This window comes from Varroa jacobsoni, unplaced genomic scaffold (genome assembly GCF_002532875.2).
Source record: "Varroa jacobsoni isolate VJ856 unplaced genomic scaffold, vjacob_1.0 scaffold_732, whole genome shotgun sequence".
Classification (NCBI taxonomy): Eukaryota; Metazoa; Arthropoda; class Arachnida; order Mesostigmata; family Varroidae; genus Varroa; species Varroa jacobsoni.
The window spans coordinates 30,690-169,798 of NW_019213634.1; the positions used below are offsets into that span (position 1 = coordinate 30,690).

General features: G+C 39.3%; 4 protein-coding genes and 1 long non-coding RNA gene across 17 annotated transcripts in view; 2 read left to right on the forward strand and 3 right to left on the reverse strand.

The window, feature by feature from the left end:
• LOC111263085 (transmembrane protein 47) overlaps positions 1-10,731 on the reverse strand; it is a gene marked incomplete at its 3' end in the record, with an annotated part of 40,338 nt that extends 29,607 nt beyond the window's left edge. For 2 of the 5 annotated variants that reach the window (XM_022837866.2, XM_022837864.2), the window contains 2 exon segments: positions 4,608-4,732; positions 5,187-5,438. In XM_022837866.2, coding sequence (XP_022693601.1) covers positions 4,608-4,621 — 14 coding nt within the window. In that variant the 5' untranslated portion in view covers positions 4,622-4,732; positions 5,187-5,438. 5 annotated transcript variants of the gene reach the window in all.
• A 48,684-nt stretch (positions 10,732-59,415) lies between these two features.
• On the reverse strand, positions 59,416-68,083 carry LOC111263080 (sex peptide receptor). The gene is made up of 2 exons (XM_022837850.2): positions 66,542-68,083; positions 59,416-60,433 (listed from the first exon to the last, which is right to left on the reverse strand). Exons 1-2 carry the CDS (start codon positions 67,190-67,192, stop codon positions 59,600-59,602), a joined length of 1,485 nt encoding a protein of 494 aa, XP_022693585.1. The 5' UTR covers positions 67,193-68,083; the 3' UTR covers positions 59,416-59,599.
• LOC111263083 (uncharacterized) lies at positions 67,573-68,816 on the forward strand. Its single transcript, XR_002682012.2, has 2 exons — positions 67,573-67,662; positions 68,079-68,816. It is a non-coding gene; the product is annotated as an uncharacterized LOC111263083 (long non-coding RNA).
• A 21,321-nt stretch (positions 68,817-90,137) lies between these two features.
• LOC111263082 (uncharacterized) lies at positions 90,138-109,616 on the forward strand. The gene is made up of 6 exons (XM_022837851.2): positions 90,138-90,689; positions 93,922-94,062; positions 96,102-96,359; positions 103,054-103,249; positions 104,379-104,509; positions 107,881-109,616. The coding sequence occupies exons 1-6, from the start codon at positions 90,607-90,609 to the stop codon at positions 108,038-108,040; spliced, it is 969 nt and encodes a 322-aa protein (XP_022693586.1). The 5' UTR covers positions 90,138-90,606; the 3' UTR covers positions 108,041-109,616.
• A 3,852-nt stretch (positions 109,617-113,468) lies between these two features.
• Atg18a (Autophagy-related 18a) lies at positions 113,469-126,060 on the reverse strand. 9 transcript variants are annotated; one of them, XM_022837859.2, is made up of 9 exons: positions 123,905-125,843; positions 122,741-122,912; positions 122,403-122,483; positions 121,930-122,059; positions 121,562-121,696; positions 121,235-121,404; positions 120,368-120,860; positions 116,290-116,429; positions 113,469-116,097 (listed from the first exon to the last, which is right to left on the reverse strand). In XM_022837859.2, the coding sequence occupies exons 1-8, from the start codon at positions 123,973-123,975 to the stop codon at positions 116,329-116,331; spliced, it is 1,353 nt and encodes a 450-aa protein (XP_022693594.1). In that variant the 5' UTR covers positions 123,976-125,843; the 3' UTR covers positions 113,469-116,097; positions 116,290-116,328. The 9 variants fall into 9 exon arrangements, with proteins under 9 accessions (XP_022693594.1, XP_022693593.1, XP_022693595.1 ...); XM_022837858.2 differs by having other exon boundaries at positions 113,469-116,429; XM_022837860.2 differs by lacking the exons at positions 113,469-116,097; positions 116,290-116,429 and adding an exon at positions 117,806-118,031 and having other exon boundaries at positions 123,905-125,839.
• Between the last annotated feature and the right edge of the window lie 13,049 nt (positions 126,061-139,109).

Sequence of the window (139,109 nt, forward strand, 5' to 3'; positions counted from 1 at the left end):
ATTTATTAGTAGGCTAACGTGTTTACATCTGGCTAGATTTGGTACCGTCCAATTAATGTTAGTACACAGGAGCCCAATAACGACTAACTCCAACAACTGATTATAGAACCTTGACATTGATATAATACGTCAACAGAAAACGAGGTAATAGACCAACATCGGATTTTCTTTCCTCTGTTAGCTTAACATATTATGCTGATGAGATATACGAAACAAGGAGACGGGTATTGGCGGACATAGCTATCATGTTACTTGTTTTATGTATTACCCGAGCGAGAGAGAAGGAAATGGTTAGAGAAAAGACTGAGTCGAAGGGATGGGGTCCGTTGCCCCGCGACGCCGGGGATTTCGTGCCGGCTAAAGAACTTTGACAACTTTCCTGCACAGTGTTGTTATTCTCTGTGCGTTCCTGAACTTCGAATCATCGTTGATACAATGGCTCCGCTATACTGAAAACGGCGGCCGCCAGATTTTCTAGCTAGACATCAAAGCTGTTTTAGCGGCCCGCGGAGAATCGTATCAATGATCACATTGTAATACGTCACGCAGGAACATGCATGCACCAGACATGTAAGTATATTTTAGTGTAAATGACTGCATCCCGACCGCAGTCTGGCCGTAGAAATTAGGTTTATAGTAAGATAGATGTAGTTATACTTTTTTTTCAATTTTATAAAACAACATGTGTTGCCTCTGAGGCAGGCAAAATTGCTGGTAATAGGAAACAAAAGAAAAATGGACTCTTAAATCTGGACGGCTGAAACCAACTAACGACCAGGCCATTGATCGACACGCATAGAATGGGGCTAACTATTCAGGTAAACTAGTGGTCATGGGAAACGGAAAAGCGTTTGTGATAATGCTGGTTTCGAGCGACAACGAAATCTGTGGGTTCGGCGCTCTATGTGACTGACTCTTTGTCAGCTCAACTGGGCTGCTTAATATTGGTTCAATTCTTCGTAAAGTGTGATATTTTCAGCCTTTTCGAGGGGACTTGCGGTGGCCGTTTCAACTGCACCGAGTGTACAGAGATGGTGGTCTATTCCGATTTTACAAAATCCCCCTTTTTTTTTTTTTTTTTTTCGCTTAAGTAAAAGCGCGTGGATGGACACCAAATGGAATCACCTAAAGAAGCAAAGATGGTGGAAGGTTCTGCTAACAAATTCGAATAGTTTCCGTGAGTAATCTTATTTTTCAAAAAATATGCACTAATTTATCTCGGCAGTATGCAATCAGCAAAACGCTATACATCCGTTCCATGAAAGATATTCTTTTTCTCTATATACATCTCCCCATATAACATGTAATTCTTCTGTGACCATTTCATCAAATACCTCTCCTAATATGTTCGCCAGATCTCCAAAAAAAAAAAAAGAGAGAAAAGAAAAATATTTCCATCGAAAGTGTTTACATGTATTATATCAACTAAAGATTAACTCCGTTCCTGCGACTTAACCTCGACTAAAAGGCATTTCGTTCTCGATTTTTTTTATAATAAGTAGTTGTACATACTTAACTAAATAAAAATTTAATTTCATAACGATTTTATATATTTTGCTTGATGCACTGACTCTGTTTGTAGGACATCATTGAGGCTCTAGGATTTTTTTAAAATCGTTTTCTGTTTGAACAGTTAGTTGTCTCAATGAAGACTCAAATATGTGATGTTGGCTAATTGATCCTGCTCCCGGGACGTGACCAAAATGTAAAGATTTTTCTCTTTCTTATTTATGCTTCAATAGTAAATACGTACATATGCTTCGATATGTTATTCGAAAAATCATTTTGGGGGACTCGCCGCGGTTTATCCTACCCCTTACCCCCTATACCTAACCCCTTTACAAAGAACAACAACGATGTAGAATGTCTATTCTACAAATGGCACCATTGACCCGAAAACTGAAAATAGTTGTATTGCGTTTCTAATTGAGAACTTTCGATTGATATCAAAAACAACGTTTCCACAGTCACGAAAGAGCTACTACATCCAGTTTTTATAATGTCCACTTTAGCTAGAGAAAAACACGTTGCGTTTTTATCCAGTTCGTCAAACTTTACTGAATATGAAAAAAGTGCTATCTATTGTCCACCGTAATTCTACTGTTTTCTAAGAAAATATCTCAGGAATCAGTTCGATCAGAAGAAAAATCGAGTGTTTTCATACTAGTTGCTTCAATTTCTCGATTGACATCCATCAGAAAACTGCTTGAAAAGCGCTAAAAATCCCTTGGAACCGATTTTTTTCTCTCTCATTTTATTGGCACATGCAAGAAGCTGATATTTGGGTATAGGAGCATTGAAGCATTTCGACTGATCTCGTCGAGGGCTTCGGAGAACAAGTCCTTTGGACAGATCTCCATTAAACAATGGGCTCGCATAGAACTGGAGAGGAAAAGAACCTGAAGAAAATCCGATTATAATATAGTCTATCTTAGATTTTATAGCTTTTGCAGAATCTCATTTGGGTCCATTCTGTACAGTTTAAAGCAACAAAAACGCGCGGAGAAGAGCAAATTGCAAAAAACAACGAATTTGACCAAGTTAACATTGTCATCTACGGTACAAAAGCATTCTGTCGAAACAAACATTTTTCTTATCTATTTTACGCACAGATTTTCTCAATATGAAACTTTTCCATTTCAAAGGACTAGCACAATCCGACTGCATAAAGGAAATAACTTTATTCCTAAAGACGAACCTTTAGACGACAGAAAGTTTTAGAAGCGGAAATGATTTCTTTATTAGTGTGTTATGATCGGTACTTGAGCCGTTAGGCACTACTTCAGACGTCCAGATTCAAATCTTAGCTATCACGCGTTTTTTGGTTAAGTAGGTAAACGCTGCGCTGTTCCAAGGGGTATTACTAGTATTAACAATAATATAAATAGTGTATAAAGTTGCATGGCTTTAAGAGTGTCAAAGATAAACAAAGACTTCCTAAGGTATGGTATACTAGGGGGACCCGCGAGGTTCGCCTAACGCCTGTCGCGCGTTGATCTACATCATGACGTATACCATTAGCAGTTACTTTGCTCGTCTAATTTGGTACGCGCGTCTACTTCGCTGACGTGTTGTTTTGGCATTAGTGCTTTACGCAGCCTTTGAAGTATCAGCGCGACATGAACTGTCTGTCTCTTTAGCGTTCTCACCTCACTTGCAAGTTGATTATGCTTCGTAATGTGCTTTTCATCAATTGTTTACTTGTTCTGCTTATAAATTAGCCGTCTGTCGCGTTCTGCTCTAGTTTGTTATGCGTCACATGGTGCGCGCATTAATTCAAACGACATGGGTAGAGCACATCTGTTCACATAATGCAATTTTTACACGTTTAGTGAAAAATCGCGCGAACCATATCGGTCGCTGCCGTGATATTTGTTAAAGCCGGTGCAGCATTATCTTTAAACATGTAAAATGAGTTACTGCCGCCGGTTTACGACTTAACAAGAAAGCGTTACGCTCCATAAGAGGATAACTTTATTCTTTAAAAGACAGTATTTAAGGCTTCATACTTAACGTAGTGCTTGCTAATGAAGCTCTAGCGACCGACCCTTAAAAAGTGCTTTTGCGTCTGACAAACAGACAGACACAGATATCTGGTTATGCTTATATGTACGTAAATACATTGCTCCGTAAGAACAAAAAGTAGAATATATAAGTAGCATTTGTGGCAACGAGAATGGAACGAAGGTTAATTGCCAAGAAGGCGAGTTGGATTATAAGTAAACCAAATAATTAACCAAGTGCCCAGGCTAAGGGCCATGGTAAAGAGCTTGACGCCACGTGTGGAGGAGGGCACGTTGTGTCATTTCTAAAACAGTTGAAGTTTGGGCGATGTATTAGAACGTTGGGGACAGTGGCAGGCCTTTAGGGCTTGTGGACTTCTGTCAGGCTCAGCTCTGTGGCAAAGTTGAAGGCTTGTCTATTCAAACAATTTCCAGGAATCGATAAATGGATCAAAAAAAATATGGCATTTGTAAAAACGAGTCATCAACATGAAAGTTGATCTCAAATCTCGTGTACTAACCTCATGCAGATTGGTGCGTAACGTCCAACATTCCTCCAGGAGAGGATAAATATATTCTGTGACGTACTAAAAAACGCTCACATAGCTGACAGGCATGAAAATCGAATCTCTGTCACTTACTTCTTGGTTTCTTACTTACAAGTTGCCTACGTGGCCTAAAGCTAAAATAGACGTTTCGAGTTGTCGTATTGATGCAATGATCACTGTATTCCGTTTTCAATTTGACGTGTCGTTTTAAGGTGATTTCAAAATCACGATAGGCCAAATTTAACAGTCAGAATTGTCGGTCGTGGCCGACATACGTGTAACGTTTGAATGAACAATGCTTGGTTCATCTCTGTACGCATTTTCCTGTACGCAACAGTATTATCTTTGTTATTAACTGAAACAATATTACTCGGCATTTTGTAGTAATTTTTGCCGCAGGTACTATAGTATCAGCAGAGAAGAAAGACCTACTGCTTGATATCCCAACATGTACCCCTTACAACATGTTCTTGTCCTAAACACGATCCAGCACTCGTTGAATTGAAACGAGCGGAAGTATTATTTTTGGATGGGAAAAAGAATATATAAAACGTACCTGTTGGTTTTCATGTCATCCGTTTGTAAAGAGGGGGAAAAGAGTGGCGTCCTCTATTACCACTGGTCGGAAGACCACGCGAACACGTAAGCAACGCCAGTGACTTGTGACAATGCTGTTTTTACCTGTGGCAGATATACCACTATTTTCATTAGTGCTGTCTTAGACTACATAGTGCGTTGATTTCGGAAACATAACTGGTCATACTTTACTGAAACAGCGATTCTGTCAACGCGACTAAAGCTTTCTAAGCGGCTGCTGGAAGGATAGCTACACCGACGCCTTCTTTCCTTTCGGGGTCCACCTATTTCATCCTCCTTTTTCTGTCGTCTTAAATAATTTCCTCGTGACTGTGGTCAGGGTAAACTTGAAGAAACTGACCATACAGAGGGACGTTTCCAGACATTCATCGATAGTTACTTTCAGATTGCTAACATCCGTTACATCCTGTGGACTTCTGTCCGTTCGATTATGGTTGTTTTTCAGTCTAGGTCGGACTATCTTCCATCGCATATAGTCTTCTCTAACAGATATCTAACAAGTAGAAGAAGCACACGATTTTGATATTAAATTGCTCACCAGCTATGTACGGAGATACGACGCTTCGATGAGCTAGGATGTACCGCCGGTTGCGGTTGGTGACGGAAAACTGTACTGTGCAATCTAGGAATAGATAAACAGATAACGGCCATCTGTTTCGAAACGGTATTGTCAAGCGATGATCTTATCCATATTTGAAGATACATTTAGGCATGAGACCGTGTTGATCATAGCATTTTAGCAACATCATAGCAAACCAGTAAAGTACATGGGTTTCTACCAGATTCCGGTGGCTGGCTGCACCAAACATGCTCGTCATTATAAGGTAGGGAGGAGAAGTAATTCAGCCGGTGGTGCTGAGCGGTTTCTTCATTCTTCAACTGCAGCCATATTCTATAGGCTCATTTACTACTACCGTCGTCAACACTGTCACCGCCGTCACAGCAAGCGTCATAGAACACTTTCTTAATATATGCCGCACAACTCCTACGCAAGCAGAAGAACTTGTGTTCTAACAGCCAGCAGAATGAATGACGCTCAAAGCAAGTGTGATTCCCATCACGTCTCGCTTGGTGTAATGGCCTGCAAATAAAAGATCGCCGCTCGTTGTCGGTTGCTGTCTCCGTCGTTCCCAGTCCCGTCAAAATACTCAGAACGGTTATAGCGACGGTGGTAATAACAGGAGTCATCGACTCTCGCCTTGGCTATCTCGTACACCCTCATATAGCTGCTGCTGCTGCTGCCATTCCTCTTTATGAGACCATACGTTTTGTCCTGATGCCGCTGGAAAAAGCTGTTCCTTAAAGTGCCAGGTAACAGTAGACTGCTGAGGATTTAGCTCTCAGATGATAGTATCAGTATGGTGCTAGCTAATCTAGCTTCTACCCACTTAAATCACGACAGCGTTGAGCAGAATTGATCTTAATAGTATTAATTACGTAATTTCGGTTAACCGCATGGTACTATAAGGATTCTTCATGTTGTGAATACCTAGTGTTTTGGGCTGTTTAAAATAAAAACATATTTGAATGTTCTGTTTACAAGCAAGTACATTATTACCGAACGCTACCTAAAACTACAAAATACATGATTAAATTCTATCATAGTTTACAAATACGCGATCTTTGATAATTGAAATACACAGACGGCTATATTAAAAAGTAAATTATACGCATATAATTTTTTTATGTTTTATGTTAGCATATTTACAGTTATCACTGGGAAAAATTTCACTATATTTCTAATACATATTTAATGGTAGACTATGTAGATCTATGTAGGGACGTTAGGATACATAATATATACCTAGACGCACGCCAAAAGACGTTCATAATGACTCAACGTTCACCGTTGCTCCTATTTAATATGCAGAGGCACGATTGCATCCATACCCGGCACCGCTGAACTCGGTTGCTCGCGTAAGCGTCGACCCGAAGCGAAAGCGGAAGAAATATACCAAAAAAAGATCCATCATATAGACAGGCGTCAGTATAAGAAAGAGTTCGGCGTTATTTGTCGTTGTCGTCGTCCACGAATGGTGCCTTAAAGCGCTCTACGATAGGAATCTCGTTCCTTTAATATTTCTATGTATGAGTGGAAGAAGTAAGTGCGCTTAATTTACATCTTAATAACGTCTTTTTTATTATGTAATTGCTTTGCTTTTATATATTCACATTAGAACGATATAGTCAAGTTAACCCACTCAAGCTGAAACTACTATTAATCTCAGATAAGTTTGACGATTTAAATTCACATTATTTTCATGTAAAATTGTACATTAGTAACCTACGGTTCGTACAGAGCACCTTAATTATATTGTAACCAAATTTACTCAGCTTAATATGTGTCCGCTGGTTTCTCTCATTTATGCAACCGATATCTACCTATTGCAAAGACTATTCATTTGACTGTTTGTCTTAGTCGTTTTCATTTACTCTTTAGTTCAAATAGTAATTAAATCAAAGTTTCGATCCAACAACTGATAAAATGAAGATAATTCTTTATATAATCTTCGCATTGAGTTCTTCTGACCGCTCGTGACCTCGTGAAATCATGACCGCCACGAACCTAACGTTTCGTGGTAAGAAAGGGGTAATTTCGTAACGGATATTTTCGTGTTCGTCTTTCCCTCCTTCGACTTATTTGAAAGTTCCAGTGGGTATAAAACGAGGCTCAAAAACACGTGCCAGACTAAGCAGAAAAAACGCTACCATCACCTATAACTTTTCTCTATCTAGAAAAAAAATATAGGCGCTTAGCGACATTGTGGGAGAAAAATCTAGAAAAACAACAGGTTCGACGACACAGGCCACTATTTGAATATGGTTATAGATGTTAATATTATAATTACAACGAAAGTGGCGATAGCAGCACCGCCCTTTAAGGGAAACATAATGGAAAGGTTTTATTTTACGAAAGAAACACCATCAAATTGTCTTGCGGGACTCACGGAAACGCCAGTTTAGCCTCAATAGACTGACGAGGAAGTAAGGGCTTGACACAGAGGTTTCAGCGTCCAACTTTCCAGCGGCCAAGTTCCATAGTGCTATATATTTTTGCTGTTCTATGTTGTTTTTGATGTTACTGAAGCTGGAAATGGCGATGTAGATCTTAAATTGATGATTAGAGTTTTCTATAACACAGAAACGCACCCTAACTTCCTATCTGATGAAAAACACATAACATGTTCAGTATATTGAGTAATGACATCTTCTGCCTATATGTCCATTCAAAAAAATCAGATGCTTTGTCATTGTAGAAAATTTATTTTCTTAACCCTTCGTTAACGAGTGTTGCATGATTGTTCCGAAGAAAACAGAACGCATTTACGTTCCGGGTAAATAAATAACTAAATAAATAAATAGCAGTCGGCCAGATGGCAAAGCCAGTTGCCTGTTTTCAACGGTCTGTATCTATTTTCAATATTATTTAAGCTATATCGGAGTGTCTTGGATAAAAGTGTCATCCCTGACAAATGTATTAAGAAGATGACAGATCTTGTTCATACAGGTTTTAAAGTTGATCTCCTATAACAAGCTTCTATATATATTGCTACTTGTAACTTGGCAGTATATGATTTTACATACAGTTCAAAGTGTTTATTGTTGTATTTTTCAATGAATCATGCATTTGATCCTTCAACATCTAATTATTGCTTGCTTAATATATTTAATTAAAAAATTTTTTTTTGCTTCGAAGTAACTAGCTGGCAGGAAGTTTCAATTGTTTTTGATCGTTTGAATTGTTTTTCAGCTGTTTTGTAACAGCAAATGAGTGGCTTACGCATAGTACGTACATGCTTTTCGCTCGTTTCATGCGTCCGGCTATTGTCGTTAAGCGTTAAATATTTACCCCATGAAGCATTTAAACAATATTGTCTATTGGTGAAACGTAATTAATGTAAGCCAAGCGTAGCGATGCCCGATACCAATGCATATATATATATATGTATGTACAAACGGATCGAAACAATTTACCTACCTTTGTGGGGGCCGATTCATGATCGAACGGCCAGAGCTTAGTTAAGATAGTTTTTGTTTAGCCTGTGCGTGCTTATAATTTCGGCAGCACTCTGTTTCAAACAAACTACAGTCCTAGCACGAACGGCAATGCAAGATCAACGAAACTGCTGTGAGGCGCTGTTGTCTCGAACACACTTACACTTGGGGTAACAAAAAGAAACCACCCCCCAATTGTATACACAGCTTTTATCAGGAATAGGACAACTCTCTGAATATTCGTTGCTTTGAATACGTGTCTGTACTCTGCGACGATCACATGATTGTTTGCCAGCGAGAACAGGTTTGCGCACACAGAGGAAGCTCGTGATGCATGAAGAAACTTTTGTCGTACAACTCTGTCTGTTAGCTTAATTTGTAGCACATAATCCAGATAGCTCAGTTTGGCGGAGATAAGCGGCGGAATTAGACGGCAGACAGTATGCAATGTGCCCACAAATATTTAATGTTCTTATTGATACGATTCGATTTTTAAATGATCACTTTTCGTCCTTAATGCGCTACGAATTAGCTTTTCTTATTTATAATCTCTGACAATTTGCTTTGGGATGTCAGGATTAGGGTATTGTGTTCCCCTGATACAGGAACATCGAATTTTCTTTCCTGGGCAACTTACCATACAGGAACAAAAACAAAGCTGAAGAATTTTGTCACATTTTTATCCACAGTGGCGCCTGTTTCTGGGTTGGAGAAGTCGATGTAGTTGAGTGAAACTAGTGCGGTGTCTGCGTCCTGCATTGTTTATCGCCTGTCAGCCACTGAGGGCTCGATAACTTCTTCATTCGGTCGGGTCTACGAACAATGCATTATAATAGTTACGACATGTCCTACATTATAAGAGGCTATCGATTTGACCGCCTCCATGTCAGTGATCAGAAGCGGTTACTCAATCGTCTATATTATGAAATGCTTTGCGAGCGTCGGTGGACAAATACAACCGGACGACTTGATGCCATAGTCTAATATTTTCGCTATTCCAACGCGCTCCTATCAAGAAGCGCTACTATGGGAAAGGGCTACAACACTAGCTAATGTATGTGTAGCAAAGTGACAGGCGGTGACGTTGTTGCAAGCAAGTTGTTGTGGCTTTAACCCTGAGTCCCGCGCACCAGGACACTAAGTTAAGTGTGGGAAACGAAGGAATAGTAACAGAAATAGCGATGAATGTAAGTCACCCCACAATTAGTCCGCACGGAACGTTTGCACGCACAACGGTTGTGGGAGACCTATAAATTTAAATTGCATGTACTTTGTCGTCAGCGGCACCGAATGTTCTTACTCTATTCGAGCCAGAGGAATTGTCGTCGTCGTTGCAATACAAGTGCAAGGATAATAGAGTCCTTGTCGGCCTGTTTGACGTCTGTCTGAATATCTGTCCCTTCGTATGGGAAGACAACGCCTGCCTATCACAGCACACATGTACAGATCACGACAGCGCGGTGATACTGATGATAATGGCTTGATGGTAGAGATGTAGGCAAGCTGCCGGCAGTTCCTTTGTTTACGTTCGAACAGACGGGCGGATACACACTTGCAGCAACTGGGCGACTCGTCCGAATTGTGACGAAGAACGAAGCAGACTGGAGCCACTATTTCTTCGAGCAGTTCGTGGCCATCCCAAAGTAACGATGGATGCGGAACGCCGGAGACGTAAGCAGTAACGAAGTTCCAACCGAACGTTTGCGTGCCACGGGGTCGGACGTCCAGGCGCGTTGGAGGTCTGGTAAAGGGTCTCACAGAACAGACAACTATGACAGGTTGACTAAAGAGTGAAGGTGGTGAACACTTTACTCCAACTGCCGGTTCGCGGTTAGCCCGGGCGCTGGCGGCGCCTTCAATGGCTGCTGAAAACCAAGCACTGTTTCGTTCCGTTCTTTGCCCTTTCCTGCGCTTTTTGTTGTTCGGTGACGCAGTCACTGCCATATAGCGTCGCGCACGCTCTACTGGACAACGGCAGGCAGGTACTTCGATGCACTACCAGCAGTAGCATCGGCGACTTACCAGAGTACCCTCCTTGCCATTGTTCCCTGAGCCTGCGGTCGTACTGTGCGCTATAATTCGGCCGGTTAGCTAGCTAGCTAGCTAACGCAATAGATAGACAGCGATAGAATTGACGCCGCCGCTGGTATGGTCATTCATTCGACAATAGCCTTTGGCTGCTGACACCAGATGGCGCGGTTTGGAGGAGTGCGACCAACACGGACACAGTCCCGCCGCACGCCGCCGACCCACCAATTAGCGCCTTTGACGGAAGACATATGGCAATACACGTGAACAGATAGACACTTTTGGACCGCTCCACGGACTATCTTTTTTGCTTGTGTCAATGACAAACAAGCAAAGAATAGGCATTCAAGGTAGCTGATAATAGAATACACGTTTATCAATGGTAATGAATGTGTCATCCCATGATCGCGTGCGTCTTCCCCTCCACATGCTAAAGAACAACCATGTGCATATACATATAAATTTTTACACACACCGTAACACAGATAGTCAAACAAATATATATCTGCACAAACTGAAACTTTCCTGGCGTTAAAATACCGTGATTTGATATTGAAGAGTCACATAAGAGACGCTTGCTAAAAGAAACTCTTCAAAAACCTTTCTGCGCATTTTTCTACCGAAAGGTTGCACGATTGATACGAGAACTTTGTTATGTTACATAGTGTAGATATTTTTAAGGCAGTGTAGTATTTTCGTTTTTTTTTGACTTTTTCGGGGAAACAAAAGCCACCCCCCATATATGAAAGAGGAATTAATTGAAACATGATAACTTCAGGACGGTAGCTCAGTTGTATATTTCCCGTACAATTCCAGGAAAATTATCAGTAACGGTATGTTAGTATCGATTTTGTCAAGTGTTACTGGATAAAGATTAACATTGTTTTAACTAAATAGGGTTTAAAATTGGGCCATTCATGTAGATAATAATGACATTTAACTCCATGTACGTGATTTATTATAAGCGTTTCCATATATATCCGTTAAACATCTGACTCTCTTTTTTATTATTACTGCTCCAGTAGATATGGCTGCTGTTTTTCAGGTTTCCCTCAGGGTTGTTTTATCTATAACCGTTTCTAGCGTCACATGATTTGGAGACCATATAAAGAAAGGCATGTATAGGGAATTAAGCGTGCGCAAGGTAAGTTTGTAGAACGTGTATCTTCCGGATGCGGGGTCGATCGTAGAAGAATAAACCTAATGCCTATTATTAATCTTCACAATTGATAATGTAATTATATTAATAAGATACGCTACGGAAATCATGTGTATGTCCAAAAAAATGTTATCATTCAGGTAAAAGAAAGTACCTTAACACTCACCCAACAGTAATGGCAGGCATCGCGAGCTGATCATACGTGCCTCATAATCAAACATGCTGTTCTAATATATGCTCCAATAATATATAATGGTTCTAAGGGACGACTAATCCTTTTATATAATAGGTCTAATTTGCTAGTAACTAGTGCTAGCAAATGAAAGATACATTAAGGTTACATATTACCTAGCGGGGCGGCTTATTCGACAGTGCGCACCGTATACCGCGTCATTCTATAAGTATTTCGAGTTTTACGTCCTGTATTGCCTTTGTTTTATTCAATTGCTGGTATTGATTGTTTTGTTCAAAGACTACAAAGGAGTGTTTATACGTCCGCTTTCGAATCCACACCACCACTTATTCCTAATTTTAATATGTAGATGCGTCACCACAACGCTTTCACGGGGAGACACTGCGTCAGTGAAATGGATTTTTTTTTGTATAAAAATTTATTTGGAAAAGAGTACTGACTTTTACGAATAAAGCGACTTTTGCATGGGAGTGGCGATGGCCGTAACGACAACCACAATAGTAGGGTAGCGACCGTAATCGTTGCAATAAAGAACATACTTTGCAAGTTTGTTCGTTTCTAATAAGCGCAGGTATAGTCGGTACACAAGGCACCTTAAAAACAAAAGTTACTCATGAGGATGCATGCAGCGTAAATTATTACCAAGTGATTCCTTTAGAGTTTATTACAGACGGTATACCTTCAAAAATCTTCATTGACATAACACGACTCAGTCGGAAAGCTTAAATATTAACGGGTGTGATTTGCTACGTAACAAGTAAATAGGTCGCATAACTCTATGATGGTCGTATAGTATATTCCAAATCCTTTTCTTCGAAAAAAAGAAAGCCAAGTTACTGGGAAGGAGTTGAGGTTACATGAAATATATGTATTGCTTTGTTATCAGTATTTTGAAATAAAGAGACACCTTATGCTTGGGGTATTTATAGCTCTACTCTAAGACCCCCTGAAGCTGCGGCTAGATATTCTCTAGCTAGACCAACGAAAAATACTATAGCTAGAGAAATATAGCGCGTTTAAATTGAGCGCTTCCCGTACTGAATACCTCCAGACGTAAGCCTTTCCTTGACTTCAAAACGAACATATCAAAGCCATACATTTTCATGCAGCCTCGATTCATTCCATTAACGGTTTTAACAGTTCATATATTTGGTCCCTTGCGGTCATCGGCGTTTACCTAGATGCGCTGCTGTCTTATAGCCAGTATGTCTGTCAGAGCATCCGTATGTTAGACGGACAGTCTGCGCTGATCGGCCGCTTTAAGAACGTGTATTAACGTATTAGGCTCGCATCGGATCATTTCTTGTGCTACTGACATTCACAATTATGTTGATTACTATGATAGCGCTACTTTCTATCGTACAGAAGTACAGCCGAGGACACTACTTACAAAAATTCGATGAAATGACTGTGCACGTTTGAGTCAGAAGCTTGTCTCGGCCGTCATTAGATCAAATCAACAATGCTGATATAAGTACATGCTTAATCAGATTTGGCTGAACAGTTAAAAATTTCAACAAAAGCTACCAGTCACGCTTTTCTGTTAATATTATTCTAGCTAGTTTTGTCAACGATATTTACTGTAAACTGAACTAGATAAGTGTTCTGAAGCTTCTCACTCTGCGTTTGTTAAAGGGTGTATAGTTCACTAGAGGCAAAGTCTACTGGAAGTCTGCTACTTTGTTTCGAGTTCGGAACCAGCTACCGGTCTGATGGAGCGCCTAACGGCGATACCGGACGAAATTCTTGAATCATGGAAAACATAAGACTTTAATGATAGACAATTATTCAAATCGAAATCAACGAGCTTTATCTAGCATTTATTACACTGCGTACCGTTATTTACGATCCTACCTTTCTTGTAAGGTGGATACGATGCTCCTGGATGTGCTGTCTTCGAGCTCCGATTATCTCGCGTACGATCGCTTCTTCAGCTTATTCTAGCTATTCGCGTAATATACAAAGCCCTGCTTCATCGCACGTCTACATTTCAGTGCCAGCCACAGCCAGAAGGTTTAGCGGCTTAGGCCACAGTTATATTTTGCCATAGATCGAACGTGCTCGTTTTTCCGATGGTTCCAATTTTTAAGGGCATAGTGCCCTCGTCACGCTGGTGTCACTTGGGATAGCTAGCTATGTTTCCACATAGCCCATAGGGGGGGGGGGACCCGACCCGTAAGCTTTAGTTAGTGGTTCTGTCCGAACACCCTTCATAAAGAGTATTTGCCTGTATATAGTTCGAACCGAACCTTCTGTAATAATATGGCACCGTTTCAAAAGAATTGATGTCGTAAACATATGCGCTTCTTCTGCATCGATATCTGCATGTATCTCATACTTGTATTCGGAACACAGTCATCTACGACTGTTATTTTAATCAAAACGTGACCTCGACCAAATAAGATGCCTATGTACGTTTTAGCGATAAGCATTCCCCTTAACTCTAACACGCGAAATTTAAGATACGTAAGCATGATATATATATATATATATATATAGCTGATATGAGTATCACTAACATCATCGCTCGTTCATAATGTCTGAACATGCACTAAACCCAATGTGTTCGGGCGTATTTGCACACACCAGAATGAATCCATTCGAAATAGGGTGAAAATATGCAGGTGGTGTTCCGTTGACAGTATACGATTAAAGTTACTCGCGCCGAATGTGCTGATTAAGGAACTGAGGGATTCTACAGTATCCAAATGCGTTAGTTTTAGACAAACACAAAGTTTGCAGAAAGAACAATTTAATGTAAATTTAAGATTTCAACGGAGGTCATCAACAGTTAATTGCATTAGCAAGCCCACACTTTTTACTAGGCCCACTTTTTTTAGTAGATTTCAATTAAGCCGAGAGATTATTTCTTTTTATTCATACATCACTTATGATACGCATATAAAAGCGTCGGCGGGGGCTGGCTTTTCGAGTCTGATGAAGATCAATTTTGGCAGAATTCGTTTATCATGTTGTCAGACAAGTTTATTATGTTTTAAAAACAGCAGGGTCCTTTGTTTGGATTGACGTCCACGAGCAGTTAGGCTAACTGCCACCGATTTTACTCACGCCCTCTGAATGGGCAGGGACAAAAAATGGAAAGTGCTTTCGGAATTATTCCCGTTCCTGATGGCATATCAATCTTCGGCTTGCCTTATAAATATCGCAAAACAGCGCACCGATCTTCTCAACAACAAAATTCCTGGCTGAAAAAAAAATTTCATCTAGGGATTTTGTTAATTAGAGCATAGAATTGTTACCGAAAATCACTGAATATAGTATATTTTTAATTTGGCTCATTATTTAATTAAGTAAAGAAGCCCTATGAAATTGGGATCAGTGCCTTCTAGCGAAGAGCTAGGGAAAAGTCTCAATAGAAATTCTGTTAGAAATCCGTTTTTCAAACAATATTCAAGCAGCCATATAAGGTCAGTATATTAGATCGGATAAGCGGTCAGACTTACCAGGGGTTTTCAAATGAACAATTAGCAGGAGCGTATGCTTTGCGTCATTTGTGGGCTATCGAAACAACGCTACTCTCGCAGTAGAGTAGAAACTGACAAGTCTTATGAAATCCGTTTTATAATAAATCATTGTAGTTGGGGTCTCTATTATAAAAGAGAATAGTTTCAGAAAAGATCACCTGTGTATCCGACGCATATAATTAACTACTATAGTCGTCGTCATAACTATCACATTTATCGTTAAACTAGCAGTAGATAAGCATCCCTGTTGTCTTAATTCCGGCCTAGCCCCAGTTGACGATTATATTGAAATCGCTAAATGAACAAGTTTAGAAGGAATACTGTTTGTGGACTAACCATTTTTTTTTCAGATTCAGCATTACGTACAATATTATAACGGCGCGTTTCGTAACAAAGAAAAAAAAAAAAGGTATAATTATTTCATTTAAATCAGACGTAGTTTTCTTACGTGCGTTTCTAGAGGTAAATTTTCGAACAATCAGCTTCATCCTAGTTAATGTATACCGCTAAGATAGCGTGTAGAATTATAATGAACGATAATCCGACCCAACATCGAGCGCAACGTTTCCATTGAAGTATCGGCGTCGTTAAAAAATTCCTCTAAATAATACAATCAAACAAAGTTCCCGCCTGAGCGAAAATATTTTCAGACGGGTATGTATATGTATAGCGTCGTAAACGTGTCCCTCAAATTGGGTTATGTTCTAGATTTGTTGTTATTTGAAACTGAGCTTCGTAATGAGAATAGCAGCCGATAGATGCAGTGTATCGTATTGATTTATACGTTGTATAGTGTTTCGGCTAGGAGACCTGTTAAAGGCCATAGACGGTCCTAATAAAATCGCCTGATAGTGAGAATACGATCTATAACTCGGACTATAGATCTTTTTCAAATTAGTTTCCTTGAATAGGAATATTATGTCATCTTACTCCTCCATACGGTAGAAATACTTTTCCCTTTGGTGTCGTTCATCTGCGTAATCCGTTAACATATCGCAGAACAGAATAAAGACCATCAGGACAATGCCGATAAAAGTTGTCCTTAAGCAAACAAAGGCCTATGCCAGCCATGTTATTGAACCTGAACAACGATACGATGAATATGATTTCTTTAACGTAGCATTCGTATAAAGGTAGTGTAAGCTTTATTTCACCTTGCTTAATAATATTTTACATCGTCACTGTGTGTTAGCTAGCGCTAGTGATACCGTTTATGATCCTAGCACATGAACGTATGAAGTCCAGCGACAGACTAGGGTAAATATAGTATGTTTTAGAAGTCTTAGAGGATATCGGCCACAGTTTGTTTGAGCACCCTTTGCAAACTGATTTGTCAGCCATTTCTGTTTCGTACAGACATTATATAACCTTTAACTATTGTTTTGTATATTAGAATAATTCAATATGGCGCTTTGGAACATATTTGCTGATACATAAAAAAATAAATCTTCAGAATTAGGCTTTTATGTGTTCGGTGTATTCAGTAGAAGAAACAGTTTAGTTAACGCAGGTTTTGAATATTCTTTATATCTATCTCTATTAAAGCTTTCGTAGTGCTTATATTAAGTTATTAGTGTATATTATAGTTCTAGTTAAAAGATATCATTTTAGTAAGCTACGGTTGCCAATTTCGAATTCATTATCTTTATTATGGAAAGAAAATAAGGTTCGCAACAAGCCTTCTGGGAAGCAAGTAGCTGAAAGTGCCTTCAATATATTTTTCAAAAAATAGATCACAAAGAAAACCGGAGTAAACTAGACGAAACGCCTTGAAACTATATGTATACTGATTTTGAATGGTCGTCAATATTCAATCGAAACGTAACACAGTGTTTTCGATTGACGCTTCTGATGTATACAGGTAGAGCTGAGTGTAGAGGGTTAATGGTTGGATACTTTGTAAGTTACATGAAACTTTTTCCTATCATATCTGGAGACCATAAAAAAGAAAGGTACACCTGTCACCTGGCAACAGAAAGACTTTTTAGTAGTTGTAGTTGTAATGTACTTTCAGATATTTTCGTCTGCTAACTACTTTTCAGCTTGCTATGGACATCCTTGTGAGGGTAAAATATCTGTCAGATATAATCTAATTGTTTATCCAAGAAGCTAGTACATCGGGCTCTGATGCTATTTACTGATATTTACAAGTTTCATGCCTGCAAATAGGAAACGCGACCTATGTATGCACTAGCTAGTAATACTAGAAAATGTACACCAAAACAAAATGATTCAGGTTGATGGTTAGATATTCGGCCTATTACCAATTTCAAATAATATTGCATTGTTAAATTAAAAAGAGTAAATATAAAGAGATGAAAAAATATCGAAGTTTGTTATTTTTTCGATTGCGTATCAATTAAAAATATCGATCTTATATTAATATTAAAAAAATCAATTAAAAATCAACAAAGCTATTTTTATTTTCCACGTGCTTGAATTACACCATCTATATGATATTCGTTAGAAAATGATATATCTACGATAATTTTTTTAGTATGTCACTTCGTTTTACTTTAACGAAGTTCGCGCTTTTCGATCTTCACTTTGTATATATATACATATATAGTAATGTTCAATTTCGTGCTAATAATGCTCTGTTATATATTACATTATAACTTCCGTTTAGGAGCCATTGAAAATGTGTCTCTTCTAAAAGACAAACAGAAATAAGACAGTATGAGCTTTGTAAAAGAAAAAAAAAGATGTGGGCGCGATAGTTAAATCGCATAAAAGCACACACATACATACATACATACATACAAGTTAGTGTCGCCGTAGGACTGAGGTTATGTTAATTGATTATCTTCATACTTTTTGCAATATCTTTACAATAGCCAGCGGCTCTATTAGAAAAACAGCGAAAAAGCTATCTACGTCCTGACTTGACTCCGACACTCATGGCGCATAGCGCCATCTAATTTTTTTTTATTATACAAACGATGAGTGTTTGTTTTTAAAGTCACAACAAAAATTATTTTTTAGAAGGAACGAGATCTACATCGACAAACAGGGTAAGTGCTAGTTGTCCATCTCACATTTAGAAGTAACAACTCACGCAAATAAGCAACCCTCTGCTATGGGTTTAATGGCCTGAAGCTACTTCTGCTTTCATCTATAAATAAGCAATCCTTTTTTCTTGCGGGAACATAGGATGTGGTATGAGTTTTCGCAGCCTGAGAGACATTGAAAGTGGAAACTAAGCGTATACTGCTCTGTTATCCCTAAAAATAATTACATATACTTTAAAGCGGTATTCGCATCTCATTGCTTTTCAGTATAGGTCGCGTAGAATGTACCTATGATATTGTATTTTTCTGTAACTATTATATTTGCATGCACGTTTTTACCCTCAGAATGTAACGATGACCGCGACCATGGGCAAGGCAATAAACATTATGAGTGATGGTACTATATACGACATTTCTTATACGGCAACTTCTATACATAATTAGCTAATGATTGTGAAAATAGGTATTATTTAATTGCTCCACTAGATCATCGAGATATACATTTAATATATAACCTGGAGATTTGGGATAGTATTTTCATTAGATATGGGTCTTTGCACACCTTGTGTTCCCCAGCGATCACATTTTTTGGACACACACTTTATTTGGAGCAGCAATAAATTTTCGTAGCGCTCGTAGTTCTAGGCTGTCGATATGCTGTTTTTTTTTTTTTTTTTTTTTGTATATTACATATCATACGTTTTATATTAGCTTATATTATTTTTGACTAGATTAAATAGGATAGTCGTCTATAGGAAACCTGAAACATACCAAATTACCTACGAGAAGTCCCTGTCTAGAAATGGCGTGGTTCACAGTCGTGCCGTAAATAATAAAATCGATTTATTATCGGCAAGTAATATTCAAAGTGAAATATGCATGTTATTGACGGCCTTATGAATAATTACTACGTGTGTTGGTACTTTTTATTTGCGGTCTTTATAAATAGATATATATTCATTGATTTTAACGTGTTGGTGGCGCGATCGTCGGACTCAATCGGGCTCCCAGATCCGTGCAACAAAATTGTACGCTTTTATATCAGCTCTGTGTTAAGCACGTCATATCTTGTCCTTGTCCTTTCCAAGCCCCTCATCGAAACCTAATGTACTATTAACACTGCTCCTAGCAGACCGAATCAGTCGCTGCCACGCTGAAAAATGAGGACCCGAGCCACCATCTATGAGAGACCAATGATATGTACTGGGATGATCATAATTCCGTCCGTGTAGCCGTTCTCGCGACAGATAAAACAGATAGGATTATTATGTGTATGAGAAGCTGCGTGTAACCAACGAACGTGTCTTTGACAGACATGCCGACTAGGTATTTGCATTTTTAACGCAAACTGCCTACTTACGTGCTTGTATAAACAGTTATGTCATATGCCTGCACGACTTTTTCTTTGACTTATTTTTAAATGTATAACACAGCACAAGGTCGTACCAATTGAAAGAAAATATTGTGTAACGTTGGACAAAAGACCTAACATAATCACTTCGAGAATGCGTTAAATAACTTAATTCAGCCGTTCGGTCGTTGATGGTGCCATAAAAGTTCAACCCTCTTGCTGACTGTCAGTATTCAATAATTGATCATTTATCTTTTTGAAGCCATCCAAAGTAACACGACTGGAGAAGTATCGATCGTCTAATAGATATAGGTATATACTACCTCAGACATCGTCCAGGGTGAGCTCTATTAAGTGAAAGCAATGGATGCTCTTGATTTCGAAATGCAGGAAACTTTTTCCGAACACATGCTGTCTCTTGATTAGCTTAAATCCTATAACGACTAGTTGCCCTGTTTTCTTGTACTTACTCCGAGTAACATTAGTCACGCGAATTGTTTTACCTCTCCATATAATATACTCTTTTGTGTTTCGAGTCTTATGTCCAGTAGGATCGTTAGGTATTCCGTCAAACGGCTGGCTCTAGCACGAGGCGAAGTCTGTCTATGCCTGGGTTCGAATCTAGGCCAAAGCGTGATTCACAGGTAAATATATTACCCACTAATCTATCACGGGGATAGCTAATCCAACCATTTCAAAAAGAGTTTTAATATTATTTGTCTGCGTGTAAGCTTAATGGAAACGCCATGTTTAGAAGAAAAATTGGTTTATACTTGTCCGCAACAGCTTGCCTTTTTTTGTTCGTCTTGTCCTCCAAGTAGTTTACATTTTATGTCTATATTCAGCCTATGAAAAACAATTCGAAATGTTTAATTATTCGATTCGTTATTTTGTTTCTACTATTGTATAACACGAAACAATAGCAGATAAACAATTATCACGTTACATATACACATTCAACCAACACACACATTAAACAGTGTGAATGAAGAACCTTATATAATCTGTGTGTAGAATATCTAAGCTGCTCAACCCTAATAGCACTAATGAAAAACTCATTCATCAGCATGATCTTACCAGTTTAGAACTATTGAAATAAAAACAGCTTTGATACTGTAGGCACCATTAGGCCTCATCTATTAATTCAAATAGTATGTCTGTGCTTATACCACCCCCAGCCGTGAGTTGTAACAGGACAGTAACAAACCACAAACAAATGACTGATTTCGCTAGAAAAGTGGCTTACAAAATACAGAGCCTACTTAGGTGAACATGTGTGTCCAGGAGGAGATTCTAGGCTCATGTGAGCTTTAGACGATATTTTACAGGTACGTTAATTAAAGATACGCTTAATTTATGCACAATATGCTGACTGTTTAACTTGAATAAGCGATCTAAAAAAAATAGCGCTTTAAAATCACCAAAACTTCGAAAAAACTTCCCCTTATAATTTAAGACACTGAACAATTTTTAGGAGTAAATCAAGGAGAACGTGATTCGCAAGTCGCGTACTTTCTTTATTTAAAAACCTTCTACTATTTACCTAGGTTCGCAGCGATAACTGTTATAGAGTATTACTACGAGCATAGTGTCATCGATCGACAGTTTCGTTGGGCAGCTCACTCAGAAAGCTCTTTTGGGACAGCGGTCTCTTCTTACAAGGGTATACTAGCAGTTCCGAGGACGCTCTGAACCGAATTAACCAGCCGTTGCCTTAACACTACCAAAAGGCGCCTCCTTATTACGGATTTGTCCAATTTGATGAGGCTCGCCGTTTGCAGTAGTCACCAAAAAGTAATTTATGAACATAAATGACAAAGCGTATATACATGTATTTGCCCAACAGCATCTTCCCAAGGGGCTAGGTATTATTTTCCGTCTGATATAAACGGCTAGTACTGAGCGCGTCCATTTTGTGGGCAGCACCTTCAACAAGACATTTACGTGGGTCGTCTGCAAAAGAACTTAACATAAGCTTCTTTATACGTGCAAAAACCCAACAGCAGCAGCAGCGCTACTAGCAGAACGTGTATGTGCGCACAATACTACACATACAACATGTCCACATAACAAAAATAGCAGCTTGAGCAAATCAAACATCCGCGGCTACGTTTCCACCAACTCATAACACACCTTTGAAGTTAATAGTATCACGGATACGGACGCAGCAAGTCCGCTGTGCCAAATCCCGCTACGTTTACCCTTTTACAGGGACATGCCTCACTGATAATGCAAACCAAATACGACGTATTCCAACTACAACCAATATATATCGGTGTATCGGACCTGAAAGATGATCACCATTGGATAATTGCAGCGCGAACCTGCTCCTGCCTATTCAACCTGAGTCACATGTGTCTAGATATTTTCTACAAAAATGTCCCTATTTTCTATTTGTGTTAACTATTGTTAAAGCTCTGTGCTCTGTTTTTGCTTGTTTCTTCAGCTTTGGGTCTATCCGTGTTCAAGCCAAACGAGATAATTGGAGAATTACCCACTGTCAATCAGACGGAAATTCAGCATCATAGATACAAGAGGAAAGTTTAGGTGTGCGCTTAGAAAACCAAATTTGTAAAAGCTTATATGAGCTCCAATTATAAATTAAGCTTCACTGAAGTAGTAGTAAATAGGATAGTAAGCATTGCAAATAATTCTGTCAATAGCAAATCATAGCTGGTAAGCCTGCTCTTTAATATCAATTGACCATAATATGCTGCTTGCAGTTTTCCGAAAACATGCACAGGAAATAGATAGGTCTAATGCATAGATTCGACAAACCAATACGTGGCAAGAGAAAACACACAAGCAGTAGGAATAGTTTATTTTGAGTTTACTTTAAAAAAATTGCTATTGAAGACTATGATTGAAAACATTAAGGCTATCGAAAATGGCCTACTTCATTTTTTTAAAATCGTTACTTTATGAAGTGTGTCGACCGAAAAGGTTCATTTTTTTTTTAGATATCAAATGCGTCTTTGACACCAAACCTAACCAGCTTTTAGGTAACGAAAGTCATAAAACGTTTTACTTACCTATTTCATAAGACGTCATCTGTTCTATCTCTATGTGCCTCATTTGACTTTGTGCCGCAGGCTTTGTAGGTATGCTCTGATTTTTTCTAGTCCAACCTTCCTTCCTGTCTTTCGATATAGCCTTCATGATGACTCGTTTACAGCGAAAAAGCCGTAGGTCGATTCGATAGATGAAACCAGTGTTCATCCCGGAAAACTCGGGAAATCTCGGAGTCAACATAACCTGTCGGTAACTTACGTTTGCCTAGTCACGATACAGCATTCTTACACGACAAACAACTGTGTCTTCCTCATTCGAGCGTGTATATGAAATAAACAAGCTCTTGCACTGACCTATTTACAGTATCTGTATACTGTTTACACAGGACAACTTGAGTTTTCTCCAGTATTTTTTTCTGAGGCTTTAGTTTTCCTTCGAAGTCTTCAAGAGCCGATTCAGACACGAACAGGTTCAGACTTTTCGTCGAAGGCCTGTCTTGCAGGTCATACGAACTATTGGAGCATTTGTATTCAATAAAAAAAAATATAATTCTGATTGAAAAAAAGGTATTATACGTCGTAATACGTCCCCACTAACCACCGGCTGTAGCAAACGAAGCCCTTTCATTCTCCGTATGTATAGCATTTGCTAGGCCAGGAGTACCTGACAGCTTTTGGTCCTGAAAACTGTTAAAATATTCTTACGGAAGCTATAAGGTGTGCGCTCAGCCTTCTTTACATGTGTTCCATTGACTGGCGCTGGCAGCATTTTTTTCCTTTTTGTTTAGAAAACACCATTTCTTCTTTTCTTTAGTAAGGTCTTAGATGATCTGATGCAGCCTCGAATCGTGCTTCTTACTTTTTTGTTCACGCCAACACGTATCCTCTATATTATTTCTGTTTGCCCAAATTAATGAGCTTTCGACTGTTCTCTCGCATTGGCCTTCTCGTTCCTACCTTACTTTAAAGAAGCTAACGTCAGCAGATTTGTTGCTTGTACACAAATTCTTCATTATGGAGGTTTTTTCTTTAGGAGTACGATTTGCGTAAATATATTTTATGGGGATGCCTAGGATCGGACGCCCGACTTAAGCAACGCTGACTAATGGCAGGAGCCTCACCGCTGCTTGAGTTATCACCGAATCAATAAAAGGCGCTGTCCATGGTACCGAATGGAATGGCGATATCGAATGTAAATGCATGAGATAAAGGTAATTTATGTCGATACAGTGAAATCTTGAACAAGGGCAAAAGTCGAGCACTCTGTTGGCATCTTCGTAGTGCTTCGTATGATAAAGTTCAAATCGCTGAAAGACGGTGTCTTACCTCTGCCGTTCCTCTACGCCACTCTGCTGGACCAAAGCGTGTGTAGCTTGGTATTAATAAAGGCTTTCAATGGGAGCTTAGAGCATCTAAGGAAAGAAGCATTGCACAGTGGATGCACACCAGCATATGTGGATACGCTGCTAACACGGTCTTTCGGGTTGTATACGGGTACACATATATAGACACTCTAATGTTATAACTTAAAAAAGATACAACATTGACAAAAAGAATAGATAGATAAGAGTAAGAATAAATACTTTTTGTCGTAAACGAAAAGATTAGAGGTAATAACGACAAATATTACACACAATACACAAGACAAAATATTAAAGGAATGTCAAAATGTGTCTAAGGTTGTAAGATATTTTTCGTGATTATTCCCGGTAGTTTTCTTTGTCCGCAAGAGAAGCAGACGCAAACTAAGGTATACCCTTTTAGAACTATTGTGACAGTTTGGATTGGTGCACCGCTGCGGAAGATCAAGAAAGGAGTCGACCCAAAACATCAGATATATTTTTCAAAAATGTTGCTTCTCTACATCCAGCCTGGGAATTCTCCTCCAAGGCAGTTAGTTACCCATAGAATTAATGAAATGAATAAAAATGTATTATTTTGCTAATTTCAAATTGACATATATATTCCAAAGATAAATAGTAGCTAGTTTTGTAAAACACCTGGATTTTCAAGAGTTGTCGACTATTGGGGAAGCTCTTCATTGGAATTCTCCCATCGTTTCAGATCTTTTTGCTGCTTTTCCCGAGAAAACATTAACATCGTTCACTAAGCTGTGGCTCCCTGCGAGACAACAACAACGAATTCATTTAGAAAAAGGCGCAGTTTTCCTGTTTAGGCTGTCATTATTTCGATCGAAATCTCAGTACTTCGACAAATTCGAAGTTGTGACGGATCATTTGAACATACAAAACGAAGCTGACTTGCGGTTCCAGGCCGTTTCGACTGTGTTGCTGCAATACTAACTTCGCAAACTCTTGTAGGTTCGGTAGTGCGTGTACTTTTTAGAATAGAGGGACGACTGTCTGTTATTTTGTATATGAGCTTATGAGTGATTTGTGTAGTATCCTGCCTTGAGAACATCATGCAAACAGTTCAACGTTGGCAAATAGAAACTTCTTACACTAAAAACCTTTTACCTGCGGACACTGGTGTCATTCTTATGGCTTCTTGAATATACAAACTGGCACTAAGCTTGTGTACTACGGTCTTTACATCTGGAGCGTTAGCGTTACTTATTTGTATCATATTGATCACTGCTAGCTTTTCCTTATATGTATTGTAATATCTACCCATATCTATCGTGTATCCGGTCAATTTGATGCACGAATGTAATCTAGCGTATAAGCTATGATCATGCTTTGGAACCACAGAAATCTAGCCCTTTCGTTCGCGTGCCGCGACAATCATTACAGGCACCACGATCAGAAATAAATGTTCTTCTGAAATAACTAGACGGATTCGAATGTTATTTAAAAAAGAGGCTTTTTCTCTTACCGGTTCTCACTCTCCACAAAAACGGTCAGCACCTCTTTCGAGTTTACCCTTTGGACAAGGCTAAAAATATCCCAGTGATCTCGATACTTGCTCGCACCGTGCGATGCGAATTCTGGATTGTTTGTTACAGGTTTACCTTTACCGTTTTCAGTATCCAATTTTCTAGCCGGAGCGAATAGGTGAAGGTTGACGATACGGTTATCTACGAAATAACAATACCATTTCCATTGAAGTCAACTCTCAAATAAGGGTTTACGGTGTGAAGACACGATACGCCATCAAGACGCCGAAATGAACGTTGATAAACACACAGTTACAACCTTTACGCGCTACTTGGGCTTTACAGTACAATGACCCCTAATAGGATGAACGCCAGATTTTGCAAAGCGTTAAATAGATTCCTTTTTATTGTACATGAAACATTTTACGCATCGCGGCTACAGTGAAGTAATAACTAAAAGTTGATTGCCATATACTAGTAACAGGTTAATCGGGGATACTAGCATTCAAAACTATCGATATCGCAGGCTCTGTGCTTGGGACGAAAGTAACACGTATCTGTAAACATGTTTTGCCTTAATATTTATTTTTTCACCTAGATGGCGCACACGTGTGTATCGTTTGAAAAGTAAAAGACGAGCTTTCATATCTCAATTTACTACTTATCTAAAACAATACATCAAATTAAAATGCGCATTAAAACGCGTAAAGCATGAAGACAATATTTTAAAGTAATTTTTTTTTATCTGTAAGGCCATAAATGAGCGAATGTTGAAGAGCATTTCGTAATGAGCTCACTAAATGGTATATTTTCACGTTTGTAGGAAGGCTAGTAACCACAAAGGTCGTGACGCGAGCTATGTAAAGTTTGCATGAATTTACGAATCAGTATTTTATTCAGTTATTTTTTTTTATATATATATAATATAAAAGATCGAAAAATTGTAATGCTTTGTCGGTATGCTCAATCTAAAGTTGGATTATTAACCCAACGTCGGACTCAAGGGCGGACTGGGCCCGTTAAATCCTACGAACGTATAGCCTAACGAGTACCGAAATAATCAGATCGATCTAACATTAGAAAGGCCGTCTGAATTGAGATTCCTTCCTAAAATATCTAGAACTGTTTTTAGATAAAAAAAAAAAAAAAAAGAAGATACTCTTTAATGTGCTAGAAGTGTCGTTATTAATTGTCATGATTGTTCGATATAACTACTATCCACTGCTTCAATTTGGGACTTAAACCAGTCATTTTCCAAATATTATTTCTCTAGCCTACAAATAATTGTTTAATAGTAACCATGCATTAAGCGGTATTGACAAGTGTAAACTAGCTAAAATGTAGTTGAAACGCTCCGTGTATAAGAAAAAAAAAACCCATAGTAACATCAAACAAAGGTCAAAACTTTTAACGGTGTTTTTAAGTGCAAGGTCTTAAGGAGACTGTCCGTTAGAGCTTATCTGGATTACTCTACTGGCGATTAAGGATCTTCTGCCAACAGTTTTTGTAGCAAAAAAGAAATCTCTTTAAAAATAATTTTTTCACCTTTTTTTTGGTGCCCTTTATCCTTAGGTTCAGTTAAGAGATCTTCCGGTTCCCATCGTGCAAATCTTCCTCTGATTTGCTTGGTGAGTATTGATTTTGGGCAAAATCGGACCATTTTCTCTTGTTGGCGTTACTCCCAGCACAGGGACAGCTGAAAATCTTCGGTTTAAATTCTGAGAAGAGAGAAGAATTCTGAGTACTATGATGAATCTGTTGATTTTTTTCTAAACGGAACTAGCTTTTTCAAATACTGAAAGTAGCGAATGAACGAGCGTCCGTTACGACAAGTAGCCCGCCAAAATTTGTCTCAGTTTGAATATACCATCCTGCAGACACGACGCTCTTGATAGAATGGAAACAAAGTGTTGGCGACGATCTCATTATGATACTGACAGTTAATGCAAAGCCGGTGGAAGCAGTACATTTCTCTCGTTAGAGAAGCGTCGGCATCCTTCAAAACACTGAACACAGATTATACGCGTGCGTAATAAACGACGGTGTGAAATTTTCATTCAAGAATAGTTTAAAAAAAATTTCATTTAAACAAAAAAGAACAACAATGTAATTTAGAACTTCAAACTACGCTATTAGAAATTATGAATATTATTGTACATTTAAACTAAAACAATTTCTCGAACAGTATGATGGAATTTTTTTACACAAATCGGACTTGAGTGATAACGATAATTGTTTAAATAAGCGTCATCATCAAGGATAGGGCAGGTTAGGTATCAAGGGTCATTTTATGCGGCAGGTATAATATAGTGCGAATCTTGCGCAGCTATTCTTTCCACCCCACTTGGAGGTCGGACACCGTGCCCGGAGCAGTTATCCTTAGCACGACTAGCCTCTTATTTATGTATTACGCAAGGGGCGTACTTGCGTTTGTAAACTACTTTTCCACATTTTCGGCGCACATAAAAATAGGCGTTGCTTCTTCCAAGTCCCGTTACATGGAACGCCGCTAAAGCCGTAACATATATTAAAGCATTATGTTATAATAATAGTTGTCAATCGATGAAATTTTATGAAATCTCTATATTGTATCTACTTTATTTCGGTGTTTTATGCCCGGTATCACCGCTGGGCATTCCATCAGATCATCAGCTCCCAGCACGAAATGAGGTCTGTCTGTCTATCTATGCCCAGGTTTAAGCATGTCGGTAAGATCAGCAGGCAAATACGTTCTATCACGTGGACAACACCCGAGGTAGAAAACCTCATCCCAATGCAGCCCTTGCACCCAAATGGCAACACGCCAATGCTTGATATGAGCCAAAATTGCCGTTTACCATAATTATTATTTACTCAAACTTACATGTGAACCTCTGCTATGGGAAATATTCTCTCGTTCACCTTTTGAGCAAGATAGATATCTATCTATCTAAAAACAACAATGTAGTAACTATTGGTTGCTTGTCATTTCAATACCCAAGTGCAGCCAGAACGTAATGTAAATCGATTATAAAGTGTTGGGTACAAGATGGCCACCAAACGATGTAAAAGCTGGTATTATATGTGATCCTTACGATTTTCAATACGGCTTTGTCCATATCTAGACACATAGGATGCAGCAGTACGTCATAAGGCGTTCACATATCATACCTAGGAAATATCTGTATATGTAGAATGAAAGACTGTCGAGATCCTATCGTCATTTGTTTTGGCATTACCTGTATATTGGTACATACGTTACAATAGGAAGGGCATCTGGCATTTGTGTATATGTTATGTTTAGGCTTGACCATTAGTCAGACTTAGGCATACATATTATGGCCTAATACGTGTATCGCAAAACGTAGTTTTTTTTTTTAGCTTTCAGCTTAACGAACAGGTTGGATTTTATTAAGAAACGTTTTTCATCAGCTGGAAATGCCTGGGCGATATTATAGAATGTGTGTTTCGTAACAAGTAATTCTCAAACAAGCTGGAAATAGAGAGGAAGGCTCACATGATGAGCAAAAGCCACTAAATCGTCTGTGAATATAATATTAGACCCATAACGAGGACAAACATATGGCCAACCTATGCTGCTCGTGTAATTGTTTTTGTGATTATAGTTTAATAGCTATACAAGGTAAACAATTGAAACCCGCAAAGCAAGTAGGCTATTCTTGACATAATTTGAAACATTAAAATACTATATATTGAGTTTATGTACCGTATAATGTCGAAATCAGAGCTATACTTAAGAACTTGTACAGTAAATAACACAAGAATAGATCATGGAGAGAATTGAATTCACAAGATGAGCAACAGTAACTATGGCTTTGCTTTTCGGACAACTACCGGATAATAGAATACCGTAGCTTGGTCATATAGTAAGGCGTATATAATTTCCCTACTGTATAATTAAAATAAAATTAAGTAAATATAAAAAAATCCTGCCACTTCGATTGTGCTGCTATAGAAACGGAGGATAATGGAGCCTATTTTGTGAGTCACTTCACTCTTTTACTATTTGCATTTTGCAACATTCAGCCATAAAAACAATTCAGGTACAGTGGGCCAGTGATAATATAATATATGTAAACACCCTGAAGTGGTCCTTGGACATGTTTAAAAAGATATTACGGAGGATATTATATATATATATATATATATATATATATATATATATATATAAAGGATTACGAAGGATAGGTGAGGTATTGCCTACATTTGCAAGAAAATAGCCCCTTCAAAGCGTATCCCCTCAATCTAAGAATTTACTTCAGCGAGCCACTGCTCAAAAACTTATTCTTGGTATTGAAATCGAAATGGGCGACATCAACAAGATAAGCAAACGCATCTCTTCTATCCTCAAATCGGTTTAATTCTACAATTCAAAGTTTTTTTGATGGTTGAAAAAAATAACTAGCAATAAGCAAATAAATACTACGCAATAAAGCAAAATAACGTACCGCCATTACATCTAAAATAGTCAAAGTGTGGTATTTTCAAGAAACAAACAGCTTCCTTATAATATAGGATGTGCTGATTAATTCGAGTACATTAATTTGAATGAGGCGAACGCGCCCATTTTTCAAATATCAAAAACAAGTTCTCTTAAACTGTTAGTGCTTCCTAACGGACAGATAGAACGTATGGCGAAGACATGCGAAAACCTTTCTCCTATTTCTTCAAAAAAATAATTTTTTAAAATACTCTACTAATTTACAGCTCCAATATAGTGTAAGCAATTTAGGGTCCTTGTTCCTCTGTTAAAAAACGATTTACGCCTGACGCCTCCGTCCTTAAAATGGTGTCATAATAAAAGGATTGTTTGTCATTTAAGCCTAGTTGCAAAAATACAGTCGCTTCTTTTATGCTATATTCGAAGATCGACTCTTTCCTATTTCTATTATGATGTATTCAACAATATCCCCTTAATGGACATAGTATAGTTAAGAAAAATCATTGCCATATCACATATGTGAGTCGCCTGATAGGTCGATTTATCGATTATGATGATAGGGCCTTTCAAGACGAGTGAGTCCTTGAGCGATACTAGTGGACCTTTCGATAGTAATAGAACTTGTTTCAGTGAAAATTCAATGGATATATTTATGAAGCACACGCGGAGTCTTGCACATGGACGCAAATGTAAATGATTACAAGATGTGGAACATTACGTTTTCAAGAGTGGCACTTGTTAGCAGTCTTCGTGGGTACAGCTTTGTGGGAAGTCATCATACCTGACCTCAAAATCGGTAGATCTTACAATGGCGAGAGGCTTTTAAGGCTTCGGAAAGCAGTCTCCGCAACCAGCGAGCATTCTAAGCTAAATAGACGGGCATGATTGGAACCTTTGGTAGGAACGTACACATGTTTATAATTTTCTTGTAATTTGGATTTACATTAATTTTTCTGATGTGCATTTTCATGGGTGGATAGTACATTTACGCACACGCACATATAATAAAAAAGACTTAAACCATCTATGCAAACCTAAAGCAAGATATGGATAAATAAACTATATATATATATATATATATATATATATATACTTGTGATGATGTTGATTATCAAGTTAATCCTTAGCAATATTTTGCTTTTTCTTGATTGTAATCGGTTAAATTTTCATCAAAATCTTATTTTTGGCTATATGTTTTTCTACGCCGTAGTTTTATTCAGTGGCAGGTAAAGGAATCGTCTGCCGTATCTACCTATAGCGCACTTTCACTGAGTTCAGTTATCGGCGCTTATACCGGATGCGGTATGAAGCAATAGAATAGAAGACATCGTAGAAAAACGGTAACGCGCTGCCAACCAAAACTAAGGAACTGCCATAGTCGAAGAGAAAACGCGCGCTCTTCGAAAATCGGTCTTATAAATGCTATAGAATATTTAATATCTCAGTTTAATTTCGTATGCTCCTATGAGAACCCCGCATCCGAACGACTACTTAGTGTAATGTATCACTTCGCCCGAACCGATGAACCTCGTCACGTGTCGTCAGCTGGGGGTATTCTAATATACAGCATAAGCAATCCAGGGTCTCTGTTCCACTGTTAACAATTACGTTTACTGTTAAAATACCTACGAATAGTCGTAGCCTCAATATATAAACCTATACTACTGTCGCGCTAACATGGCTTCGGCGTATAGTTATTCCAAATCCGACTTGCGTGAAGTACGACGTTAAGGATAAGTGGGTCAAGGTTTTAATAGTTATTTAATTACTCTTATCAAGTAACGTCTATGCATTCTATGGCAATCTGACAGCTGCAGCTGTTGCATTGAATAGATAGAGTCAGCTGCTTTGAGAATCACTGTCAACTGGTGTGACGCCTGAATGACTACTATAGCATGATATGGCGCGAAAGGCCTTATTCAAATAATATATGTTTATAAGCTAGATATGGCTATGATTTGAATGAAATCCCGACTCTTAATTGGGACATTATCAAATCGAACACTTATGTTGCCTAGCTACAAGTCTAGTACGTGTCCGCTTCGTATTTCCTAGGTTATAGACAAAACGTAGAACTTATAAGAAGGTCATAATTTTTTAAATACAACTGAGCCTATCTGAAGAGAACTCCGGGATTTGCCAAAATGGGTTTGTGAGATCCGTCTGGCAAAACATGAGAAGAAATGCAACGACTCGTCAAAAGCAACATGCAATCCTACTCGAAATGAAACGAAACGACCTGCTTTTATTAATTCATATACAAATTTTATTGTAAACTCTTTCCTTCAGAAGAAGGACTTACAGGATACTGAAAACTTCTTGGACTCTGTTCTGTGACCGCAGAGCAAGCGGAACATACTTTCAGTTATCCTGTCGCTCGTATTGAAATGGGGATTGCTGGATCGCATTGCTGAAGGTCTTAGCAATGGATTTTTCATCAAAGAGAGAGGATTTAGTGTATTCATATGTATAAAGAAGAGTTTAGTGACGTGCAGAAGCACGAGTAGTTTGAATTATGTGGTGCTGTGTTTTTGACTACCGCAGGACACGTGACAGTTGGCAAGAACGTACGCACTACTGGACGATAATAGCTGGCTCATAGCCTATCAGACGGCTACACTTAAACGCACTCTCCCTGCGCATCGTAGTATGCCGCATGTGCAGTCGGTGCATACGCAGTGGCTAAGACTATCAGATGAGGTCAACGGGGCCGCCATTGAAATAAGTACAGAGCTATTTAGGACGGAGGAACCGGAAAGTTAGGACATCAATTGATGATCAGTCTGCATGCTCAGTTAGATTACACTTATCTGAGCGTGAGGAGAAACGATGTTTGTGTAGTTCATGTGGTATGCGGTAAACAACTAGGCTGATATTGCAATGTATACAAATCGTGACTGGCTGACACACGAGTGCAATTAAAAATTGTACGATTGACCTAAGGGGCCACTTTGGAGTTTCATAGCAAAGGCTAAACGTATTGGAATTTCGTTATGTTGGTCTTGCATCATCTGGATTCGGCCCCGCGTAACAAAACGATGGACGATCATTGAAATCACGATTTTGACACTCACCAGGTTTACGGGCTATGTTAGGCAAAAGGGTTACGCATATGCCCCCTGCGATATTTGTTCAGTTGATCTGCTGTGATTAACATAGGCTGGTTGGACAGCCATATTACAGCCGGCGAAGATCAACGGGTACTCTTGATATATAAAACCACATTTAACAGAGGAGCCAATATTCCGAAATAGAGGCGAACATAAATGGTGATTACCGGTTTGAAGTAAAATGCGTAGAGTCCCCAATATGTATGATCTCATTTTGATCTTTAGTAGTGGGCCGGGGGCGGCTCTTTGCACAGTATTTGCTGGTTTTTTAATAATGTACAGAAAAACCTACCATAATTACCATCAGATATACGAGAGAAAGCTTTATTCCTCGCTTTAAAAATTATCTTGGGCGAAGCATGCCTTATTGCAACGCGAATGATTGTGCTCAATCTTCTGGCTGATGTGAGTTTAAGACTCTATTGACTTCATTTAGTTAAAGACACGTTCTACAGAATTTTATAAGATAATCATTTTTGGATATTATTGCCGCTTCGGTCGGCCCACGTAGATTTCTTTAGGCACTGTTTGATATACATTAGTATAACGATTACCTTCTTGTCCGAAACAGCGCAACGGTTTTGGTCCGCAACTTCTCGAATCATACATAGACCTCATCAATCCATCACACGCTTGCAGCGTATCCACTATTTGCCATATTGTTTTTAAGCTAGCGCCATTTACTGCACTCCGTAGCAGTTTGCACTGATATACGTTGAAGTATATGAGGCTCGCTTTCAATGCACGTCACGGTTCGTTTTCAATGGAAGCTGAAATTTTTCAGCGTTTAGGTCTCAGCCGTCAACAAATAAGTCAGCTGACCACTTCTTCACGAGTAAAATAAGTTTAAACGAGATGAACAATAGGATAGGTTGTGTCGAATATTTCAATAAGTTTTGCGGTTCCCATTACTAAAAGACGTCTTCATTTCAGCATCGTAGGCAACTACGAGGCGAGGCGAAAGACAACCTTCCTGAAGTCATTGTATAGGCATTCACATATACAATTTAACCGTGTGTTTGAAGTTCCGTAAAAATCGTTAAAATATAACTATACTAGAAATAAATCACTAAACTGGCTAATATGAATCATGGAAATGATATCCACGTTGAATAATACTAATAGAGCGCTAAATAAAGGCCACACGTCCGCTGGGAGCATAGGACATATTAGACGATTACTTAAAACTAGCGAGATCCAGCCTCGCAGCAGGAGCTTTAGCTCTACGAGACAGTGCAACGACGATCTTAAAGTTCTAATGGGCATCACAAAGTAGCTTCTATGTGTTCAGGATATAAGTCAATTCTTAAATTTACGCTTTCTTGTCAGATCGTAAAGTTTTACTATCTAAAGTGTTTACATCGAAGGATCGGAAATAAAAAGGTATCTTGTGCAAGCGTAATGACATGTCCTGCTTTTCGGTGCAGTATCAGATGCACGTTACATAGATTTTTCCTTTACTCGGCGAGGCGTATTCGAGGAAATCTACCGGACAGAGTTACCGATTTGTCTGTAAACTTAAGTGTATGTTGAGAGGTACCAGTGATCAAGTGCCTGATCATATCGCCAGACAAACTCGTATAAACAGTCTGTGTTTCGCCCCTTGTTGCATATTCACACATTTAGCTAGGCATATGAAAAAAAAAAACACGCGTGAAGGATTGAGATCGTATATGAATTGTTATTACATATGTTATGCCATGAGATTATGAATCTGTTCGAAAGTATATCAGTTATTAACTAGAATAATCTTCGACTTCGGTTCAGAACAGGCCAAATGCGTAATCATCTAGTGTATCTAATTGTTTTTTCACCCTAAACAAATTACATTTAAATAAACTGATATTTGCTCGATCGTGAGAAACATTTACTTATAGTTTTAAGTCAAGAAGACTAATATAATCCTGTCACAACGAAATCGAGCGAAGCTTTAAACAATTAAATAACTTTTGGACCCTGCACCGCCGGCAAACGAAGTAAATACTCCATTTTTTTTTTTTTTCGCTTATACGTAAGACGTGTGAGTGAAAACCTAGTACAAATGGGATACGTTTTTTAGTCTTAGATATCAGCTTTTAGTGATCAAGTTGTTGTTCCTCGAAGGTTGCAGAGATTCATTAAAGACTAGCGGATGCCTCAAGCAAAATAGCACAGTAGTTTAAACGTTTTAAGAACGGACAGTCCAAGATTAGCGAGCTATCATCGACCAGCAGTCGAAATCCGAACGCAATCAACGAGGCCTTCGATGAAAATAGAGCTCGGAGTCCAAGGGCTCTATAAGCCAAAACTAGCACTGGACAATTAACGTGTTACAAAATTACAACCCAGATATTGAAGATGTGACGACGGAGTCCGCTCTAGGTTTATTGAAAATGCGCGTGGCGTATTCCACACGAATTTGTGGAACTTAAATTAACAAAAAAAAAAAAAAACAAAAACGCCTGAAGCGTAGGATCGTTAAAGGCGAGACGTGGCTCTATCTTTATTGCCAGCTCTAGCGAGACAGAAAGAGGGAATGCGTTAGGGTCGCGTTAGAGAGAGAGGCTTCAATTTGCTGGCACTATTGCGTAGGTTAGGACGTAAGCAGGTGGTAGAAATTGCAAAGGAAATAATGGACATTTGTTCCCATTCATTTCTGGCGAGCAATGGAAATGTTCGGCGAAAATGGAACAATCAATACAGTCGGTTATCTCAAGAGAGTTATGGAATATTAGCGCGGCAGTCTGGCTGCTTGATGACAACGCCAAGCCCCATCGCCATGCCTGAATTATGCCACATTAGCCTCAACCCACTTATTCACTCGATCGAACTGCGTGCGATTATGGGACATTTCAGACTCTACGAGGGGCAACTAGCAGGCAAAAAATATAAATATAATAGGCATATCCCACCATCTATATATTTTTTTTAGAAAATTTAGATAGGGAAATTACATATAGAAATGCGAGTCGTAGGTATAGGGCTATTCGGAAGCTGTGAGAGCGCTGAAACAAGCGTGCAAAAAATAAGGGAGAATACCTGTAACACATATTTGAAAACCATTACTCTAGCTCTGTTAATTTGAAAATGAATTAATTTCTTACTAAAATTTAAATTATTTCATTAAAGGAGGTCTTGACAACGTAAATGGTACGCGTACAATATGGTACTTCACACAACTTTTTGACCAGGTTCTAAATATACCACGTTACACTTAAATTCTATATATACAAAAGCCATTCATACAAATATAGAATATATAAAATGCTCGATCGAAAGCACAGGGTGTTACACCGCATATATGTACGGGCTTTTAAATATAGTTAAATTTTTAATGTTGTCTATGTACAAAAAACCGTGCCTTCACGATGTCCCTAACGCTATTGTTTTGCGAAGCTACAGAGCTGAAGTTGTGGGCGCAGAGCAGACTACATTGCCATTAGAATTGCGATACTGTTTGTAGGTCAATGCATATTAGTCTCGAAGTGAGCCTTAACGCCCTAACCTGTGCAACTCTAGGCCTTTTACCCGCGTAAAACTTCGTTATGGTTGAATTTGTGATGGAGCAAAGACTATATGTAGGATAGACATTTTTTTTAACAACGGAAGATAGATCTTGAATACTCAAGCCAAAAAAAAAATACTCAACGTTGCTGAATCACGATATTAACATCCGTAAAAAGGAGTCGTTTGGTATTTTCAATTTTTCTACCTCTTGTTCTTAAGGTTCCGGAGCAGGTAAGTAATCTCTTCACCTGCGAAGAAAAAAGTAGCCAGGCAAACATATGCACTTTCCGAAAATATGTTTCTTAAAACAAACCGAAAAATGTCTACAAAGATAATTGGTGTATTAAATCAATGTGACTATCGGGGCAAGTCTGGCAGGTTTCATAATCCATAGATAAGAAGACGAGGATCTTGCTAAACACGCACCCTACTACTTAGATAAATCGCGGTCTCTCAGTGTGCCTGTATTTGGCCTACTATTTCATTGTTCAGCAAAATTCTACCCAAGTTTAAGATTTTGGCTCATTTAGCTTGACAAGAATTGTTACGAGGCATAATCACGTCGAACGACAAATGTTTGCATATGGCCTGATTGCCCCTTACGAAAATCTTTAACTTCGCTCTTGGGATTATATCATACACACATACCTTGGTCTACCAGCGTCACTTGCTAAAAATCTTCTAAATCTTTATAACCGATTATTAGGCCACGATGTAGAGACAATTAGTTGAAAAACAAACGATTGCTACATCTTCGAGTTAGAATAGCTATCTTTGCCCCTTCATGCATTCGCAATACTGTGTAGGAAACTTTTAGCCAACTGGAGACACGGAGGTCTCTTTGACTGCAATAGCTTTTCATGCTATTCACCCCATCGGTACAAACATACAGGCTAAATGAATATTTTTTGTTACACTTATTCTATAACGCTATCTAAGATTATATCGCACGATCGATGGTGATAGCAATCGATAGTTTGAAATGTTTTTAATTTGTGAAAAATGTAAGTATGACACGTAATTAGACATATCTAACTGCACTTGTAACTACACGGAGTTTTTACAGAGAGAGTCCAGGCGAAAGAGCTGATGACAAGAGAACGTGCGCGAATAGGAGTAACGTAAGTCGATAAATTGGGTAGGAATAATCGGAACAAGATTAGAAAAATTATAGGACAGAAATTACGATCCTGACAGATTAACACAGGACCTACCTTAGCTACCTAGCAAAAACATACTTTCTATAAACTAATCTTATGCCGCAATATCGAATCTTTTACTTACTCGGAACACATTAAATAATCCTATTAGTACTATACCGAACATGAGTCTTTCTGATCAACTTTCTTTCACTACTCTACGGTAGAAGCTTTTATCTTCGTTCTTATAGTAAGCAGTCCTAAAGTAGCGAAGACATTCTTCGAAACAGGTTTCTTTTGGATAACACAGCTTAGGTATGACTTTGCCAGTCCAGAAATAGAATTTGAACAGCCGGGACATCCCTTATTTGAGTGGCGGTATATATTCGTACAATGGAAATTAACAGAAAATATATTATAGTTAGGCCCAGCAAGGCTGTGCACCTGTTAGACATATGTAGTTGCCTGAGTTCACACTACTCTCTAGGGACGAGATAAGAGAGCAGCGTCTTTATTCTACGGTGATCCCAGTCATTACGGGACCTCGACCCGTCATCATTGTTTAACGCTTGGCGGAGCCCACGTGGAGGCACGAAGCTCCGAAGAAGCTGGAAAATTCGAGCCCGCTGTATCCCTTCAAAACAGTACTTTGTTTTGTTTAAGCCTGCTTGACAACTCATTTCTTATAATTACATCTTCAAGGATCAGGAGCAATTCGCTGAAAATACACTTCCTACAACTCCAAGCACATTTCGAGTCCAGGTTTATGCAGGCTCAATTCAGGCAAACTCAGGTAATATACAGTATAACTAACTGTGTCATATCTCGCCATTTTAAGCATACACACCTATTATTCCAGTTATAATTGCAGTTGTTGTATTGTCAAAATGTTTAATCGTAAAACGTAACAGTTCCCTCAAATACGGGCGTTCTCGTTTATGTGATAACTTTAATGGCTTTCAGTAGAAAAAACCAACGGCACATAGGAATTATTTTTAAAACCACCTCATTATGAACACCGCTTTTTCCCTAGGGGCCTCAGGCCGATTCTAACAGAGCACAGCTTCTGTTCGGTTCAATAGCTACATAATAATGGAGAAAATGAATTTCCCGTCAAGTCACTTATCTATTTATTTTCTAGTGAACCATAAGCGTTACCGAAGTAGATCGCCGTCTGTCTTCGTGATAACTTTGTCGTTAGAAGCAAAGCGCTATATATACTTTTTTTTTACGAAAATCATCGTAACTTCGTATAGAAGCTTCATAGGCTTAAATGTAAACTTAATTCCTATTGCGGCTATCTACGACAGAATGCTACATCAATCAGGCAGCCAGCATCGCTAAACTTCTACGAAAGACATAAAAGCAAACACAGATGTGGAATACCCTAGACACGAATAGATCTTCGAATACTAATAGCTGATTTCGTGGTATTATTTGAAACTGCATTTTCGTGATACGCTCGTGTTTACTAATGCTTACAAAAAACAATCACGACTATCGGTACTATTATTCTGAGAACAAAACAGCCAGAATGACCAGACAAGCTTTAAATGACGCAGATCATAAAGGAATTGATGGAATATGCTGTTTCTTTATTTGAAATAAAGTGGAATTTCCAGCTAGCCATTAGAGGTGGAAAGCTTTTTAATTAATTACGATACATAAACTAAGTCTGACTAGGATCCGTGAATTTTGTTCTGGTAATTGTATTTTTCCGAACCAGGACTGGTTGGTGGCTGGACTTATCTACTGTTTAATTGGAGTTAACAGGAACGCCATGATGTCTGTCATTAACGGGCAGCTTCCTGAATATACTTTACCCACACATATATTGATTTTTTGAACTTATTTTGGATTTTGCGGCAGATGCAAAAGCTTGTTTTTCCACTTATATATATATATATATAGGATATATGAAGTACGAGAGGAAGTCTCAGCCATTTTTGCAACGTCTTTTACAAACGCCACACAAATGAATTTTCCAGCCAAAACTCACAATGTGTAATACGTTATCAAATAATCAAAAGTAAAGTAAACGGGCTTTGACTCGGCATTACAGATTAGTAATGTGTGTTTTTGCGATTTTTGTGTGTGTTTGATATGTGCACCATTGTTACTACGCTGAACCTAGTTAGCGTTGACAAGCATAGACTAGACAATGCAGAATGCATGGTGCTTGCTTGTTACACTATGTCTTCTACTTCATACTTTAGTTTTACATACACTTCAAGGGCGCATAGGAGCTTAGACGATGTATGCAAGCATAGTCTTCAATAAGTTTTGGACAAATCTTTAGGCTGTTATACTACTACTTAAATGTCGATTCCTCATACCCAGGCTTATTATATCGAGCCGCTTCGGAGCCTATACGGCGCATGCCCAAATGAAGGAAAACTGTGTGGCTTAACTTATCTTGGCAGTTTACCTTCATTGTTCTAGGAACAAAATAGGCGATTGTTACGAAATCCCTCCGTGATAGCCTAGTGGGTAACATATTTGCCTGCAAATCTTAGAGTCTAGGTGCGAAGCCGGGTGTAGACCTTATAAGGCCGATGGAATACCTAATGGCGACACTGAACATAAAGCTCGAAACGTAGAAACCGCTTCGAATACTCCATTTTATGTGATCATAACTGCTTCAGGCTATACGCTTTTCGTGATGTTCTCAAGGTAAGAGAGAGCCACTCTTGTGACATCATTAAACAGCCCCGTGAAGTAATTGCTTAAACTGTTTTTACAACCTGATTCTTTTTCAGTTACCTGATTCGCTTCTGACGGCATTGTTAGGTCTTGATACGCTTGAAATTTGCCCACTGTCTTACGCCTGCCGTTTGGCTATACAGAAACATTGTACATTATTTCCATCTGGGCGCTAACTGGTTTTTGACAGCTTTATATCTAAACTGTGACATTATGGCACCATTCAGCTGCAGATATACAGAAGTTAAGTAACTTATAGTTCGGCGAAATAGATCAATGCGAAACTGAGATTTAGTTTACCTACCTGACAATTGATGTAAAATACATATGTATGTAAAATAATAATCATTACGGTGACACTTTGTTCATAGAATATTTCTTCGTATCTGTTGACAATAAATCACTGCCAGAAGCTGGCTTGTAAGACGTGTTCGGTCCTAACATATTCACACGGTGATTTTTAGGGAAAACGAACATAATTTTTTTTTTTTTTTTCCCACTTGGCATCGTGATGGCTATACTCTCGCGCTTTATGACGAAGTAAATACATTTCCTTATTTTTCTGTGTAGGATCGAAGACATTCACAGAAATTACGTTTTTTTCTTATAACCAACTTTTAATTGAGCCGAGCGGTATCACAGCGAGAAGGAACAAATCTAGTATTTCGAAAACTATCACAACGACCTACTACGAATGCCGGTGTTGCTGGTTAGGAGAGTGCGTCTGTTTTCTATAGAAACTCACTAAAGCCGAACGCGAGCGGCTCAAAAATTCCTGTGAAGTTCGTGTCCATCTCTATTTGGTCATAGGCTTCAGAAATGGCAAGCTGAAGTATAATAAGTGACTCGTCTACAACTCGCGGCCTTGGATAATAAGACTACACATAAATTCTAATAAGTCTTCGTTACTACACGTTTGTTCTAAAATTATATTATGAATGCGATAGGGTACAGAAAGCTGCGATATAGTCTCAGGCTCTTATTAAAACTTCGCTCTAATCAGGTTAAACACATGGAATTGCTAGCAGCGCGTTCGGTCCACCCATCACTCTCCATTAGGGACCGTTGTAGTAATTAAGGCCAGCTTGAACTGTGCTGTTTATTTATAGTATGGTCACCTTATACGGCCCGAATTTGCTGTTTTTTATATTGTGTCTTGGTAGAGCACTGCCAAGAGTGGCTAGAAATAGGTTTCAAACTTGTCATATAGTGCAGTTTCCCTTGTCCCTAACGTCCGCTAAACTCTACTTCCTGATGTTTACATTAAAGTTCTTTAGGCTCAATTTTTTTTTACTTGTTGCTAAGCTCGTACGCTGCCGGACACAAATAGGTTTTATTAATTTCATTATTTAAATACAAACTTCGCTTAGCTCAAAATGGATGCAGTGAAATCAGTCGAAATCGTTAACTTCGGCCATCGCCATAATCACGGACAGAGCAACGTGAACTCTGTACCCCAACGCGTAATCCCAATGTGATTTATGTGCATATTTAAAATTTCTCGTTAATTAGCTCTTTTAATACTAATGTGTGGTGTTCTGTCATCTCTATAAACGGAAGGCACTTGCCAGGCGTTTCTTTTTTTTGCCTGTCGCCGTTATACGTAAAGGGACAGTGCCAACAGCTATGAAATCGTACTATAGACTTTTTTTTTTTTAAAATTAAAATTCGAGGATTTTTCGATTTATTCGGCGTTGGTTTATTGTGGTTGATTCAGGCGTTAAACCAGGCGAAAACAGGCGATGCGCACTTTGCAAGTGGTTTTGTCATTGGTTGTTTTTACAAAATATATATGCATTGTCAAACAACTCTGCTACTATAGCAACAAATGGCTCAAGTTAGGCCTATTAACGGTACTAACGACATGTATCCCGTTTTGAACAGAGGAACACAGGCCCAAATCTGAGGAGAGACCCAGATTTTTAGCGATACGTTACCCGAGCCACTGTGAGTGTATTCCTATAAAACTAAAAAGAAATTTATCATACGAATATATGGTATCAAAATAGTTGTTGCTGCTCTTATCATTTACTAAATCTGGTATTCGAAGTAAATACTTCAGTAGCGAGTCCTAACATTATGTGGTAGGTTTTCCATATAGCCATGATTCTGAACTCCGCAAACGCCAGTCGTATTTCGCCGTAGCCGCATCTCTTACGAAAGTGTATTTAGCCAACATAGCCGCAGTAGCTTTCCTGATGGCGAGGTAGTCTGTCTGGCTGGCGAAGTGCTCGAGGCAACTCTGACTCGAATTTTACTTTGACGCAGTAGAAAGTTGAAAAACTTCTTCGGAGTTATATCCCTAGCCGGGACACAATGGCGTGTTGTTCCACATCAATACCAGACATCGAATAATCGCATATATTTACAGTTTGGAACTGCCTTAACCAAATCTGAGGGAAGTTGTCGCTGTTTTTTAGCTTATAACAAAGTTCCTTTATTCTTTTGAGAAGTAACTAGAGAATAGCGAGATACGGCTTGTTTTCTTCCAACGGCATAATATGTTAGATGTGATATAAGTACTCGCGTTCGGAACGTGGCGCGACTGAAGTCCGATTTTCAAAATTCAACAGCGTATGTTTATTCGAGACGCATCGCGGTCTATTTAATCGCAAAAAGAAAAATTTGCGTGAGATTATGATAAGCAGCCTTGCATGACTGCAAACTGTAATTGATATTTGTCAGTGTTTTTTTTACAAACAGAAAATTATTTTTCACAATTAATCGCTGTTATGAAGGTTACTTTTATTGAGGTAGTAGAATTTTTAAATTGTAGTTGCTTTTCCATGGGCTTTGTCATAGAATGCGTTTTCATTTAAGTTTCATGGGCTCGTTGCCCAGAGCTTGGTCTAATTGCGGAGAATGCCCACCTATGACAAGCCTTGCGAATCCAAGTGGATTTGTACGCTGTCTGCTTCGTACTCGTTCTTATCTGTGCCAAACGATGAATTGTAGTTCCTACCTCTTTGTAGGTTCTATCAGTAAGTTAAGGGAGCTAATTCTGTAATTTCCGCCCGGCATTAACATGTTCGCAGTGTATTTATGTATGCAACATAACAAGTGCGTAACAGTTTTGGTACAAGCTTTTGTTTTTCCCATCCCCCCCCCCCCAATACGCCCTATAAAAATGCATCTTATATACAATAAAACCTCGTTCTCTGATCTCTTCATAGTAAGAGTTCTGTGACGACATAAGACTGTCACTCGTCCGGAGCCTGCTGCTGCTGCTGATGTTAATTGCCTGCTATCTTTGTGTATGTGTGTGCATGCATAGAATGTCAAGCCGTAACTCTTCCCGACATGCTTCCTCGCTCCGCTCTGTCCGTCGATAAGAAAGAACAGCAAAAAACGTGAGCTTTGAGTGAGACGTACTCCAGTAACGAGTCCTTCTATCAAACAATTCATTTATTCGTACCTACTAAAAGTATTTCTTTGGTTTTTAGAATCATACTTGGCGCATCTTATCTTAACAAGGATTATTTGCTATCTATGCGCTCCCATCATACGTAACTTACTTTTTTCCTTCTGTGCGTCTGATGGCCCCTAGCAACAGAAGCAGCAACAGGCATTTCCGATCGCGGTACTCTTACTCGGGATAAGAATCACTTGGGCCAGGGTTCGCCAAGGGGCTCGGGGCTGCAGGGGTATCTAAATCCCTTACGTGATTCACGTAGCGCTCTTCGTTGCGAAAAAGTAATATTGCTTCGTTAATGGTATATTATTCAACAGCCACCAACGTCCTTGCAAACCAGCGACCGTAGGCGAAGTTAAACGTGGCTGGAAACGTTCCACATTAGCTACTAACCTGATGTATTTACGTGATCTGCTTCACATAGAAAGAGACCTCCTGACTAGTGAGGCGACACCTAGGCTAGCATCATAAGCCTATTGTCGCACACAAAGAAATTCTGTTCAAAGAGATAGTTCTCACAAGAAGATATTTTCTGAGTAAAGAATTCGTTTGTCGTTTGTCTCTAGCAGACAAGCTTAAAAGCCGAACTGAGAGCTACCCCTCTAAGCTGATTAAGGCGCAGACGCGAATCGCAGAGGCGAAATGAACAGGACCTGTTTGCGGAAAGAGTGATTACGAATTGATTTTATCGGATGCCTAAAAGTCTGACGATAAAATACGCCCTAGGGGAAAATAAATGCTACCAATGTGCCTCGCAGTGTCGGAGGGACACACATCGACGTTGCGTTTTTGCAAAGCCGAATGCTCACAGACATGTCACAGACTGATAATATCCAACGGTAACCAAGAGTCAAAAACTGTTTAGGCCGAGGATTGATAACAAAGACCTGATATGTAGGATAAGGTAACCTTCATTGCACGGAACGTAACGTTTTCCTTCGACCGAACCACGTAACTTATTCAGTTGATCGATCGTCTTGTATTTGAGAATGACAAAGGCACTTTCCAAGTTTAATTTAGTTCATTCAGTGAACTCTAACAACGAGAACGATACGCGTTCATGTTAAATCGCTCCGCAGTTTCGTACCAGTCATTGTAATTCCTTTGACTTATGTGTATCATACTAACATATTATATTTAATGTCAGTGTAGGAACGGGTTATCTGAAACCACATTGAAGATTTATATGCGAAATACATAACTGAAAGGCCGTATTCGATTAAAAATGGCCAGTAGTTTTTTATCATTATCTCGTTCGGTTCTTGTTTCACTCGCGCATCGCCATCCTGCCTGAGGGGATACCGTAAGCTTAATCGCATTGGTCACACAGCGAACTTAATTACTGTCAAGTTAGTCAGAATTAAGCACTGTAACCCGCAGTGCATAAACATTTGGACATTTTTGGCACTAAGTAAAAAAAAAAAAAAAAAAAAAAAAATTAAAACCTCCTAATTGGCAACACGAATTCGGGGGCTCATGAATACCTGATATATTTTTATATAATAACAAACTAAGCCACGTTCAATAGCATTAAGACGGTATAAGAATGTGTGATAATTTACATAAGAAACCGTCAATTGTCCTCAAAATCTTACAAGTTCGCAGGTGGGAGATAGGCGAAGTGGCCATCCTGATTCGATGCATTCATTTCATTATGTTCATAAAAACGAAGAGAAAACTTGTGCTATAAGTTGACCAACCGTTTGTAGATTGCCGCGGCCACATTTCTCAATTGAAGATTATTCAACGAATTGTGGAAGTTCGCCGAAAGGAATCTCATTGGTAGGCATAACTCCTTTGACTATGATCAAATTAGCGCGCTCGGTGCATCTCTATCAAAGCGAGTGCTCGAATAGCTGCTCACTGCAGTGACATGGTCGTGCTATTCTGACGCCAGACTTTACGTTGTATTGCAGAAATTTCCCCCTACTGATGATCTGTGGTCCTCTCGTTTGTCTTCGCTTCCGCCGTATCCCGTATCTAGGCCTTCAGCAATTAATCTTATTGATCTCAGTTTATCTATAGAAGAGTGCAACGCTTAGTTTGTTGAAGTAGCAAGGCCTGATGCGGATCGTCATGAAACGAAATTTCTTGTCGCAAATAAAAATTAATGAAATGCTATAAAACGTCTCTATTTGTCGTAATCATTGTTGACGGTTTTGGCTGATGATGGTGAAGGTCAAAGGACATCTTTAGTACGAACTGCCGCAGAGCTCACCACTTTCGAGAAACCGGAAAACTGCAGATTTCAGTATCCTGGTCTCTAACTTGGAAAGTTCTTCAAATTTCCAGGTGAGCCGTTGCTCCGATCCGAGCCGGCTCCCGATCATGGAAGTAAGTCAACACAACAAAATTAAGTAAACATTTTCTGACCTCTATTTCAGTATATTCGAGCACCACATAACCTTTAGTTGTTGTATTGGCAAAAAAAAAAAATTTGAATTGAGGAACCGTTTACAAATGGCTATGCAAATTCTTTCCTTGATTGGCCTATTGGGTCTCTGAATCAGAGGCCGGCATACTGATAATGCCAGCGAGGAAACGTCGTTGCGCCCCCATTCTTCGCAGTAAAATGTGGCCATTACTATAAGAATCCCACAGTGAGGCATGTGACTAAAACAGAGTGTAAGATACCTTTGAGACAAGGCACCATCGTAATCCGGACAGCGGGTTCGTTTTTTACCTCATTATATTAGCCTACATCTCTAGCTAAAGGCCCGACGGATGGACACCTAACGAGCACACCATTGACCTAACTAGTTCTGCCACTGAATGCTCACATTCACACATCAAAAATGGCAAGACTTCAGCTGACCTGAAAAAAATTGAAACAAAATAATATGTGCAGGTAAAAAAGGCTCACTCAATGAAAAAGATCTGCGAGTTGTCTATTCTAGAGCTCTTAAGCAAAACACATGTAGAAGTTCCCCATGCAATGATCATAGATCCATCAAGTTCGTAAAATGAACATCTATAGGTCTATTTATGCGATCAAGCAACATCTTTTGGGGCAAGGGCTTTTGGAAGCTATGCACACAGAGTAAAAAAGCTATTTACTTTCAATCATTTACGGAGAATACTTACGGATTTAGTTGTTGAATGCCGGTATTTTTGTAAGAAGATGTATAAACATTTTTATGCCAAATTTATTGTAATCAAGTTACGACAATGATTTATGCGGTAACAATGTGGTAGGTATATCTATAGCGCACGTTTTCTAGATGAAATGCTATACTACAAACTTCTGCCCATTGCGCTATATTTATTTAAGTCCACTGCCGCAACGACAGGGAGTGCTGAATTGATTTTTCAAAAGGACACTGTAAACACCTCTGTACTTATTACCGTGTAAGTTACGATCGTTGAACGAAGAGACTTGACAAGTTGTAAATAAATTCAAGTCATTTTTCTAACGGTTTATACTGGAGTTTCAGTTGGGTAGAAAAGGGTAAACATTTCAGACAGTTGTTGTGATGATTCAGCATATTATGTTACGGCGCAGCTTTTTATGTGAATGTTGCGCTCGTTCATAGCAGTAATAGCGCCATCAAAGGAAATGCATCATTTCCTGCTGAAATTATATGACCACGACCACGACGGTTGATGGTTGCAGGTTCGGAAGTTTCGGTTCATGTGATTATAAGTACTTATACGGCAATCAAAATGTGTTTATCACTCGTAGCGTGTCACCTGCTTCATTTACTAAGTAACAATTAGATACAATGGCCGTTTACAGCTTCGGATGACGGAGTTGTCACATAACGGGCGCCCGTTGCAAACGTGTAGTAACGCATCACATATATCTGTACGCAGACGAAGTCCTGTATAGCACTTGGCGGATGCAGACGCTGCTTTTGCTGACGGATCAGAAGGACTCGTCCTTGATAGGCCATTCGTGCGAGAACTTAGCTGTTAAAATGTAAATTGAGCATAAACGTAAATAAACGTAAAGAGCATAAACGTAGAGCATCTGTCGCTATCCGCATACGCCCTACCTCATAGCTGTTCTGATCGTCTATACGATACAAAGGGGATCGTCGGGTCTGCTAACGAAAAAAACAAAACGATGTCGTGACTTTTTTCATTTATAGATTAAACGACGGCATAAAAAAGGCTTTTTAACTTTGAAATAAATTCGTTTAGCTCTCTTAACATGTTATCTAGTCTAATCGTAAGAATAGTAACAGTAAGTGAGCTCGAACAAAGTTAGTGGTAGATCTTGCTCCAGCCCACAATGGGAGATTGAGCTCCTTGAACCATTGAAACTATGTCGATCCACCATAGAAACATCTCATTACATTATGGGCTGAATAGCCTTTCTTCGTTATAGGTCTCTGTTAGCGTTTGTCAGATAACGCGTTGTAAAAAAGGTTTTCTGGCATTGCCACGTCACAAGCCGCATTGGCAGCTCAATATTATAATAGAATGTAATATAGGGGCAATGTTTATTTAGGTGCGTATTTTTATTTACAGCGAAATTTGCAATAATATTCATAGTGTGTGTGTGGCTGTTGAGAATTTTCCAGGTTTTTGTTCCAGTTGGTCCAAATGTTCCATAATAATCCATAAAATTTTTATTCTTTAAAATTGGTTTTCAAATATTGCTAAACATTTACACCGAGTAATTTAAGGACTTTCACTTTTGTCTTGAGCGTGTACAGTCCTGCTAGATTTGCTTTTTTTGAGGTTTGACCACTTATTATTACCAACATCAAAATTCTAAATTCAATTAATTGTATTAACAAGATTCACTTAGCCTTTTCTTCTATAAAATATTGCTAGTTTCAGACGTCGCTGTTATATATCTGATGGGAGCAAACCATGCACTCGCTAAAGAGTTTATTTTAACTCTGATGAGGATGCGTCTAAACACCTTCGTAATAGCTATTCTAGAGGCTAATCCTAATATTCCCGCAATAACTGGAAGACAAACCACATCTTCATCGCCGTCTTCATGGCTTCACTTTGACACATCGTGCACGGTCATGTACTTCGCGTTTTTGACAACGCAGCACTTCCTACAGCAAGATGATAAGTGTCGCGAAGATAGTTTGAAGCACCGATATTTAATTTAGCTTCATCATCGAAAGCGCACTGAATATAACATTAGTTCCACTATGTTTTTTTCGGAAACTTTGATTCGCAACGTATCGTATGTTTACTTTACGCGATGCGTTGCTGACCCAGTCGCGTAGATTACAACAATGGGGAATTCATGAAGCCACGGCACCTGATGGCCCCGCACGAAAACCTCAACCTCTTACAGAATCAGCATATAGCAATATTGGCTTTGATCATTATTTACAAGCACTGAATACACTTTTTGGTAGTAGGATATTGTTGATGGATGACATACAACTTCACGGGTTCTGAGCGTACCATATCGTCTTGACGCAGACGTCACCTAACCATATGGATCAATAAGATGACCATTCTTTTTACTGATGCGTTTACCCGTCATTCTTTCAGTTTATTCAGAAGTTACTGAGCATTGCCGCTGTAGTTGCATCGTTGACCTAACTTAGTACAACTTACTTTCCAATATAGCTGATGCATCGTATTTTTCTTACGACGCAAAATAGAAGCATAGTTGTTATTGAATCAGTTTTGATTCATGGTTTGAGCAATTGAAAACAGTCTCAACTGGGAATTTCTACTTTGTAGGAGTTCAGAGATTCAATCAATATTGAAATCTATGAAAAACAATACAGTATTATCAAAGCTGACCATTGTTTACAACACTTCACGCTAATCATTTTCAATCGTATTTTCCAGCTCGGCGCATCCTAGGCCAAAAAATAGACATCAATCTAACCTTTTACGTATTGAAGACCTGCTTTATAGCCCTTAAATAGATTACTGTTTGCGTAGGACTGCAAATGCCTACGTATGTGTTTACATAGCTTGAACGTATACTCAGTTGAGGTCGTTTCTTACGACTGGATTGATGGCAAAGACTGCATAGTTGCACCTTAGGCAAATAGTATTTTTGTGTATAACTGTGTACGGATAATTGTGCTTTTTTTATAATCTCCATTTGAAAGTAACTTTTGCGGGATGCCCAGGTAGTACTCAACGGTTGTACGACTGCTAGCAGGTAACAACAAAAAACAGGAACACCAATACATTCCTGGAGGAGCTTGAGCGGCGTGTGCTTGATCATCGTTTATTTGTGTATAAATATTCCATACTCGGACTATCAGAGGGTAGCTTGGGCCATTTGAAGTGGCCCTTAGCGCTGCCATATTTATTGATACAGACACTTCTAATTTACCATTTCAGCTGACAACAAGCATATAAACAATGAACGTCCAACTTATCTAAGCACTCCTCTGTTTTTACCATTAAAAATAGTAATAAATAAGCCTACGATCAGTTACCACAGACGAACAGCGACGTATGCGAATGTGTGAGAAAATTACTGCGATTCTATAATTGTTGGAATTAAATCTTTCGCGTAACGTACACAGCAAGGTAATTACCAGCCGGCCAAAAGCAGACGAAACGAACGGAAACAAAGAGATACCATCGAGACGAAAATTCAAGATTATATTATAGTCATAATGGCTAGAGCTCAGAAGAAACATTTCGACAAAAATTAAATGCATAAACCAGCGCAGTATAATTGCCTATGTTAACCATAATAAACATCATCATCTTACGCTTCGTATCATCTATGTATGTATGTATGTATGTATGTATGTAAACCAAGATATATGACAACACAGAGATGTAAAGGGCACTTCACTTATCGGTTTGAAGAATTCTCTTCATTTGTCTGCCTATTTCGCCTTTATTGCGCCAAATCATTTTGTATCTTGAGATATACGTTCATGCCGAGAACTCGTCTATAGAACAAACATAGCAACAGCTTTTAGCGGGCAAGGCTTTTACAAAAGAGCTTGTGTAAAAGTTGTATTCTTTTTTCAGGCTCAGATTCTAATATTTGTCTCTTTATTGCCAGACACATCATTAGTAACTTATCTTTTAATATAGTTATTAGAAATAAGCTACGTTATTTAAGTGTATCATTAAGTATTCAACAAAATTTATTAGTATGGAGACTCTTGAGAACGTTTCTATGTGTCCTCGCCATAAAAGAGGACTCACAGTATGTGTATGAAGCACCTGCTTCCAAGTATGTAGAGCTAAAGAAACAGATATTTTGACCCTAACCTCTTACGAATACAAAACTCGAATTGATTTAATTTTTTCCCAGGCCATCGCATTGATTTGTACGTTGTGTACTTACACTAGTGATTGCTCGTATAAATCGACTAAATCCATGTCTACTTCAAAGTAAGCAAAAAATAAACGCTATTTTTCGATCTACTACATACACCCTTAAAGTTCCTCAAGTGACACCTCACGCTATGCAGGTACTCGCTTTTTTTTTATCGCAAGATTGTGATCAACAGCATTGTGATCGGTGCCTCTATCTGGCAATGTTCGTATACTATCCAGAAGTATCACCCAGAAAGCAAAACGAAAAAATGTTTCAACTGCTTATCCGCGAATTCTAGCGACGACTCATTTCTATCTTTTTATCGTCTCTTTATGCAATTTTTCTACGTCTCTGAAACTGCTTATTCAGTTATTCCGAGTTTTGTGCTGAGCTTGTCTGCCAATTTGAGGCCCTTTTTAATCTCGAATGAAATGTTACGAGAGCGAGGCGAAACCGGGAGGGCAAAGAACAGCGACTGCGTCGTCATCTAGCGCTTGCTGTACCTCTCTCGAGATGCGGACCTGTAACAATCCGACGAAGCTGTGCATACAACGCAGGCTTGTCGAGACCGTATGGGTGACGAGATTCGCTCTCGAAATAGGTGTACAGAGAGGTTCAGAAAACGTCGTGCATCCCTGAGCCTGAGCTAACCGAGTGCCACCTTTTGCGAAGATAGAAAGTGGAGAACCTGCTTTATCTGGACTGTCGTCTTGGGTGGGCTAATTGTAGCTAGCACCCACTTCTATGATTAAGAACGCTTCAACTAACAATTTTTGGCAATAACTGGAAGCATTGGGACATACCACGCTGCTTATTTCGTCAAAACAAAATCATCTCTGAGGAAAAGTACTCGAAAATAACGTGCATCAAATTAAAAAATAGAGAACAAATATCAAAAAGTTTGATTCTCTGCTGCAGGACATCAATGCCCGTCCCGCTTGACGGCCTGCGCTTGAGATCATACATTGAACTCCTTCATAATGGGTGTCCAGCACAGCCCACACTAATTGAACACTGTCCAACTAACGCAAAGCATCAGTTCCGATCAGTGGGATAGTTGGGGAAGCCGGTTGGCGAAGCCTGATGCGCATCAGTTGCATGTATAGGTATTATACATATACTACTATAGGACTTGCAAGTACCCGCATACAACGGCTCGTTGATCAGCAAGATCGGTGCGGCCAGACCGGTCCGCTAAAGGTTGATTCGCCTTACGTAGAGCGCAGAACCATTTGGTATAATACGAAGCTGGATTTGCCGCTCCGACAAAGTTCGCCAAAATTATAGATCCTCTTGATCTTAAATAGAGTAATTGTAATCGAGCTCCAGTTCACTCATTAGGGCCTATTTGATATTGATGAAGCTTTCGAAGGATTCTCTCTTCTGAGCAAGTCTGAGCTTATTCAGAGAGCAACACCCGTTCCAGTCGCTCGTCGCAGGCATGATCTCCACCTCGTATCGAACCAAGACAGGCTCACGTCAGTAATGTCGTACTCTCTGTATGACTTGGCAGCGGGGCAACTGCTGGTCCGCCGCTACACGCGCCATTCTCTCCAGCCATTCGGTCGGCCCACAATCGACTAAATCGAAGGTTCCTGCCCCTGCAGATTGCTCGTTTTTGAAGAGTTTGCCCTCCGAAAATCGACGACGAGCCAGATCGTCTATTTTTTGCTTTCAACTTCTGCCACTGAATTCGCAGCAGTCCAGTCTCTAGTGGCTGGCATTTAGTCAGCCGGCCGGAACTGGAAACACTTGTTATAACAATATATTTTCAAGTCGGTTTCAATATATACGATATTTTTTTCTTCCAGAGTCACTTTGAAAAATCGACGATTTTTTAACAAATCTTTTCCTCTACACAACAGAACGACCCAAATGAAAAATACAAGATGAAACATATGTTTCGTTTGCCCTACTTCGACATGAGTGTTAGGATTTAAACCACCAAAGCCCACAAGACGGGAGTTTACAATGCGGACAGAACTGACCAGTTGTCAAGCGTGTTGATCGCTCTGTGTATCATTTATACTCACCCCTGTGACACCGTACGTATAAAGTTGGGTCAGCATCTTTTCAAGCGTTTTCAGAAAGGTTCAATTGTCATTTTTATGTACAGTTACCTAGAGCTTCAGTTTCAATGGGTTGCCTAGGTGTGTGTAATGTGGTACGACTCCACAGCCGTAGACGCGTCGGCGCAACTACCAACTGGGACCATCACACATAGATTTCCACTTGTTAATTCAGTTATTCGAGCTCTTTACTCCGAAGTGACCGGGTCTTACGATCAAGACCCATTTGTGGTGGTTTTTTTCCATATAGCTCGAGCCTTCACATCGGATTTACATTTTGAACTTGGCCGATTTCGATACGATCGAGAGGACATTTGTTCACGAGGATTTATTCGCAACCTAACTCGACGAATCTGTAGCTCGATAAATTAGAGTACTTTATTTGTACACATTAATTCGAATGGTGAAGTTGTTGGTTGTGTCAGGTAGTTTTTAGGTTTTACGAGATATGATCGCCCTAACTGTGATCCCGTAGAGTGTTTGCTTTCAGAGCGGAGGCATGGAGGATTTGAGAGACAACTCAGAGAGAAACGAAGCAACGCCAATCAAAATGAGGTGCTTGACTTATAGCAAACTTGTGCTTATCTAGACATCGTCTTTTCCTGTATACAATAGGACAGTCGTAGTAGTACGAACGTATTGTACCAAAATTGAACTAAATAAAAACAACAATAGTAATAATGTCCTAAAGATCGGTTTGGTGACAGGAGCCTTCCGTGTCGCGTAGATTCAAATCGTATGTCAGAAAAGGACCATTTGTGCGTGTTTCGCATCGGCGCTCGCAAGGCGCAAAAATGTCGAGAAATCTGATGGTTGGAAAAACGTAGACGACGATCACTACAACAAGGAAATGTGTGTTTCGCTAGACGTCACCCGATTCTACTATCCCAATGTGAACTCTGTATATATAACACTAATACTATGCGACAATGTCTTCCAGCATGGTACGTAGTTAATCTGTGGAAAGTTTAAGATGGCAAAGAGCGTAAAACAGGGGTGGTTGTATTCAGTATTTTGATAGAAATGGCTTGGGCCATCAATAGAACCAAAGCGGTTCTATTCTGGATTATACTGGACTATCTGAGTTTGAAATGCGCACGTGCGGTATGTTAGGCCACTCACAATAAAGGCCCCATAACGAAGTCCAGGAAATGTGAGTCCGGAGTCGTTACAACTTCAAATACTCAGTGTCTTCAGAATGTTTTAAAGTACCAGAGATCAGTAAGACAATTCTACCCTTTGTATCAACAATCTTCAGCCTAAAATCAGTAGCAGACAAACGGTGTATTTTATCCGTAATGCTCTTATGGGCATAGAAACAAAAAAAAAAAAAAAAACCGTTTTGATCAAGTTTTGTAGGGACCGAGAATGACGTTAAGCATATTAGTAAAATGTATTTTTTGCTCTGCATAACCGTTGCCTTGCAATGTCCACGTCAACTATACGAAAGATTCTATGACGTGGGCATTCATTTCGTGGTCGACGTCTAGCCCACTGGAACCTGGGCATATGAACATATTAAGCTATACAGGTGAAGAAAAAGAAGACTAATGGCGACTTGCTACTGATTTAGATATTTACTTCAGGAACGCTATGCGTAGATAACTCTCCGGCCGATACGCCGTTAGCTTGTCCTTCCGCAATAACACGACGCCTTTAGGTGCTAATGAAATTACAGCTTTGTTTCGGTTTAAAACGTTCTTATCAGCCCAATTCAAAAGCAGTGAATTAACTCCAGGCTGCCAGTGACGAAATTGCACGGTATATCTTTAAGGGGTTGGCTGAAACGACACCTCTAAATTGTTGTTAAGCGATTTGACCCGTATTCGTCTAATTCAGGTCGTCACGCAAAAGTCAACTTCCGTATCCGGGTCTAAGATTCAAATGGTATAGAAAGCAGACCATCGAAACGGGGTTTCAGTAAACGTTGTTTTGTGTTAAGGACCAAATCTTTTGCTTAATGTAACTACAGTGCTCTTCTACTCGAAAATTATTGATCGTTGGTATCTACAATTTTTTTAACCTCTAAATAGTTTTGAAGTGATCGTTTAGATTTTGGCTTTGTTTGTAGCGCATATCTCCGATGCAACGCTTTTAACGGTCGCCTAGAAGATGAAACGGTAAGTCTTCCGTATGACAAAATATTCATTTAAAAATCTAGTACTTATTGCAGTTATGATATTGCCAGCGGGGTCTCTTCGACTGAGCAGATTGTAGGTACATCAGAATTATTCCATATTATATTCAACGCAAGGTTCTCCTCTTTGGAGAGAGGTCGATAGACCTTCATGTATCAGGAAAATATATACCGGAGAAGGTATGGCGTAAGATACGTTAGTTACTATATTGTTTAGGTGATTTAATAGCAACTCTCAGATGAAATTATAACGTACAAGATTCAAAAATAGTTGGTAAGTCTTTACCTAGAAGCTTGGTCGTAGCTTTCGATATATACTTTCATCAGTGCTATGATTTTATTTCAGACAAGGTAGTGAGACAAGGTAGAATGGTATACTTTATTGGACGAGACGTAACAAATGACCTTCTCCGACCTCGTTTTAAGCTTGGAACCAGCAAAAACGGTGGAAGCTAGTAAAGTGTACATCGTAACTCTTACGCATGTTTATCTGTAATTCAACGCGAATCATAAGCTTTATCCGACGCTAGCCTAGCTCCATTCAGATCTCAAATCTATCTCTCTGAAGTATTCAAAAACAATGTGTTACTTGTTTCAGTTGTCCTTTTTTTTTCTAACGTGATTCCATTAAAAAAATCTCGGCCCGGACATTGTTTAAAATCAATGCGAGCTACTGTCACAGTGTGCCTAATATTTAAAAACAAAAAACAGACCTAGTTTAAGTGTCGACAGCAGCTTCTTTCGTATGATAACTCTGCAGTTTTGGCCCATGCGCGATTGGTGGGAAGCGTTTGTTTTTAACAGAATTGATATATCATTCCTGCTCTCCCAGAGAAACTACATGGTCTTCAAGGACCCATTCCCTGATTACAGCTCAGCAGCGTTGCGGTAAGCACTTTGCAGGTCTGATAATTTTGGTCCAATTGATCGAATTGGTTAATAGATACTAGTCCCCAACATCGAGTCAGTCGAGGGAATGCTAATAACGAAATTGGCCGACAACTTTGATTTTTTAGAATAAGTTTCGACAAGTTATGCTAACAAATAGCTGGCCGAGAAGTCAAAATGTAGCGGATAAATCGGAACTTATTAGTGTAAATGATTTATTCAGAGCGAAGACAACACTTATATAGGATCAAGCTACTATCAGAATGTAGCAACGTTTCAAAATTCAACCGAATATACAAAATTCAGCCTTTCTTAGATGTCGATGGTCCAATTAGGTGCCTAAAAAAAATTAGGTGACAGATTTTGCACATATGCGACAACAAGCAGTTACACAGTTACTTATCCACTGGATATATTCGATCAAGCGGTCTCCGCAACTGAAGTTATTTTCTATCATACACACGAAAAACACTTTATATATGGCAATTTATATATATATGGCAAATATATGGCAAATTCACGGTGTAACCAATAATGGAACTTAAGCTTTTCGACTTAAGACAGTTTACGTACGATCGTTCGCTACAGGTCAGAAGCCAACGGCGGTCAAAGGTTATGGGCATCTGCCCATAACCTATAGCCCAGTTGGTTTGTCGACCTACGAGCTTCTTTTGGCGTCAAGATATCTGTACATCGCCTATCGTATGTGTGGCCTGTATGTAGTGTCGAATGATGCTACGACATTCAAACAAGTGTTAGAACTCACTATTGCAAAAACGCTGATGTTCAATCAGACCTTGGTCAAAGTGGATCTTCAGCGTACCGTATGATTGAGCAGTTTTTGGGAAGGACTGGTGCAGTCGGCTAAAAGCCCGTTCGTGAGGTGCTAGGTGTCGATATTTCATTGTCCTCGTTGTAGAAAAGCAATAATAATCATCTTCTCACAACTGTGGTATCAACGACTGATGACACCCAGGCGCTATACGCGATAAATCTGTTCTATAACTGTCGTATTAAACTAAGCGTGTTCCTAATCCAAGCTAAGATGCTTCGGTGGTTATTTTTTAATAGTATCACCAGTACAAGATCCACGTTTTCTATAACACTGTTTCAAATTAGCAATAAAATCGTGTATAATTGCTCCCATATTTCCATATTGCTTATCAACAAAGTGTTGATAAGCTTCGAGTTAAAATTAACGCGATGATTTTTTTTTGTGTTTTAAAACAATTAGCAACTAGCAAACTAAATGTGTTCTGCCTTAATCTTTTCCTTTTCTCTGGGTTGATGTGGTAATCCCGTCGTCGTTGTAATCAATGAGCGAAAAACCCTAACTCTCTCTCTGATTGAAGCTAAATGAAAAGCGTTAAATGATCCATGCAGAGCCCGAAGCGGATGATAATCAGATGACACTAGATCCGAGGTAAACGGTAGACTCATTAAAATGTTCCATTCGGGTATCGTCCAACTGTTGTCGTATGTGATACACTTTTCATAACGCCTGATCAATTGCTGTGAAAATGGTGCAATTTCGTCACATTTCGAGATAAAAATATGATCCAGTAAATTCTTTTACGGCAGTTCGTGTAGTGTTCAAACTTCAAGTTCCTTCTTGAAGCCAGCTGTCTTCAAGCGGTTTATAATTGGTAGGTGTAGTATCTTTAACTTGTGATATCATGGTTATTCACGTGATGTTACGGTCTTGGTTAACTTTCGTAGTTACTTCCTAAACTTTTTTTCGTAGCTGATTGACATCGAAGTTTCCGGAACGCAAGCGACAGAACAATATTTGGGCCATTTTTCCGATCATCCATCTCAACCATAAACAACATAGATTTTTTTTTATAGGTCCAGGTAGCATTTGTGTTTTTCTCGTAATTAATTTCTACCGAAATTTAATTTGAAGTCTGAGTAAAGGCATCCAACAATTTTACTCGCATTCCTTCTACTGTTGAATTTTGGTTTTCAAATGACACCAACGCCGACCAACACTACACAAGGTATCGTACTATACAAGGTACGAGACCTTAAGGTCATCTACCTAAAAGAACCATCGTTACTTCTTTAATACCTGATTGTTAGATCGGAAAAAAGAAATCTAAAATTTACCATTAAGCTGGCCGGAGTCATGCTAATATGATTCTACCTTGCCATATAAAAATATAAGCACGTAAGTGTATTTCTCTTAATTTCCTTTTCCTACTACATATTGCTAATCTGTAGATAGCTGATTCGTGACAAAGCGTTGGTACAATCATTATGCCATTGTGCTCCGGATCAATTCATGGAAAATATTGAAGCTTAATTTAAATAAGTGGTAGAACGAAGGGCCATGCAACGATCCGCACATAAAAGTAGAAACATTTGACATAGTGCAACGGCTAACACGAATGGCTAAATTTCAGCCAGGACCATTTTGCTTAACTTGGTTTCGTTAATAAGACTGCTCATTATAACGTGCTGCAATTAGTAACGAGAGAGTTGTTTTATGGTGTACCATTCGTGTCTTACAATTGTTCAGCTTTTAGTAGCAGAAATCTTGTTGTCCTACATTCTTACCCTTCTAATGCACATATATCTACGAAGCACCTATTTCAGGTTTTATGTCTGATGATGCTGTTAAGGATCGCTCTAGCTGGCTGGTACCCAGCGCAAAGCTTACCTGGCAAAAGCTGTTTTGGGAAAAAGTTTTCTGGATTGTGTATCTGTGCAGATAGTTCCAATTTGGTGAGCTTCGATGCGCTTGTACGACAACTAACACGACTGATCAAGTCTTTCCACCAGCTCAACATAGATATACGATTTATCTTACAAAATATTAAATATGTCTGAAAAATGTGGAACGAGGCTGTGACGAAAATCGCTGCTAGGTATTATTTTTTACTCCTATATATAAAACGGTGAGTGCTGAACTGCTAATCTATCGACTACGATTGTCTACACGTATATCGTGAGCTTCTGTTCCTACGATTAAATATGTTATCTAGTACTCGTTTTCAAAGAAATCGAGCAATATATATATATATATATATATACATAGAGCTGCACAAAATATTCATCAGTGTTTACAAATAAGAAAAGGCCTGATTAATTTTCCTCTGTTTTATTACGAGCTTCAGCATCATCCCGCTCCTTTCGAGCGTCGTAACTCAATTTGTTGATCCCTTTCGCGACGTGGTCGAGTTCAAATTGAATCTATGCTACGCCGACTTGACAGGTTGTATAGGTATTGTATGACGTTTTAATCTTCCGTTATTGTATCTTTCGCTTCCTACAAGACGGTTTCTAGTGTACGTTGTGTGTTTATGATAGCCGTTAGACTTCCTCCGTTCATGGCGACCATTGAGCTAGCCGTTCGAGCGTTTCGACACACGTCTTCGCCGGGCGATCGTAGCCATCCTGTACCAAACAGTTCCCGAAACGTGCTACGAAACTGCTTGCTCATACCACAATATATGGCAAAATTAAAAGGGTAACTAACCATAAAAAAGAAATTTACGACAACCATGAGAGCGTTGAGCGCATCGTAGGAAATCCGCAAGTGACAATTGTTATTGAGAACGTGCAGAATAACGGCGGTCGTGTTCGGTATTTCGGTGGCGAGGAAAACCGTCACAACGACAATTAACATAAGCGTAATACCAGTATGTGAGTCATTCCGGGGATTCCTACTGCCTTCACTGTTAACGATAGCGTTCGACGAACTGCCCATCGAGTGCATGCTGACGAAGCCCGTCGTCAAGGAAGGATCGTCCTTTCGGCAAAGTTTCTTCTTTGGATTTTTGCTCCTGCTTTCGCTGCAATTAAGAGTCCGTAAAAGTTGAACTCCCATCTTCGCACTGCCGATTCGAGTGCTGTTCGACATTTGGAGCGTTAACTGACTGAGCAAGCCCATAGGATGACTAGTGTCATCCTTAAGGAGTTTGCGCTTCTTCAGTTGGGCCTGTTTGAGGGCGCGGAATAGCAGAATATTGAGAAGAACCAGCATTGCGCACGGAACGAGGTTAACGAAAAGTGCCTTAAATGTAAAGTACGCGTTGTAGTAGATGTGCGTCGTGAAGAAATGCACTACCCATGGTGCATTACGTTTATCACATACAACCACCTGTAAATAAACAAGAACGGTAAATAATATACGAAGGGAAGGAGCTACGTGTTGAGATATGTGCGTTTGTGATGACTGGAGTCAGCCAGAAAGAGATTATAAATTGTAGTGTTTACATTAGGACCGGCCTTTACTGTATACTGTTGGCCTAATCTATTGCTAAAGTAGCAATAAATAGCTGTTCAGTTTTAACAGAGAGCTTTTGTATAGAAATTTTCATAGGAAACTAATATAGGAGAATATATATAACAGCGAACTAATATAAGTTGCACCTCTCCAGTAACCTACATTGCCCCTAGATAGAGTGCTGAGATAATGTAATTTAATGGTTCATCCATGGTGACTGTTTCTACGTTATGGTACGACTTCACTAAAAAGGCAGGTTGTGTCTGCATAACGGGAGTTTTGCAATGCAAATGCTGCACGTAAGCCCCCTGTGATCTATTACTAAATTCGAAAAGTTGGGGCTGTTAAGTTAATGTTTTTGACTAGCTATGTCAAAATATTAAATAAAATTAATGCTAGCACTAATGGCGTTTGTCTTTGAGCAATCTAGCTGAAATAGAGGCTAGTAATGAAACGTTTGCGTAAATTCGTACGAAAATGAACATTATAGCAATTCAGATTCCGTAATTGTCCTACCATTTCACTTATATATAAGGGGCAAGTAATGTAAGACTGCGGAGAACGTGCGCCCACGTAGTTTTAACCGCTTTTCAATCTATTTCGCTTGAACGTCTAAAAACTTATTGGCTGATTATTTAGCTGAGATCCATAATAAAATAATATGCCGTCAGGATTCAGTATTATCTAACAGAAAGTTGTTGCAGAAGTTCGTCTCGGTAGACACAAAACATAAAATGCCTGTACGAAATAAATGCCACATCGGTGGCGCGCGTCAACCTCTCGCGAGTGAGGTAACATGCGAGCTATCAAAGTACTAATATCGTGATACACAGCACCGCTATATCCAATAGGCACTCTCACGCCATTTTGTCGGTTGTTTCATGCTCCCCTCTGCCGGTAACGTACCGGAGATTTAATCAGTACAAAAGGGGTTAGTTCGAAGAAGCGGGTACGGTCAAAGATTATGCAAAGCTATTGAGAGGTTAGCTCGTTAGCATTGCACAGGTATGAATATTTCTTACCTGCTCTTAGCAGGACGCTTCTCTAATTACCTTTGAATTTGTATTCAATTTTGGACAAACTCTGAACTATGCACAGTTTTGTGTGGGCAGATTTAGAAGACGATCATAGCTAACGCCTTAAACTATACCGTAAACGATTCTTCGCGCCGCGTAAATGAGCCTCTTTAGAGGAAAACTGGTCCCCATATATTTCCATGTTATTAATCTGCAAATTGTTCCACCTGGCTTTTCAATTGAAAATAATCAATCACATTGACAGGTTTTGCTCTAGTTGTTGAAATAAATGTTTATCTGTCGAAATAGTCTACATGTACGAAAGGAACCGTTTCTGACATGGCTAAATTCTATGAAACTGGCAGACGATAACTTCAACAGACAAGTTTCATTTATTACATCATCACTAGGAAAAAAAACTCAGACGATCAAAACGTGTATGTAAAACGTTAGAGCTCAGAATTGCAATCGTTTCTGGGCTTGTTGAACAGAAGCCAAAACGGTTAATTACTTACATGTGTGTTGAGTGCAACTAGCCAATAAATATAACTTTAGCAAGCTCCCGTTAGGGCAAATGGCTCCCCACCAAGAGAACACGACGAAATTTACCGGATCTTTGAAACGGCAACCTGACGGCTGAAGCATGTTACGCAAGTGCACGTTTTCTGTACGTATTTTGTTTCCAGTTCGGCCACGCAAGCACGTATACACACGCTGTTCTAACATCAATCAGCGACACAACAACATTTATTACCTTATTAGAATATAGAAAAAATGCACCGAATTTAAGTTGGGAATAATACAGTTCAATAAAATTTGTGGCTCCATTCTACTATACATATCTAAGCGATTTATGGGTCAGCTAAATTGGTCTTGGAGTTTTCTACGTTTTAAAAAAAAGGTAATTTTTCGTTTTGTCAAATGGTAATACCCGTGTCCACTTGAACGTTTTTACTTATAAGGAATAAATTCTGATTCTCCAAATCGAGCATACGTTCTGTGGGAACGAGAATACAAAAAAAGTTTCTCTATTTTGCTGTTCGTACGAACTATTTTCTTATTAAACTATTAATTTTGACGTAGGCTACGAGTAGCATTGGGACCTGGCATTTAGACAATGTTCAAATCAGAATTCAATAGTTTTTACCCTAAACGATATCGGACATTGCCAGAAACCTGTTCCTTCCTAACGGGCACTGATTGAGGCCAGCGGAAGTCAATGAGTGAAGTGTTTGGAGATATCCTGCGTACCGTTGAGACATGAATCCAACTCGAACCATAATTAAGAACTCAGGATTACGTAATATTCAACCACGCGTTCGACGTCTGCAAATAGCCAAGAGAAAGCCGGGTCCGCCAATGATACACACTAATATCGCTTCTTACGAAAAATATAAAAAGCCGATAGACCCAAACTAGGTGGATATTCTTTCTTTCAGCAGTAACCAGCCTAAAACGGTCAATCTGCTATGGAATAAAGCATATGCTTTGTTGACGATGCATCCGGGATGCTGTCTTCTTTTCACCTTGTTGTTGAAATCTGCTGGCAACTTCTGACGCATCTCCCAGACTCGAGTTGAAATCACGCTTGCAGGCAGTACCGTACGAGTTTCCCTTACTGATCAAGTCTTGTCTATTCTGATTCGATCTATAAATAATATCTTGGCTGTCCGTTTTGCAATTGTCTTTAGGGCAGTTCTAAGAACTTGGCGAGATAGTGACAAAGTTGCTTCCGCAGTAGCCAGATAAAAAAAGCGACACTATTTTTTGTAAATGTATTTTAATAATTATTTTATTGAAGACGGTATAAAAGAAGGCACGCGCATCTTTTTTTCTCATTAATTATTGTTTTTACTTTCGTGTTGGTTAGCCCACTCGTAAATCTCAAAAAATAAACAGATGCTAACTTGATCATACTTTTATTACTCTTAGAAAATCAGCCGCCATCGTCCAACCGCGCCAGAGATTACTTTTTCCCGTTAGAGTTTTCGCAGCTCCGCTATGTGATTTCGCTTCAAAGTTTGTAAAAGCAATGTTTAACTAAATGAGTAGAAAGAATGAGTCGTAGCCTTATCTAGATTTTACACTCATGCCTGCTAATCCTTAGACCGATTGTTGTAATTTTCTCAAAATGATACACGTTCGAAAGTACCTTTGACGCTATGCTTCGACAAGGACTTTGATATCATTTTTATTATACCCGTCGAAAAAATTAGCGGATCCAAAAACTATTTGGTGAGTGTTTGAATACTTCTACAGATCAAGCCACTTGTAATATTGCTTAAAAAAGAACACAGCCACGTTATAGAAAAAAATAGAGCTTTATTTACAAACAACTGTCACGTTACTTCAACTTTTGACTTATGTACACAGAATGATAAATTATAGTTTACCAGTATTTATCGAATATATATATATATATTAGCTACGTCGCCCTGGGGTGAGTCTGTGTGTACGATGGACGACGGTTAATTTTTAAACTTAAGTAACATGTATATGTAGCTGCAAAATTTGTGAATAAAAAATTAGAAGTTAATAGAAAATAATTAACAAAAAGGGGAAAGATCTACTCAACTACAAACTTACCCATAAAAATAATTATCCGAAAATGCCCAGCGTATAATGTTTTAAAATATTATCTACGCCGCTTTTTGATAGCCGTGTGAAATCGAGAAATTACATATAGAGACCTAGACCTACCAACCACAGCAGCCTAACCCACGTATTCTAACTAATTTAAAAAACATATTTCCACTAAAGTGTTCCAAATCCTTTCCTGGACCACGAAAGACGGGCATATATGGCTAGGCGGGATCATTGGAAAGAGGTTTTCGCCAGCCCTAACCAATTACCGAAAAAGGCTACTAAAAGTGTTGAGAAAATTTATCCGAAAATTTGATGAGGTTCGTTGCTATAAACATTAGATAAACTATTATTACATAAGCTTGGCAAGTGTGCTTGGCCACGATCTAAGTGGACGGCACAATCTAGGCATATATTTGCTAGCAGTGAATAATTCGAGGTATAATATGTCGAACGATAACATTGTTTAGATTCTCCAATGATAACGACTTCAGACATTTATCACACAGGTGCGTCTCCTTTTTTTTTTTTTATTACTATTGCTGGTCCACACAGTGGACCAGCAATAGTGGCAAAATAGCAGCCCCATACTCTTGAAAGTTGTATTTAAAACACACGTCCGGCTTACCGTTAGCTAATGCCCTGCAAGTTCGTTATTATTCGATACTTGGTTATCCATTTATTGACTTTTTGAATGCTGTACAGATTATATTATTCCATTCTTTTCTACATCGTAGATGAATTTTTGCTTTACGTTACCATAGCAACGGTGGCTTACTCCTAACAAGATGTCTCCGACTATTTCGAATGACTCTAAGCAAAGACAGGTAGTTAAGCGTAAATAAATGCAAATTATTAAGCTTTGCAGACGACGCTCGGTTGAGAAAAAAGGATCCTAATTTAATTTTATGCTATTGAGATTGGTTGGCGGTCATTGTGATTTTGAAAACGTGCGCGCGAACAGGGTGCGTTGCAAGTGAAACGCGTAGCTTTAATCGGCCTCTTTTAAACTCGACCGCAGACGTAGATGAAGAAGCGAGATCGGAGGCTCAAGGGACGAATGAAAGAGACATTGGATAGGAGTAAAAAGGAGTCACGCTCTTTTATCATGTTCCCCTGTCACATACTTCCTCTCCCAACCCTGGCCCTGGCCCGCTACGCCGAAACGAAAGCCTTTCTCGAACAAAGAACCTTTATCGGCTACCGCCGAGCGCACGCATCTCTGTACAGCAGTTAATGGAACCGGTGTATAAGAAATAAATAGCTGCATTGCTTGAGACTGAGTTGTGCAGAATTTCAGCTTGGATCGATGCTTCTTTTACCGTTCGTTCATTTTTTTTCGTATTGTGTCCTCAATTCTTTTTCAGAGGTTATTAGGGGTATCCAAATTATCCAAACAATTCAGATTTCTACTCAAGGCATGTAGAATAAGGTTATACTTTTAGTAATTAACAATTCCAGAGGGAATTGTATATAAGGGCGCAGAGGTATGACTCATGTAACTTTTTTCTGTCAGTTTTTAACTTAATCTTGCTGAACCGGTGTGGTAGAGAAGTAGTCCAGAGCTCACGTGGTAGTCTGAGCGACTCAAAAATTGAGGAAGAGTAACTTGGGCTAAAGCACATTTGGGATCGAGTCAATCGTCAACTTCTTTTATCGGTTAACACCTTTTGTAGGCTTTTATCTAAAGTGAAAATTTGGCCGGCATCTAGTCACTTTCGGAAACTGCAAGCCAGTCAGTAAATGAGACCTATCATACGGATGAATAAGAAGTTGAAATCAGTCGTAACTTTGGAATCTTATGGCAACGGTTAAAACTTCTCTCTACGTTTTAGTGTAGCGGAACGTTAATCTGTACGAGAGTTGCAAGCAGTGCAGAGCTCACTATTCTACTCATACGATGTATTTCACTAAATTGTTCTTTCAGTCCGTCCAATATGTCTCATATAAATTGCACCGATGCGTACATTTTACGGCAACATTTTACGGGTAGTAGGTGGATCGTCCGTTTTCGTCGCTCCCTAATCATTATTCAATCAAGTCCTTTATCGAAAAGCGTAAGCTTACCAACCAAGTGTCAGGACGTCTACTAAATACAGCCCACGACATCACTCATGGGTAGACTTTCAGGCCGATTGAAGCCTGTAGCCCGGTACTTCTATAAGAAACTACTTATGTTAACGACGGCCAGAATTTGAAATAAGCTACTCACACAGCCTGATTCCGAAATGCAGTTTTATATATTTGCCGAGCAACATGGATGGCGCTGCGTTTGAATCAGCAGTAAGTGTGCACTGTGTGCTTTTAAAGAAAGACTAAAGTTTAGCTGACTATGATGTTCCTTTGTACAATTCAAGTGAGATTTCCTTTTACCGTTCCTTACCTGGCGGCCGTCGTCAAGTTCGACAGAGATATCATGGAACTCGCAGTCGAACAAGCGAAGCATCTGATGTCCGAACGCGGCCAACGCGATCGCGCCTATAGTTCTACACACGCGAGGCAATGTGCACCACTTGCGCGCCGCTTGCGGATGACATATGTAGATATATCGCTGTGAGGCCAAGAAGACGGTCAGCCAAATCGACGTCGTATGAAACGCGTTCGGGATCACTTCGGTCATAGAAACAAACGCAAAGCACAGCGGGGCCGGACCCAGGAGCAGGTTATGATTGCCCATCGTGTACAAATAGAAAAACCAAGGAGCAGGAAACGTCAGCGTCAACATATCGCATACAGCCATCGCTAGAAGGACAATGTTTGTTGGCGTGACCATATGCCGTTGTGAGAGTACCACGGCGACAAATGTGTTCGCCACGATCGTCACTATCATCAGTGGTGGCATCGCGTAGCCGTAAATTGGCACAGCGTACTCAAGTGGGTAAATCGATGACATATTCATTAGCGACGGCTGATGGACGTATATCGCTTCTCCCCCTTTTTGTTGTGGTTGATGATCTCCACTAACTGGAACGCTATTGTCGAGCCCGCTCAGCTGTACCTGCGATGTACTGCTAAAATTGATCGACGCTGCCATTTGCCCGTTGGAATTATTCGGATCAGCGTTGAGGTTATTATTGTTTTCGGCTAGAGCTTCATCTTCAATAAATGGCAATAAAAGCAGTTCAACGCTACCGCGGTACGAGAGTGACGAGTTGGTTAAGTTAGCAGACCCAATTTTATAGTAGTGGAACTCGGACTCGCTTTTAGACCTTCTAATTAAAAAGAGATGATAAAGTGAAACCTCTCCTCTTTCCCTTCTTGGGAAAAAGGCAACTAGAGTTACTCCAACCGAGCGAACATTACATTTTACTACGAGCCGGCACTATTTTTCTCTACTAGCGAAAAAAGCGGAATAGCAAAGAACAATAGATGCCTTGTGGTCCTTACGGGATTTGGGTGCATGGTAAGAAAGGTGGTAGAGATTGAAATCAACGGTAAGACGATATTGACTTTTACGTAATCGAAGCATCTGTGACTGTTCGCCTGCGTCAACGTCTTCTCAAGGTGAGCACATTTTAATTCACGAAAACAACACGCAAGCACTATAACTTCTGCTATGGCGGTTTCTACTCATGTATCCACAGTCGACTCAACGGTCAAGAGGAGCGTTGAACTGAATTTACTTTAGCACCTGACGTAAAACTTTTCTAATTATTATTATTGTTGTTGTTGTGTGAAGCACTATAACAGCAACTAATTCCGATAGCACTGTTCTTCATGTTGTGAGCACGTCTTTTTAATTGAATAAACTTAATGTTGTTGAAATCTCCAACGAGTCACAAGTTGTCGATTTATTCAGCTCTTAACCTGGTGAAGTATCGCGCGCCGGAGCGCAGCACACGGGACTGGAAGAGAAATACACAAGGAGGGAAGGCAGCGCGTACTGGCTTACTTTCTCTCACAGAACTCGCTCTTTTCAGACCCTTTCTGGCCGCCAGTTGTAGCCCACTTCCCGACCCCGCTTTCGTACCCTTGCCACAATGGCACTCATGCGCGTACAGCCCCGTGACGTCACGATTCTCCCGACTTGCTGTTGGGCCCGCAGACCACCTAGATCTGCTTTAGGAAAATTTGGGGCCATGAAAAAGAGGCCATATAGACGACGCCTGAACTGGATAGCTAGACTAGTCAAGAGTGCATGATCCTTGCCAAAACCCTGTAACAGATCGTTGTATTCTGTAGGCCTTTGCAGAACTCATTAGAAACGCATCACAACGGTGAATACCCCTAGATTTTTCCTGTGTATCTAGTGCTAAAGTTAGTACCTTCTAAAGCACTTCGCAATTACGTAGCACAGATCTTTACCAGCCAAACGTGAACGATGTCAAGAGAGGCCATCTATCGTAAATCCTAGAGATTATTCGATAATAAAAATATTCGAGATGCACGGGTAGCCATTTAGCAGCGTGTCAAGCGTGCAATAATATAACTGTCAGATATGAAGGGTTTATAGCCCTGTCGGACGTCAATTTATTATGCATGCACTCTTATGTTTTGGTTGTTTGTTTATGTCCTAGCATTGCAAATAATTGCTTCTTCGCCTTATTGGTGCCCATTAACTGAACATTATTTCGTCCCGAAATATGGCAACAAAGTGGCAAACGCTTGTTTCTTGTGGTACGACGATATAATAAAGTCGCTATACCGTTTGACCTTTATTATTGTTGCTTTAACTGGACTCGTTGCGCGGATACGGAGCATCTTTTGGTGAACGCAGGAAGGATCCTTAGTTTCCAACCTAATGATTCAATCTCTAATGGGCTTCAGTATTTGCCCATAAAAAACAAGCTGCGATTACCAAAAGTTTCGAAACGAACTTAAAATGTCCATATTTCTTAATGCATCAAGGTAGAAAATAGGCGAAGTCATCAGCAAAAGCTTTGCATGAATTAAAGCTCTAAGTTTTCATTCATACAGCAACCCGGACACTTCTCCCTCCAAAATAGCGTCTACAATGTTTTAGTATAGTAGAAGCAAACAAATCACGGTCGAAAGTGTCATCTATAATCAGCGAATCAAGCTCTCTTGCAAACGGCTTCTGATACGCTCTAAATGAAGGTTTTGACGATCGACGTAAACGGCAGCTAGCAGATCTGCCATAAGCAAAGGGCGAATTTGGCGGCGAACGAGCTTCGTCCATTCGCGCGATTCTTTTGCCAGCCGTTCGTGTTAGCCAAGAGCGGATTTATGTACCATATGCGCCTTTTAAAAGCGCATCTAGTCGTCTGATCGGTTTTGTGGTCTGATCAGTACCTTGGAATCCGACGAAATGTCAAGCTACTGACGCAGACAAGCTCCAGATAACGCGACACTGTATATTCTTGGTGGCGTTTGATGCCGTTGCACAATAGGCTTGCGATTGGCCCAACGTAAATTTAAGTACATAGTATTCAAAGAGTTAATCAGCATTACGCTATCAAGTTCAGTAGGTCTATCTGATTTCGTTCTCTAAGAGAAGCAACAACTACTGCGAGCATTCTAAATTGTAATATACGTAATACAATTTGTAGCAGGACTTCGTGAGAGTTAAATTTAAAATTGCCGCCATATATCGAATGTACATTAGATCGCTAGCGGCTGCTGCTGCCTCGGATGTACAGGTCTCGAGCGATCGACGACGATTCGTCTGCTCTGAAAACGGCAACGGAAGCGTTTTTATCCCGTCAATTTCACCAGCGGCGTTGCACGCGCCATACGACGGAATATCGAATCTAATAACGCAGGAGGTTTGCATAATCCAATTGCAATCTATGAGATGTCAGGCACCTTATTCCACAACTTGTTTTCATATAGAGCGTAGTGGCCATTTGTCCTTTCGACACCGTAAAACACATTATCTCACCTATCATTTTTATCTTATACTTGCTTAGCATTTTTTTTCATTCTCGACAACCATATTTGGCAGTCTTTTAGTTTCGATACTCCAGGAGTGGTACTACATAGTGCTTACTATATCGGTAGATAATGATAATTTTAGAGACCCCAAGACACGTTCCAGGCCGAGTGCGCTGTGGTTCCATCAAAACTTACGCATTCTCCCAAACCAGCAGTTAGTAGTTGCGCCTTCACGGTCATCTACACGATTGCCGCCCTCGTTACGAAGGCGCAGATTTACATGCGAACCGATTACTGCCACGGCATTTTCCTTAATGATCCCTTATAGACTTTCGGCTGAAGTTAACGCAGGCGTGACCATACTTAACATCACCATTTGAAGTGCGTCCCATGTTCTTCATTAATTGTAACCTTAAATAAGTGGCTTATTTTGATATAATTCGTTTTTCTATTATTAGTATTGTCTATGATAGCCAAGCTCATTGTTTCAGTTGCGTCAGGGAATGACTGTTAGTTAGCGTCTAGCTTTAAAGCGTGAATTCCTAAGCTATCCACCTTTCGAATATTATCTTTAGAAGTAAAACGTTACGAACACTGAATACGGATGTACTTTTTAGCATATGAAGGTACGATGAAGGAAGAACAGATTCCTTACTTGACCGGCATCCGTAACCATAACTAAATATACGGGCTTGTAAGAGGACCTATGTAACTGCCTGCTGTGTAACCTTCATGTAAACTATGGGTCTTAGGCCATCGTGGTGAAGCAAAAACTCTTTGTAAATAGCAAAACCCCAGAGGGAACCAATTTGTCTCCTCTGTTCCTGAGTTTTCTCAGGAACCGTCCTGGATTTCCCAACAATGACAAAATATTCACCATATATATATATATAAAAAGAGTCGTAGCAAAGAGCACTGGTTTGCCACGAGGCAAAAAGACGCCTCCATTGCGAATAAAAGCACATTTTCAAGCAGCGCCCTCGTTTTGAGTGGTTGTGCCTAGCTAAGAAGGCATAATAGAGCCGTACCTCGTTCGAAGGTTATTTAGATATTTTAAAAACAATAGCGAGTCCGTAAATAGCACCTGTCCTGTCGATTTTGAATCCGTTATTGTGTGTGGAAAGCAATTGAAGAAATATCTGTTCAACAGCCTCGATCTACTCGCTATCACCGTTAAAAAGACGCTCAAAAAACAGATAGGAACGTGTCGCGATTCAGATCCCGCTAACTAAAACCGCGATCGAATCTATTGAAATTAGACTAAATAAGTACATTCATCAGAAGTGTTTCTGTAGCCGTGGGCAAAAGCTTTCACCCAACCCAGATATGCCTTGTAAACAACATTGTCCTGCCATTTTGCTACTGTAGAGCGTAACAAAGTATACTTTCTAATAAACATTGATGAATGGCGTGTCCAGGGGGGTCACAAGCATCCGATCGTTTCATTAGTGCACAAGTCATATTCTTCAATATCCATCTTGTAACTGCCATTTGATAGCCTAGCAAGTAGCAAGTAACTTTCTCTTGGAAGATTTGTATCTCTCTTCATTCAGAATTTAATAATTACCATTATTATTATTAGCACTTGAATTTCTAGTAAATTTCAAAGGACAGCTTTCTTCACTGAGTGACAACACAAAAGAAGCAGCTGCTAGACCATATCAGCATTACGAACAGCATACTGTGTCTCTGTATAGTTTTGAGAAAAATGCCTTAATCTATTTTGGCCACCCAAACATATTATATGATTTTGTTCGATTGTCTCTCAAGTAGTCATTATAATCGAAACATGAGCGTCTGCTTGGTTACTGAATAAGTATGACTGCTGCGGTTCACGAGGCTTGCTAGACACACTTGGGTTTACTATGTTACCTTTCGAGGGACACAACATAAGTTACGATTTTTCATATGTTAAAATGGCGCCTCTTTAAGAACTTGTCTCTCTTGGACAGAGCAAACTTATTGATTTTCTGGAAGGCTATTCTATATATTCTCAATAACTTTCAGGGGAGCACAGCTGTGATGTCTTTGCAGATGCTCTATCATACCAGATCTTTGCAAACGGTTCTTGGCTATGGATACTGCGATATTCCGGTGAAGCCTCTTCAATAGTTATGTGGCCACGCTCGCTTGGGGGTTGACCGCGAGTCTAAATATATACATTTTCCGAACGTCGTGTCTGCAACCGTACCGACATTGACCTTGACAAGTAGCATGAAACAAACGTACCTATTCGAGGCTTGACCTGTTTCTAGGTTCAGCGTCAAAAGCGTCAATTACCGTACTATTTGAGGGTACCACTCGTATTTCGACGAGCCTCATTGAGCTTCCATCGCACACAGCCTCTACATGCGTTTCTCCAATGTTGTTGGATGTGTTTTCCCACCTGCTATCTAGGTTCAGTTATATATCTGTGTTCCTCTCTAATCATTTTCGTTGCATATCAATAGGTTTGCGGCTTTTTGCAACGTCTTTCTCTGGCTGCAAGGATATTTTTTCTTATTCTAGTTCATATCTTCTGAACCATTTGATGCTGCATCCATAGGGTAGCCCCAGGTTTCTTCGTCATTTTTGGCGCGTTTTGCCCTTTTATACATGAGGAGGAAATCTGACTTCAACAATTTCATGACACTAGCCGTTCATTAGAAAGGTCTCTGTTGCACAGGTTTTTACTTTGATTCAAGGACACATTTTACACAAAGCTAACTTATGTAGTTTAATTGATATATAACTGTAATTTTTTTTTATAGAAGGCTAATATGGGATGACTGAAAACAGCTGATGTCGTTAACGAAATAGTCACTCATGGCTGTTACTGACCAGAATTCAAAAAGGTTGTATATATTGCCTATATTTTAGTCTTGCAGTCCGTTTCACATGCTTTTCTCTAACTGTATAGATGATTTGTTAACGCAGCTCCGAATATGGAACTCGTTATATTTATCTGTTCATAAAATTAAGTTCTGTTATAGCTTGCCATTATCTAGCGCGATAGTGCTGAGTAGCTTTTTCGGAACTTTACTAATAAACTTTATAATTCTGAAGTTTCTTTGGAAGAAGAAGTTAACATACAATCTCCTGCAAAGGGACAGTGTTAGATGGTAACGCATAGAGTTTGCTCCAAAAGGCCGCGCATTTCAAGCGGCCTAACTTTCAACAAAACGTCACCCTTGGGTGCAAAACACATGAACGCCGCTAGCTAGAGCCCATCTGTGTTTCGAGATTTACGTGCGGCATCGTCGTGGAGCGGGGACTAGAACCCCCAGGAGTGCTTTATGTGCTGCTATGCAGGTCGCGTCTAGAATTGTATTCAGTAGTTCTAACTGATACGAAAGTATTACCATGTGGATAATTATATTGATCCCCTACCATCACCTGTGATGAAAAACTGAAACATATGGGTGTTACTTGTGCGAATGCCTCATTTTTGTGGGAGATATCTAGATATAAGATGCGTAGCGCAGTTTACCCATGTTTTTAAAGTCAGAGGTGAATATATAAATAGCTGACAGGACATACTTAACCTGCGATTTTTCGATCATTTCGCGTAATTTTTTTAGAGAAAAAAAAATATGTGATAATCGCAACAGATCACGAGCTTGAGAAAAGAGTTTTTACATAGTAATGTATTTTTTTTTTTATGGGTACCCTAAACCGCTCTTTATTAATACGCAAGGTGTAGTCTTAGGTGACAAAAATACACATAAGGACTCGTGTTCATTCATGTGGTCAGACACGTCAGGTAATTTAGCCGGTAGGGTCGCCGCTTTCAACTACAGGCCGTGTGTTCTCATAAGTGGAAATTATGTACCACTACAGTTTAATTATCCGTATATATCAGTATAAGGCTGCCATTAACAAAATAAAGTACCTACAGCTGGAAAGATTTTAACCTATTTATGATTGAACGATGGATCTGAGTAGTCCTAGGTTCCAGTCGAAACCGTATCTCAGTAATGCCTAGAACCTTAGTCAGTGTCATATTTGAACAGTCTTAATCGCATCATTCCCTTTCATTGTCATGGCAAGCTCCAGTTCTATACATACATTAAAAAAAACGTACCCGCTTCAACTGTCGGAGATATTTATACGTAACATATGCTTGTATACTTAGCACTTAAGTAATTTACCTTATGAGTGAGACGGGTGAGAGAGCATAGCTGAACGCATTTCTGCTCTGAGTACCAGCCACCTGAAATAATACTATAAACAAGGGATATTCATATCGGTATCCGTCTCGCCATTGCAAAAAGCTATGGGTGGAAGCAGCTTGATTCTTGGTTGCTGTGGGCCGTTTGGCCTGTCATTGTGTGCTGTTATCCATGCCGTCCTTCTTCCGGGAATTTAATATCGAGCCGTGTACCAAAATTGCATTCCTTTTTTGACCGACCATAACACTTGCTAATAAAAGCTGACTCTTACATTTTGTTTTCAGTTTGCATCTGCTTCTTGTCAAGTCCTTTCATTAAGATATAGCGGCATTTCCTCGGGCGATCGTAGCAAACATTTTGGCGGGAAAAACAATAGCAATGTAATATTTTCTTGTTCCCTGCAGGAATGGCATGCGGTAAACTTGTTTTCGCTTTATGCGTCAAAATAAAAATCCAAAATTGCCGCTCAAACCTGCAGTTCAGGAGGGGGCTAATGAGCCTTTTGAACGGCACTATTTAAAAAAAAATGCCTGATCCTATTGTTCCTTTTGACCTTATCATCCGGCATAAAATTTACTGGCTCGGTACGGATCGAAAACATGCTATGTTGAAAAAAATTACTAAACGGCTTTATTTACGGAACGTAACGTTGCGGCACGTGCAAGGCGGACACAGGCATGGCTTTGCATAAAAACCTCTTTCGGCCGGGACTGTTCGAAAAATTTTTCTACCGGATGTTTTTCTTTCTGTTTATCCATTTTAATGATCCATTGGCCTCATCAATACGCTATTTAGTTTCGGGATTTCGCAGAGTTTTACATAATTGCGGTTCTTCCGCGTGACGTAACCCAGGAAGACACGTTCATTCAACCTATTTGGGGTTAACGAATCTGTTAACTGTAAACACGCAATTATGCACCTTTTTCGATCTACAATTAACTCTTTGATGATTAGTAAGCGTAGGCTGGACGTTGCGTGATAAGATCCGACTAAGTAGGAATTAACATTAGAACGAACTGCACATTTTTTACAGATTTCCCTTTAATAATAGCGGGCCTTCGCTTAAATTGAAAAGCATCGCCTGTACTCAAGCTAGGCCTTTTCCATATTGGAGAAACATAAAGTCGCACTGCTTTCCAGCTGTTCTTGCAGTCGACTTCCAGTCTACATGCGAGCTCCGTTGCCCTATTACTAGCTCTAGTTCCAAATTGAAAAGTGCCAACTTGCTGATGGTCACTGCAAAGTAAATACTGAGTAACTAGTGAGCACTGGCAGGAAAAATGCTAGAGGAGGCTACATTGTAAAGCATCCTCTAATACAACTCATTGCAGCCTCGAATTTATGAGATCTATATCATACAGCTGATTAGGGAATGATAAGAGATCTACGTTGCATGACGGGTATTCTTTGTAGTTATGTCCTGGACGTTTCCGTCGTCTCTAACCTAGAATGGCTTGAAGGCGCGGTAGATTATACAGTACGTAACATAAAATTATCGATATTCATTTGTGAGCTATACGAAATACTTCACATAACAATCAGCAAAGAAAGACAGGTTTTGTCAAGGATCGGAACGCCTACAGGTAATATAGTGTTAGGCCGGGAAATACTGGTGGTTTATTTAGAATGTCAATAATATGGGTTTCTTAAAATCGCGTCTGCGTAATACGGCCAGCGTGCACTAACTAGAAATATTGATGTTGGACAATCCTCCTGATCAAAGAAGAATTAAAAGGAAACAATATATTTTTGCTCAATGCTAATGGTCCTGTCGACTCGTGAATATGGAACGTTTGTAAAAAAAACTCTTGTCATCGTATCGTTCACGAAAGCGCGAGATATCACACCGCAGTGTAGGTGTAGGTTCGAATAATGTTCCGGCATAGACACACGGACATTTTTAGGTGCTGGAAGCTAGTCATCTACTGGAATGTCTATGGAACGGTGATACCGGACTCGATACATCACATGAGTGATCAAAAACAGCTTCAGGTAAGTTGATATAAAACCCTACGAAGCCGGTGGGTAAAGCCTTGCACGTAAGTAAACGTGTAGCGGTCTGTCCATCTCCTTGAAGACGAATCAGTATTTGTGGATTACAACTTAAATCGGCTGACACTTTTGTTGTGGGCAGTCGTATGTTAACTAGAAGTTCTTTCGGTGGTCTGTGACGTTCGGCGCACACTGAAGAGTTAATTGCACGAATTAAACAGACGACCTTTTGACCGCTTTACAAATTTAAAGCCCACGTAGACATAGCTGATATCTAATGAATTATATAAACGTTTTAAAGTTTAAAATAAAAGTTTTAGTAGCGAAATACACATAGGCCGAAATTGCATTAGATTGTTCCTGAGCTATTTAGCGAGTATAAATATTCTAGTAAATTTTAAATCATATGAGATACAACCACGATATTCTGAGCGGGTTGCCTTCTACTATTGTGAACGCTTCACTTGACTGCCCGTTAAAGAAAGCCTCATGTCACCCTATTCTGCGGCATGTTGGTGTCATATGCAGGTATTTACTGAAAAAGGCGAGCTGTAACGATTATTTTTGCTGCTCTAGCGAGTTCTAGCTCTGTCATTGATATACATGATACGTAGCAAGTAAGATCAATGAGTGTCTTCGGTAAGGTATGGTCGACACGATAGACATTTCCGAGTGAAACCGGGTCTGCTGTCGTGATGGCGAAATTAGTAGTGTTTTTTTTTACCCTTAGCTTAGATGGGTTCGAACAGATTTTCAATAAACCCAGAACATCTGTCTATATCGGAATAGGCCGGATCCAGAACCGCTTGTTGATATTTTGTACGTTGGACTGATATATCAGTGCTAAGACTTCCTGTGAAATCTATAGAGTTGTTGGGCTCATCGTGAGCGAGCTGTTTTGCTTTATCTATTACTATCGTCGCTGGATGAGGTCGTACGTGCTCTACGAAGTCTTAAACCGCTGAGCGCTCAGCTGACGCGGATGAATCCATGCAGTTGCACCGAACGTCCGGAAAGGCAAGCAAAGCACATCAGAATAAGAGCAATCAACAAAGTAGCATCAGGGAGAAGACCAACACCGGCCATCTCGGAGCTCAAATGCCCTGGTTTAACCAATGGTGGAAGACCGGATGGCCTTGCTTATTTTGCTCTAAAAACACCGGACTCTGTTTGAGAAAACAGGGGCCTGTTTTGCTAGAGACCCAGCTAAGTACGATAAGCGCAGTAACACTAGAAATTGCTTCGATAAAAAATACCTCTGACATTGCAGTAGCGAAAAAGAGAGGTCAGACAAGTCTTGGACATCTAGCTGAGTCTCAATTATAATCTCACTTATATAAAATTAATTTAACACATTATATACTTCTAAAATAAGAAAAAATATAAAAATAAATTAGTTTCTCTAGTGGTACGCGAGTACGTCTGAACATTTCGAATTCTAAGCAATCCCCTAAAAATGTTTAAAAAACAATGCCGTTATATTTATTGTTATTAATATAACTGTTTACTGGTCAGATATTGGTACAACTGTCATGTATTTATATCTGATTAATGACAATTTTGCAAGTTATTAAAAACGCTATTTTCGTTGTAGCTTGAACGTGCCATTCGTTTCGCTTCCCAATACCTTCTTGTAATTTCCTTGAGTGTCTTCAACGTATTATCTTTCGCCCTCTGGATTAAGTCTCTATTTTTTTGTATGGCGTTTTTTCTTCCCTTTAGTTATTTGGTAACGATAGCGAAATGTCCTTAATTCTAACAGCATACGACAACCCGGAGAAAGAACATAAAAATCAATAATCTCACAGTTTTTTTTTCTCGTTTTTGTAAAAGTGCCTTAAGCATACGCTTCGCATAGAAAAATCAGATGTTCCACTACCATAGAACACTACCTGTACGAACGAGCGAATTATATACCGTGAATATTACTAGATTATTACAACGAACATATGTTTATTGTAAATTTCCTTTTCCCCTTGTGGCTCATTTGCCATATGACACTCTTATTTTGCGTCAACTAGCCACTTTTGTTTTTCTAGCAGTTTTAAACTTTCTGTAGGTTAAGTGACCTGTGGTGTATTTTGTTTTTATTTTTTCTTCACTTAATGCGATCATCATAGGGAACGACTCTGCACTCTCAAAAGTACGTTAATTGGTATACCTAGTTTTGCTATTTGCCGTATTTAGGCATAAACTCGTGACTTTTCTAAGGAAGTGATTTCAGACCCTTATAATCTATCGTTCGAGCTAAATATACATGCAATCTTTGTACCTAGTAAGTGCTCGGCCACTTCCTAGCGTCGTCAAAGTATTCATATCACCTTTCCTTTACATTTTCCGTCACCTTTTTAACTTATATATAGTTTTATAGCTACACAAATTATGTAAATAAAAAAAAAAAAGATCTAAACTTTACTATAGTTTTCATGTACCTTCTTTACTTCGTAATAGTAATCGTAAATAGAAACCGTGTCACGGGGCATCATATCTACGATTCGTCAGTTTAGGGTCAGAGGGCTAATCAGCAGATGTTGGGCAGTGGGCAAGACAGCGCTCCTTTTTAAACTGCTTGATAGAATTGATTCAGTATATTGGAATCGCTGGAGGTGTTACGTTTTTGGGTGGCTGAAGGTTGCGAGTATCTTTGTGACTGCTGAAAAAAAAACCCTACGAGGGCAGATTGATCTTAGCGTCCGACTAAGCGGCCTCTTTTCCGGGACGATTCACAATTGTTTATGTACCGATTACCATCAAAGCTTAACCACTTGTCCCAGACATATTGGTGCATACACATTTAGAATACTCATAGGTAAATTATAAATCTCACCCAATTCGAGTAATTGCAATAATAAATAATATGCTCTATTTCGTCAAGATGTCGAAAGTGGCAGTTGAAAACCGCAAACGTAGAACAATCGGAACAAAGATATATATAGAATTAAGACAAGCGCGTTTCAGACCAGGATTAAAATCCAGCACTTTGCTAACTGCTAGCTTCTTGCTGGAAGAATATTACCAGCAGCTGTCTGTCAACTTTTTATACATACTGATACACTTATAACGATGTAGAGTAGTGCGGCAGCTCGACTAGAGGGGACAAAGAAACGATCCGTTCAGATCACTTGTTGTTCTCTCGGTTTTCTTTTTTAATTTTTTACAATTTAATTGTAATAACAGAGGTGCCTAACGAGCTGAGCCTATGTACAATCATGACACGGAGATAACTCTGTTTAATTATATGCGTGGCACTTTCCTGGAAGAATTATTTCAACTAGAAAGATGTTATGGATACTCCAATCGCGATTCATTCGTAGAACTAGTCCTCTGTTCATTTAGTGCCAGCAATTTTCAATAGCAATACGGTTGATTTTAAGGAAACCGAGACGGTGATCGATGGTGGCCCGATGCAGCCTTGCAACATAAAGCATGAGCTCTGACTTGACATACCTTCGAACAGCTACTTTGGGGCCAATTACATTCCTTGGACATATTCGAACAGCCGTATCACTGACTCAATCGCCTAAAAGGCCGAACGTTTACTGCTCCACCCATCTGGATATTAGTCAGCGACTTATGCGCCCCCTACTATTCTTCGCCGTTGACCACGAGGGCAGACCGACACGCCTTTCACGGCGCGATGGCGACAGAAGTTACTTGATGAGTGCCATTACACTCAATAGCAGAACTATAATCAAAACGTTTCACGTACCTTCAGTATTTAAACTATGCCTATGTGTAGACAAAGCGTACGTCTGCTAAACAGACACATCAGGCAAGTGGAGGGTCCGCGTCTATTCAACGGGGCCATTCGGGGGCCATTCGGGGGCCATTCGGGGGGATTCAACGGGGACCAACGGGGGTATTCGACCACTTAACGACTTTGTTAATCACGTTGCGGATCCAAAATACTGTCTTTTTATCCGCTGGTTTCGCACTTCAACTGGATTTGAAACGCTGCCTGCTACTGAAATATAACATACATATACAATATGTAATTGTTCTTTATACAATGTTTATATGAAACGTGGATGATTCGCTAGACAGACTCGCAAGCTTCGTCCCGCGCCTGTCTTGCGCTAATTGCTTATTGATTCATAGACCTAGGTTAACGAAAACTATAGGTCGCGTACAATTCTCTGATCGCAAATACCCTGCTCCAGTTACCGGTACTGTTGTGTAGTCACTTCGACAGCCTATTGGCGGACTTAACGAACTTCGGATTCATCTCGATGAATATATCTAACATTTCTACAACAAGGCTACGAACCTTCTCAATGTACACGGACGACCCTGTATTCGGAACGTACGTAAACAGAGTTGGCCGTCGGCAGATTTCTGGGGAAGGTATGTAAATCGGCTCAATTTTCGGCCGATTTTTAACGGCATTAAAAAAGTCGTCTAAATTATTGATTCGACTCCTGGGCCGTCACCAAACCGGGCTTGTTTCATTCGAGCATTTAACCAGAGTCTAAGCCGGCTACACAACTGATGACTGCAAGCTGGAAAACACAAAATAGTTAATTTCGACATTTTACGTACGGGAAAAGGAAAAATCATTGGAAAATTTTCAAAATGGTTAAGATCACTGTGACGTCATTACTTGGTTGTTTAGCGCCGGCAACAGTCGCCTAAGATGGAGCGTGTGAGCTAGAATGGCGCAGTTATAAACAACATACGGGACGAAATCCGCTCACACCACGCTATGGCGCCTGCGATCGTTAAAAAAAATCACCTCGTATTTCTATTTTGTACAGAAAATCGCACAGAAAAATTATTGTCGACAGTAAAATAATTGAATTTTTATAGGCTAAAATATGTTCAAAGATATCTCCCTATGGTGCTACGCGAGCGGCCTTAAAAGTTGAAGCTATTTAATTAAATTAATTAGAATCTATTTGATTGAGCTACGACTGTATTTTATGCCACTGTCGCGCTTTTTCATATTTATAATAATTCACATCTAACGCTAAAATGGAATACGCCCCCCATCTCCCCCGGAGGCATTGTGGCTTTGCCCGTAATGTAGCCTCTATCGGATCGAGTACGAATCCGCGGGTAGCCGAAACATCTTTGAAGGTGTTCTGCTTATCGTCCAAGTAATTGGATTGGTTGAACTTGAGCTTGAGCTGATGAAGCTGCCAGGTGACCCCTTATGACTTGCAAGTTGAAAAAAGCCCTCATATGTATAGAGCATAGGCCTTGTGTCAACGTAACTTATTCCTTATGTAAAATATTACTGTAGAATTCTTGTTAACGATTTACTGTCAGATAGACTTAATACGAGAAGCAGTTCCATATAAATTAAGCAACTAGTTAGAGCTAATTTTTTTATTAAGACTCTATGTGCATTTCGTAAGATAATATCCATAAACTAGAAACCCTTTTGTAATTTTTTTTTTTACTAAAAGCAACTAGAATATCATCCACAAGCATTGTTGTTCTAATTGTGCTGGCTGTTGCAGGTCCAATGGATATAAGGTCCAGAAGCTCCTTACCTGAGGCCAACAACCCACTTCCAAAATGTGCGATCAGTCACTGCCAAAGAATCATACATTCGACCCTTTTATTTCTGATCTGCGTCGCTTTAATTTGAAAATTAAAAAATATTATACGCTAAAAATGACTGATACAACATTTAATTTCCATTTTCAAGTAGAAGCCTACAACTAGACCTCAAGGTTAAACATATATAAGGCTAACAGGCAGTCAGACAACTGCTATAGGTTAGCTTAAGATTAAGATAGCCGTTCTATTATGTGATACTGGCTTAAATTAGATAAGATGAGTCTATTAAGTTAATAATAAAAACTGCATGACCAGTTTTCTGCATAGTTGTCGTAAGTAGGAAATCTATACTCGTAACTTCAAAACGTATCCTAACTTAGCATTCATTCACCAATTCATTTATTAATTGATGCAATTAACGATGCACGTAACGTGATTACAAGCACGTATAATTAATACACGATGATTTGTATAGAAGGAATGACAACTGTAAATTACCACCCTTTCTGTTTTTCTGTGACGCTTAATTATATTAAACAAGGTTAGAAAACGAGGGCAATTCTTGCAGGGCTTATCGAGCGTCGCCGGTCGATAACTTTTATTGCTTTCACTATGATGATATCACAAAGGGCGAATAGTAATAACGCCAATAGAATCGTCAAAGGATGTACAAATATTGGCCCTATTCTACTAGGCGCTTCTGCCGAACGACGCAATGACCGTATAGGGTCTGGCCGAAAAAGATGCCGGCTTGAAAAGCATCGTGCGTCGGGCAGCGACGATGAGGATGGCAGCACACGGCGGCCACACCGATAGAACCATTGCTACAAACAGCCTCTTGGCCCATCTTAACTTAGGCGTTCAACATATTCTGTTTTTCTGAGGCGCAATAAAAAAGACAAGGAGAATGTTGCAAGAATAATCGAAATCGAGGCGGATGACAGAAGAATGGTTCACGCAAAAGGGAAGATATCTGCCCAAGTAAGCCGTACAATATCCCAACGTTTATCGTCGACAAATATTGTCCACGATTTTTCCCGAACGGATTGCCGATACTGCATCTTGCAAGATCGACGTCAAAGAACGATAAAGAAATCTGTCATAGCTAGCGAGGTCCTTTTCGGTCCGTGCATTTGTAGTTAATGTTGACCAATGCTATTGACCATTCACAGAGTTCTATTAGAAGCCCAGCCCGACTAACTTCATCTACATGCGCCTCTGGGACGGGGTAAGTCATCAGTCGATTGCTTACCACAGTCTTAAGGCGGTTAACTATTTTATAGCGCCAGAGTTACCAGAATGAAAGCAGACGATTACAAACTTCTGCCAGTAGACAAAATACCCTTGCTAGATTTGACTTAGACACGAGTCAGATAGAAGTTGTCCGATTGTACTGGATCTTAGTACCAGTGCAAATTGTGGCTTTATCGTCTGCTCTGAAGTCAACAAATGCGTATCCCCACACTTGCGTTCCTTAAGCCCCATATGGTTCATAGAGTTCGATACTTTGGCCTACAACAGATTTCACTTTCTATTTAATTTGCGAAAACGGACACTCAAGTGTCAGTTCCGCCCGCAACCGTCTGGACCGTTTGATCTGTCGTTTCCGCTTTACGTTGGACACTTTACAGTGTTACGTTTCTATCTCTGTATGTTTAGAGCGTTACCCTGGCGCCCTCGCCAACTACTACTTGTGATAATACTTGTGTTGGTGATGACTCTAATCAGCCTTTAGACGCGTGATGCGCTTATTGTGTTGAACATCGTCGCTTTTGGGTTCGTACCTGCCTCCAAAGCCTTCTGTCTGGACAAGATCCGGTATTACAACGCTTCCTACGGTATCTAAATCCGTTTTTTAAAAACTATTTTCTGACCGGATTGTAGATAGTAATGTACAAAGGGAGAAGTAAGAAACTGCGATGCTCAAGTTCTATTTTAAGCATTTAGCTGCGTTCAATTCTTTGCATTGCGACTGGGCGCGAAAAGCCAAATATGATCCAGTTCGCTCGTAGGACAACCTAATATAAAATTTCGTCTCGTACGACCTGATGGAGATTCGTCCGGATTGACCATTTATTAATTTATGGTTAAAATCATATTGTGCCGACTTCGTAACGCGGTAGTAAATCTGGTGTGTGGTCGAAATAAATTATAAGTAGGTGCTTATATAATTTCGTAGCTGTACGTAGATATAACGGTATATATATATATACATCAGTCAGTAACGATATATATATATATATATATATATCGTTACTGACTGATGTATTGCATTAAAATAAGATAGATAAGTAATAATAATAATAGATAAAAAAAAATAGTTACATTTCTGATAGCATGTTTGAATTCAAGTAATTTCTTCTCTATTTCTTCTGTTGAAGTGGTCCAAAAAATCTTCAAATATGCCCAACAAAAAACAACTAAAAAATATGGAGGTCTTTTTAGATGTCATATAATAAAAATCAGGCTATCCAACAATTTCTTTTTTCTCCTAAATATTTGTACCTTTAACTGCCTTTTTGCAATCAATCTTCTGAAAGGCAGAGGATTTTCTAAATATCAGTCAATCACTAGAGGTACTCACGCGATAATAACGTACAAACATGTCTAAATAATTTGTATTGTGTAACATTCTCAAACATCTCGAACAATATGGATTATGGACATTGTAGTGCAGCTTATTTGAAAGAAATTTTAGAATGATGTACGACTGACTTTTTCCTTTTTTCTAATCTTAGAGCAGTGGTACAATGCTATTCTGTACAATAAAAGTTACTGGCATTTGTCGTCTGTCTACAGTTGCCCCTGTTTTAGTTTTAATCACTAGCACTTCCATCTCCTCGACTCTACAATGTCTAATATCACATAAAATGGAAAGCCCCAGAAATGATTTGCTTATACATACCGTCATGCAGCGTGGGGAACTGAAGGAGTCGCCTGCCCAAACGGTGACGATTCATTTTTTGAGCAAGGAAGCGCTAATCAAAGTTGCGTGGAAATGCGTCACACGTCACAGAACTCAGAATTACTGGTGTTTGTGACGTAAAAGCGAGGTATCGAGTTGGAACGCTTTTTACGAGAAAGGTGAGGGGCAACGAAGCATATTCCGCCTCTCAGAAATTTATTTTTCTTGAGAAACTCATCAATCAATGTACGATTCATAACAACCATTTGTTTTTAATTAGTTTACCCTAATACTATAGAAATACAAGCGTTTCTATGAAAAACCAGGAATATAGAAGCCTCTGGCAAGGGTAAGTCCAATTTATTTGGACATTTAGAAAAAAAAGCAAATAATGGAACCCCGGCAGATTCGAGTCATCTGGCGAAATACACTAACTATAGCATTAGCTCTATTTTGATACTGTTTTTACAAAACCGAATACCAACTGGAACGGGTCAGAATATCGTGGAATTTTCATTAGGCCAGACATACATGTAAAATGTATATTCTGGGTCAGCTTTGAATAAGAATGTGTTAGACTTATCTGGAAGCAGTGTGACTGTTTTATGAGGGTTCACGTGCCTGTTCACGTTCCCTTGCAACGTCATTGCATGATAAGTCTTCTCGCGACACAACTACCGATCTACCGGCCGATCGGATAATTCTCTATACGCAAGGATAACAAAGATGTGAGTTGAGGGCGCAAAAAAAACGGCCAAGTCCAAAAAGACAAGGGCTAGTGAAACCATGTAACCGCTTTAAGGACGCAGTGAGAAAGCCAGCCTTTATCTACCTACTCTAGTTATAGTAGGACATGGCCTATGTTTCACGGACTAGATTGATTAGTAAAATCTGTGTATTATACCCAACATCACTGTTTGGGGGCAAACGATTCGTCCATGTGATTTATGCTACAAAAGAATACAGATAACGCTACCAATATATGCATATCAGAACCAAGCCTATGTAATACATATTAATCTTAGTGTTCCATCTGTTATATAGACATAAGACTGGCCTACTACGTAATAAAAGAGGTATTCGAGCTAAAAAAAAAAAAAGAGCGGGCAGTATACCGAAAGCGCAAACGCTTTATCAAAAGCGTCAGTTTGGCCCAGCTATTTTTCCGTCTCATGTAGCGTACAGAGAGGTCTTGTTCAAGAGGTTAGGCTAATCTCTAGGGGTGGAGTGCGTGCAAAAAGGAGAATATGGGAAATATTGAACGTTCAAAATATTACCGATTTTGATAATAAACAAAGAACTAATGAAATAACATGAACGAATTCCGTTTCTGGTACTTATGGGGTATTGGTAATGTTACATACAGAAAATTTAGCTCGAGATTGAATAACCTGCCGTTGAGAATTTTCTAGTACTAATTATTGTTGGCACGGAATGCTCATTTTAAGCAAGCGTTTCGAAATTGTTACATTAATAGCGGCCTATTGTTTCGTGATAACGATCTTACACCCAAGCTAAGAACGTGAACGCTATTCTAAAATCTGTTAATTCATAAGGAAAATACAAGAGATTGTTGTTCTTTGCGGAAAATGGCTATTATACAAATGATTAATAGGTCAATACAATATTGACCGTTTTAAACTAAAGTTTAAGCAAATGGATTTTTTTTTTTGTTTTCAAATATTACTAAATATTTTCATTGATGACCTTCTGTCTGTCTTCTAATAGCGGCGTAAGTCCGTCATTGTGGAACATCTGTGGTTCCTGGCAACCTTCCATTAAAACTAACCAAACACCATAAGGGGAGCTCTGCAGAAACCAGGAGAGAGAGAGAGAGAGAGAGTCTGATGATGGAAGATTTGGGCTATACGGCGGATGCGCTAAAATCTAGCCCATCAAAGTTCTTCGATTTTTTCCGAATAGCTAAATATGCATGTGACCTAAAGTTGTCACGGTAAATGACGATGCATTGGTTACGGTTGATTTTAATGAAGGGCTTGTTAGTCGTTGGTAGTAGAAATGCCAATCGATGGTTTTGCCAGGCAGCAGCATCTATCTCACAATACAAGATCTCTTTCTCATTCGATCGAACACTTTTTTTAGTATCTATCAATCTGGGCTCAGATTTTAAATCACACTTTTTTTTTATTTTACGTACACATTTGTGGTATATGGTCGACCTTTTATCGCCTGCAATCAACCAGCGTTAGAGATAGTTTGTTATACCTCTGCATAGTTTGGCAGAAAGAACCGCGATCAAATCGATCCCTTGCTTTTACGGCTGGCTACGAAAAATAATCGTTACCACGTACGTTACCACGTAGCCAGCTGCCTTCAAATGGCTTATTTCCTTGACAATATCGTGGTTCTTCGAGTGCGGTCGTTGTGCCCCACTTGGCATTAAGTTTATTAGCCGTTTCCTTAACATTACGAAAAGTATCTTTTACATCAGAATTTCCAAAGGCAAAGCGACAGGCCACAAACAACGTGCATCTTTTTAGGGGCCCTATAAGATATAGTGAACTCTTACGACAATATATTTACTCTTCAAGGCGCTCTGTCTATCTTTAGATCTAAATAAAGGCATTCTGTAATTCTAGCACGTCTACCATTGTGGAATCTCAACTTTCAAATGATCCGACACGCCCCATATTAACCTGAGTATGTAACTTTGAAAGACAACTTAATAGAATTAGTAGTTTTCTTTTCAGAATCGTCTGTGTTAATGTCATATAATTGAGGAGCGATACAAAGTCTCTCTATTTCCTTTAGCTAGAATAGATTAAACAAACAAGACGTTCCCCACTATTGGCTGCACTGTACGTGTGGGGCTGCGGGGGACGAATCTTACTTATTTCAATTAAGTAAAAAGCATTTTATGATAAAAACAACGAACGGTATTATGCAGTCACAAGCGACGATAGCTGTCACGCAAAACATTTCACTGTAAATATTCTCATGCCTACATAATACGTATAAGAAGCATTTCTTTTTGAGCAGATCTTATATCTTGATAACGGGCGATGTGTTGCCTTTATATCGATGTGATCAATAGGGTGGTGTCGCCGAAGTTATCTTGAGATAATCTATCGGTGATCAAGAACGTAGAAGAAATGATATAATGAACAAATGTAGTGTCTAACATCCCTCACAAAGCGCAGCTCGTATGAGCGAATATGCCACGCATCATGCAGGATGCGTCAAGGAAACGATAAAGACAAACTGTGTGTCTTTACCGTTCTCCTGCAGCTAGCGTTTGATTAAAAGCAGCAGAGTCATCACTACAATCATCGGCCTGGTGTTAACCGTCTAGCTAACAGTATGAGGTAGGCTGAAACATACTCAGGGAATAGCTTTATTACCGGTTATTGCTTGCCAACGGAGAAATGCCCTTACCCACTGTCTGCCATGTAAGGGATCTTTCTCTAATAGCGGTTCTTCCAAAAAAAATGTAGTACTTTCCACTGGAACGTGCTTGCATTTTTAGCGATCTAACGCCAACCTCAGCAGAATTTCGAAATAAATATACGAATAGTAATACCAGCAGCAGTCTTAGGTTTACTTCAACAAGCGCTTTTGACATCATTCACTATATACCTCTGGTCAATTATGCTTCATAATATCATGTTCACCTATGAAGATATTTCGAAAAATAGATTATCATCGCAGTACTACTTGCATCAGTGACGTATAGATCTTAACGTATTCTTAACGTACGTTTTGTTACCCTAAATTGGAGGACTAGGTAGTATATAGAATAAATAGTTTACTTTCTTCAGTGACCGTTATTTTAAGCTCTGAGGAGAGATTTAATCACGCATTTGTTTCCTGCGTGTTCAAAACCATTGCCGAGCAGTAATTAGTTAACGGGCTGGCAACAGGTAAGCACGGCAAGCAGGCTCGCCTACGTAAAAAATATTTTTAATATCTTGACGATCTGGTAACAAATGCCCTTTATGAAATTTACCACGTATACACCGAGCAGTGGATAGGTATCTTAGCAAAGCTTTGTTAACTCTATGATCAGAGTTTTACAATTTCCAGATCGTAAAAAAATCTAAATAGGCATTCGCTGCGAGCTAGGATAATCACACCTTGCTTCAATTTTCGCTGTTCGTGAGAGTGTGGTGAACAGTTAGGTCCTTAAATGTCAGAACACAAACAAAACAAGTCGTTTACCTCAATCAATACACAATACTACGCTCGATATTGCATAGAGGCTGAGAACAGTTTATTAATTTATTTCATGATGCTGAAAGAACGTTTAAGGTAATGGCTTTCCGTTTCACAATTTAAACCTGCAGAGACTTCTGCCGGTAAGTTGAAGAGTCGCAGCGTTGTGACAGAGAGTTCATTAGATTCACACCAATGACCATCAACATTTCTGAACTGTGTCTGACGAAGTTCTCGTTCGTAAGATACGTCACTGATTTTCGAGGGAACTGGAAATACTTTTGCGGATCTTGCTGACTGGGCAAAGGAATATTTAAAAAAAAAAAAAAGAGTGTCAGGCAGCATTTAACCCACGTTGATTGGAACGTGGTGAAGCGGGATGACTTCTGTTATTATCTATAATATATTATTTATTCACTTTACTAGAAATAATTCGCTATCTTGATTTGGTTTATTGACGTCTATTGTTGTTTTTTGCAGCATGTCATTTAACTATAGATTTTCAGCGTGAGAATCTTTTTTTCAGGAGAAAACGACGAGTTTGCTTTACTTGAAAAAGTCCGAACGATGGAAAAACTTGAACGTAGGCGTTCCACATCGTTCTATGGATGACTTCTGAAGATTATCAACATCAACACAAACAGTTATTACCATACACATGAGAAAAATAGATTGTTATGATATGATCTAAAGACATGAACTTCCCTACAAGAAGACTACGTATTTATTATTATTAATCACAGTAGTAGTACTATCATGATCTTTATTTTTACTGTTCTGTGGCCTACATGGACGATGGAATTAATTTCTAGGCTTTGACTCGCTCGTTCGCTTTTTACAGCGAGTCCTACATTAAGGTATGATTATGTATTTCTAGTTTATTGTATTTCGTTTATTCGTGCTTACGGGGGGTCTCTTCGTAGCTATTTGCAGGAGTAAATTGCTAGCTAAAGCAGCTAGCCTGGCTACAGAAACCCTTACTGAACGTACGGCATCGAGAAATCAAGTGTGTCTTATCATCAAGTATCGAGTTCGCCTGTTATCATGGAAACGTATAATTCGGTTCCATGATAAATCCAAGCCTTGTGCTCGTGCGACGCAAACGAAACAGTCTCGCAAAGGACCAACAATATTTTTTACTACCAAATTGAGAAGGGTCTTTTATAGAGATGTTGCCTGTTCGGTATTCTTGTGTCGCCTCGAAAGCCACAATGACAAATCGATTTTTTCTACCACTCTGTCAATGAGATCGACACAAGGGCACGACGTCCGGGTAACAACAGGGTCTGAATAACTGCACAGTTAAAATAGCTCAGATTAAAAAAGGTATTTTTCATTGGTGTAACAGTCCCAGTTGCAATTGTGATAATGATGTGCGGTTAGCTTAACGTCCAGCGGTTCCATGGCGTCCAACAGAAATCTCAGTTTATGCAACACAGCGTTTTCCGGTCTTCGCCACCAGGGACGCTGCACGAAGCTCTGCTCACACGCAACGACCTTGGCTTGGCCAGTCATAAAGACGCGGCCAAGTGCGACTGATGCCTGTGAAGATACATAGAGGCACGCAGACGTGCCTCAATCCAGTGATAAGGCATTGCAGCGTGTTGTGCTAAGGGGAACAGTCTCTACGGATACCATTACACTAGACAATGTTCAACTTACCAGAAAGTAGTAAAGAAAAAACGCTGTGAAGTTTATGCGGTGACCAAAAATCGGGAACAGTCTAGAAGGCGTTTGCGGGGAAATATGTCAGCCTTAGATTGAAAACAATCCATTTGGATTTATCTTAGAAGTTGAAAGAACAAGTCGATTTTTGTGCAGAGAAATTCGAAAAGGACGGCGTAACAGAGCTGCGTATAGTACGCTCCTTTAGGCTGCCGAGAACAAATGTCAGCAATGCGGCTAAGTTTCATTCTCGTCGTAATTTTGCTCGCGCACTTACCGGACTTCTCCATTCAACAGTATTACAGGTATACTAGTACCTAAGCAAGTTGACGACTAACCTTGAAAATATTTACGTGTATACCATCGGTAGCAATGTCGTAAGACATATTGGTTACATTATTATCGATAACTTGTGTAAGGTTCTCCGGGTGAGAATTGTGAAGGTTTTCGTCGATATACTATATAACTATGTACGAAGGAGGCAAATATTAGAGAGCAGTCTACGCTCGTTCAACCTGCTAAATAACTAACCAACAAACATAGGTCGTGTCTAGATTTAGCTGTCTAAAGTTGTTTGCAACAGGACTTCAGTTCACGTTTGTGAAGCCCGGACGGTTGTATCGTACCCGGACATTGGGCCGGACTACTAATCGATCCTATTTTTTGCAGCCTTGGTATGGGCAAGATGGTTTCTCGTACGGCCATGAGTTTTGCTTACGATTATTCAAAAGTTAAATTTCAATCATTCAGCCAGTCCTTGTAGAATTCTGACTGTGTGTGTCTTTTTGCTGGATGCACTTAATCTTTAGATTAAATAAAATTTGAACACTTTTTCTGAATAACGGCTACAAAAGCCTAATATATCGTGTTAATTATCAATAAATAAATAACAGATCAGATGTGTATGCTTGGTCTAAACCATCATTTCATTTGAAACAATAACAGCAGGAGACGAAAAGGCAACGATTTCAACAGTGACGATAAACTATTTCCGCTAAAGTTGAAACTACTTAGCTTCAACATATTGTCTCTTGAGAGATTTAGTAGCGCACGCGACATACTCAAATGTGAATGTGTTTCGAGTAGAAACTAATCGTATGTGCTTGAAAACGTTACTAAATTTTGACAATATTGCATCTTTTTAGCTGTTGAAATGGGCCATCTTCCTTAGACGGAGGATACTTGTAGAAAGTCAGAGAACTTATTGATTTGAAGCTTAATATCCTATTATATGATCTTTCCTCCGATGGCAAATGCTATTTGAACAAAGCTCTTTATTAATATATAGCGAACTATCCCTGGTTCACGGTTTGCCATTTGTTTTATTAGGGCAGTTTCAGTGCAGTAAAAAAAGCATTTATCTTGTATTACGAACTATGTTAAGTTATAGCTCAAAAACGACACCTGTGTGTTTGTCTTCCGGCAACTCACCCATGGGTCGGATGATGCGTTACTAGAAACACCTGTGATCCTTTTCCAATAAATTCCGACACTAAGCCCTCGATCTCTCGAAGGCTCTTGAAGATCTCTTGATATTATCAAATCGATCGAACATCATAGACACTAGATAAAGTAGACGTGTATAGATAATATATATAATACAATTAATTTTTAACTATTATATAATAAAATACATTAATCGAAAGCAACAATTCTTGTTTCAATACAAAGCACGTGAGTGTTTCAGATTGCATTTCTTAATTCATTCATTCATTCATTCTATTTCATTATTTATAAAATCCTGTTTTATTTATTATATATTAACTATAGCACATTATATTTATATCAGCATCATCTTTCAAAATACAATGTACGAGTTTATGTTATTATTTAATCACGGTATGTCAGAAGAATCTTGATTGAGTCTATGAGCATTGAAATTTTGACAGCGATACGAGTTCCAATCTATATATGTTTAATTCCAATCCAAACTATATGTTTTTTAAATCTTGAAACGCGTATGTACATTTCATGTTGCACCCACCCCATTATCGTACTTTTAAGTTTTTCTGAGACGATGAGGAACTACCGTAAAGCTTCCGAAAAAGAAGCACCTTCACCAGTAAGTTGTCAAGTCAATTCAAATGAAGTTGCGTACACACATAAGCCTAAGTCGATTTAGAAGCAGATGACGCCTTTAGAGCTACTTCCGAGCGACAACAATAGAAGACAAAGTAACTTTGAACCTGTCTTTTTGTGCAGTTACCTATGGACAGTCCAATATGGATTATAACTTTCTGCTTGTTTTTTCCTGTCGGGATGTAATTAGTTGGAAAATTTTTGTACAAGATCCACTTGAAATGCTATTGGAAGTACAAAAATATAGCAAAAGTAAACAGACGATATTGCAGAAAATTTCAGGCGGACGCACCCATGGAACTTATATAATTAATCGGATGAAAGATAGATATTCCATTCAGAAAGCTTCACCAGCAAAGCTCTAGTATCGTATGCCATCAATGGCCATCGTATACAAGATGTTGACAATGAAAAGGCTATTTTGCAGTTAATTGTGCTAGAATCAAGCAGTGAATTTGTGAATGGTACCTACGAACAAAATGTATAGTTGTTCACTAAAACTTGCTTGGAAAGAAAAAATAACTGATATTATTACATCTACTGAGTAACTCTACGTTATCCGGGAACACTATGTAAATTTACACGGAGTTACACTGGCAAACATACGACATATGAAACAGAAACCTAACTGGATCATTATTGTTTGACAGTAACTAACGCCAGCGTTGCTGTAGCAATCTGTTTGACCATGTATTCGGAAGGACTTCATAAAAACCTCATTTCTACCAAGACAAAGAATTTGCACCCTGTCATCGTACTCTCATAACACACCCTAATGAGGGACTTCCAGACGAATGGGTCGGACGAAGCAATCCCATTAAATCTCCCGCCCGGCCATTGGCCAGATTTGACGCCAATAGGTCTTTGCTCATATAAGCTTATAAATGAATAGTTCGCCATAATCTCGACCAAAACCGAGGTGACGCTGAACATTTGTGGCGGGGGCAATCTTTAAATACAGATTCTCACACAATGTATATATTTATTATACCGAAATAATTGAAGATTAAAGTTATAATCATTCAAAGTTACAATACACTTTATCAAATCTAGTAAATTTATCGAAATGTTGTGAAGGAAGATTCTAATGCACTTGATACGTTTATATTATAATACTGCTTGATGTATTATCTATGAACATTCTGGTTCTGTCTTGAAAAGATACTGCATGTATCTTACAATACATATCCTACACACTGATCATATCTAAAAGAGTAACGATAGTAAGAGACCAAAGTAGTTGCCTTCTTCTATATATTAAAGTCATCACGTTCCAACAAGTATTGACTTGCTGTTACACATTAACACAAAGGTAACGGTACTCACCGCGTTGGTAAATATACGAGCATATGAGCAAGCTGATTGGGGCGTGTCTCCGAAGTCTGGCCCAGTGATTTGAAATAGTTTCCTGTCATCATATCAATTTGGGTTACGAACGTTAAAATGGAATCATTTCAGAGATGAGCGTTATTATCCGCCACCGCGTTGGAACGACCCGAAGTACTATGACAACTACTATCGCTACACACATAACCTACCCATCAGTGGATATTACGGATTTGGCTACGGAAATTACGGCTACGGACGTGACGATTACGGGTAGGTGTCGCTTTCTGATCTGGCGTGTGTGCACGTAACCGATGACGTACATTTCGCATTTGTGACTTAAATCGTGTTTGTGAAAGGAATGAAGAAGTTCCGCTTTTGGAACAGCGAGCTCTGCAGTTTCTCTAGTCTAAAGAACACCATTATCGCTGGCAGGCCTGTTACACGAAAATTCGCAAATCGGGATGAACCCATTAATATAGGTTGACTAATCACTTGTCGCATTGTGCATTGTAAAGGCCATAGATAAAAAATTTCCTCAGCTTCCGTCAACGAAGCAACTTGCTAATGCCCGCCATATGAAATCGCTTCCCTTTCCTTTGAACAATAGTAGTTTTAGTTGAACTTTGCTTTTAAAAACACATTGCAATCGAGTAATAAATTCTATTACTATCTAAAAACTATAGAGCATCTATAGACTATATAGTATAATAATAGATAATAGAAGTTTTTTTTTATTATTAGGACGAATATTTTCTATCTAAAACCTTTCTCGATATATTAGAGGTTTGCCTATATGATAATTATTCGTGTAATGTACGTCAGTATTTTAAGGATTTATTTCAACAGAAATTTTATATTTTAACTATACAAAAGCAACAGGATTCATTGAAGCCATAGAACACTTAGTTAAATACTGATGCAGCATACACCCATTTTACTAATCTATACATTCGTTCGAAGCCCCTAAAATACAACTTACTATACCCAATTAGTAATTGTTCATTCTATAGACAACTAAATAATAAACATAATATATTTTCATTAATATGATCCGGAAATTTAACTGATCGATAGATCTGGCTGCAATGAACAAAGCATCGTATCAACAATACAGGAGCGACGTATCTTAGTTGTTAATCTCAGTTCCAATCTCCATAAAGGACCTATAAAAGTTATGATCTTATAGAGGACTCTTACGGAGTACGAGATCGTGAATCGTACTCTGGAGTTACAAGTAGAAATTTGAACACGAGTGCGTATCATCTTTTATAAAAATCACAGCCTATACAATCGGACTTGTTTGGCCCATTTTACAGCGACGGCAACCAACAACCAGAGACGTACCCAAAAAGGCATATTAAAATTTCAAAACTGCTGCATTCAGCACTGCAACATTGATGGGAATAAAATTAAAATAGCTTTCCTTATTTACACAAATCGACTTGTGTTATTTACTAACAATGCTCTAAGGTTAATATAGAATTTGTTTTAATCGTTCATTTATATAAATAATTTTGCTTGTTCACCTTCGGTGGCAGACATTAATAGCAGGTGGTTTGTTTATTTTTTGTAAATGCTCTGTTGTTAAGCTTACTAAAATACTTGAAGAATTTTCGGCTTTCTACGGCCAACTTTTCAAGTTTTACCTTAAGACAATTGATATGACAGGCCCAATTATATGACATTTCAAAGTGCAACTTTCTTATATGTAAGAATGTAATTTGTAAATAAAAATACTCAGACACGAAGCGCTAGTAAGAATTATTATCACATGCGTGTTTTGCCTAGACACTTGATGCTGAGGTGACTGTACAAACAAGCAAAACGTCTATACGTTTTTTTGGTTTCTATACTTATTTCATGTTTGGGCTGATTTTAACCCGTAAATAAACTCACTTCAGTGTGGTCTAAAGAGCACAAAGAATTAATGCAGGTACTGAACGCGCAAACGAGAATGCAACAATCAAAATTCTAAATAGTCAGTTATCAGCAGTAGATATCTTTTCATCACTTTGAATATGAAACAATTTAGAAAAAATTATCAATTTTTTCTAAATTGTCCCTTTGTAGCATCGTTTCGAAAACACTTAGGAAGTCTGTCGGTAAATAGTATAACTCCTCTCCATCATCATCATCATCATCATCATCATCTGCGTGATGGGCTGTGCTCCTATCGAAGTCTCTAGCGCTATATGAGTCGCGTTTTTCTCGACACCTCGCCACGCATTTGTATTTTAATGATCAGTTAAGTCATTCTAGCAGCCGATGGATGGTTTGCCTAGATGACAATCGCTTTACTCGTATTTCAGTCGAGACCGAGGATACAACAACGGACGTTCGGTAAACGGCGACGCAGGTGGCGCTAGTTATCACCCCGACTATTATTACAACCGAGGAGTAAGCGGAGCAGAATACTACAATAATCTTCCATACGGAGGCTATTATCGAGGTTATTATGATGATGACTACTACATGCGAGGTCGCTCATATGCATCTCCGAGCGGATATTATCACGACCCGCAAGGGTACTACTATGGACAGGCACCGTATGACGATTATTACCGCAGGTAGTTCTTCTATTATAGTTCATCTATTTACATAATTGTTTCACTATTGTACACATATATAGAAAACCAATAGCGTCTATAAGATACTATAGACGATCCAATCCTACGTTCCCTTCCTACCTGTTACTTGAACGCTTAGCTTGCGTGTTTTTTTTTAGTTTGAGAATCGATCATAATAAAACAGCCTGTTCATACTTGGTACTTGAGAGGCGGGAAAAACACTCATGAAGATCAATTGAAAAGATTCCCAAAACAATACCTTTTTTCACAGCACGCAGTATCAGCAGTACCTTAAAACATTAGCTAGTGCTACAGAAATTGCATTCGCAGTCACATTTTTTCTTTTCGGGCCATGAACACACGTTCTGGATATCGGAAGGACTCTTTCCATATAGCAGATATTGTTGACGCTAAAGGCTTACGAGACCATAGCTTTAACTTGAAACCAAAGTGCAACATGTCTTTACTTCTCGAAAAGGTGGGTTGGCAAATGCATGGGGTGTCCTACGCTGGCTGATATTCGTGCCTAAGTTTCGTTAACCGGAAGCTGTTAAACATGGTTTTTTGTAACACAACGGGATGTCTTCTTTTTTTAAAAAAAGTTGTTTTGTAGAAATTTTTGCTGGCCCGTTGCAGTTCGAAGATAATTGCCAGCCAGTGCTGACTTGCAAACTTGTATGTGTTGATCAGCACGGAAAGTCAGTCGTCTGGAACGTTTGGGCTGTACAAGCAATCGTACTTCCACCATTTAGACGCACTGTGCCGATACTGGTCCCTGCGTGCTTACATGATCACGCACGACGCTGAAAGATCATGCCTGTAGGTATTTTGATCGAATGAAAACATTAGATCTTTTTCGAATGAAATCGAGTGAAACAACTTTTAGACTTATTATGATAGCGAGCAGAATCAAAACTATTATTTAGGCATAAGAATTCGCTTTTGTCGCAGGGATCGGTTCGGCAATTTTCCTTATATTTCTTAGAAAGCTATAACCTCCTGAAGAAGTATTCAACTCGGCCGTTATACCGACACGGTAGCATTCGGTCGCCTAAAATTAAGGTAAACTAAAAACCAACTCAGACTCTAAATCATAAGATATCCCGTTAATGTCCGTAGCAAATCAGCCGTGCTGCCAATCGCCCGCTAACCAAATGGAGAAGAACAACTTGAATTAGCAGACAAAGACAAGTACATATTTTTTATTTGTCCTATTTGATTGAGCCTACAACTACTCATGTCGCTTTGATCGTGATTACAATCCAAACGTCCAGAAAGAATTTTTAAAAATGACCTTCAAAACTGCATTTAAATAAAGTGAACAGCAGTTATGTCGAATGACAGAGCACCTTCGTAAGTGATATTTTCGTGTGACAATACGAAATAATTTATCTAAATATCTATCTCAATTTATCTATGGTTTGTGAGCGAGAGACCCGAATATTATCTCAGTATATATATATATATATATATATATATATATATATATATACACACATTGCGGCAACGCTAATGTTCGACCACTGAACTTAGAGATTAGCCCTTCGGCTGGAAGATATTATTATTATATCCACAGGGGCCGAAACCGTAAATTTCACAACAGTTTATTTGTTATAACAATTAGTATTTATTTTATGAATCTTTGAACTGTATATGTGTCATGATTGACGGGCTTGACAATTTGCCTACTTAGTAATGCCCTCTCGTTCACTTTACAAAAACGAGGGTTACGAACTTATAATGCGAGTAGCTTTACCAACGCTCATCTGTGTACCATCGTCGCAAGGAGATCTCCGTTTTAAGAGACGAGTCGCTTAGATGCGAGAACTTTTTTGAGCATGCTAGCTTATTCGGGTTTAATGAAAAAAGTTTGCATTTTTTTTCAGATATTTTGCTGCTATCGTTATTATAATACGGGCAGGGTGTATCCTCTGATTGTCCGACTTTGGTTGAGACAGATAGTGAGTGCATAATATTAGACCCATATATGACTTGGCTTGCAACGCGGATGGTCAGTCGCCGTGGGGATCTATTCAGTATTGGCGTTCAGTCTAAAGAGATAAACCTTTCTTCACCAAAATATATCGACATATGTATTCATACAAACAAAAGTAGTCAGGAAACACATGAGGTCTGACGTTGGATTGTAGCACTTCCATGATGAAGCATGGCTTTCGAATTAAATCGTTCCCGTCGAAACCAGTACGCTACTTAAACAATCTGTCCTTAACCGCTACGTAAAGCAGCTTTCATTTGACGTTACTCGTTGCTTACACAAACCTTAAGTTACATAAACCTCCTTTTTATGTAGTGGAATATCTTAAAATAACATGGGTGACCTTGTCGCATATACGACTAAATATATAACTACTTAATGTACGTTGTCAGAATAACGTATGTACGGTACATTCTGTCTGATGTACCTACAGCCAGTTCGGGCCACATCATTGGGCAGGCAGTCGGGCTCTTCTTTCTACAAAGGTATTCATTGGTAACTACTGTATGCGATTGATACTAGCCTGTTTTGTGCTCCTTAAATTGACATATTGTCACTACCATATTCCGATTTGACATGTTCCAACATGGCGCGTCTGTGCGAGCTAAGCAAATGTGCTCCATTTCAGGAGCAAGAAAAAAACGTTATGGAAGACACTTGTTCATTCAGCGAGTAACACTCACCTCAGTGAGTCTTTGTGATGTCCTGTTACTATAAATATGATTTTCAACTCAGAGTAATGAAGCGTTTAACGACTTCTTAACGAGTTTTAAACGAGTTTCATATAAACACAGAACTAAGTTAGATGGAGAATAAGATAGAGAGAGCGCACAGCTGATTAATCTGTCAAGGTGATTAATGCCCGTCGTATCTTTTCCCGGACGTAGGTGAGGAATAAACGACTTTTGAACCTCCTAGTTTATGTGCATCTATATGCGAGCCAGAGTTAATGAAGTCTTGGAAACTTCAGTCGGCAAAAATGCGGCCGAACAATTCTATCGAACTAGAAACCGCCTGTCGCGTCTACACCTCACCAGTACTCAGATCATCATACGGATAACGTCGGAGTTCCAATACTTTTTACTTAATCGGTGCTTCTTGTTTAATTTCTTCTGGATTAAAGCCTTACACTTCAAACCAACGCTGTCGTTGCTACGAATATAGCGATCTTAGTAGCATTCAGTATGGCACATTTCTTCCGCGTTTGAGCTCATTGAATTCGTAGAAGCATTATTCGAGAAAAATCCATCGTGTGCCTAATAATTTGTAACAAATACTCATTTAACGAAACTTGTTCCCATTCAATACACGGAATTATCACATTTGGGGCTGAAAGGGTCTCAAAATAATAGAAAAAGCTCGTTCCATATAGAGTAAGTGGATATTTACTATAGCAGTTTGGCATGGTCCTCGCTTGGAAGCCTAGAAGGTGGCTTAGGCGAGATAGGGCTGCACACATAAATGAAAAGGGATCAGCATGAAAATATAATTAGACCCTTGTAGTCTCTTTCCCTTGTAACTCTTTTTTTTTTGTAGTCAGCTTTCTTGAAATTGTTTGGAGGTGGATATCTGGTTCTTTGGCAATGCTGTATTTAGTCACATGTCTGTCTTGCTCAACTTTCGCAATAATTTCATCAACACTTCCTATAACTGATTGGCCACTGCGAGGAGCACCTTTCACATTGAAATTTTCAGAACGAAATCGACGGGACCATCTTTGGGCCGTTTCTTTCAGGAACATGTCTTAACCATACACGGCACACATTTTCTAGTGAACCTGGGCAGCTGTGCCTTTATGGCAATAAAATGGTAAAACATACCCGTTTTATTGCATAAAACATACTCATCTTTAAGGCGCTCTATAAATCTGGTTTTTCAAGTCCGTTCGGCCCTGATTCTAGTGTGTGTAACGTAGATTCTAAGTGATACTATCTTAGGAATATTAGTATAAGCCTTAAAAAAAAAACTGGGTTTGAAACTCAGAATAGATTTTTCCAGTTGTAAATCTGATGCGCTTTTCATTTATTAAGCTTGTAATTTTAGGCTAAATCCTAGGTTTCTTGGTGTTTTTTGGTCAATTTCGGCTAATAATCGTTTGAAAGTGTACAATTCTCGCTATAATTTAATTCTATACTCTTTGCCATGCCCAAGCAAAAACACGGTTATTTTGTCTGCCTTTTCTATGAATTCTATAAGAAATCTTGATTATTCACGAAAAAAAATAAAACACTTCAAATAACGTGAAAATTTGGAAATATTCGATATTCCGGAAAATTTGAAATGTACAGGAATAACATCTAGATTCAGAGAAAGGCATTATAGGGTGTTTTTAGAGTACAGATAATAGCCATATAGCGAATTCATAATCTTCACCAAAATTATATCTGAACTAAATCAAACTGGTAAACATGCTGTTATAGTTCTTTTGGCCAAGCATTAGATACAGCCGTAGTGAAAATACCTTCTACAATAGATCCATCCACATCGTGTAGAATTTAGCCCATAGGCTACACTACAAAGACTACCGCTTTGTCTTATAGATCAGTATATGCGGACCCGCGACTTATTGCTACTTGCTGCTGCGGTCCATTGGTGTCTATTGTTCCATCTTCGCGTTCTCATCTTTAGGGCGACTTCTGCGCCCATAATGGTTATAATACATAGAGCAGGACTCAAATGCAGGAACATAGATCGAAATATTGGGACAAGACTGTAATTACCATGCTTTCGTCGTCTATCGTATCTGTAGTAGGTTACTAGCCTCAACAAGGTGTATGCGAATCTGGTTCTTCAATCAGAGAACCAGATGAGTTCGGTTGGCAATAGCGAGAACAATTTGAATAGCGAGTAGAAATGAACAAAAAATGGTCTCGAGCGTCTTTTTTCCGGAAGCCGGACCCATCTCGTCTATTTAAAGGCATATACTCAAGGCTTACGATTGCCAGCCATCAGCGCTTTCGAGTTCAAAAAAGACGAAGTGAAATGTCATAGCAGCTTCCACTAACAGTGGCACAATACCCTATTTTAATGTATCCGCCACCTACTACCACCAAGGGTTACCTCTTATTAATCACTACCTTAAACTACTATACGCGTTGCCCGAGTCTGCAAACGCGCGTACATATACAACATATATCAATAAGACAACATATTTTATATGTCTTGCGTCTTGATATACCTTCGAGTTTTTGATATACACTTCATTAATACTTCGTATTGCACACATTGTACGAAATTGAAACCCGCCTTCGTGTTACATCCTACACATTCTTCTATAAATTTCATGAGGTAAGCGCCAAACACCGAGTAAGTAACCACTCTTCACTCTAAAGCAGTCCAGGTTGATTGACGATGACCCGCTTTCTGCCGCATTCAGTTCTGGGCAACACGTTTAATTTTTTAGGACGCAGCCAAACTTAAATGAAGGGAAGAATTTTGTAATTACCGCGGCATTTTTTGCAGTCGTTAGGTGTCGAATACTTCTTTGGACATTCATTGAAATTTCTAGGTAGACAAGGTCATCCATGAGATTAGTAAGGGGTACGCTAACAATACTTGGTACGCGCCGCTAGCTAAAGAAAAAGGCGCCAAATAAAGAAAGAAACAACACAAATGCATGTTTACATAAACTACATATGAACTGATGTGGAACAGAAGGACTTCTTAGAGCGATTTAAATAGGTGCGTGTACCTGTATTATACAGCAAGTAAAAATTTCGTAGGCGTAAGCGCGCATGACGTCTGTTAAGATTTGGTCACGGAGAAAACAAGAATCAGCAGCTAGGATTGCCTCTGACAGTTCCATTGGACATTGTTGCTTTTGTTGGAAGAGATTAAACCATTCGTTGTACGAAACGCTGGTTCCCGTATCAAAGTAGAGCTCATTTGTTTAGTGCATTTATCAATTAAAGCGTACATATCTGTCTTTGTGGAGTGACGCAGCCCCAACAAACGTTAAGGCGTCAAATTAACTATCGAAGCCTCCCATCATATTAACTTAGCAGGTACGTAGGTACGTTAACAATTTCCACGTTTACAAGGACCACACTTTCGTATGGTCTCTTTATTGAAAAAACACAGGGTATAATCAACAGACCAGCTGTTAAAACGAACTCTCTGCCAAGCACATATCAATAGATTTTTAATATCTTGGGTAAAAATTCGTTTTCACTCCTTGTAAGCCGGTGCTGTAGTAGACTGATAGGCCAAAATCGGATTTTTTCACGTTTCAGTTATCCTTTTCTGCCGTAACACACTGTTGTTTATGTCGAGTTTCTAGCAGTGCCTATTAATGTCCGATACTCTCGACAGACGATTCTACCGCTCGCCTAAAGGTTCAGTTATCTGAATAATAATGATATAATGGTGTAAAAATCAGGGTCATTTCGGAATATCAATAGCACATTAGGTTTTATTTAAGGTTTTTAAATTTAGGCGAACGAAGCTTTTCGAACCACAGCAATCTGTTCCAGCAATAGTAAGCTCGCAGGTTCCATGATTGATATGAAATAGCTAAGGTCAGGCCGATCGTATTTAGATAAAATTGTAATTTAGACCTTTGCGTATACGCAGATATGGTTTTCAAATTGTGTCAAAATGGAACACGCTGTGAAATAACTATATACAGATAGCAAGGAACATAATATTTGTTGAGCAAAGTATATGAACGCTTTCCGGTATTTGGCTTAATTTATTCAGGTACCCTTTGACGCCGGGCTATGGAGCTTACGATTATTATTATGGACAAAACATGCAAGATTATCATCCACCTGCAAAGAACGTTGATCCGTTCCCTGGCCAATTTGCAGGTTTCGGTTCCGTCTATTTCGTCCGAGGTGGACCCCATGTTGAACTACAATGCAATCTTTCGAAAGACGGCAACAAGCTTGTATCGGTTAGTAAAATACTGTGCCATCGAGTAAAACTTTCTAATAACTAACAAATTGAACATAAATAATAAAGTTTCAAATCTCTCTGACTAAAGTTTCGTTTGCAGACATATGTTTATTTCAGCGAGCTACTTACAACATAGTGGCAATAGGAAGTGCTTATCTCTGAGAAAATGGCAGGTTGTTAGAAAAAATGTTTTCCTTAACCATAACAAACACAATACTATTCATTAGCCGTTTGTCGATTCTTCAATTTTTCTAAGCTGACCACTACTTTTTCATTATATATATTAATGAGCAACACGTTGCCAGAGTGTACCCCCAAGTAATACTATAAAACAGGAATACGTTGAAATACCTTTACAATGTTTTTTATTTTCTTAGGTCTATTCTACCTCACCTCAAAAAAAACCGTTCTAACGATTTCTAGATGTCTCGGAATGTTACCTCGGCTCTAGACTCCATTCGCCATTTAAGTCGCAACGTTCATTCGACTCATAGCTCGGTGAACGGTAGTGAACGGAATATGTGCGGCTATATATGACATCTTAATAATTAATTTCAAGACTAGAAGCCTAAGGAGTCGAGATCAATAGCCTAGAATGCAACCGAAGGAACCTTAAATAAAAAGCGAACAAGCTTTGGAAAGTTTGACATGCTCTAGGGTACAATAAACTACTTCGAATATTTAGGATGAACTCATATTCCTTATACGAATAGCGTTCTAAAATAAAAACCTGTGTGTTTCTCTTTGCAAGTGCTTTGGAACTACAATTAGGGCACGTTTTCATTGTATGATAATGAACTGACTGTATGTAAAGTTGAAATTCAGATAGGTCGCTTTCTGATTTTTAAACTACATCCGAATTCCGGTTGGTATGAACGTGCTACGACCGACACAGCATTAGTCAGAAACCTTATAAGGAATTCACCTTATCTTACTTTATTGGCACAATATCTGCGTGTGTACGTTAACAGGCTAGAGCCATCGACTCCTGGGTTTCAGAATCAAAGTACTGCCTCTAGAATTATATCTTATGTATATTATTATTGCATCTTATGGATCATCTTACTCTACAAGCGTTCAGGGGTACTTAAAAGGAATCATAATACTGTGATATGCTAATTTTACAGAGCGTCGTATGGGTTAAGGTGGAAAATGCGTACCGCCCATTTCCATACGGACCCCCTCCCTATACCGCAAATCCATATTATTGCTCCTCTGGAGGTTGCCTCGACAAGGCCATTGATCTGACTGAGAAACGGTAAGTTCTTACCATGCAATTCAATGACCTTTCTGGAACGACGTCACTCTTTTATACAACGCTTGAATTATTCTTTGACTACTCCTTCACCCTTACCATGAGCTACGAGCGTGTTCAAAGGCTACATTACCTATTAAAGATCTAATTAATTGAAAACATCATAATGTACGTTACATATGCTCTTTTAATTCAATAGTCTTGTGGATTTTCCATGCTTTTTTCCGTTTATAGTAAACCTTTTGAATAGTTATTTACGCATCATTTTAACACTTTCAATTTATGCATTTGGCTAGTCGAAAACTAATAGCATTTTACAACCCTAGCGACAAATCTATTTATTATATATTTGCTGCCTACAAATCTACAAATTTTCCTTTATGGTGGCATAATAAAGAAAAAGCTTTTTTCTTTATTATGCCACCACCTAGAAATATTCAGACTTAGTGTTGAGAAATCCCGTTCCTGCTATGAATTCGGTAGTGGGAAAGGTAGAAGTATGCTAAAGTTACATTTGTATGATTAGAAAGAATTCCCTGGTCAAGCTCCTGCAGAGCAACCTTGACGACCTGTACCTTGAGTAGTATTTTCTCTGTCAGGTCTTTTCCATTAAATAAGCTCGTTCATTTTGTGCTATTGATTTGCGTCAATGATCTTGTTTTCCTGAAGCCTTTCCCAGTGTATAAAACTCTTTTAATCCCCCACAGAACGTATCTCCCAGAGCTCTTCATTGAAATTAAAACCACCGTAATTAGGGATGTATAGGAATCCGTCATTACGGCTGCGTGTTTCTTCGTGCTGAGCAAGTTTTGAGAGATTACGAAAAACTACGAGTCTGTGTGTTGTTCGCTCATCTATTAGGCACTTAGGCAGATAATTAAATTCAAGATGTATGACTTGACTGCTTGCAGGCCATGTTCTTGGCCGATTCACGAGTTGTTTGTTATTCCGTCCTCATCAAGTTTGCGTAGCAAAGCCGAACAAGGTGCATCTCCCAGGTTTCAAATCTCATTTCAAACATAGCAATCCTGTTACACATTCTGGGATACTTTGAAAATGGCTATTACTTTCATCCGATCTATTATAGATTTCTTGAAAATATTCGCACACCTCGACTGTAAATATTATTATTATTTTTTTTTTTAAATAATACTATAATTACCAGCTTTTAAAGCGATTCAGATCTTTCAATAAGATTTAACCCAATATTTAAGAAACCCAATATTTGGATTTTAACATCCATTCACTTGTCCCATTACAACGTTACTGTTAATGCGATATTCAGGAACAATATCCACGATCTCTAATCCTTAACGCAGCTTCGTATATATTTAGGCATATATTTAGTTAATCACATTAATACAATGATAATAGCGCTCCCGTTTCGGCATATATTAGTTTCATAGGCAAAACTGATATTGCCTTTTTGCTTAGCTGTGCCTATTATCAATTGATGCTTTTACACAGTTCATATGGGGAAAATATAGCTTGCTAATTTTTAGTACATAGACCGGGTACGGTATATGAGAGTTTTTTGCTATTAAATGTTAATTCAAAAAAACCACTACGAATTCGGAATGAGTTCTGAAGCAATTCTTCATTTGTTAGCATCATAAACCACTTTCCTATTACTAGTTCTTCTTATTAACTGTTCATCTGTGCACGATTTTTCGAAAAGCTCGCTTTCAGATACACAAACGGTATACACTTATGTGGCCTTTCTATACTTATAATGCCTTATCTGTGTAAGAAAGAAATAACCAGCTAAAATATAAACAAGTTACCTTCAAAACCACTTGAGAGAATATCAGTTTTTTTTTTAATAAATATATATGTATATATATAAAAGATGGAGCGTTCGGATTAGGAAAATTTTGATGGGCTGTTTGTTGTAACGGGCATATGTTCATCCGTCATGTTTGCTATCAGACGAAAATCAGTTCTTTCTAAAACAAAACACAAACTCGTTATGGCAAACGACAGCGTATCGTTTCGAAATTTGAGTGAAGACCACCTACTCTCCAACTTTTCTGCTCTAAACAAATCTTTACCAAGACAAAAACTTAATTTTTAATCCGAAGTTATTGTTTTTACAGTTTTTAAGCGACTTCTAAAAACCCGAGGAAGAGCTTCATGAGACAAGCTATCAAATCGTTAATAGAACTTAGATTTAAGAGGCCTGAAGGTTTACCACAATGGCTCATAAATCCATCTTTGATAGAGCTAGGTTTTTCATACAGAGATTAACGGCTGTTCTAGAAATGAGAATATTAATTGGCAATTACCTTGTCCAAATAAGTTCCAGTTAACCTTTTTTGGTCAACAGTCAATTTTTCAAAAAACCGTTGCTTTTTGAACCGAGGCCTTTTTAAACTTTTTGATCTTTTCGGCCACTATAAACCCTTACATATTTTAAGCTTTTGTCCTGGTATTATCACAGAACTTAATTCCGTTGACTTTTTTTTTGTAGCGTATTGGATGGTACTTTTGCGAGTTTACGCCTAACAGTACCGTTTGTTTCAGGTTTAGAAAATAATATGAGAAAAATTGTGAATTTAGACGCCTCACCCTATGTATATATATATATATATATATAGATGTTTTTTTTTCTAGTTTTTGCCATGTACTTATCGCTCACATACGATTTTGTTATTTCATCCTGTCTTTTACTTACGGCGTAAAATTTTGTTCAGAAATTGCTAGACTATTGTATTTAATGTGTGCTCAATCTAGAATGCCGTACACACTTATTTTGCAACTCACCAGAACCATGCGAGTGATTATTGACCTACTCTACAAATTTTTCCTGCCCTTCTTTTCGAAGAAAAGATTCTTTTCTTTCTTTACTTTCTAATAAAATGCTACAACTAAAAATCGTGTTATAACTACTACCTAGTAGACTTTGTTGTGGGCAGAAGAACGAACATGTGGGATTTCGTTGGCTGTTTAACAATTGCCATTGTTACAAAAAGCTTTCCTTACCTCAGCATAACAACGCGGAGGGCGAACATGCAATTACATAACCCATTTTTGCGTAGTAGGAGATGATTGCTGTGATTTCATTGCTATATTAGTGTCGAGCTTCTTCAGCTGGCTGGTGCGGTCATTCGGAATTCATTGTCGGGTTCGTGTTTATAAGATCGTCATCATTACCTTAAATTTAGGAAACTGCTCGCATAAATGATTAAGACTTACGTATTGCTTTCATTGATTAATAACCTCAATAACGAATTGTTTCTGACGGGTGACCCACCCCAAAGTTAGCCTTTCATGGCCGAGAGGTGTGCTTTAGGATTACAAGAGTTTTCTCAACAGAACAGATAACTTGACGATTTTCAATACCAAATCATTCTTTGTCTTACTTGTCTTTACAGATTTATTGCTGATATGCATGGTGATATCGCGACTCTTCACATTTACGATTTGCAGCCTCGTGATTACGGCGTTTATCGCTGCAGCGGGACGGTGCAAGCTAACAGTGGGTCGTCTGGCGATACCAACACGATTTATCAAATAGTTGAATTTTTCAACTAGAGTAGTTTTTCAGACCTATCTAGAGTGTGTCCAGAGGTCGGTTATCCGCCATCTTGCTAGCTCTAAATATTTTAGTTTATTTCACTGCTCGGTGCATGAAACATGAAGAATACTTGCTAAAACAAATAGGTAGGCTTTGTTTCATTAAAGCTCCACTTTACTTTCTTCGTTCCTGTGCTGTAGTCGACAGCGTTTCGTTAAAATCGTTAACTTTCCGTATGCTTTGTAATGGGTTGACGTTTACTGGAACTCAATTAGATTCCCTCTCCGGGTTTCAGTAGTTGGAGTCACATACCTTTGACAGTTGCATTCACGTTCATATATACTCAAATAAACATAGATGCAAAAATGTTTTCTACCATTGTATTTTGCAAAGCAGATTGGATATTTTAGGCTAACAAAAAAATTAATTCCGAAAACTTCCGAAAGCCAAAGCTAAGTAACATACTGAAAACTTCTCTGCAAACTTCGCCGTCTGCTGCAAGCTTGAGTTTTATGAGAAGAAGTTTATGAGAAAATTAAAACGCTTGGTATCAGATTGTTCTAACATCAACTTAAGTGTGTCGACAATAATTCAGTGTCTGATCCTTGGTTTCTAACGAACATGAAATCAATACCTCCAGTTTTTCCACTTCGTCCTAACTTAACACAGAAATGATTTGTCAAAGCGAGGAAAAAGCCTTTCGATTCTGTCCTTTTTCAAGCCGTACAATGTTGTATCTCTATACATTTTGCCATTAGACAATTATAGGAAGAAGCAGATTTTGTTTGCGCTGACGTGGCTTGGTGGCCTCTATCAAATTCAAGTTCTATTCTTACGTGTCAAATCTGTGACTTTTCTAGATTAAAGGCTACGTAAACTATACGAAAAGAAAAAAGAGCGATGATTACAGAATACCTCAATCCATGCATTGCACTGATTGTAACTCTTAAAATTCTCTTAATAAACCCATTATAGGCACAGACTAAGTGAGACTGCATCGATGAAGGGGATGTTCTCCTTCAAATCGTGCTGTGATCTAGTCATTATACAGACTAGTTCTATAAAGTTCTTCGATTGCTTAAATGAAGACGGCTATTGTTCAAACGGATTTTTAACTTTGATAAGTAATTAATTCAACGACATCTTGTATCACAAATATATGGCCTGTTGCCGTTAGCTTCTTTGTCCACCTTTTCAGTCGATCGATCAAAGGGCACAATACAACATGTTATTTTTAGCAGCGGGTTGACCCGCAACAGATTAAAAGTACGTCTAATTGGTATTCTCCTTCACATACAGAACAGTTTTCTCTCTGCACGACCAGTGAGTGAATAGAGCTAGCCAACGAGAGCCTTTGTTTGTTGTCGGCCCTGCTGCTCTATAATGCGCGTGAGAACTTTTTTACCATCATACTAAGTAAGTAAACGGAAGCTTTGTCACCGCTGCTCGTGTTTACCAGCGTAACCTATTTATTCCAAGCACAATAATCTCTCCGGCTCCTTGTGTTTTGAAACCAAAGGAACAACAAATGGAGATTTACCCACAGGTGTCAACTAATCGGCATGATTATTAAAGATAGTCAGTCTCACTAAAGGATTCTTGAATTGCTTCTTGATTGGATGCTAATATGATTCTGAACGCAGAACTTGAAACATTTATCTTGGAGTTCACTAGTAACTACCGGATGGTTCAGGTGATCTGGTGAGTACATTTATATGCTATTTTTTCAAGTACGCTCATCAAACTATTTATTTTTCTATTTATTTTTTCTTATATTACAAAAAACAAACAAATTATTTTTTCTAGTATGATCATTCAACAACATGTTACTACTAGAACCCATAACTGCTAAAGGTACCTCTACTCAACAAGTAGTGGAAGTTATCCCTCTCTATTCTAACTGAACAAAATTAAACAAGTTAACAAAAATATCGACCCAAAAACCGTAATAAATTAAATTAATACGTTATGAAAAACGTTTATACATCCACGTGAAAATTATCCGCCGAAGTTCGTCATTATTTAGAGAAGTGTTTTCAAATGGTTGGCTGAGACCTTCATGGACGAAAATCTTCTACCTAAGTAGACACAGCTTTACATTTAATTTTAAGGTTGGAGGACCGCAGAAGAAAGATAAGAAGAAATTATTTTCGCTAGCCATAAGAAAAATAACTATTTTAAGTATTACAATGGATAAATAGACTGGCCTTCAAAATCTAAGAACTTTAGAGATCAGCCTAATAAAACGCCTAAGTTTCGTGTTGACTTGTAAGTTACTGATGATATTATTCGAGATGATCAACATAGACATTTCCAGAAGGAATTCGATTACAAAGACGATTACTGCGTCACAAATATTATTCTCCTTTTTGGTATTTTAGCGTCATAAAAATAGTTTGCAGCCATTTGTCGAAAAGCATATTTAAAGTTATACATGATTTGTTAATTTCTTGTAAGGAACAATAAGGCGACTATAACGAAAAGACAAGCACACCGAACACGAGTTACGATTATACATGATAGATACAGTTTAATGGCATGAATAGGCAAGCAGCGAAAGGCCGTAAAGTGCGACAGAAAAGACAGTGAAGAATCTCCCATGCCTTTTTTGCCTTACATTTTGAGCGGCGTGTCCTTGTTGTGTCCTGGCGAGCTGAAGACACATTTATTTGCATTTTGTTGGCTCTTCCATTCCACGACGATGATGATGACTCTTCTGTTTGTGACTTTCGTTTTCATAGCGTAATCAACGTGTCTCTTTGACGACATATTCATAAAAGATATACATAACGTGATAATAAATGCTATATTCCGAAAAATATTTGTATTATTCACGCTCAGCTTTTGTGGCGACACATTTTTTTGTGACGACGATCTGTTTACGTGAATTTCAATTGAACTTACCTTAACATGCTAAATGCAATACTACTTAAAATGAGATATATGCAAATAAATTATCTTTACTACCGCACTTGTCGGCGCACTGGAATACAAATTAAAGATATTTTTTATTGCCCCAGCTGTCGGTACATAGATTCTGGACCTACAAGAGCTGAGTAGACACCCGTCTAACAGACTGCTAAAGTAAAAGATTAGTGTATTTTTGAAATTGGGGTATCATCGAAAACCCTTTAAAAGCACATGTTGCTTGAGAATTTACCTAGAAAGCAACTATTGACTCTTAACATTTTCAGTTTGATCACCGCCAGGATAGAGTGCGTTGCCGTGCTAAAAAAGAACCTCTGTTATAACCATATGGAATTCCTTTGAACACGATGCAAATTTAAGATAAAGCAACAAAATGATACAATAGTTTCCTGTTATTACTATCCGTAATAATAGCTTTAACTACACACTGCAGCACGTTTTATGATGAAAAGCGCTGACCCGGCCGCAGCATGCTGTATTTGGTCCTGAGGAGGCCCGTGAAAGACTCACCAACTCAACATTTTCCTGTATTCAAATGAACCTGCAAATAATGTTTAGTCTCCTGCAACCGCCTTGAGCCCTTGCGTTACCTTGGAGCTACATTTTCTCACAGGACTGACTCATGGATTTGTGCTTTACGATGTAACCAGATTCGCTTGTCCTGGAGATGGTCCATCTTCGAAGTCGGGATTGTTCCACGTACTTCAACTACTTGTAACAAATTTGTACGTACAAGTCGACTCCACATAATTTAGCCCTAGAGATCTTTCCTCCCACTCAAATCTCTTAGCAGAATGTCAGCAGTTTTTTGGGTGCCACTGCGATTGTTAAGAGATAGTAGATATCGTGACTCTCATTATTTTAGATTGGGTGTGGCAAACCGGTTCGTAAAAGTTAGCTTCAATGAAGTATGTGAAACTGTTCCTACTTTCGAATTCGTCCGAAAATTCGAAAGATATTAAGACTCTATTTTAAAGAACCTCGGACTTGTTGAAGAATCAGTAGTAATTAATGTTACGAGGTAAATCTCGTCTAGAAGGCCAAGCTCTCCTAGATCACAAAAAATAGGTTTCTAGTAAAGCTATTCACTCTCCTTGGAAATTTTATTATTTCCTGTACTATGGCTTCGTCTGTTGCGGTCATGGCGGATAAATAATAGATAATGAAGCTATTGCCCCGAATACATAAACGGTTGGTAGACGGTAATCTACGATACAGTGCATTATTTTCTGGCTCCTTGACAATTTCGACTCTACTAGCGTTCTAGCTGTATTGGCAGTCTATTCGTGTAAAATAACAGGCTGTCACCCATTCGCTTTCAATTAGTTCACAGAGCCGTGCGTAAAATTTGCTTCACGAACCTGTGTAGGGACGTCAAGACTACGAATCTACGATACTACCGATTTACAGTTACTTGTCTGAACAACTAAGCCAACACTGAAAAAGGGAACGCAGTAGGGCGAATAATATTTGCGCGTGTTCTACAATCTCAAAAGACGCTTTTTTCTGTGTGTGGCTATCGCACACGCTTTGTTTGCTTTTGTTACTTGACGTTTAAAGCAATTTATGGTGTTTACCTCAGTAACTCTTTCTCACTCGTTAAGATTATGTGAACACGTTTACCATAATGGTTATTACTGCTTGTGTTAACATCTATGTTGTACAGCATTTTTCTCCATTAATAAAGCTGAACGAGTTCATGTACACTTTTACTAAATACGAATGTTCTACTTTTTGAGACACAATCTATTTTATAAACGTTCAGCAATAATTTTTAGCCCATTGGCGACAATTTACTCATTTGTGCATACGCAAAGCTTGTGTTATGTCTGAATAGTTCGCATCAGAGGTGGGGTATAAGACACGATTCAGCAACGTGGCACTGAACACATCTTCCTAGACAAACTGCAAACAGCTTTAAGCGTCGTCACAAAGCAATTATGGCAATATACATAACTGGTCCTAACTTAGGCGTTAGAATAACCACGTAAGTAAGAGCTGGGATCGTAATAGAATACCGGAAGTGTATTTTGGATCAGCAAACGTACTGCCGTCTATTTTAAATGTGGACACAAGGGCCAAGTCGTAACAATTTGTTCTATGAGCCTAAAGAACAGGGAGCGATAATGGGGCTCGCGAACTTCCACAGCTCTTTCATTTTCAATTTTTTTTTACTGAGACCGTTTTTAAATATTAGTTTAGCAGTTGTCATTTGCCGTAACGACAACATAGAGTTATAGTATATTTGGCACGTTAGTGTATAAATTAAGTTTCGCGTATATATATTAGGGCTAGAGCAGCCAACAACACGATAAATACATGGTATCTAAAGCCTTCCTATTATTAGGGCAAGTCTACTCTGACGAGTGTCTAGACTTTTGCCACTCATAATCCTTATATCCTGTTTAATATGTAATCGAACACATACAACGATTAATTAAGAAAAAACAAAGATCAGAGCTATGCAATTAGAGAAAGTCTTTTGCAGATCTGGCCGTAAAGCAGCACACAAACAAGTTACCATATACAATATATTTATTATTATTATTTGATAACATTGGTTATCTACTCAACAATGGTGAAGTGGTCCTGCTTTCTATGGTACGTTGTTCGCGTTCATTCAGTCTTTTTACATTATATAATCATCACTTGTGTTTGTTTTATGATACTCTCGATGTATTTCAAGTTTATAAGCACACACATCTCCGACAAATGTTCGAGCGCTAAGATAGCTACGCTGCCATCGGCCGCGCCCCTACGAACGGTAGCGGCCCCCTAATCTTCCTTGCCATACCATAATCTCATCACTAGCATCATCATTATCAGTATAAACAAACATCATTTGAGGGAGCTGGAGGCAGTTAGATTACAGAGAGAAGGCTACCTCTAGTTTTAAACGTGTTTTGTTATCAGTATTTGTAGGTTTTCTGCGTTCAATAAACCATTCTTACGCCATTATCTAGCGACGCATCCTCATCTGATATTTGCGGGTCGTGTAGTTTATTATATTCTAGTTCTAGTTAATAATTGGGAAAATCAAAATCAGTCAGTTTGACAACTGTTATGAAGCAGCGTTTGAAAAAGAAGACGCAAAACTATCAATTGAGAATTATGCGAAGAGTCGTGAAATGACCATTTATCGGAACGATTTTTACTTGATCAAATAACCTCTTACTCAGGACATAGATGACGCCTTGCTGAAGTGCGAAAAGGAAGAATCGTAACGGCTAACTAACTTCAGTCGTCCTGCGCCAAACCCTGTTTGATAGCTAAAGCATTGATGACTAATGAAATGAACTTTTACGAATGCCAACAACGGCACAAATTTCTGCCTGAACTGCCACTTCGAACGAAGTTATGGTGCCGTGCACTAGATATGATAAGCCATAAACTAAATTATACCTACTAACGCTTCGAGCAGGTAACAATCGTTATTATTAAATATAATGCAAATAATGTTCGTTACAATTTAATGCTACACAACAACTATATCCTGCCTCAGCTACTACTCTTCAATGTTTAAACATAACCTTTACAGATTACGTTTACGCAGAAAAGTCTAACCCAAAAGCAGCATTTGCATCCACTGCCGTATCCCTCTTTTCAGTCCAAATACCAAAGCACAGACCTAAGAACAAGCTACATAAGCAAAACTATAATGTTTATACTTACCGGAAAAATAATTGCCAATCAACTCATGATCCTAACTAATAGACTAAATTAATGAGAATAAACGTGATATTCCTATAGCTCGTAGTTTTCTACAGATGGAGAATGTACGACATATCAGCACTTGAATCTAGCTAAAGTTCAAGATAGACGCCAATATTACGTGTCAGTGCATCTGTATTAACGTCTTTCCGTGGCGTCGTTCCTCAATTACAGCGTGGTGGCGTTCCTTTTTCGTATTCCGGCACAAATCGCGCGCCGCGCTTTATCACGCTGGACGATGATGATCAATGTTAAATATCAGCATATCCATAATACTTATTGATAGTGTAATAATGTACAACATTTCGGTAAGGTGGTATGTAGTTGCGGCAGCATGATGATCGTGGAGTGGTTCTCCAAATCGTATCATAATTAAATTTCAGATACTTTTTTATAGTGTGAATTTTTGGCGTCTATGTGTGACTAAGTATATGTGCAGGAGTGTATCTTTCTGTGCGTAGCTAGTTATGATTATTTGTGGGTGCATATTTCTGTTTAAAAACACTTTCGGTAGTTCAATCTTATTTCTTCAAATTGATCCGTCCAAAGGATGGTTTGCCAGGTCGACTTTTCTAGAGTTATATTATATAGAGAATACACGTGCGTCACACGGGTACTCTTCCGATCAAAAAAATAATTATCTTATTGAAGTAAAAACAGAGGCTGTTCTTAAAGTACGTACGTGCACCCAAAAATACAAAAATTCCCATATTTATCTTCCATACCCTTCCGGCACTCAATTTCTGCTTACGGAAATGTCGGTTCTCATCTTCTGTTGAAATTTATTGCGTCTGCTCCATTTTTCTGCCATCGCATGTCATTTTCCTTTTTTTTTTTACATAAAAAATTAAAATCATTAGTGTATCCTACCGTTATTTAGGATTAATATCACCGCCATTGGGGAAATTTTTTTTCTATGTCACTAGAAGTCAACGCACTTCAACCATTTTCACCGATTAAATAGTACCAGATAGAAAACGACCCAGTAGCCTGGCTTTCTTTCAACGCAAATCCATATGCAACACGATTTCCTGCTTACATGAACTTGCTTCATAATCGTACCACGCCTTCGTTTGAACACCTCCACAAAACGCGACGCAGCACTTCAAACAGAACTTCTAACAAGTCACACATCCACCCCGAGGCCTTCATTCCGCTGTGCCTCTGTCCGTTTCTTCTTGCCTGCTTTGTTCCCGCTTCCGCCAGTCTACTGCTGTTTTTTTTGGTCTTGCTCTGACGTCAGTTGAATACCTCATTAAACGTTGCAGCGATTCAGCTGACTTCAGACTGACCGCTCATACTTTTTCGTTTGCGATCCTTCACAAAAAAGCCCTTCAAAAACGTTGGGACGATCAGAAGTCTTTCATCGTTGCCGCCGCTATTGTCACTGCGGCCACCACATAAACTGCTTCGTGATCGTGCTATGGCCGCCAACCTGTCCGCGAACAAGAATAAGTCAATTATGCTATTAATTACCGCTTTTTATCTGCTGAACTCGATCTGGTTCCCACAAGTTTGTTTCGATCTTTAGATCGCCTGTTACTTGGTCCACTTCTGCAGATTCTGCGTCGCACTCTGAAGCCTCTTTTAGGCTAGTCCAGGGATTGGACTCAATTGGATACTCAACTGGACTTCGGGATGCAGAACCCTTTTCGACGGCGGACTTCTATTCCAGACCGGGATTCATTGGTGGAAACTCGGACTCATCATGGAGACGCAGACTTCTAAAAGGAGAACGTGGTTCCTTTGTGGTGTCTTCGAGTTGCTCTGAAATACATAGGCACAGTGCAAATACAACAAAAAGGGAGTCAACGGCGTCACTATTTTAATTTCAACCAGATTTGGTTACGTAGTGCAGCGCGATAAACATGCCATTGGCGTGGTGCGTAATATTTCTTATCGAGTAGGGCACACATTCAAGGCAGATTATTGTTGTTAAGAAATTCGACCGAACGAAGGATTTCATAAGGAACCCAGGAACGTACAGTTACTGATATATACAAATACGACGTATTTTCGTGTATTTGGTTATCTCCAGAGCTCCCTTCAGTGACTGGCCACTAAGATTTACAGCACGTATTGCTCACGTCAAGTACCGAACGCGCGAAAGAATTTGATTAAAACTTGATTCTCTAATACATTGACGAATTTTAGAATCAAGGAGTTTTACGATTTGGCATTGATTTATGCCATTTCGACGTCTTACTGCGGTACTTTAGCCAGACATCAACGGAATGGACTGTTGGTCTTGAAAGCTGCCCTAAAGTTATTAAAGAACTGTTTGAAAAGCTGGATGAAAAACCCTCTCAGATTTCAGTTTTTTGGATGTATCCAACTTAACAGGTGTGATTCCAAACTGTACCAGGAAGCATCGCAGAGTATAGTTGATATGTGAATATTACTATTGCTTATTTTATAACGTACAACCAATTGAACTGACATGAACCTTCCAGTTATATTTCCAAATTGAGAACAAAATGTCGGTATGTCATACGCTATATAGAAAAAATCAGAGAAGTCGGAAAGCGTAAAACTCATGCCATACTCGGCAACCCTTCAGATATCGAATTCTAGAGATGTAAATTTTTTGTGTTTGAAACGGACATTGTTTAACTATTCACATCCGGACTCTCTTGTTTAAAGCAGCATCCATCAAGGATTAAATTGATGCAAAAGCCATCAAAATTTTGATAAGACAATGCCCCCTTGTATTAGTCCTTTCTCATATCTATAATTTATCTCGTCAAGCATTAATGCGTTGTACTGCTGTACCACAAATGCTGACAATTAAGGCTCAGAAATTTTCCCACGTGCAAACTCTGTTAAACATTGGATCAAACTAGCTCAAAATAGACATAAGCCAGGAACTCATTGCAACATACGTTCGATGATTTCAAGTAAAATTGTTACCAAAACGTAACGTTCATTAGGAACCAAACTGATGTTCTAAAACAAGGCATATAATCAAAAACTCTGTACACAAAGTCTCTCTAAGATTTCGAAAATAAGTACCTGTAGCTATCTGCCATTTGCTTTCTTCTAAATCAACTTAATGACATTTGTCATTCTTTATAGCCACAGTACACCTGCCGATACAACTCCTTTCTGGGTTTCTATTGCGGGAACTAACATTGACAGTCAAATTTCGCATAATATAATAGAAGCCTTTATTAAGTCATATTTGTCGTTCGGGCGTATATTCCCTTCCGTCGGTTCTGAATGCCACTTAAGGGCAAAATAAGATGCGTTTCTCACTAAAGTCAATATTTAATTTACATATTTATATATGACTGTATATTCAATAGCGCGATGATCCGCTACTTGAAAACTCTTGCCCAAATACGGCACGCAGTATCGTCTCCATAAATCCTGAAATTGAAGTTCAGACAAACCTTTCTTTAGTAGACGGATTCGATAAAAACAAAAAAAAAAAAACGGCCTTCTTGCAGTGGGGGAAAACCGTGCTGAAGTACCACAGCAAACGCTGTACAGTTTCTGCATAAAATCGTTTGTTATAGACCTTTTGTAAATTCTAAGAAAAAGTCGCCAAAGATAGCATCAATCCAGACTGCGGTGAGCGATATATTTAAAAGTTTCTCATGGTAGTTCGACATCATAATACCAAGCATATTATCTTTTTATTTTTTCAACTTCACTGAACGATAAAATAGGTTAGTGTCTAAACAGACACCGAACTAGCCATGCATTTAAGTATAGACGTAATTATATATTTTCAAGAACAAACATCAGGTAAGAAGGAAGGTATACGAACTGTTCCTCATTAAACCCTTTAAATTGTATACACATTAGCGTAGAATATATATATATATATATATATATATATATATATATATATATATGGTGCACCTGGTTCTTTTGAAAATGCATCACTTATGGCTCGACGAACTGCTGCAGGGCTGCGTGATTTCGTAAATACTTTATACAATCGTATAGTGGATCACCGCTGCGTGTATTTCTCCATCATAAATGTATTTCTATTATGTCAACGCTAGACATTTAATTAGGTGCTAATAAAAAGAAAAAAAAAAAGCTTTCTAAATACGAACGCGTTTCCTTTAGAGTCATGTGTGCCAAGTAAGATAGAAACTTAAGCGTTTTGAATTGCAGTTCCTCTAAGACGTGAAGAGAGATTTCAATAAACAAACAACAAGCAAACAACAATCAAGATGAGCGCAAACTGACCTACGTGAACTTTAAGGCAAAACTTAGTTGTGGAAACACATTCCCGTTTTGTATGGCAAATACGTACACAAAGCCTGTCATACAAACGTATACGGAATAATGAATAGTCTGGTGACATAGGGAAAACAAAACAGTTTGTTATTAACTTTTGGTGAAATTTCGTATATTTCACATGGTTAGTTACTATCAAATAGCCATTATGCTTCCAGCTATCCTGCGGACCACGCTTGGCTGTATAAATGAATATATGCAATGACTAGTTGTTACGAAAGTCAATTTGTTCAGGCAGCATTAAGACGGCATTTTTAAGTTATGTTAATATTGTTATTTTTAACTTGAAATGACAAATGTATTGCAGATAAATATAGTACGATATTTTTTCACCTGCTGCAGTCAACATAAAGACCGAAAAGGCCGTGAATCATCCTTGGCCTATATAGCGAATCAACGTTTGTGAAATCCAACGTTAAATAACATTAATTAATAAGACTCTCGACTTAAGTTTGCCGCACTCGAATAAACGAATAGAACTCCAGCATTTACGTTCACAAAGCGCCAATGAGATAATACGTAGAGAGTTTTATACCGTAATATTACTCCGGGATCGTCATCAGTTGAAGCACATCTATCGAAATACGAGAGAAATAAGCTCAAATGAAATATCTACGAATATTAATAACGGTACTAACAAAATAGTAGAATAGGTGTGTGCAATACATAACAGCAACGCAACAGACCAAGGTGGCACAAAAATGTTTTGGTAGATGATGCGCGATTTGATTCCACGCTGAAGCCAAACTCATATCTTCAAAACGTATCTATGGGCTGATTGTTAACGTTTCGACCCGGAGCTTAACAGATGGCACTGCTTGGACAGGCAAATTACCTCACTTGCATAAAAGCACAGATTTCCATGGGTTAGACTTTACATTAGTATGTTTTGATTATTAAGCTTCGTTGTAAGAAGAAAAAAACTGCTTTGCACGATCGTCGAAAGGCTTTGACCAATAAAGCGGCGACATATTTCTACTACACGCTTTCGAGCCATGTAAAAGAACGGGCAAAAGGACGGGCAAAAGGACGGCGCCGCAGATAATTAAGAGTTTATAGCAGTATGTTTAAAACTTTTCATCACATAGAAATCTCTCATTCGATAGTCTCACTGTGGTAATAAGGCTTTGTGCTTTGCTTCGCTTCGTTCTGTTTGTTTGTTTATGTTTGCCGGAATCGTTAGTGATGACACTGTTGCATGAGCGGTAATTGAGCGTCGTAGGCCTGATCAACATCACCATCAATTACGCTATCTTTGACACTTTTTAAGGTAGGCGGATAACCAGCAACGGCTTTCGCGTAGCTCATTGCTATTGCTACCCCATTATCTGCGACTATCCGTTCTGAAGCGACAGACGGATCAGAACTACATTGTGGCTGCTCGTGCTGCTGTTGCTCTAGCTGATCTGAGTCTCGCTTGAAGCTAGGCTCGGAAGGGCCACGAGACGTACCTCCACCGGCAATGGCCGGAGCGGTTCCACTGGCCGCGGTTGTTGACGTTGGTGCGGCACTGCCTGGTGAGGTTGCACCGCCGCAGGTTGTTACCACGCCCGTGGCCTGCGAGTCGTCGATAAGGTTATGCTGACGTAAGAAGGTGCACTCGCCGCCATGTTCCGTGTTGACGTTGTACACATACAAGTAGCCAGCAGTAGAGGCGATCAGTAAGCGACACTGGCGCTCGACTGTTGTTAAAGCTACTACACAGGGTATACCGGTCAACGACAGCCGTGCCGTAGCGAACGATCGGCCTTGAGCAAACACATCCGACATAGCAGCTGGAAGTAGACTTGAGCTGCCTGATAGGATTGCTTTGCCCACGAAGTTCATCCAGCCACCGCCAACATCGGCATCGGATAGGCTTCCAACAGTAGCCTGAGGTGTGCCCGCCGCACCACTTGAACCACCACTTGCGCTGTTCTCATCCAGTTTAAATATGTGCACGGTCTGTAAGGCGTTAATAAACAAGTTATATACTATCGGAAACTATATTCAAGTCGCCGATAAAAGCAATTTTGATCGTCTAAGTTTGCTTTTCTGTAACAGCTAAAAGAGATTATGCTACAGCTGAATTTTATTATGTCTATATATGAAGGCTCCCATAGCAATTGTTAAAGTTTCTCGAACTAGTACTGAAATTTCAATAAGCTCTATTTCACTATTTATGTATGTCGCTTATTTTCTATGACAAAATAATATTTAAAGTTCTATAAGAATCGATAAAACATTTTCGCAAAATCATCTCTGTTACTATATAGTGAAATGGATTTGTCATGAATTCTTCACAAAGCGCGCTACAATTCGCTCCGATTACTACCTACCTCAAAGTTACTGGCGCACGCCAGTAGTGTAGATTCGACATTGAAGGCAAGCGAATAAATTGTAGCACATCGCTTGAGACCTCGACGGAGTTCGTAGATTCGGCTGCCATCGTTTACGGAAAACACTCGGATTACCGTACCCTTCTCTGATGCTGAGGCGAGAAGACTGCCTATAATTTAGAACACAGTAATAAAGCAAATATTGAAAGTCACACGACAAGAGCTACAGAATTCAGTCTATAAGAAGTTCAGAAAATAGCTTTATTCGCCAAACTATATGAATTAAATAAAGAATAAGTATCAAGTACATTAGCTTAACTGCCGCACCATTTGCGTTGAAAGCGAGGGCCGCCAAAGGTGAGTTGTGGGCGGGGATCATAATCTTGGCGCAGATGTTTTCTGTGTCAAAGATTTGGATCTCCCCCATAGACGTGCTACCCGGATAAGCTAAGTACGTCACACCTGCATACCAATAGGTTTAACATTATAACAAGTCAATATTTTTATCACAGTGTTAGGTTTGGAAACATTATTTCTAAATAAAAGCTTTTAAAACTTTTCCCTGAAACGAACACTTGTGCTTCGCGACAATCTTCGTCTCTTAAAAAGAAAAAGCTCTAAAAATCAGATTCACATCTTGAACGAACGTGGTCACGTAAAACAGGATAATGTCGTATTGGCCCAACGAAACTTACCTTTCTCGGTGTTGCTGGAGAGTGCGCAAACCCCCTTTGGATTAGCTGGTGTGTCTCTAATTGTATGCAGCACTTTCATGTCACGAATATTATGGATGTAGAGTGACTCTTCCAAGCAAACTACCACTCGCTAAAACAAAACTCCAACGAAAGAACCGCTCAGATAAGAATATATGAATTGCCTGCATTGTAATGTTATTAGAAAACCTCCTTACACCAACTAGTGCTGTAAAGAGATTGATGGTATCGATGAGTTAAGCAATCATACATATATCGTCCCACACATAGTCAACACCCAACGTTCAATTGGATACCGCACTTAGTAACTGTACACATGTAATGATTTCGTGGTTTAACTCAGCATTTTTTGCAACTGGGCAATGGAAACACCTCATTACCAGAACTAGCGACATTCCATAGTTGGGTCATAGAGTTGGGACAAATTATGACCCATATAAGGAATAAGAACCCACCGATCGATTAAGTTTGACAGCAAGGATGGTGTTGGCGTAGGAAAAACTTGTAATCTCTGTTCCTTTCTTAAAGTGGCACACCTGAAGGAAGTAAGAATACAGAAGAGTTACAGGCAACATTCAAACGTTATTGTTAAGCAAATGTGCGTTTTATACATTTAATACGACTTCTTATTTACTCAATACTAAAAGTCTGTTACCAGCCTTGTTGACTGTCTCATACTCTCAAAAATATGTTTATCAACAGCATCAAACGTGAGCTCTTGAAGATTTATGCTATATTCACATTCGCACAATGTATGAACAAGAGATAAATTTGTTCAATTTCATATATAAACCTTGAGTTTTCGAGAGCTTGGCAATGAGACCACTGCAACGAGGCTCGAACTGAAGAGCCGCTCCACGAGAGCTACATCCTCGCAGTCTGCCGATTGATGGATCTTTTCCAGTCGATCAACGCTATTTAGTGCAAAGAGTCGATAGCCCTTATTCGTACCGACAGCTAAAGACCTGTGTCAGTAAAATAAATAAATGAAACATATAATTAACTCTATGTAAAGGTTCTTTATTTCCTAAAGTCCATACGATAAATATCTCAGGCACAGCAAGAAAGAAGTGTCTTTTCGTACAGGTTCAAACCCGGGCAGGGCTCTATTTTGGTTTTCACGGATGTATACGACAATAGAGAACAGCTCTCTACTACTAAGCATCTTCTCTATTCTACATCCACCTGCCCATCCGTCGACATTAGGCAAAAAGTGCACTTCAACCTGGTTTTTATAACACAACCACCGCGTCTTGATGAACGCACAGCGGGCGCTTTTCGGCTGACGTTCGCGCATACTACCCCTTACTCAACCCTACACACCCACGAAGAACAATTTAATCAAAAACCATATTTTTTTTTTAGTTACTTTTTTGTACTGAATCAAATTCCGTCATCCGTTTGCTAAATTCTATTGACAATGGTAAGCTACCAATCATGAACGAATACGCTGAGCAACGGACGGCTGTGCTTACGCTGTGACAACCTGATCGGATGCCATAATTCGAGTACAACACAGCTTTCCATCTTTGGCTCGTTTTTATATCGCTAAGTCGACGACCCGTTATTAGGTGGAGTATTATTTATCGGCAAGATGGACGCCAAGAGTTCACAGGTACATTATTCGTTGTAGTGTTCTTTCTTTTCTAATACACGGATCTGTATCAACTCGCACTTATTAAAAAAAAAAAAAATGCTGCTATAATTTGTCACTATGTTATAGTTCATCCATGTTCCCTGTTTTTATCGGATATTCGTAGCAAACATTCATAGTTATTTACACTTTCACGCGACCAGTTACTGCACCAGCGGACACTAAAAGGACAATATATTATAAGGAAAACACTTGGCAGCTAAGGCTGGTGGTATAGACTCTAATGGAGAAAAGAAAAATCTCGTTACTGATGCAGATGAACGTGCCAGAGTGACGACGACAATAATATGGGTCCATACTTACGTGAAGTCCTGATTGAAGTTAACGAAGATACTGTGGTTTTTGAAACAGCCTCCTCCCTCCATGAAAGCCATCTTAGTTAGCTAGGTAGCGTTTGATTCCTGTTTCGTTTTAGTAGTGTTTTCCTTTTTCTCGACGACCGCGGCGTTGTTGAGACTGTCGTTGTTGGTGACCGACCGACCGACCGCCCGCCCGCCGGCCGACCTCACTAACTGACTGATGGATGGACAGACGGACAGATCGACCGATTTACACTGGATATTGCTCTTTGCAGCAGCAAACAGAGTCTGCTGCTGCTGCTGCTGCTGCTGCTGCTGCTGCTGCCAGTGATGACGTCAACAATGGTTAAAGTTTTGTATTTTGTCTGCCGACGGGTAACATGCTAGAGCAGTTGACGCTAGAAGCAATAGCTACAACCAGTGAGCACTGAAAAGTTGCAACTTGAGTTCGACCACTGACCGTGCACAACGCAACTCGCCCTGTACCAAGCTAAAAGCAAAAAGTGCTCCAGCAGATCGACCGTCTCCACTACAGCTACTCTATAACGAGCCACCGCCAATAGAAAAGGACACGGTGCTTCCTTCTGGATTGCGGATAGACGATGCCGATATATAGTGCGCGAAGAGCGAGACGGCAATAATGATAGAATACTATTAGTGAAGTCTATACATAATGTCTCGATAGACAACAAGTGCTAGTTTCAACAAGAAAAGTTGCCCACAGTTTCAGCTCACAACACACACACACGCACACAAACACTAAATTGCAATTAATAAATCACTGCGCACCGTGTAACACAGCATTTACTTAACTGAAATTCCGCCAGTCCGATTGTAATCCGTTCCATCCAATAAGGCAGCGCACAAAATGAAAAGTTATCGTACAGATTAGCAGTGAGGCTAAAACACCGACGATTCAGTGCCGAAGCTGACACTTTTTTTTTTCAAACTTTTGGGCTTGTTGACACGCAAACAATCTCAAGACTAGTGCTAGTACCAACAGGTAAAAATCAGCACGATGAAAACTAAACAATTTCGGAAACTGAATAGGGGCTGACAAATACAGCACCGAACTCACCTGAAGACTGCACAGTCAGCGTTTGGTGACGCTGCTCTCTTTTAATCGTGGCTGAAATTCCACTTTGGGCGCTGGCCGCTAAACGAAGCATCCAGCGATATCCAGCACCTGCGGGAGAGAGCAAGCAAAAGAGCGGGAGAATCGTGGTGCACGCACGGCCCGTCATGCCCCAAGCAGGCGGTGCATACTGCAGCTGAGACACTGATGATGATGACAGGCAGGGCGATAAAGGCGCTGTGCGAGATGACAACACAGACAAACAACGTAGATGACAACGATGTGACGACCAGTCAAACACGACAGACACTGAGTTGCGCTGCCGGAGCTTCCTAGGCACTTCTGTGCTACCCCTCACCGCGTTTCCCTCTTTTCCGACGCAGAAGCGACAACGACGACACGAAGGAGAAGACGCAAACAGATATGAGCACTAACGCAAATCGCCGATCGACACAGAACTTCTAGTTGAGCTAAATTCGATTCTGCTGTCATCCACTCGCTCGATGTCGTCGTGCCTAGTTTGTTGCAGGACTTTACACTGTTGTCATCACTAGCACGACAAATACCAACGGGCACGGTGAACACCAGCAATTCTGGTAATCCCCGCAACAGCGGCAAAAACGACGGCAACTGCGGAGCCACGCGACGTCAACTAATGACCTCAGCCTATAATCACCTTTAGCTTGTTATGCCATAGTATGACAGGGACGATGACTACTATGTACCACCACCAGTTCGAGATTGGATTGCTGATTAATTTTCCAATGTCTGCTCAGCACTGGCGGCGACGGCAGCAGCAGCAGCAGCAGCATTAAATGTCACAGTCACAATTAGATGTTTCGAAACAAAAATGCCCTGTAGCAGCCAGCAGCAACTGTATCACTGACGCCCGTCGTCTTTACCGTCGTGGAAGTGGTTACGCAGTGTCGCTATCGTGTTTCTATTGCTCACCTGGGGATAGCGATGGCAGCGGCGGTGGTCGGCTGCTTAACTCAGCTGGTTTCTGCCATAGATGAACTGGCGGACCGCTGCGAACCAGCCAGCGATATGTGTTACACTTTCCGAATTTTTATTCGTCGTAGAAGTAGACCGCCGCTGCCGGTTGCTACTGTGTCTTTTTCTGAAGCGTCCTTCCATTCATCACGGCTTTTCTCGGAACTGTGAGCGCTGTTGAGTTTGCTTGTTGTCTTGGCCCCCGTTTCGTGTATCGTCTAACGTAAAGCCAAGGTTACCAGCAGACAGTAGTAGCAGCAGCAGCAGCAGAAAGAGGTTTATTGTTTTTTCCGATCAACGACTCTGGGCATTCCCTGGGGCGATTGGATCAGATCAGATCAGCTGTTTCTACGTCGTCGTAAGTTTTCACGGTTGACGACGACCACATAACAATAACGATGACGAAAATCGCTCGCTCCCTTCGTGGTTTTGCCTGTTTACAGCAATGACTGGTAACACTTTCTAGAAAAAGAAATCGGAGAGGAACAGGCGTGATTGTGCTGATAATATTCTTTTGAATGTTGATGGTCCTGCTGATGAGAACGTAGGGGCGAGGCGCTGATGGCAATGAGCGTACTTCTGCGTTTCTCCGCTTTGTGGCTGTTTTGGAATAGCACGACCAGCCGCACTCGATACCCCTAGTCAACAACGATAATTGTTGAAATGCTGCTGTTTTACTGTAAAAGTGCGCGCTGATTTACTCCTCTTTTCGATAGACAGAAAAATAATACGAATGATGTTTTTTTGACGCTATTTTCTATTTCAATTTGATTGATTTGAGTTATGAGGCAAAGTAAAAGGTACGGGCTTTACGGGTGAGAGGTAAACTACACGAAGACGGCGCAGGCTTGCCGTTCCATCAAGAGAGGCGCTGCAGCGTACGCTCTCTATAAACGAATGAATGCATTATTGTTGACTTGAATTACAGACGCACATGCGACGCAACCGCCGTGAACAATTATACAGAAGCGGCAGGCCAACGAATGAATCAAAACAACGATAGAAAATAAAGTAATAGTTTAGACGGATTTTCTACGAAATCCAATTGGCAGACTTAGCGGATCTGTTTAAGTCAACGCAAAATGGACAGAGATTGCGTAGAACGAATTTTCAGAAAAAATAACTTTCGACTGTATAATCTGCATTTTTAAAGCCAGGCAAGAAAACCAATACATAAATCGTTCTATGGTTAATCCATTACTACTTAATCACAAAAATGAATTAACGACCTTTAAAGTTTAATCTTTTCGAAAAGTGTTGTTCACAAACCAGGTGTACTACAAAGACCGCTTAGAATAGAGAGCTCTACAAGAATTAATCTTAGTGGATTGTTATCACAGTATATAATAATTTTAGCTGCAGCATAATTTATCAAACGTACTTTCAAGCGATGAAAAAGTTCTTTCTGTACAGTGTAGTTGATTCAAAGAAATAATTCGCACTAATTTGAACAATGTTTTAGTAGCTATTGGACAAAATCTTAGAAATCCATTACCGATTACACCTGATGGCTGTAGCACAGCAGTGACTGCCCCATTTGCTAAGATCGTAGGAGCGTAGTGATGCGTATGAACTTTTTTTTTTTTTTTTTTTAAGGATTGGCTTGATGCTTTTCGCAAAAAGACTATTACTTACTGATGAATCGTTATTATCTAATGCGGTTTCCAAATAACATTTCTCGGTAGGATCTATAGGTTTAGTTGCAAATTGGTTATTCAAGCCCATTTGACTATTACAATTATATGAATTATTGTTTCCATGATGAGTGTGTACAGTGCGTATAACTTTAAAAGCCTAAACTAGACAAAAGACACCCAAAACGAAAAATAAAATGCTTTTCAGCCATATCAGGATATTCAGCACGTCTGTATATATAACTCTAAACATGATAAGCAAACAATTTCAGCATTATCTAATCGCACTCAGTGACATATTGTGCAGTTTTCCCGTCGTGGAGCTTGGATACAGCAAGTTATCATGTCACCTTCATTTTATATGAGGCGTATATTTAATGCATAAACTAAATATATGTATACATAAAACTGCAAGTAATACCCAGCATACATGTTTAGTAAAAATATGTTTATTTTTCACTCATATATATATATATATATATATATATATGACTAACGATTAAATATAACGAAAAATATCGTCTTTGCTACTTTGTTATCTGATACTAAATAAATATTTTTTATTAACACGTCTTTGCAAAAAATCTCAGGCTGAAAAGTACGTCAAAGAAAGTCTATGACATGATATGAAGCATGCAAATAGATGATAACCAACATTTAATATGAGTAAGTGTCAAAATCGAGATTAACTGATAGTACGAGATTACTTCTTCTTAATTAAGCGGCATTTTTTAAAAATCATTATCTAATTAGCTTTTATTTTAAACATATTTTATTAATATAAGATTCCACTTGTAATTGTACTAACTCAAATGCTTTCACTTCTATTCGTCGGGTGCGATTACTGGTTCGCTCATAGTGGGCGACACTACCTCAGGCGAGGCCGGCACAGATCTAGTGGGAACCAAATTCATTCAGACAACGACTGATACACCCAGCTTTGGACATAAGTATGCAACGTTATCGGTATATAGAAGAACGATTTATTTTGTATTTTTGGAGTCTGCGCTCACACGGTTGAGGTACTGAAGAGCGGTGGCTGGGCATCATTCCGAGCCTTCATTACTGCCTGGTTGTACGATATACCATACGACAATGTGTTAGCAAAACATGTGACAGTTCTATCCAAAGTTGCTCTAATGGAAATCTATGTAGAATATAATCACAAAAATTAGAGCGTCCTTAAGTATAGTAAAATTATGCACAAATAAATTTCGCAACTTGAATACAAAATCATTTCGAATTTGATTTGGTACTAAAAGTGGCCATTTAAAACATGCAAAAGCAATGATGCTTTTGTAGTTCTGTTAGTTTTTACCTGAAAATAAATCGTGAGCTTGATTATATTAAACTTCTTGCGACTACCAACAGCGAAGGAAAATATACTCGTTATTCGCTTAATTATCTAGAGCACCATAAGGTTCCATAAACATGCAACGCATCAACTGAAAATGGTCGCTTATGGTTCTTTGAACAAAAATGCATCACCAAATATGTCCTTTCAGTTTACCGAAAATGATATCTAAACATTTTGCAATTTCAGTCTCGGTAATCCAAAGGTGTCCAAAGTTTGGCTCTTGTAGTTACAAACGTTACGTACCTATGTGAATTTTCAGACGGTGTTATTAAATCATTAGAATTTAAAGACAACTTAAATATTTGAAACTTTTCAGACTCTGTTTGCAAACGACCCTTGTTACTTTGAAGGTATGTTTTGCATTAGTCCAGTTCAAGGATGTATTAAAACAGAAAGCTACACAGATATTATCTCAGCCAGTCAGCAACAAATTGCACCATGGTAAGCAACTGACAGTTGGGATAAAATATAGATATTAACCAGGTAGCGTCTTTGCCTTGCTTCTTTTCTGATATAGACTTAAAGACGCGACATTAGGAAATGCTGGCTGAATATAGACGTTTGGGGAGAGTTACGTAGTAGCAAATATTTTGCAATTTTTGACATATTCCAGGGAAAACCGCTTTCTTAAAAAAATTATTTATCCTTATTAATTGTTTACCCTTACTGGGCTATCTCAGAGGATGTATCTACGATGGCCTTTGTTTTAGGCCATGGGATCTATCACACGATAGCAGTAATAAAACTAAAAAAGGTTTTGGGCAGCCCCAAAGGGATATCGACTTGTAATCTTCTATATACTAGAGTTCAAAAAAAGGGCAATTTTATTTAGACTTTATAACGAATAAATTTATATAAATAAGTCATAGAGAAACTAATATAAATTTTCATATACCATACTAGCAGAATTATAAATTAGTTTTACCATCCGATCTCATAATAATACGCTGATTCAATTAATAGACTTTTTCATAGCGGATATTACTGAAATAAAGCTTAAAAAAGCTAGGTAATGCTTGCAAACTGCGGTTTGTTCAGGGGCATAATTTACTGCCCAATTCATTTTCAGCCTTATTATGACAGAGTGATAAATAGGTCCGTCTATAACATATATACAATAATAATAAGTTCTGTTCGAGTTCTTCTTGCTTCATACGAATGATCGTTAGGTTATAATACTGATTTCGTCCGACGCAAGTGACCCATAGTATCCGTATATACATTAAAAATAACAAATAGTTGGCTGTAAAAATCAAACGTAATGACAACTGAATCTGCAGTGAAGCTTTGTCTTGACGTGCCTCCTCAAAGGCATTTTTTATTGAAAAATTGCCTTTCAGTGATGCATAGGCAGCCCGCAACTCAAATTTGCTGACCGAGAGCATCTGAAAATAATAATTCATACTTGTGAACATCTTTATTACACTTTCTCACTTTATATAATTTGCGGTGGACGCTATAGTGGTGGTCTGTACCTGCAAAAACATCTGAATTTATTACCCAGCTAATTTACTAATAAAATCAAAAAGAGAGCTTCTCGTCTTGCGAAATGTATGCTGAGACGTGGCGATTGCTTTCGAAGGTACTGCGTCATTTTATTTGAAAATATTATATCAATAATAACAGGTGGCTTAATTCATACCGACTGGGCTTATAAATCATCCTGCGCTTAAAGCTTCCTGTGAGGATGGATTTGCCTAAGATCGTATTGAATATTGTTGCGTTTACCACCATACAGCGACTTAATGTGATGGTATTCATTTTGTGGTATAGCAGCTATCAAGCCTCTGTCACAGCTATGAAAATGGGATGTAGTACTGCTGCTGCCGCTAGCGCATACTCATCTCTATACAGAGCTGGTTTCGTGCACAGCGTCTCGCCGTTCCGTGGGCCCGTTATTTGCTACCAAGTGTCACCTGCAGACCAGAGCGAACGTCGTGGGGCCCCTCTTTGAATGTCACGGCGAACCGACCTCGGCCGGGTCTTCTGTCTGTCGCTCGTATCTTTTGCTTCCTTCTCTGTTTTCGTCGACGGCTTCGGCGCACCCGGTGTCTTCTGCCGACCCGCAACTGGCTGCCGTGAGCAGCGGCGGCTACTGGTGCCCTTCGTACCTTCTTCAGTTTTCGTTTTCTCGCCCCTGGTGCGGCCCCCGCGCCCCTAACGGTTGTAATCTTTAGACAACATAGGTCAGAAAAACATAGGTCTAAACATTTGGCTAAAGAAGGAACGAGGATACTCGCGGCGTTCATCTTCTTCTCTAAATACACACCATTCTGGGTGAGGCGTATACGAATCTGCTGTGGCGTACACATCGCTCGAACGAGAAACAGGATGAGTTTGGTTAGTGGTTGTGAACGCCGTTACGGCAACCGGCAGAAATAGACGTATCGTTTAAGCGCGCTGCGGGGTCGACGTTGGTAGTGGCCTTTCTGCGGGCTGTCCATGGCATTTTCTTCTAGCGGTTGTACTTATACCACCTCATCTATCGAACGAATGTTCAATGCGTGCAAATGTCAGCTATTGCCGCTTCCGAATTACCCACAACAAAAACACTCAGTCGAGCTATAGAATGGGACCCACAGAAATTGAGACAGATAGGGGCTCAACTTTTCAGTGCTGAATTTCCTCGCTTGACCCCTTGTTGCTACCATTTACTAGTCGGAGAAATATTTTCATTTTGGTGTGTTACTGGTGGAATTAGCGGAACAAATATTTCAGCTTTTTAGGATATGAAACATTCTTTAACGAATACACATTTAATATGAAACTTCACGCAAAGATTGCGCAATTCGTCCCTAAAGCTACCAATATGTATACTTATTTACAGCAGGTGGGTCCAGTTGACCGATGAAAGTGGGTTTAGTGCTGAAAAGCCAACCAATAATTTCTGGCTGTGCGAGATAACGCATAATCTATGATACGCAATGTCTCGTCATTTTCTCTTCATTTTCATGATAGATATCGACACGCAAGTTATTTGAAAGAGTTTGCATAAGTTGAAAATAAACTTGAAGCTCTACAAAAGAAATTTATCAGGATACAGTCTGATAGTAAAAGTGGGATTGAGTGCTAGGTTGATCTACAAGCATCGCAATTCTCACCAGTATGATCGCACTAATCTGAAAATTCTAATAATTTCCTCTCCTCCTTCGGATGCTATGTAGAACTTACTAACCTATATGCCCAAAGGAGATTATAAAACAGCATTTATTTACGAATGTAATAGAATGGCATAGGCCATGCAACTTTTTAATTGATCGCAAGCCCTCCACCTTTAAAATTTTGCCTATCACACATATATTGCCTTTATATTATATTTATAACACTGGGTTACGCATAAATAAATTAATCGAAGCTAGAAAGCTAACACGGCATAAAACGACAATCGCCAACCCAAAGGCAGCCGAGAGGCTGCCTAGTGAAAGCAAAAGGGGAAAGTCCGTCGGCGCAAGCTCTGGACAATATGGAGAATACAACAAAACGTTCCATTTGATATCTGTAAGGGCAGCTTTGATGATGTTTGCCTGCGTAGCCTTGCATGGTCGTAGAGCAGAATGACCCCGCTTGTCGCATTTTTTGAATAGCCTGCTTGGCTCAACGCAACTGAGCACAATAAATGTCCCGATCAGCCGTTAGGTTCACAAAGAACAATTATCAGTTAATCAGGCTTTTGCAGCCTCATTAAATGTTGAAGATCTAATTCGACTTTTAGGTTTAGCTTATTTCCTGGCACAGTTAATTCCGATCTCCAATTCTTATTTACAGTAACAGTTCTGTGAAAACCTTGCTTATTGTGGCTGCGTGGCGCCGACCGGGCGAGATGTTAAGGAATCCCTTGTGGGTTCAGAAAATCCATGGGCAAACCAAGCTCTAGGTCTCTGTGCCAACCCAAGGGTTTTGAGGTGGTTAACGACGGTCTTACGGCTACAGCTTATCTCCTCAGCGGATTTCTCAGTTGTTGTTGGCCGTCTTTGTTCAAAAATTACTTTAGATGGTTGTCATCAAACTAAAGCGGTTCGTCAAAGCGGGAGGCATCCTTTAATTTAGTCTTGGCAAACCATCCTTAGCAGTCCTTTCATAAATAGCACCGTGTACGAAGCAGATATCGCTTACTTTTTGTCCGGCCACCACGTTTTATTTGACAGTTTCGGCAGCGTTTTGGTCTTGACGATATACATAATAGAAGAGATGACGAATAGATCCTTTTTTTTTTTTACCTGGAACATACATCATCAAGATGAGTCCTTTCGAGCTGAAATTGTACTCAAAACACAATACCGCTACACCAGGCAGACGGAGCAGGAAAAGAGCGTTGGAATGGTAAATCAGGAAAATAGAAAAAAAGCTTTAAAAAAAACCGACCTAATTTATTACCCAACCAAATAGATGGACGCGAAAAATCTACTAGTGAATTAGAAAGAATAGGAAAAAATTACTATTAAAGCTAAATATACTTGAAACAAAGCTACGAATTGTTTTATTCTTATTTTTTCCCTTTTTTTTTTTGTTTTATATGAGGGAAGTCCTCTTTTGCGCAGGCTTAAGCCTGTACAAAAGGGGACTCTATATCAAAATATCCTATTATTATAGTCGGTGTCTTTTCGGTAAACCTCCTCTTCAAAATCGTTCTCTCGAAATTATTGAAAAAATTCTTATTGCTGAAATATTCTGACTACTGTAGCCTTCTAATCGGTATTTCTTAACTGAGCTCAATGCCTGAGTGGCCTATTTATACACCAAAGGTATGATATGTTGATAGGAACAAAGTAACACAAAGGCTTGCAAGAGCCAAAGCTGTAAATAGCCAATATTTTTTATTGGATTAAGAAATCAACCCTGCCCAATTCGACAAAGCTCTGTACTAAGGCTATGTACGATATTTTATACAATTAATTTAATTTAATCAGTACCAACCAAGTACGCGTCTATGTGCGGAACTTCATCATCCATTTACAACACACACTCATGTATAGACTTCCACATAGCGCAGAGCTATAATCTGGCTTATCTCCTGTTCGAACTATCAGAACAGGTGATACTCAGTGAACGAAAACGATATATTCCGTGTATTCGCTCTGAATACATATCGTGCTTAACATAACTTGTGAAAGGCTGTTCGTCTTGTCGTAGATTCAACCTGCGCCAACGGTCCGCGCACCCCGGTCACTCTCTTCGTTCCTACTCGATTGCACACGCTAACACCATTCAAGCGATTAGCATCATCGAGCAAGCCGAGGGGCGAGACCCAGAGCTCATTCCTTCGAGTGTAAAGCACAGGTTGCCACCAGCCTGTGCCATGTGTTAGAAGCTGCACTTAGCAAACTTCGGCGATGTGTCGGCAAGCTGGTATTGAATGTTGGAGGCTGCAGGCCGACTATAGCCAGTTATTGGGAGAGTATGGGAGCCGTTTGTCCCAGCGCAGAGGTCACAGTTAGGGATAATATAATAGCTGTCGTAGAAGGCACTTTGGCCGACCAGTACTCATCCAATTGCATTGTGCTGTTGCAGCGACGTCCCAGAGGTCTCTAAAGAAGAATGCACAGCGTTTCAAGGCGAATAGGACGCAAGTGACCTGCACCGTATGGCGACCGAACCAAGCTGCGCCATCCGGTCGAATCGTGAACAGGTTGTTGCTGGATGCTTTTTACTCCAGTCATCAGTCGCACAGTCTGTCACAATGCCCTCGTCGTTCGTAGCTAGCACATATGCGCTACCGATCTACCCAAGTGCGGTCGCAGCAGGCTCGCTATAAAAAAAAATCGAAATGGGTTTGTGTGTGCAAGACACACACAGCGAGGTAGGAGCTATTCAACGGAAAGATGAACGGAGCATCGGTGTATTTCATGGCCTGCGAAGGCGCTCATCTAACCGGTAGTGCTCTCTTCGTTAAACTAAGATGGTAAACTATATCCATTGCAATGCGCCATTTGTCACAGAAATGTCTCTACAAAGTAACGGATTAGATCTCACGAACTTTGACTTTGATTTAAATTGCAGCATAAAACTACTGCGCTAAATCTAAAAAAGAAAGCTGATAACTATAATTTAACTTCTACACTCCATTTAGGCTGGTGGGACACATCGTGGTACTTTTTTTTTAGGACTAAACCATAACTACCAATATAAATGGCCATCTAAAGTAGGAGATAGCTGCGGTATTATCTAATCTGAGTTTACCTAATGGCCATAGGAAATCTGCGCAGCTGGTTTTTCTATCCACAGTCCCTCATTCAAAATAATTTTTTTCCTAAATTTCAATAAATTTTAGTTCAGTAAAATATTTCAATAACATAAAAAGAAACATCAAAACTTATCTATCTACTGTTTCAATACGTGCAAACTGTGTTGATGCTATTTCCTTTTACCTACTATCAGAGACAGCCACACGACGCAATATAACGATCAATATTTTATGGCATTATAATAAAATTTATCGAAATGTAGCTATCTGCGTTCGATGTTTACTCAGAATCTTATCCACACTGCTTGAATACTCGCTATTTATCAAGTAATAAAATTCACGAAGTGTACGAGTGTAACCACACCCTTTGGCGCACCGCAAGTCCCTCAGTGACTGGTTTGGCAGACGGGACATTCAAATTAACAAAATTGGACTGAAGTGGAACTAACATGTAACATTTGGTGCAAAAAAATTTGCAGTAATCACTTGCTCCCTGTAATGAATTGAGTTCAGCGTAATTTTTTATGCTCAATGAATCCGGAATAGCTGAACATCGTTGATATATTTGTGTTCGTTTTATGTTACTACTAATTAATCGATTGATGCAACGCCTACCATCGCGTGTAGCTTACTCTATAGCGTTAGGGTGCAATTGCCAGTTAACATCTGTTAGCAAGATTATTAGTCTTTAGAAACAAACTACTGAGGAAATAGTGTTGACCACAGATCAGCCTCCTGTCCTGATGTACGCATTTGCAATGCCCACCCCGAAGATCTCACCGGTAGTTAAAAGATTTAGGTCAGCGACCCCAACAACGTGCCTTTACGTTTAGCTTGCCACACAATATGAGTGAATGTTTGCTTCGTACGCTGCAGACGCGTATGCGAAATGTTATATTTAGAAATTGAATCCTCCCAGAATAGAAAAGCTTCGCCACTGCTCAAAAACGTAGCTGCCAACATTCAGACGAGAGATGTTAACGAGATTCTCAAAAGGTCTAACAGTGTTAACCGATGATACGTTGCGAGTTGAAACCTTCTATACTTTACTTATATAGAACTATACTATATAACTTCTATACTAAACTTATATAGAACAATAAAGTACAGCCATTTTTATAATTCAACCAACCCTGGTTCGAACCATTTGGCGATAACGCGAGTATAGTCCATATGAATCTGCTTTTCACAACGGTTCATTAAATATATAAAATCAATTGTTATCTACCAATATGAGAAACGAATACAGTCATATGAATTTAAGTGGGCCAAAAAACTCGACAGACATTAATATGTCATTAACGTAATTAGCCAGTTTGAAGAGTACTTTTATCGTTGAAACTTTTAACTATGGCCGAAACTGAGCAGCTACTATCAACCTTGCCGGTCTGTTCTGTTTCTGCGAATCGACGACGTCGATCTTTAACTTTTTCACATATGTAACCAGGCTAATTTTCGTTGTGCCGTACTGGATCGGATAATTAGAATTAGAGATGAAATCAGGTAAAATTCGTCCCATATGCGGTATACAGACAATACGGATGACAGAAGTCACTTTTTCTAATTATTACTTTTTGTGTTTTGCGATTTCTTAGATTAGTTGCTTGAAGATCGTCCCATCTGTTACTAAACAAACCAGCGCAGTACTTCGGCCTATTAAACAAGCTTTGACCTGATAAATACATGTTAATAGCTTAAATAGGTGCCGTCATATCGATTGTACGAGGATCGCAAATGTGGGTCGATTTAATTTAACGCGCAAAGATCGATACCTCTTGAGCTTTAAACTCGTCGCCGGGCTATGTGAGGCAGTAATTGCAGTTGTGGTAGCGGAGGGCTGTCTACGCCTTTGGATCATGGCGAGCCGCTAGCTGGCTCGATGATATCATCAGACCATATGCAAGAAGAGAACAAGACAGGCCAAACACAACAACACCTCGAATGCGAACCTCGGGCCTTCGAGGCGGCGCAAGGTCGACGAGGCTCAGCGGCGTTGGCTTGGCAGCGCTGGTTGCCGTCGGCTGAGCTTTCGAGCTCTGAGGACAGCACGAAATCAACTAGGGTTGATCCGTTCACTGAGACGGAATAAGTTGCTGAACGACAGTGTTAGTAGCGATAGGGGCAACAGCAGCTATAATTTTGGTCGTAGCCTTCACTCAACTACTGCTGCTGTTACAGCCACCCATATTACGGTAATTCTTCTCCTTTATGCTGCTGGTCCGAGGGTAAGCACTACTCACTAAACCACTCGCTTGTACCGGTGGCCTAGAGAACGCGCCTAAGGCAACGCTTGCCAGAGAGAGAATCGTGTCCATACGACGTCTCCTCGTCTGGGTTTGTTGCATTCGCTCAAACTCGGACCTTGCCTTGATCGCTCTGCTGTAGTACTATAACCATGACGGCCGTCGTACAGAACAGGCACACGCATACGTAATCACACCCATCCACTCGCTATATATAAACACGACATCGGCAGTAACGAAATCGCCACCGCCGCCCCGCGGTTGCCAGCAGCGGCATACAACCAGCAGACAATCTTGTCGGCCGCCGCACGAGAAAATTTCCCAGTTTTAAGAACATCAACGCTAAGATTGCTTAGAACTTGGCCTAGGACGGCCTGCGATGTAGAGCCGTGAAACAGCTTTTGACACTTTTAACGCGATTGACTATGACAAACGGAAGCAAAAAAGAACAGAAAAGGACTACGACAGGGCTAGGGGCTTAAACGCATGGCTGTAGAGACATGAGCATTTTATTGCCGTCTTAGGTGCTTGAATTATGAATAATAAAGAGATGTTTAATCAATATCTTGCTATATCTTATGTGTCATTAGCTAAATAAAAATACTTAGATCTTAAACTATAAAAATTTAATTAACAGTAAAATGAATTTTTGACCACAAAGTTGATAAAATTCAGAAATATATAAAATACAACATGGCGTCGTTAACGAGATCGAATCGGCTTAGCGATCAAGTAGCACCGGGGCTTCTGCAATCATACAAAATATCCATTAGGTGTAGTAGTAAAATGAAGATAGGAAATATTTTCGATCGTACTTAAATTGATAAATAAAGTTATTCTTAAAAAAAAGTACGGTGCCAACAGACTTAAAAACTGCTTTATAGAACCTGTTTTTGTGAAGCTTAGAGTCTTAATGGGTCGTACAATTATATAAAACGGAAGACAAGTTATAGAAGGTAATTTAACGCTCACTAAAAGTAAAAATAATAAGAGTTAATATTTTTAATGCGTAGTCCTCAACGTAGTGCATCATTACCATCGTCATTATGCAATATTTGATACAGTGTCGATAAAGTGGATCTCAGACGGGCCCCTATAGTACGCCAAATGATGAAGCTGGCTTGTAACGGTAAACATGACACAAGCGAAAGTGATGGCGTGGCTGTGGTAAGTCGATGACAGTAACTCACGGAACCGTCGCATAGAAGATACTTCGTGAAATGACGCGTCCGTTTTAGAGTTAGTAAATTTATATTCTGATGATAATCAATAACAATAATAAGTATTAAATAAAGGGTTTGGAACAAGAGACAGTGGGATATTTGGCGATGGTTTCGAGTGGAAAGCCATTATCAGAGCGTCGCGACTTCAGCCGCGGAGAAATTGCCTGCCAATGGCTACCCGAACAGGTTATAGCTAGTAGGCGAAGAGGACCATTAGATTCATTTACTCCGTTCACTCAAATGACCATGAAGGGACACCGAGGATCTGGCGCACACTGATAACTAATCGCAGTGATTAGCCCTAATGACCCTAAGGAATAACCACGCTGGCACCCTGGTAAGGGGTGTCTCTTCTGATGGGACCTGAACGTAAAGCACACCATGAAGGAAGAGCAAGAACTCAACGTGGCTATCTAAGACTGCAAGGGACTTGCTATAATCGAAAGTATATCAATTACCTCAATTTAAATTATATGAATCAAAACCGTATCAAGAGGATCAAT

Excerpts from the sequence above, each read along its gene's own strand:
- LOC111263080 (XM_022837850.2), bottom strand. The coding sequence starts at position 67,192 with ATGGCAGCGTCGATCAATTTTAGCAGTACATCGCAGGTACAGCTGAGC. Across the intron at positions 60,434-66,541 it reads AACTTGACGACGGCCGCCAG|GTGGTTGTATGTGATAAACG; the intron begins GTAAGGAACGGT and ends GTTTATTTACAG.
- LOC111263082 (XM_022837851.2), top strand. The coding sequence starts at position 90,607 with ATGTCAGCAATGCGGCTAAGTTTCATTCTCGTCGTAATTTTGCTCGCG. Across the intron at positions 90,690-93,921 it reads TCCATTCAACAGTATTACAG|AGATGAGCGTTATTATCCGC; the intron begins GTATACTAGTAC and ends GAATCATTTCAG. Across the intron at positions 103,250-104,378 it reads ACGGCAACAAGCTTGTATCG|AGCGTCGTATGGGTTAAGGT; the intron begins GTTAGTAAAATA and ends CTAATTTTACAG.
- Atg18a (XM_022837857.2), bottom strand. The coding sequence starts at position 123,975 with ATGGCTTTCATGGAGGGAGGAGGCTGTTTCAAAAACCACAGTATCTTC. Across the intron at positions 122,484-122,740 it reads CAAGCTCTCGAAAACTCAAG|GTGTGCCACTTTAAGAAAGG; the intron begins GTTTATATATGA and ends TACTTCCTTCAG. Across the intron at positions 122,060-122,402 it reads CTGTCAAACTTAATCGATCG|CGAGTGGTAGTTTGCTTGGA; the intron begins GTGGGTTCTTAT and ends GTTTTGTTTTAG.